We start from the raw sequence: 128,665 nt of genomic DNA, 5'->3' as shown, positions 1-128,665 counted from the left end.
CTGATGTGTGTGCGCGCGTGCTCCGTTGTGACGTCAGGAAGGATCATCTTTGCAATGCGCTCATCGGAAGAAAACAAAATGTCCGCCGTGCAAACATGTCAGGGATGTTTATGCGAGACACTGCACATTTTGACTTGACAAAGTACACTAGAGGGGCTAAAAAAACAAAACAAGCTGAAGAAACAGAGCATCACATAAAACTGTGTGGAATAACTTGACCAAACATCATTTGCATCATGCAGTTGCTTTGTGGTTAACTCTATTATTTTTTATTTTAGTGATCTATGATGCAAGTAGATTAGCCAGGAAACTTCTCATTCTGTGTTAGCAATGGGTTGTTTTCACGTGACGTTGGGCTGCCTCAAATGGCGGCCAGTTTCGATCCCTGAGATCCCGCTACTCATACATAGGCAAGGTGGACGACGTTATGTTTCTAACTGCATTTACGACCGACAGCACATCAAGCCCAGACTGACTATTAGACAACTTGGCATACACACATCATGGGACTCAGGACTGCGCAGTATCTTGATCTTTTACTCTTTGTGGCAGAAATCGGCACTTACCTGTATGCTAACACGGAAAACGAAAGGCAGGGGAATATTATTATTTTTTTAATATCGAGGCAAACTCCATTTATTCTATTTTTTTCAAAAAGTAAAACCTGTATATTCATTCACCACAAGCAAAGCAAAATGTTTATTTATTTAAAATGTGATGACAATGGCAGAAAGACAAGAATAAACAAATCCAGTATTTCACAAAATTCTCGAATCTTACAAGTGACTAAAAAAAAAAAAAAAAAAAAAACAATCTTAACAGTAATGTTGGCTTTCTGAAACGAGTATCGATTAAGCTTGTTAGCTTAGCTCGGCTAGGTTGAGACTGGCCAGCGTGATAGCATCGTCTGGCAATCGTCACACAAAGCCAAGTCTCAGCGAAGCACAGAGCCGCAGAACGTCCAAAGTCTTTCGTCGGAAGCGTTAGACGATGTCCCCGTGTACGCAGCCGGACTTGTGTACCGGATCGCGAGGCTCTGAAGAGCGCGCCGAATAGTAACGCTGGAAAAGGTTTCAGCGAGTTGTCGAAAAAAAAGTCAGAAGAAGGCTCTCTTATGGTTAGCAAGTCCTCTCTTGTGTACTTGAATCCCGAGACGCCCGTGAAACACAAAAACACAAACAGTAACCGAGAGGATTCCGTAGACATCCACACTGGGTACGTGTTCGGTAGAGAGGATAAATGGCGGCGCGCAGTGGTGTGTGGCTAATTCAGCAAAAAATGTGACATCAGTGAAAACAACCCATAGCACGCAGTTTTAACTTTGACACATTATATTAGCCGGATGACTACAGTGTATGATATTCTTCACAATTTCAGAGCAATTATTCCTAATACTTTCACTTACTGTACTGTATCCATTTTTTGCCAATTCAGATTTGAGACAGCAAAATACCACTGGTAACTCATTACCGCGTGCCCCCAAGACAATTTGCAAATTAGCAGAGGCACTCGAGCTGGCTAAAAAAGATTAAAGACTCATTTTGTCACAATGTCCCCATAAAGTGGCAGCTTCGCAGTCATTTACATGGTTCACTGGATCGTAAATATGGAGAAATGTGTCTAGGGAGCCATTATAGTACGTCAGTAGTTTGTAGTGTATTTAGTGGACCGGCCAGGACAACTCATGTTGCGTTACTACGTCCAGAAGCTACTCTGAGTTTTGATTTATGGCAGTGGATAAAATGTGTACTGTATCCTTTACAACTCTAGTATGGAACCAGAGGAACAAAAAACAAATTATTCCATATACTTTATTGTAATGTAATTTATACAGATCTGTAATTTTGCCTGCGATGACAAGGCAAAATTACATGGCCTCAATAATATGGCTGAAGAAGAACAAATTTGTTTTTAATCCCGCTATCATTTCATTTGGATAAAGGCCTCCCACGCAAAAACAGTCACGGTTTAAGTCCTATTTTCAAAAAAGTTCTTGATAATTTCAAATGTTTGGCATTCATAGTAAAGGCAATCCTTTTTTGACAGCAGAAATGGTTGTGGCCCAAAAAATACACTTTTTGCATAACACAAAAAATCGTGGAAGTTACACAATTTAGTGTTCCCCTTCAAACTTAGCCTAAATTTTGCAAAATACTACGGAAAAAAATTAGAGTAGTTCTGGGATTTAGGTTGTGAGAAACACAGTCCACATAAATGCTATTTGTTAGCTCATCAATTGCGTTTCCCATTATGTATTAGCACTGAGCTACCTGACTTACGTGCTAGTTTTAAATATGCACGCCATTTTCTACATTTTATGATTAGTTTGACGGTAAACTTCAACTGGGAGTGGCCTTAAACAGCCTGAAGTTTATTTTGTTGGAGGTTCTTTCACGATGCTGAACTGGAGCTTGTTTGAGTTAATTTCCTCCACACAGCAACCGTATCTCCATTTATTTTGCTCGTAAGTCCAACCAAAAAAAGCCGGTCCAAAAAAATTGACTTTTTGCATAACAGAAAAGACAAAAGTCCAAAGACCAAACAGTAAAAACCGCTTCATAAATATTGTGGAAGTTGCACAATTTAGTGTTCCCCTTCAAACTCTGCCTGAATTTTGCAAAATACTACAGAAAAATTAGAGTAGTCCGGGGATTTAGGTTGTGAGAAACACAAAATATGCGCAAAAAAAGTCTTTCTAACACCTCCACAGTCCACATAAACGCTATTTGTTAGCTCATCAATGGCGTTTCCCATTATGTGTTAGCACTGAGCTAGCTGACTTATGTGCTCGTTTTTAAATATGCACATCATTCTCTTTATTTTACAATTAGTTTGACGGTAAACTTCAACTGGGAGTGGCCTTAAAAGATTGAAGTTTCTTTTTTGGAGGTTCATTCGCGATGCCGAACTGCAGCTCATTTTCTCCATACAGCAGCCTAATCTCCATTTTTTTTTTTTTTTTGGTGCCAGCAAGTCCCAAAAAAAAAAAAAAAAAAAAAAAAAAAAAGAATAAATAAATAAATAAATCGATAGACGTGTTTTCTTCCATCTTAAAAATCTTGGCCACTTGTATCTAAAGGCAGCACTTTATTTCACGTAATAATTATTTTTGTTTTTAGGTCGAATTTAGTTAATTGGCTCCCACCTGGGTTAGGGTTAGGGTTAGCCTACCTAACCCTAACCCATCACATTAATTTTGAAGGAGGAAGTGCGATGTTTAAAACAAAAAAAAAATCAAGAGCAAGATTCAACATTTATTTCTGTAATTGCTTGAAATATTTTATTTCAATATTTAAGTCCCCCGCCCCACTTTTTTGTTCTTGCTATGTTGATATCAAATGGTGTGAATTATTTAGGAGTATATTATTATTATTATTTATGATTGGGAGAAGTCATTTATTGCATCCGCGGGCGGTCCGAGAGCCTTCGGGTTCTTTCTTGCAACACCCGCAAAGACCAGTTCTTGGACAACGACTACCTATCGAAGCAGATGCGCGTGTTTGTGTGTTTGTAGTGCCGTTTGGTGACGAATTTACAGGGTTTTAAATGCATGGCGGGATAAAAGAAACCTGTGTCACTTGCACACTTTACAGTCAGCGCTGGTATCATGCGGGGCTACTACCGTAGTATTTAAACCACGATATCATACGTGCATAATTAAGATGAAACCCAAATATATTTGCTACGAGGTGGGGGCTTTGGCAACTATGTACATGACAATTCCTCAGGTGCCTTACAGTGTCGATGTGCACGTTGATGGCTGTGGACGCGCTGCTACTTACTGCTGCTGCTGCTGCTACTTTAGCGTTACAAAAGGGCTGCAAACCAACCGGGCTTGAGTCAGACTCGATGGCGACAAATGAAATACACAAATTCATCTTGTGTGATAACGCCGCCAGTCAGTAGTGGGAAAGTATCAGGGTTCCACTTGGGGTGTAGTCTAAATAATGTTCGAAATAAATACAAAGTATATTAACAGTGTGCAAGGGAGAGAGGTAACTTTTAGGACATATAGTCGAAATGGCATTTTTAATTAAAGGTGTTGGAGGGAGAGACAGCCATCAAATGGCACTTTTTACTTTAAAGGGACTGAAATAAAAGCGTTTTTTTCTTTTTTGAAGTGATCGTCACGAATCAGAGTACACTATTATTTATTTCTATCTTTAAAATGTTGTCGTCATTCCCAACTTAACTTTTCAAGAGTCAAAGCATCAACTAGTGCTAAAAGGCAGCCGGTGTTGCAAAACAATACGTTAGCCGTTATAATAACATTGTACAAAAAAAAAAAAAAAAAAAAAAAGAGTTTTATGGGCACACGGAAAAGAACAAGGATACAATAAGAGTAATAATATTTTTGTTGTCTTGTTAATATTTTTTCTCGTTCACTTTTTCGCGTCTTGTTGTCTATTTAAACATTTTGTGGATCATGATTTCATGCATTAATTCGATGGCCAATGTCCTGCCTTCTTTTGTGTGTGTACCTCGGCCTCCAAGGGACCGCACGTAGACACAAACAAGACTAAGCTGCAGTAATATTAGTTGTTTTTTTGCAGACCACTCCCAGGGAAAAAACCTGCTGTTTGAAAATTGTATTTAATTTTTTTATTTTTACCGCTATTTTATTGGAGAGTCTCCACCTGGGTCTGTTTTACAAATCACTGATATTGTTAAAAATCGTTTGCTCATCTGTGTTTAAGCAAATCACATAGCTTTATAAAAAAGGTGGAACGAATTCTCTCTCTTTTCTGTTACGTTTGACAACCTAATGGGAGTGGAGTGACGAAAGCGCACGGCGCCTTGTTTCGATGTTGTGTCGTTCGCTGCCACCGTAACGCCAATCGTTGCTTGTACCGTAATTCCTCGGCCTACAGAGCGCACCTGGTGATAAGCCGCGGTACACACAAAGAGTTTTACGCTGGCGCGGTGGTGCCAATGCTAACGCGGCGGGGCTAACGCTAACTAGCGCGGCCGCTGTGGAAAAAGTCGCGGCTTGTAGGCCGGGAATTACGGTAATACAAGGCGTAACAATGGCTCCAAACTCATAAGTCGGGTTGCTTGGAAGTCGAGGTACTGCTGTATTTTTTATGTCTTTTCAGTGCTCATATAACTCGAAACCTGAATATTGGCTCCCAAATTAGAAATTCATCCGCTGTGACGCTTATAATGGACATTAACGATGTCAACAAACGGGAGCTCGTCGTCTTCCCTCACAACGCGGTCGTTTAAAATCGCAGAAACGGCACAGAGAGGTCGCCGTGAACTCTGCGGGTGGGCTCGGAGGCCGGGATTGCGTATATATGCAGTCTTAGGGAGGTCAGCTGGGTCATGCTTCAGCTTTTTCCCAATTGACCCACATTGAAGTGCCAAATGTATCAATGAATACCACTTAAAAGATATTTCAACTGGTGCTCAAGCTACGGAATGTTCACGTTTTGTTTTTTTTTCGTTTCTCTTCATTCCGACAATCGACACACGCGCACAGTAGTAGACGAGTCCCGACTGGATCTTCTGATCAACCTTTAATTAAGAAGCCCCCCCCCCCCCCCCCTTTGTTTTGTGCACTGCAAAGATGTCCTTCGATTGTAGTGCTCTCTCTCCTCATAAAAACATCGATGACGTCGTCCCACCCCCCAGTCGTCGGCTTTATCTGCTCTCCAAGCAATAAGCTTAGTTGACGTGCTTAACATCCGGATGTAATTCTATTTTTTTAGTTTTTTTTGGTCCAAGAGTGCTACTGACCTCACTCTCTGCTTTTTAGAATAATATTATGATTATGTCACTGCTTCCAGAAGCCCACTTGAATCCACTCGCTACCATTTATTTTATTTTAATTATTTTTTTTTTATGGATGATGATTTAATTATGAGGCGAGAGAGTAGTCACACTGTTGTTTGCCTTTGGTGGAGAAAAAGTGTCGTGTCGTGGACGTTGGTGGAAAATAACGACGGCATAAAAGACGGTTGTTGTCGTTCTATTTTCAATTGCTGAGAAATAATGATGAACATAAATGCCAAATATTCTGTATTTGTACACATGAAAAGAATAGTTATACATATATAAATATATAAAATATATGCCGAATTTGAATGGAACTATTTTACGCGCTTGACCATGTTTTTTTGTTGTTTTAAAGCTTTCTTTATGATTTTTTTTTTTAGGCTCTTCAGATAGCATGCAGGGTAGTGATATGAATGTATTATTTAGTGTTTCCTTGCTGGTCAGTATTACAGCATTCTACAGATTGGTTAGTGTTTATAAGATTCTTTTCAAGATTAGTACAATATTTCCTTTTTGAGGTTGCTTTACCCTGGACACATTTACCGTAAGATTATTATTTTTTTTTTTAAATGCAAGTTTTGGTTTCAGCAATTCATGATCATTTTATGATTTTCCTTTAGGCTTTGCGTTTGAAAGTATATTTTGACTCTTTAAACTACTGCCATCGACCATGTGTAAATAAAGATGCAAATTAAACTTTTTTGGAAGAAAGCAGGACGACTGTGAGATGCTTTTTGTTGTATGTCGATCAGAGTCCGACGCGAATCAAGGACTCGGCGCCGAAAACTTTCAGGTGAGTTTTAACGCGACCTAATACCGTCCATAATGAATAATATTAATAATAATAATCCATTATGAATGGTGTTGATCTCCCGAGTGATTCTGCAGAACATAGTGAAGATGACAACTGGAATATCACAACTTTAGCATCTCTTTTTAATTACACTTTGCACCCAATTTTCAATTTTTTTGTCCTGTTGAAATCAGCCGAAAAGACCCACTATGATAAGTAAATTGTTTTCAATTTCCCTGGCACAGGTCACCGAGGGCCCCCTCTGTAGCCAGGCCATGCGTTTGCACCCATGGGGCGCACTCGGGCCTAGCCGTAAAGCAAGGGTTCTCAGACTTTTTTTTTTTTTTTTTTTTTTTTTTTTTTTACCCCAAGATCTACTTTTCAAGCAGCCAGCCTCTTGCGATCGACTGGGAGAATGGGACCATTTTTTTTTAATACGACCAATGATGAAATAGAATAAAGGATCTACCCACAACAAAAATGCAAAACATATTTATTTTAAAGTATATTGAGGATTCTTTATGTGTGTGTATGTGTTTGTGTGCCTTGCATAATCCAATATTACGCAACATAATTAACTTTAAATATTTTTTTAACTATTTGAGTTCTTGTTGAAGATCACTAAACACCACACAAATAAAATTCACACCTGGGCTGTGTCACGTGAATGGATTCGTCCAACTGCAGTGAGAAACACAATCTCCGATGTCCTTCCACGCATCAGCCATGACTTCACAGCACCTTTACAGCTGCAGAGATTTTATTGAAGATAATATTTCTGCTTTATTTTTAAAAGATCGGAACGAGTTTTACCATCTTTCTGTCTTGGAAGGACTTCTTGTTTATCAATGATGATGTGACGAACCCAGAAACGACGCTTCGTTGGCGGCTTTCGCTGTTGAACGACCGTATATTGTGTGAAAAGTGACTGTTGCGCAGCTAATCGGGATTTTAGTTCGTTCACTTTTCTCATTCTCAGCTTGCTTTTCGGCAGAATGTCGTCATCATATTTTCCATAAGCGGTTCGAATGTGCCGCTACACATTTCACTCCACTGGCAGATTCGAAAATGACATCGTGAAAAATAAGTCCGCCTCCCATTCTGTACGAAAGTGACGTTTTTGTGTTCTTCTTTACGCCAGCATCCATATTCATGTTTGATAAGATTTGTTAAGCGAGGGCTTAAAATAGGGGGGAACTCGCTGGCTAGTGTGTTTTCCTGTACTAAGTGTCGTTGTTTGCACATGCGCGGTGAGCTAAAGGTCAGAAAAATACGGCTGTCATTTTTTTTTTCCCGGTAGGCCATCGCAATGGACCCAAGCTGCCTCGCGATCGTCCACTCGACGCATTGAGCACCCCTGCTGTAAAGGGTAAACCTGGGTCCATAGGGGTCGAGTGGAGTGGGAGCTGCGTGGTGGCTTAGCGGTTGCGATCCCCCAGCTAGTCTAGGGATGTGGAACATCACCTGTGCCGTCAAATGACCTATTAGGAGCTGGAGCCTATCCCAGCTGTCAACGGGCAGGAGGTGGGGAAGACCCTGTACTGGTTCCCAGCCAATCGCAGGGCACATAAGAGACAAGCAACTGCACTCACAATCACACCTAGGGGCAATTGACCCCTCCGTACAGGGCACTTAACCACGCCTCCTGAAGTGACGTCATGCCACGTGCGCTGACGTAAGACAAACAGTAAAAATGGCAAATACAATACAATACATTCTTAACTGAGAGAGACGCCATGCTTCTGATTTCATTCAATCATTCACACGTAGCAATGTTATGCTAGCGGAGAACGTCTCATTCATTTATACGAGACGTGTATTAAAAATCAAATTTAGGGCATATCTTCGTGCAAACACAGTCTGGTTAAGCTTTGGCCGCGAGCCAGCAAGAAATCGATACGTTTGTGCAGTCCGATCATCGCTAAATATCGCTCAACAAAGAATAAGTGTGGCAATCGTTCACACGTAGCGGTGTTATGCTAGCGGAGAACGTCTCTTTCATTTATACGAGACATGTATTGAAAATCAAATATAGGGCATACCTTCGTGCGAACATATCTGTTCCGGTTGATATTAAATGGATTTAGTTGATGATGCGGTCTTCCACAAAGTTTGATCCATCGAAGGCATTTTTCGTACTGGGTCTTTGGTTTTGGAAAGGGTACGAATCGAACTCCACCAACTAGCCTTTCAGGATACCTGTCGTCACTATTACAAAGTCCGTGACTACACCTCTTAACCATATTTTTTGTTAAATAACCCAAATACGCGATAAAACGCTAACTAAACCTATACTGGACCATGCAATGTTGTCTGAGAAAATGGCGGGAGCAAAAACGGGCTTTGGTTTATGCAGATCTCTGGCCTCTGATTGGTCAGTGACGCGGATTGCGCAATATCCACGGAGGGGTCAATTTAGAATGTCCAATTAATGTTGCATGTTTTTGGGATGTGGGAGGAAACCGGAGTGCAGGGAGAACATGCAAATTCCACACAGCAGGCCTGGGATCAAACCCGGAAATCAGAAATGTGATGCCAACGCTTTACCAGCTGGGCCACCGTGCTGCCTAGGGCCAAATAATTTGAGTACAAATGAGACGATAAGAAGATAAGTGAAGCACACGATCAGTGATTTCCAAATTGTTCATGAAATAAAACTCCGATTGAAATTTGTGGTCTTTTTTTTTTTTTATTACAGCAAAGAAGCCAAACATTACAGACAAGAATAACTATGAATATTGACGTTATATTAAGACTGGCTTGGCACCAAACGTCACTCACTCTTGACCAACGGCCACTTTTTACTGGAATGGTGGATTCTTTTGCTTTAGTGACGCGAGTCACTAAATCCGCGGTTTCCCTATTTCTTGACATCCTTTAAAAAAAATAATAATCTCGAGAACTAAAAAGAAAAACAATTTAGGTTCCATCAAGAGAATAAACATCTAACATTTGTTTGTACAAACAAAAGCGATGCTGGAACATTTCACCTGTCATTTAAATCTCAACATTAGAGCCTTTTAACGTACCGCCTATTTACAAGATGCAACCTTTCTCGGACCTTAAATTCTATTCACAAACTTTTGTTTTATTTCCCGTCCGAATGGAACTGCGAAAACAAGTTTGCTCTCCGTACGTGACGTCGCTTGAAACGATATAAACTCGCCAAAAAACAAAACAAAACAACAAAAAAAAAAAACGATCAGGCACAAGGCGTCGCTTTCTCGGCCGGCAGGTTAGAAAATGGCTCGTCTCAATCGGACGACGGGGCGTCCATTTTCCCCAAGACGACGGGAGCCGACGAGGCTGTTTCGCGCCGAATAATGCACAGTAATGTCACGAGACTCGTTTCAAATTAAAACAAGACAATAATACAGAGTAAATACTGGAAAAGGAAAACTACTGTACCGCTAATGCTCCAATATACAGCTTGTTCTTACACTCTCCGTTCACTGGTGGGCCCATTTGTGGTGGTGGTGGGGAGTGAAGAATGATTGTTCTTATAAGCAACGCAGGTAAACAATAAATACGAACAATGTGCTTATACACATATTTACAACAAGTCTTTGGCTTATGAATAAAACGTAGGCGACGGCATAAGGAGGGAGGAAAATGTGTCAGTAGGCCGCCAGTGCACAAAATAAACGAAGCCAAGGGACCGCGTGAACGGTCGGTTTGAACCAATCACAAAGCAGTTGGTTCCCATTTGTACCAATCACAAAGTAGTTGGTTCCCATTTGAACCAATCACAAAGCAGTTGGTTCCCATTTCTTTAAAGAGCTCATTCAGTGGTGACGAATTGAAACTGTGTTGGGCCCAGCCCTCAATTACAACACAAATAAAACCAAAAGTGTTTACTTTAACACTAAAAAACAATTACAAGAAAATCAACTTACTAAAAAAAAAAGGACACAAATACAAATAAAAAAAATCACATTTCATTTGACTACAAGTTTCTTCTTCATGACATGACAAATGTGAAAGTGTAATAATACTCGACATGTAAACGTTCTTTGTGTCAGTCTTTCTAAAATGACCTTATCATTATTTTTCAAGAGCTAATTGTGATTGGCTCCAAACGCCTTAAAAAGAACATCCTGATGGCGATCACCTGAACCTGGTGGCAGTTACGGCGCGATAGGCGTGTGGAGAGATTAAACATTGATTTGCGGCTCCTCTCATCCAGAGGCCCACTGGCACTAACAAAAAAAAAATTGTCTACAATATCATCTTAAAAAGCAGTCTCCTCTGCACATGTCCGATAGAGGGCGCCCTGTCAGGAATGGCGACGTGCTACGGGGGAGTGGCCACCGGGTGGCGAGAGGGGCTCGGAAGTGGCACGGGAAGGGTGGGCGGCGGGTCTTTTTCTGCGCTTTTCCACCGTCTTCCCGCATGCTTAGGAGGACTCGGTGAACTCCAGCGCCAGGTCATAGCAGAACCTGTACTGCTCCTGGAGACACAAAAATCACATCATCCAAAAGTTAATGCGTCATCTCCAAAATGGGGGACGCTGGGAAAAAAAAAGGGTGGGAACGACGGAGTTGATGAGATTACACTTGTGGAAAATATTCAAGAGGAATCGTTTGTTGCGCCTCGCGATGTAAGCCGATTTCGTTTGGACTCACCGGGGCATCCACCATGTTGGGTTTGCTGTTCCTCAACGTTTTGACGGCGTGGAAGATGTCGACCACGCTCTGCCTTTTGGCCATCTCGCACACAATGCTGCTGGCGCAAAACACGCCACTACGCCCGCCTCCGTTTCTTTACAAACACACAAAAAACAAAACAACGGAGTTAAGTTTCCACCTTTTTTTTTTGTCTCTTTTGCCATGTGCAACTTTGTCTTCAATCCCTTGACAATGACCTACAAAATAAGTTTAGTTTGGGGAAAAAAATTATTAAATCATGTTACCCTGAATAAACAAATTAATTCTTTTGGATGAAGATGTTCATTCTAGAGTAGTGATTCTCAAGAGTCTGGTACAGGGCATCCCTGTAGTGGTACGAGGTAAATCACTGCATTAAAAATTGGTGTGCTGGGTTAATGTTCAAATTGCATACGGCGATTACAATAATATTCAATGTACAATTTAGGGGGGGAAAGCCTGATTGAATTTGTTTTTGATGAACACAACTATGCAATGTATTTTAATGCTGGTCATGAAGGCATTTGGAGATAACATTTTTAAGGCGGTATTTGGTCTCAAAAATGTGCAAACCTCTGTTCTACAGTGTCACCGTTCACATAGACAACAATGTTTACCAGCAACCCTTGGCGGAAGTCTGCACGACTACACACACATCTGCTATCTAACAAAACAATAAAATAAAATACTGAGCCGTCACTCACAGGCAATGAACGATGGTTCTTCCCTCCCCTTCCTCTCCCTCACGCTGCCACTGGTCCACCTGCAGGATGAGCTTGAGGAAGGACCTCTTGGAGGCTGGGACCTCCCTGTGACCCGCCCAGCCCAAGTACTGGAACTGGCGAACCATCAAGTAGCCCTCTTGAGGCTAAAATAAACATGGTGACCATTTAGCAACACTATACACACACATATATATGATGAATGAATGGCATTTAAAAGGAGATATTATGGAAATTTGACTATAATGACCATAAATAACTTTTGAGTCTCTGGATTGCCGGCCCATATATAAAGTGTCACATTACATTAAAAAAAAAAAAGTAAACTTTTTATTACCTGCTTATTTCCAAAAATGTGTCTGTGAGCAAGCCATTTTTAACGTTGGACTACGACAGTCTTTGGAGTCTTTATACATTTGCAAAGGTTTGAGATGTTTGTTGGCAGCACGGTGGATTAGCTGGTAAAGCCTTGGCCTCACAGTTCTGAGGTCCCGGGTTCAATCCCGGACCTGCCTGTGAGGAGTTTGCTTTGCTACGTGGGTTTTCTCTGGGTACTCCAGTTTCCTCCCACATTCCAAAAACATGCAACATTAATTGGAGACTCTAAATTGCCCCTCGGTGTGATTGTGAGTGTGACTGTTTGTCTCTATGTGCCCTGCAATTGGCTGGCAACCAGTTCAGGGTGTACCCTGCCTCCTGCACGTTGACAGCTGGGATAGGCTCCAGCACTCTCCGCGACCCTCGTGGGGATAAGCGGCAAAGAAAATGGATGGATGGATGAGGTGTTTGTCATTTTCTAAACAATTTATAGGTCGCCATTTTGTAGTACAGTTGAAAAGTAGTACACCACTGACACTGTCACTACACAAATCAATATTTCTAAGATGCATTGTGTTGATGGAGAAAAGTTATTTGCTATTTGTGGGGTATTATATGATTTTCTGCACGAGACAAATTCACGAGTTATGCTGTGAAAACAGCAGTTATTATTTTTTTTATTCCTCAAGCCCGAGTATTTTTCGTATAAAAAAAAAACCAGATGGATGGTTTATCACGAAAGCTCACCCTTGTGAGATTGCAGACTCTGAACAGCCTGCTGATGACATCACAGTCCATTGAGCAGGACATACATTCCACTTGGACGGGCCCGTAACGCAACATGCCCTCTTCCGGCCAGTACTGGGGACAGCCCTGCGCAGATGATGCAACGTTTGATTAGATAAAACATACAGACATGGCTCTGTGATGATATGAAATCCAAAATGTACCTGTGCCAGGTCAATCTCATTCAACATCACCATACTGGTGCACCCGTAGTCGTACACCAGGCGCCAAAAGTCTTTGACGGTGTTGGGGAGGGGATGCTGGGTGACGATGAAGGCAGCGGGCTGTCTGTAGCTCTGAAGGCGAACAAAAAAAAACATATATTAGGTCAGATATCTGTTCAAAATTTGATAGGAGACACAGAACTTTCTTTACTTGTCTGTCTCACTCACACAGGGCAATGTGGATCAACCATAATGTGTTCGAGATGCTTGGTCACATTATCATGCAGCGGGTGAGGAGCATGCAGCACAGATAAAACACATCGACAAGGGGCTACGGTCTCTATAAACGAATCACATGAACCGACGGTACGCAGCCGCACGTGTAGCACAGGTGCGAATGGCGTGTGGGGTTTGTGTGGTGGAGGGGGGAGGCATGGGGGGGGGGTGGCGTTATCAGGGCGTTAATGGCAAGACTGAATGTGGTGGCTGGTGGAAAGATAGCGAAGCCATGAAACAAATCCAGTATTGGAATATTTGAAGTGAGACCCCGTTACCTGGAACTCCTCTGATAGCTTGGTTAGAGAGAGGCCAAAAAGGCAAGTTTAACTAAAACGCAATTTTGCAAACGGCACCGAAGTTCATCAGATTGAATCACAAAACTCCCACGTTTGCCAGAAATGTTTTTTTTTTTTTTAAACTCACCATGCAAATAGTACTGCACAACCATTGCAAGTCAACTAAAGTCTTCTTCATGAGAATTTAGTAGGATGGCAGAGGAAAAAGCGCAACGTCCCTGTGCCCAAGAAATGTTAATGGGCATTGAAGAATATGTGAAATTAATAAAAATAGAAATGTGCGTTATTTCTTGATTACAGTGGATCACTTTCCCTTGACATCCAATTGAATTCCTCCCGACAAACTGCAATTATAACTGAAAATGACAAAATTCCTCGTATGTTTCACATTTGTAGTCCAATTTTGGTTATTTTTTTTCCATGGAACAACGGCAACATGTCCATTCTAATGTTAGTGATGTTTTTTTTGTTTTGCTCTGCAGAGAAGGTTATTTCTTTCCCTTCTAGTCAGAACCTGGATTTGTCTCTAGGTTTCTCGTCTGCTTAAACCACAAACACAGCATCACACAAACAGGGAGGGGAGACTGTATGTGTGTGTGCGTGTGAGTGACTGAATAAAGACGTGCATCAATATTTTGTTATTCCACTGGTCAAAAGTTGTAGAAAAAAACCGCAAGTGTCAGGGTAAGCATTTTTTTGTGGTGACCTGATTTCTTGCTGGCCACAACACTATGAACCAGCTTTATTTTCCACTGTTGATGCTTCTAAAACGTTTGACCAGCAGTGTCTTCAATTTCATCATTTTTAAAAAATGTTTAAAGGACTGGGATTTTTTTCCAAAAAGTGTCAAACAATTTGTCAGGCAAAAAGCAATTTTTTGCTTTTACAATGGCCAATGGAACTCGTTGTGTGTGAACTCACATCCATGAGAGCCGCGTTGATGTAGTTGCTACTTTCCCCGTCGATCGTGATGAGGAAGGGCAGGCATCTGTCGGGGGGAAGACCGTCCATGAAGCGGTTCTTATCCTGGTTTCTAGGCAACAATGCGATGCTGCAGTCTTCGGGTTGAGGCTGAGGAGTCACTGAGTTTAAAGTCTGGAGGACAAATCAAGAGATAACCCGCCGGCGTCAGTTTTTTGTGCTCCAAAAAGCAGGTGAGCGTGACCGAAATGATAGTTTTCACCTGAAACTCATCCTTCAGGTGGGACGAGTTGGTCTGGGAGTCGATGCGGATGAGCTCGTAGAAAGCCGCCTTGAACTCGCAGACGGGAATGGCCGTTTCCCCGCAGAGGCACGCCTCTAATATGGCGTCGTGGATGAATATGTACTGCTCCTGGAGAACGTAGAGCCACGTTTTATCACCGCGTTCACGTACGCGCGCGGAACACAACGACCGTTGTCACAGCGACGACTTGTTGGAGGTGAGCAAACAAACGGTGAGTGAGAGGCGGCAGGTGGAGTCATGGAGGTGATTCAACGAAGACTTAAGTTCACGTTTTCCAAGATTTAAGGAGGCTTCCCCGATTCGATCAAAGAAAACAATTTTACTAGTCCAAATATGTTGCAATCGGGGTTCCAAATAAAATACCAATGGGTTCAAATATGAATGACATATTTACAAGGTGTTGAAAAGAGTTGTATCAAATGGTTTTTTTTTTTTTCACTGCTTTGCCGCTGTTTTAAGAGAGTAAAGAGTTAAGGGTAGTTACACCCTAGTCACAGCGACCCTGTGCCCTTTTGTTTGATCCTGTCCTTTTGAGTTAGTTAGTTTGCTTTATAGTCATCGAACCCTTGCTATATGTTTTTTGGATCCCGCCTAGCATATCCTTTTGTGTGCCTCTCTGCCTTGTCGGAACGCTACATCGTGTATGACCCAGTTTCCGGAATAAACCATATTGAGCATTGTGCCTCTGCCTCGAAGTCCTGCATTTAGGTCCGCCCCCGCACCGGAGGTTTGTGACAAGTTACCTTACCCTCTATTCATTTTGAGAGTTTTTATGCAACATATATTCTGTAAACTTTTTTTACTAACCCCAAAGATGTAATGTTTTTGTCATATCTTCATTATGTTCTAGTGCCAGTTACACTTGTAATATCACTGTAATACTCGTATACTTTTTATGGAGTGTGTTCACATGCTAGCGTTTGTGACGCCGGGGTGACAAACAGTGACTCAATATCACAAACAAACAGACGGATGAACAATGTAATGGATGTAGTCCCTTGAGCCTGTACCGTGTCTCCGGTCCAACAGTGCGTCGTTTACCGTGTCTGGCCCTAGCATGTTGATGCAGATGGATGATGGGTAATGCAGTCACCTCAGTCTGTACCATGTTGATCCTCCTGGACCGAAGTGCCTTGACGCAGTTGTAGATGTCCACCACGCCTTCCCTCTCAGCCATGTCCAACATGATGTCGATGACGATGAAGCAGCCCGTGCGTCCTGCCCCGGCACTGCATGCAGACAAAAACGAATCAGCTATTTCTATTCTTCTCTTTATGTAGACACATATCAGAGATGTTGTGTGGGGGTGCGGAGCTTCTTTCTACCTGCAGTGGACCACAATAGGCCCAGCAGAGGGTGGATTCGAGATTTTAACCCTGCGGATGAAGGAAAGTAGTCCCGTGGCGTGATACGGAACTCCGTGATCGGGCCAGCCTGTGAAGTGGAACTGCTTGACTTCTCGCACCTCATTGAAACCGCGCTGAAGAGAAAGGGGAAAAAAAAAAGACATCAAGAATGATAAATTTTTGATACAACTGCAAATGTTTGAGGTGTTTGGAATCAGAAACAATTTATAGAGCCCCAAGGTCACCATTTTGGAGTGTAAGAGCAATGTTCTCTCTAAGCTGCGCAACTGCGCATTTACGCACTTGTCGCACACTCTCAGCGCAGAGGAAAAGAGATCCAGCACAGTGAACTACAGCATGACGTCTTTTTTTTTTTTTTTTTAAACACGGCACACTACCTCTCACAAAGAGCTGCTGCTCGGCCACACACTCTACTTCCTAGTTTACCTGACAGTGCCCACCTGCATTTGAAAGGTGTACACTCATAATTACAACGGGGTATGTGAATAATAGAAGAAAAAGTGGTGAAACTGGATGAGATTTTCTCTTTTTTTAGTAAAAAAGGTCTGGTCTGAAGCCAAAGTAGAAAGTACAGGATCAGATGGTGTATAATGTTAAAATTCCACCTTGGAACAGGCTGATCGAGGATGAAAGCAGACAATACAGTGTATAAATAGCTAAATCTGTATTTTAAATATAGGAGGCAACATAATATTAACCCTAAAACTGTTTGGGAGCATCATTCAGCTTTAAACATGCACTGCTAAAGATATTCAGCAAGCAATAATTCAGTTTTACACCAAGAAAAAGAGACGGGGGTATCATTGTGGGTTAAAAAAAACCCAAATGAAACAAAGTTGGAAGTGACTTTTCAAAATTTATAGTTAATAGTTGGCTTGGTATGTATTTGTATTGTAATGTATTTTTTTTTGTTTGTTGACATTTTCAGTGTAAGTTTGCAAAAACACAAAATTGTTCTTAATGTTCTGAAGGGAATGTAATCTGAACCTTTTAATGAGCCGTGTAACATTCAATGGAGGACACTGATTGACCACAGTGCGTACGTACGTCTGATGTTGCCCACAGGGGTCAAAGGGGGCGCTCACGGCCCGAGTGTGTTTGCTCAGACACTTAACAGACATGTAAAAAAATTGATAAAATAAGAGGGAACATTGGTAGTCAGGTTATCCTCCATATAGTATAGTGCACTCTATACATGCCACAATGCATCGTGAAAATCAAGTCAACCACTGTTTTCTATTTGTGGGGTATTATATGATTTTCTGCACGAGACAAATTTGTCAGTTATGCTTTAATCTAAGTAGCGCAACACATTCCAACATGGCAGGACATGAAATCTTTTCTTTGTATTCTTTTTGTCAAACAGACTCAGCTGTTCACTATTTATGAAGCCAGAATGAGCGAACAATTCCCACACGCTATTTAGTACGTTGTAATACAAAAACGACGTCTTACCCTCTCCAATGTAAATGTGCGGACCACATATTCGGCAAGGGGCTCCACCTCGACAAAGGTCACCTTGAAGTCGCCGTACACCTCGGCATCATCTGGCCAGTACTTGTAACACTTCACCTGTAAAAATGAGAAAAAAAAAAAAAAAAGAGAAAAAAATTAGACCCAAGATCCACACATTGTTGTCCAGTTGATAATCACATTCAGTCTAAAAAACACAAATGTGCTTTAATAAATTCCTTGGTCCCTCATCTCCTAAAAAAACAAAGATTCTTAAAAGCTCAATATTCTTTTTATTCAGTCCCTACCTTCTTTTCTGCAGACAAGCAGCCATTGCAAAAATATTTTTAATAACTGCGAAGCGAAAGAAGATCTTACCCTTCCGACCTCAACCAGATTGGTCACCATGACAATACAGGCCGACTGTTCCTGCCACACCATCCTCCAGAAGTCATACACGGTCTCGTGCACAGGACCTACAAACAAAAAAGCGCGCCTTTACGACTCCATTAAAGATACAAACATGCATTTTTGAATTACAATCACTTATAGCATTACTTATTGGTATTAATATTATGTATTTGGCCACAGCTCACCCTGAGTCGCTATGTAGTGGCTTGGTCTCTGATAACCCTGAAAAAAAAAACAAAAACAAAAAAAAAAACATAGTGGTAATGCAACAAATGAAAAAGGATTTTGAATCATATTTCATTTCAACAGGATTATTACAAAAAAAAAAAACAGGTCAGCTTTCTCCCATCTACAAAGGCACAGCATTATGCAGCACCTCCAAGACTGAATATGAAGGTATTGTGTACTATTGGTTAAAAGTACACGGTGACCTGGGATGACGTCATTTCAATTATGACCATCTGAATGAGTCCACGTCTCACGCAAAGCGAATTAAAAAGGTACCACGTGGAAAACCACGAGCAGAATTCCTTATCCGTATTCAAACGGACAGATTTTATAACCATGTTCGTAAACCTTCACAAGTGTTCAATACGCCCGCTGCCTGCATTTAGTCTTCCTCTCAGTTTCTCTTCGCTCCAGTTAGAGTATTTTTATTGAATTTCCTCAAAAATGCATCCTGAGCACTATTGTTTCACCGTTTGAGCACATTTTAATACATAAAATCGAATTTCCTTGCTCAGGAATGTCAAAGTGAGTCAAAATCAGCCATGTCATTAGACTATAAAATGATATCAATTGAAATTTACATACATTGTCCTGTGATTTGGGGAGGCTCGTTATATTTCTTATACCAAACACACGGTCTTAACCCCTTTCGTGGGGAGCGTCCCATTTATGGGACATCATGATTTTCACGCATTATATCTTTCAGTATATCAAAATATTTAAGTGTTTTAATCTGAAGCCATAATTTGGAATCAGGAGAGGATAACTCATCGGGCAAAGTTAGCACGGAGTTATCCCTTTCCTTCCTGACCCAACATGGCTGCCTCAAGTGCACATGGAGTGTTTTCCAAGAGAAGAAAGGGAGAAAGGTCAGTATGCAACCAAGTTTGTCTTCAAAATGCTAATCCATCACTATTATTAATGCGGAAATTTTCCAGAATAAGAATTAATATATCTCTCGTGTGTACCACTTCACAGAACTGATAACATAGCCGTCCCAGAGGGTACATCTTTTTTGCCCTTTGTTGTATGCGTTAAATAAAAAAAGAAGTGTTATTTCCTTGATTGAGGCCTGTTAATAAACTTTTATCTTATTAAGGGAAAAAAAATTGCCACGCTGCCCATGAATGGGTTAAGACAAAATAGTTCCTGATATTTAAAAAGTCGGACCAAAGCGATGGCCTGTCCTATTCGACAGATAACGACTGTGATGAAATGTTATCACTTTTACAACCGTCAAGTGTGTGGGCTGTCATGTCAAAAGGCCACGAGACACAAAAAGAGTAGATCAAGTACAGTGAGAGCGGTGGAAAGTGCGGGGAAAAAAAAAACAAAAAACGTGAGGTGAGATGAAATCTCTCATGCGGGTGAGACCCCCCCCCGAAAAAAAAAAGTGGAGAAAAGAGCCTGGCCTTGAGCATGGCACGACTGTTTTGGCGCATGGATGGATGCAAACGGGTGTCGAGGTTTGAGAAGCATGAATGGGAGAGTTCACAGTGATACTTACATCCCTGTACAGCCAAATCTAAAGGCCAAGACACAGGCAGAAAAAACGAGTGGAAGAAAGGAGGGAGGAAAGAAAGAGAGCACAATAATGTCAGTGAGTGTCAATCGGAAACAGAAAAGTTGCATTGATGTGGCATGCATGGACACAACACAAAAAGACACAAAGAAAAAAATAATGCAACTAGAATCACATTGAAAGGACAGTCCTCAAGTGATAGCTGATGATTTATCATCTCATTAATTACCAAAAGTGTCTTTTGTGACACTTTTGAGCTCTTTTCTCGAATATTGAGATTGTTAGCCAGAAGTGTCCACTCTACTAGTTCTGGTTCTAGTGTGCCGTGACTGCCGGCTCGCAATATAGTAACTGTATATTACATACAAAAAAAAATAAAAAATACAGAAACAACAACAACAAAAATCAAGTGACAGCTGTTGTAAAGGTGACTGCAGGTGGAGAAGTGAAGGCAGTGAAAAAAAAAAATAAAGCTGTATTTTGATGGATGAATGGACGGATGGATGGATTCAATGCTATGAAAAGAAAGATTTTCCCCTTTCTGGTTTGATGGAGTGAACCATTTCATCAAAACAGTCTGCTTTCAATCCAACTGAATGAATAAAATTAGCAAGTAGTATTTCACAACAACCCCGACTACACTAGCATTTTTTGTAGAAGTCCCAAAAAAAAAAAAAAAAAACAATCTGACGTTAGCATAAGCAATTCCAAGCATCACTAGGTGTGGAAGATAACGAGATAAAATACTTCATTTTGTTCTGATTTTAGAATAAATAAAAAAACAAAAAAACCCCCCCGTAATTTCCGGCCTATAAACCACCACTTTTTTCACACGCTGTGGATTATGCGGTGATGCGACTAATTTGTGGATTTTTTTTCTAATGGCCGCAAGGGGGCACTCAAGCAGAAAAGGTAAGAGTGAGACCGGTGGAATACATGAGCCGAGGAAGTGACTTTTACCGGTCCGGCCCTGTTAGCGCTGCGCTGGCGTGTTACTGCCGTGTCTCAGTGATTTTTACCGGTATTTTTTTTTTTAAACCGACCCTGTTAGCGCGGCGGCGATAGCGTTAAACTCTCTGTGTACTGTCTTTCTTTGTAAAAATCGTATTTCAATGTGGGTTTAAATGTGGGCACTTGTGGCTTTTACAAAGCTGCGGCGTATGTATGTACCAAATGGTATTTCCTTTAAAAATGTACTGGGTGATGCTTATAACCAGTTGCGGTCTGTAGGCCGGGATTCACGGTAAAAGGTATGAAGATGAATCAGACTTGACACCAAAAGACAACACTTACAAATAATGGAGATTGTGCAAATGGAAGTGAGGGATGACTTAAAGATGCAATTAAAGGTATAGAGGCCTGACATACGAGCGAGGGGGTGTGGTTTCGTTGGTTTCGTTGGGAGCCAATAGTAGCATTCGGCGCGTTGCCACTTACATCGATGTAGTTGGCGTTGATATAATCGGAGGAGGGGTCGTCTTCGATGGGCTGGAGAATAACCCTTGAATGATCGTCTGGAGAAAAGAGACAGAAGGACAGAGGAGGGAGGAGAAAAAAATGCAAGGCAAAAAAGAATAGTGAGAATGATGAAATAAAACAACCAGCAATTTATCTATATTGTATCTCCTTCTATTCTGCCTGTCCATTTCTCCCCCCCCCCATTTTCCTTTCTCCTGGAAAAATAAAGGTTATGCAATATATCCATTTTAAAATTGTTGCTTTGTAAAAAGCAATTTTGCTTACATGCAATTATATTGCCGTAACGGTTCTTAGTGCGGTTTTGCTCCTTCTTTGCCACGTCCCAAGTTGCCGACTGGCCTTCGAAAAAACTCTGGATCACCAACAACACACGCAAAACAGAAAACAACATTAAATGTGACATATGACACGTCCGCGAGTATCGCCGCTCATGTTTGGTCGAGATTTCGTCACTTGCGGACTCCTCGCGTTCACACGAGCCAGAGTTGCTGCTGACTTACTTCGTACTCCTCCTTAAAGCCGTAGCTGTCGGACGTCTTCATCAAGTTGATGTGTTGCAGGAGGTCGGCCACTCTGATGGCGGGGTGGAGCTGTCCCGTCTGATAAGGGGATTCGGTGCCTTCGCAGTGATAGCGGGGGACGTCCAGGAGCCGGCTGTTCTCTGCCGCTGACGCGCTGTGGTTCTCGTCTGCGAGGGGAGAGGAAATGCTTTGAGGTTCACGCTGGCGAAAAAGACTCCAAACCGTCATGGCTTTGCCTTCAAATATGTTAATAACTTGCGTCGTCATTTGCATTTGAACGCCTACCTGTGATTGGAACTACATGACCAAGCAGCAGGAAAAGAAGAGAGCAAAATGTCAGACGGAGGGATGCGAAGGATTTGTCAAGGATGTGTTTAGAGGGGGCACACGTAATGAATGAAGTCATCCCAGACTGGTGTGAATGGTAAGTGGTGAATGTTGATGGATTATCCCTTAAAAACTGCACATATAAATATATATATATATTTTTTGTATACAACCATTTTGTAGGTGCCCTGCAATTAATATGATGCTGATCCAAATTAAGATTGTTCAGCCTGTGATACACTGAATGGCATTGTATATACAGTAAGGCCGCGGTTTTCGAACATCCCCGTTTTCGAACAAATTGGTTTTTGGATGAAAATTTTGAGATTTTTTTGCTTCTTATTTCGAATGAAAATCGGTACTCCAACGCCCCCGACAAAACCCGGAAATAACATATTGCGCGCGACCAGACCAGCTGACCCATGACGCACTTTGTTGAATTCTCATGCCGCTGAAGAAAACCGGAAATAACAACGCATGCGGCAAGCAGTTGACCCAACCACGACGCGTTTTCTTAACCCGGAAATGACATAATGCGCCTGGCGCAATCAGTGCTCTTTTGTTATTCTGTATAACGCAGCCTCTGTACACAGACGTGTCCCAGTATTGATTGTTCTTTTTCTTCTTATCGAGGATTACCGTATTAACCCCCAATCATGAATCCAAAGAAGGCAAGTTGCTTGTTTAAAGTTATTCTGCACTTTTGTTAATAAAAAAAGTTTACAAAGCTGGGGGCCGAGTCGCCACAGATACAGCAATGCACTCCCAGCCTAGCGTACTCCTTTAATAAAGCATCCTTTTAAAGCAAAAAAAATATACATTTTTTAAAAATTATTTTGTTATATAAAGTATTTAATGTATGTATTTCTACTATGCATTTTATTATCTGGAAGAGCTAAAAAATGCTTTAAAAAGCCCAATTTTTTTAGGCTTGGAACGCATTATTTCTTTTTCCATTCATTGTAATGGGAAACATTCATTTGGTTTTCGAACAAATCACTTCTCGAACCGTTTTCTGGGTTAGGAGTCGAGAACTGAGGCATCACTGTAGTTACAATCAAAGTATCCAAAGTCTGATTTGGGTTTTCAATTGGAAAGATGTTCCATTATAGCAAACAAAAAATAAAACTTTTTTAATCACCACACTATGGTCTTTTTGAGCCGTTTGTGTTTTGCAGATTGACGCAGCGTATAATGTCGAAGCTCAGGCTCGCTCGCACACGACCGACCGCTTCGTCTTCTCGACTGCTTATTAACTGACACTGTTTATTGCATCCACCCGATGCTTTTCTTTGCTCCGAGGACGTGTTGGCTCATTAATGGCTGCTAAACTTCGTTATTACCCTCGTCAGGCCAATTAACAGTAAACCCGACATGACAGCGTCTTTTCATTGACTACTTCCCCGCTACTCTCTCCTATTCTGTGACATGATGGGTCAGGACAGAGTGGAACAACATCCTTCATTCGAAATTAAAGCCTATGGAACACTTGATTAACATTGTTTGGTGGATCTTGAAGGTTTTGGACACCTTCGGGGTACGTTCCGACTAACTGTTGTTGCGCTGTCAAGTCCGGACTAATCCAATGCATGAAAACATCACAAGGATCAAGAGTAGCTTGTCTGTGCCAAAAATTAGTGTAGAGCAAATATGGCAGATGCATGGCACTCAAAGATAGCTGCTATTGATAACATTTTCTTCCTCTCTAAGCGTCAGCGTATTTTGCTTTGTGGGGGGATTTAGATGCCTCTCAAAACCAGTCCAAAGTGTGGAAATAATTAGGCCTCCGAGGGGGGAAGCTTTGTAATTACACTGACGATCGAAAATGCTCAGTGGGAAAACATGAAAAACATGGCGGGACTGACGAATGACTGAAGGAACTGTAAACACAGTCTGCTTGGCGGTAGGGGGTTAGTTTTCACGCTTGAGGTCTTGAAAGTGGTCTTATTTTGATAGCGCACACCACAGAGCTATATACACGTGTACATTTTTGCTGTACTTTTTAACTGCTATACTGAAACTCACTGTTGTTGCTTGTACTTAAACATTGAAGAAAATAAGTATTTGAACACCCTGCTATATTGCAAGTTTTCCCACTTAGAAATCATGGAGGGGTCTGAAATTTTCATCGTAGGTGCATGTCCACTGTGAGAGAGATCATCTAAAAAGAAAAATCCAGGGATTTAAGGATTTATTTGTGTGATACAGCTGCAAATAAGTATTTGAACACCTGAGAAAACCAATGTTAATATTTGGGACAGTAGCCTTTGTTTCCAATTACAGAGGTTAAACGTTTCCTGTAGTTAGTTGTTCACCAGGTTTGCATACACTGCAGGAGGGATTTTGGCCCAGTCCACACAGATCTCTAGATCAGACAGGTTTCTGGGTTGTCACTGAGAAACACGGAGTTTCAGCTCCCTCCAAAGATTCTCTATTGGGTTTAGGTCTGGAGACTGGCTAGACCACGCCAGAACCTTGATATGATTCTTACGGAGCCATTCCTTGGTTTTCGTGGCTGTGTGCTTCGGGTCATGGTCATGTTGGAAGACCCAGCCACGACCCATCTTCAGTGCTCTGACTGAGGGAAAGGGGTTGGTCCCCAAAATCTCACAATACATGGTCGTGGTCATCCTCTCCTTAATACAGTATAGTCGTCCTGTCCCATGTGCAGAAAAACACCCCCCAAAGCATGATTCTCCCACCCCATGCTTCACAGTAGGTATGGTGTTCTTGGGATGGAACTCATCATTCGTCTTCCTCCAAACACAGTTAGTGGAGTTATGACCAAAAAGTTGAATTTTGGTCTCATTTGGCCACAACACTTTCTCCCATGACTCCTCTGTATCAACCAAATGGTCATTGGCAAACTTAATTTTCAGACCGCTCCATGATTTTTAAGTGGGAGAACTTGCAATAAAGCAGGGTGTTCAAGTACTTATTTTCTTCACTGAGCATGAGATTTATTGTTAAGCTAGCAGCCCATGCAAAAACAGCTAGATGTCAGCGGTTCAACACACAGAAGACTCCAGGATGTGATGGAGGTTGATGAGATCAAACGTTTTCAATGAGAATTGGTTTTAAGTACAAATTAGGGCTGAATGAAGCGCGAAGACATCAAAGACAAAGACTCATTAAAGATGATAACGATGACGGGGGGATTGCTATGGGCTAGTTGTTTGGGTGTGGGAGATGTGACATTCACCCTATTGGGGGTCTCACCTAACACAGCAGTGGGGACCAGCGGATCGTTGGGCACTGTGGGAAGGAAGCACCGTGAGGAATTGTCTGCAACTGATTTTAGGATTCAAGACGATGAAAAACGGTTACATTTTGAACTACATGTTGTTCCGCAGGTTCCAGGGATGACTAAAAAGGGATAAGGTTAAACTTCTCTCAGGAACAAAAAGTCGCCCCGCTCTCAATAAAGAAAAAAATTAAAAGAAGCTGCTCATAGAGTCTTGCATCTCGAGTCCATTTGTGTTTTAAATACTATTATTCTGACATAGGCTGCCTGAGACCTCAAAAAAACTGAAAAACGACACATGCCATAAAAATGCAAGATTAACAACACCACGTTTCAATGTTTTGCGACACTGAGGCTTTCTATGGCTTGGTAGGAATGTTTGGAATAAACCAACGTACATCTGTTGTTGTGGTTGTGCGAGTCCATGAAGGTCACCGCCATGGGGTCCTCCGCGTGCAGGGTGCTCTGGTCGGCGTAGCTGCGGTCCATGGCGTTCACCATGTGTGTCATTTCCTGGCGGGTGGTTCCGATGGCGTCCTTGCGCTTCTTAGCCAGCTTCCTGTCAGGGGGGGGGGGAAACAAACAAAAAAGACAAATCGGAGTCAAATAACATGCAAACTGATTATTATTACATTGCATCAGCTGGCCTGCAGGCCACTACTTCACTTAATCATTACAATTTTTCACTTTCCATGAAATATACCACATTTCCTCATATAGCGGTAGGGGGGTTATTGTAATTTATGCAATTGCCTATTTGGGGATTGTCAGGGCATTATTTTACAGTCAAATTATGTTTTTTATTTCTCATTTAAACTAGCTTTATACTATTTTGCAAGGAAATCAAATCTTCTTTAAGCTTATCCAGGTCTCCTAATCACTCGTACAATAATAGCCAATCAGATAGCCGCATTGTCTTAACCCCTGGCTTGACGCGACCCTGCTGCCATGTTTTTCCCACAAGCAATACTGGTTGTCAGTAGCGTGCGCTTGGAAAAGTTAATGTTACGAAGAAAAAGGTCCTCAGATGCGCTTGGGGAATGTGCAATTCTGATGAAAGATATCCTTCTAGGTTACAAGGGGCCGGGTTGATTCATTTTCCAAAGCCTAAAACACAGATGATGAAGTGTCTACGATGGAATAAGGCTCGCGAAAGAGCGCACGTACAATTAAATGTGGACAATATCAACAAATACTAGGCTGTATGTTCGAAGGTAGTAAGTGAGGGAGAAGTATCTTCTCTGAGTTTAATTTCATTATTATCAGTGCCTTATACATTGTAGGAGAACAACTTTCACTTTGTTAGCATATCACTGACCTGCTGAATGAAGTGTGTCATGTTTTATGCCTAAGAGTCGGGTTAGTGAGACGTAAATGTGCGAAGTCAAACTTTTTCATCGTAAATCGAACCTAATTCACTTATAAAGACGACAATGATATTACTTGTGATTTTTCCAATTAAAAAGTACTCACTCTGCTTTACCTGCCCAGTACGATTCCACTATTTTATCCTGTTGGATTCCAATATGAAGTTTGTGAGGCGTCAAACTTTTTTGCATCGATCGCCAACATTTCGCTGGAACTGACATTGCGTCCTGCTTCGTCCAAAATCTTAATTCCGTGTACATATCCTTGCGTGAAATAGTTGAGAACTCTCTTGGACAAGTCTGATGCATTTGGTAAGAAACATATCGCAATATCTGGAAAACGCGACAGAGAATCAACTTCAAACCTTCCTGTTCTGTTCATTTCCCATTTTGGATTTGAGGAGTAAAGCTTGTGGGACATGGCAACTGTAGCTAAGGGAGCGGGGCTTAAGATCGCCAGTCGGAAAGGTCCATTGTTCAAGTAATTTTTCATGAATGAAAGTGTCGTTTAACAAGCGTAAAGCTAACTCCCGAATACAACGATTACTGCACAATAATATAGTACTAGTTTAGTATCTACTGGTGTGTCTTGGTTAACAACACAAATCAAATGGGCTGAGCGGTTAACATTAAAATGACCGTTTGCGAGGTACAAACTAACAACCCGCTGAGAGTTGATATAAAACAGGTATTCAAACTATTTGCCTAAAGCGGGTGAGCCATCTGACTATTAATTGGGGCGCAGCACCCATGAGGAGGACGGCCGCTATTTGAGGAAATATAACATACGCGGCATCTAGCCTAGCCGTGGGCTGCAGGCGGCTGATTCAAGATGCAAAGGGAAAGGAGAAGAAAAGAGGAGAGGAAGAAATAAAGAAGAAGAGGAAAAGAAACAGGCAAGGATGGCAGATGAGAAATAGCGGACGGAAGCATGTAGCAGGCTCAGCTGGAGGAGCAGAGGGAAGATGGGCTTGAAGAAATAACCCTTGACCTCAGTTTAGCCAAAGAAAAAGCCCTTCCCAGTCAGTGAGATGACATTTTAATGCCGTGTCAAAGGCTGTGAGAAAGTCAAACAATTCTTCATTTATTTGGCAGCAGCCATTTATAAAACTCCCAGTAGAAGGACACCATTTACTAAACACGCTATTGATCATAGAAAGCTTGTTTAGGGTTAGGAGAGATGCATCATAGTCGGACACCTTCCCATTTTTCTCTACAGGCTGTTGTCGTATAACACAGCGAAATAGAGGGGAAAAAAGGATTAAATGGAGGAGAAAGCGCACAAAGAAAGGGTGCAGGAATCTAAAGTGTTGCCCAGAGAATACAAAATAACAGTTTGATATCTAAACAGCGAGATAACATTCCCAGGGGGTCCAATCCATCAAATCCCAAGGAAAAAAATAAGACTTGCGAGGACTTTGAGCATGACAAAGCATGCGGGAAAGTTCTGCACCCAGAGCCGGAGATAAGTATCAGTTCAGGCAACTTCAACCCCACTCACTTGATTAAGTTCCTATTTGTTATTGATCCACTAACAATAGAAATTAGAACCATTTTTATAGGGAATTCAACAACAATCCCTTTGACAGGTTCAGTAAATTGCCGGACTGATACGCTTATGCGGCTCTGACTTCTTCCCCGTAGACAGGCGGGAAGCATGCTGTGGTTTTTCTTTTTTACCTCTTTTGCCCTCAAAATTCACCAACGCCACCGCCAAGACCACACACACACACACACACACACACACACACACATACACACATATATTCGACACACTCATAGACCCACAGCAACTGCACTGACCAAGTAAGACAAAATGCCAAGTAGAAAAGAGTACAACTACAAAGAGACAAGATATATTTTAAACATCATATTCATATCAGGTAAAGACCGACCCAAAAGGCGACTGTGACCACAATGATAATTTTTTTAAAACACTATTTATTGGGATTACGGTATTCTTAAATGACTTTCTCTGAGTAGTGGAACTTCCAAACACTTTTAATCCAAAAACATTTTTGACTTCTACTTGAGTTGTGTCGTCGTTTTTGTTCGAAACACTAATTTCACTTTCGTTACATTCCGCTCACGAGTTATATTTCTATTGTATTCAGTTATTTCTCTCTATTATTCATGCCATGACATATTTATTCCCGTTCGTCAGAGAGACTTGTGCCTCGAGCGCTTTCACGTGAACCCTTTAGGCAATCGAACATAACCACTGGCAATGTTTCACCAATCAAACGTGGACAGACAGTCCCGAACTCTATGGCCCCACACAGACGCAAAAATTGCAAAGTGATGCGAATACGTGAAATATGAGAGGCGGCAACTCAACTCGCAGTCAAAAGAAGCTTAAAAAATTCAATCTTTGCACTTGGGAAAACTTGCTGTGGTTTTCTTTGTAATTTCTGCTTTTTGTGACATATATAACTCCAATCCTAAAGCCCTTGCACTGACTTCCAGTCAGCTTTAGAATAGATTTGAAAGTTCTGCTACTGGTCTATAAATCACCAAATGACTTAGGTCCCGAATACATGAAAGAGATGCTTACGGAATACAAACCCAGCAGAGCTCTGAGATCGACTGATTCGGGTCAAATAGTGGTGTGCAGAGTCCAAAGCAAACATGGCGAAGCGGCATTTCGGTGTGAATGTTTTTAAAGCTAGGTTGAAAACTCTTCTTTTTTCTCATGATTTTTAGAATATATCCACTTTTTGATCACATTACTTGCACTGTATGTGGTCTTTTTTTTTTTAAATATGTTTTGTCATTTTTATTGTTTCTATCCCGTTTTAAATGTTTTATCTCTTTGTTTTCAAATGCCTTTATTCAAGTAAAGCACATTGAGTTACCTCGTGTATGAGTTGCGCTATACAAATTAATTTGCTTTGCTTATTTGTTCAGATTTGCCATTGGCTTAATAAACATTCAGAAATACTGCTTCATTGATCCTCAGAGGAGATTTTGCATGCAAATTATTATTATTTCTAGCAGCTGCTATAAAATGCAACACTACTAACACCTTTTTTTTTGCCACAAAGAGAAGGCGATTTTACTGTAGTTTAATTTTACTTTACTCTAACATCCAATCAGTAATATTATATTACAATAACCAGACTTTTTGGAGGTTCCACTGCATTTTATTTTCCCTGGAATATTAAAGATACCCTTCCAGACCAAAATAATGTTCATGTTGTTCTTAAGACTTTTTAGTCACAGCCAGTGAGAGCAAAACCATAGGAGAGGGGGAGAGAGAGAGAGAGAGAGAGAGAGAGAGAGAGAGAGAGAGAGAAAGAGAGAAACAAAGTAGTGTCAATAAGACAAACCACCACAGGAGTAAAACAAAAGCCCCCCACAACGAAAACAGGCCACAGCGGCTCAGATCCACCCGAGTGTCCATGATACCTGTGACTTGATGGGCGGATGGATGGTCACATGACTACATGCACACAAAGAGCTACAAGTCACAAGTGCAGCATTCTTTTTTCAAATAACACGCTCAGGCCCGTGTGGTCCCCACTTCAGCCTGCTTTGGGGGACAGCTTGGGCCCTTTAGCGAGACGTCTGCCTCAGAGCGACTTTGGAGCATGTGGAGGACACCGGAGGGGGGCCGGGGGCAATTCACATTCAGTTCAGTCCCTTTCGATCACATCTCTGACGGTTTTGTACGCCCGTTGCTATTTTCCCCATTCACTGATGGCTGCCAAATATGTCCGAATGCACAAAGAGCTGACACGACTGAGGCGGCAGTGAATTGTCCCCGACCCTGGCGGGGGCGTCAATGAGGATGGCTTTGGCTGGTTGGTCAGAGCTGAAAAAAACGTGTGTTTTGTCTTGAAAAAAGTATACTGCATCTTTAAAAACAAAAACAAAAAAATAACAACATCTAGCCACTAATTAGCCCAGTAAGAGATCAGCAGCTGGACGCAGCTGATTGTTGGCTCGCTTGTTGTTTACTTACAGGTAATACGAGTATGAATAGTAGGTCCTCCTGGGGTTGTGAGCCAATCAGAAAGCAAAGAGACATAAGGGTCATGAATATGCAAATGAGGACAACGCCGTCCTGTCCCAACCAGCAACAACAGAAACAGAAGAAAGCATCTTTGGGTCATGCAAAAAAAAAAAAAAGGATTCCTTTCAACACTAAGGGGCATATCTTTTCCCCCCAAAAATACAAAAAGAAAAGATAAATAATTTTACTTATAACAATGAACTCATTCTATGATGGTTAAACTTCCTCGCTCTGATTTTTCACTTTCACCATCGCTGCTATCTTGCTAGCTGCCGTCTCTCCATCATCCAGATTAGAGGCTGATTTGACCTTTAACAAGTATGATGTCATCGCTTTGCCATCTGGTCCCACCATTTTAAAGATGCAGTATTGCTCAAAAGTTGTAAAGCGGTTCAAGTGACAATGGATATTGATCTCCCCAAAGACTCTACTAGAAAACAATTGCCATGATTTGATCAATGTTATTATATTGTGATAAACCTTTGCTACAGTTAAGCTGCACCACAGCAGACAATGAGCCAGGTCAAGTATCTCCATAACTGAGTGATGAGAGAATAAAGAACCCATCTCTCAAAGCAATGAAGGTTTTGGACCTTTTTAACACCCGGTTGCTCCAAATCGCTTAATCCTCAATCCTCCGTTTAAAATTTCGTGAGGGTTATCAGGCCACAGTAGCCAACGTGGATGTCTGGTGTCAAACAGATGAGTGCACCATCAAAATGGTGCCACTTGCTAAAAAAATTCTAAGTTTTGTATATACAAAAGTATACTTTGACTATACTTTGGTTGAGACAAGCTGGAACACTTCTATCAAATTATTTTCAATCATACGGGTTCACATTATGGTCGCAGGTGAGCCCGAGCCCGAGGTACAAACCCGGACAGGTCGTTGGCCAATCGCAGAACAAGGTCTCAAATATTCATTGGAAAGTGGATTTCGAATGGGAAGTTAATTATTTTTGCATGCGTACATTTTACAGCAATTACTCAAAGTTTCTGTTCAAAAAGAACATTTTTTGTTGTGTCAAGCATGTGTGTTGCGTGAGCGTGCAGGACTGTAGTAGACGAACGAATGAACAAGTTCGTAAATAATGCAGATTGCACGTATTGCTGGAGGCCAATTCATGTTTATTTACTTTTGTGGGATTTTCACTCCTTCCGGTGATGCATGACTCCTGTCTGTTTCACTTAGAAAGAAGGACCGCTGTGCACTGGTTTCCCGAGTTATAACCAGGTTCAGTCGCCACGTGGGGGCGCTGTGCACCAAACTACTGCATTATCCTGATGCACACGTTTACACTATGAGCAAATAACATCTACAATATCGTTAGGAGGTAAAAAAAATAAATAAAATACTTTTAATACTTAAACAGCATGATCATTTCGTGATAGATTCCTTGTCCGTTTTCCATAATAAGTGAATTGAGTTATTAGCTTTTGCATTTGTAGCCTATTTTAATGACATTTCTTAGTTCTGGGCAATTGGGGGCTCCCACCTTTTAACACTAACACTGAACGGCAGAGTATGTAAATGAACATGCATCATAGATTTCTTCAGGAGAGCATTTGTGATGTCTTCCGTCTACTACGCTGTCTCACAATATCAAAACTTTTATTTGTTATTACCGCCATAATCAATATGGAATGCTCTGACTCTACCATAGTCGTAGTTTCTTGAACCAAGGCGAGAATTATAAAAACATGGAAAAAAAATAGTTCTACAGGGAGATCAACTTTCATGGTGGATGAATGGAAGATGGAGTTACTACAGCAAATAATGAGACCAACACAACAACAATGAATTCAAGTGCAGTGGTCTGTGCACGTTTTTTCACCTGCATGCGTGCGCGGTGAGGTATCAGGAACATTTCGAAGTGGGGGTCTCACTCACCTTTTCTTGACCAATAAGATGGCAACAAGCACCAGCAGTATGAAGACGAGGACACCGGCGCTGATACCGGCAATCTTCACCACACGGTCCGTCTGCTTGGCGGGGTCCGGGATGACTTCGGGCTCTTCGGTCGCACCTTCAGCATAATGTCATCTCATCAGTGTTCTGCTTCTCATTTCTTATCCAAACTTCTTACCACTGAGTTCAAAGATCGTCCATTATATTATGATTATGGAAAATAATTCATTTGTATCATTTTTGTCTGTATTTATGAGGAACAAAAGTAAAAAATGTAATTTTTAAAAAATCATATTCACTCAAATTCAGCCCTCTGTAAAGCAAATGTTAAAGGAAGTAATGAAACGCATGAAAATATTTTGCACTTTATATCAAGTGAATATCAAGATTAATATTCCTGCCAGCATAAATATCATGGTAACTGTCATTCATGATGCAAACAGCTAAAGCTTCTGTCTGGGGAGCTTATGAAGCTCAGCCATATTTAGATTAGTGATAATAGCAACAGTAAGCTCATTAAAATCAAACCAAAGTGTCTTTTCTTTTGTTGTAATAATAAAGACGTCTTCAGTGCCATGAAAATTTCATTTGCCCGCTTTTGAAATTCTCATGTTTTTGCATAGTTCCCTCACTTTAAGATCATCAAAAAAATAAATAACAAAGGTGACTTGAATAAATACAAAATGCAGTTTTTGAATGCTATTCAACGCGGCGGAACAGTGGCTCAGCTGGAAAGCGCCTCACAGTTCTGAGGCCCCGGGTTCAATGCCGGCGCCACCTGTGTGGAGTTTGCATGTTCTCCCCGTGCCTGTGTGCGTTTTCTCCGGGTACTCCATTTTCCTCCCACATCCCAAAAACACGCAACATTAATTGGACACTCTAAATTGCCCGTAGGTGTGATTGTGAGTGCGGCTGTTTGTTTTGATGTGCCCTGCGATCGGCTAGCACAACAGTTGTTCCGCGACCCTTGTGAGGATAAGCGGCTGAGAAAATGGATGGATGGATGCTATTCAATGCTACCTGGCCCTGTGTGGGAAAAGTAATTGCCCACCTTGTTAAATGATGAATTACCAACTATGGCTAATAGCATTTTTGACTATTTTTTACTATTACCAGGTTTGATTACCCCTGGACCTGTTCAATAAAAAAAAAAAAAAGTCACTTCAATTAAACCTGTTGGACAAAATGAAGTGATGCAAAAGATCTAAAAAGGGGAACAACAAAATGCCGCAAGGCTGAGAAATTCAAGAACAGATGAAATGTAACAGAATTGAGATCCATCTGTCTGGGAAGGGTTACAAAGCCATTTCTAAAGCTTGAGGACTCCAGAGAACCACAGCGGGATCCATTGTCCACAAATGGAGAAATTATCGATCAGTGAAGAACCTTCCTAGAAGTGCCACGCTGACAAAAATCACCCCAACAAACAGCAACGACTCATCAAGGAGGTCAGAAAGGAACCAAGGACAAGCTCCTGTGCTCCTGTATTTTGCCCTAATACTGTTACCAGTTATTTTGATACATTTGGAATACAGCAAATACAGTAAAGCACGAGAACAGCACACGATGTAGTTGTTATCCTGTTGATTATAAAAGCACAAGGCTGCTGTGACGCTCCTAATCTCTACTTAGTGATCTCATAACACCAAAATAGTTTGTATTGCGCCGTAAGAACATTAGTGTATTATATTAATCCAAATAATCCAAAATAAAGACAAATGCAAAACTCGATTTCATGCCGCGTATTCATCGAACCCTAATCCACTTTGGATGCTCAATATCAACAAGATAAACGTAATCTGTTGTTCTTTTTATCTGCGTCCATGTTTGTCGGCATGTTATTCGGTTGTAAAATGTTTCTGATGTTGAGATCTTTTGAAAATGCCCCAATGCCCCCCTGCAACATTACATAACGTTATTATATGACTACAACAAACGCGGTACAGCTGAACCACAGGATCACTTACCAAAAAGTGTATCACACAAATTGAGTTTTTTTTTTTGGTTACTCAATCAAATGGGAACTATTAAAAAAAATGTTGATTTATCGAAGAATAATTGGGATTTACAGAGGATATAATAATATATGCTACATAGAAGAAAATGAACATTTATGCATGTAGCCTTGTGTAATGTTAGTCTACAGGCCACAACGTCCAGTTAAATACAATATAACTACATGAAACAACAGAGGGTATACATCGATAAGCTCATGATCATTTCATTTAAGCTCCATGACCTTGATGGGGAAAAAAAGTGATCAATAAAGTCTGAATGTGTAGATTATATATAGAAAAAAAAGAGGGCACTAGAACAGGGGTGTCAAACTAATTTCTCTCATGGGCCAACGTTGTAGTTCGGGTTGCCCTCGGAGGGCCGTTTTGACTGTGAAACAATACAATTTAAATAATTAAAAATGTATTTTAATCGTCTCATCATGTTTACATCGTCAATTTATGAACCAGAATCCGAATCAGAAATCAAGGGTAACGTGTTTTTCGACTATTCATGTTTGGTGACACAAGATTGCTTGTAAGATCTCAATTTGATCATTTATGATATATGACAATTAGGTAATTTTGGTACAGATCTTTACAAGAATCACGGAAAAGGAAACTCTAGATTTGGCTTCGCGGGCCGCATGAAATCACGTGGTGGGCCGGATCTGGCCCCCGGGGCCTTGAGTTTTACACCTGTGCACAAGATCAAGAGTACAGATGATGCATAACTACATCAAATTCACATCGGTTGTGTGTGTATTATTAGTATTACTATACTGTATTGTTTCAGCAAATTTTGAGACAAGTAACAGATGAGATTAAAGACCGAATAGGGGAAAAAAATTAATAAGATTCCGAGTGACCTCATCATAGCCGCACTAGCTTTTAATTCCTTTAAAAAAAAAATTATCCAGGTCAGTACACTAACAGTCACATGTACATACACAGGGAGCAAAAAGTCCCCGAGGCAGCGATGACAATACACAATAGCCGAGATGACCCAATAGGACCACTAACACTTAATCCTCCCTCCCGGATGCACGCCTCAGTGCGCCCACACTTGCAGACGGGCAAAGGCAGAAAGGAAGGCACGGTCGTCTGACCTCTGCGACCATTAGTGAGCCTTCCTCCCTTATCAACCGTGACAATTTCTATTCTGTCACTTTGATCATATTTCCAAATCATCAGGCCACGCGGCAAAAAGGGACGGTGACCTCCAGTATTCAACAGACGCGACTACCAGGACGTGACAAAGGTAACATGAGCTCCTCTGATTGTCCTCCCATCAGAGAAGGAAAATGAGACTCCCTGTTAGACTTTTACAACTCCCTGGGTAAACTTTCATGTCTGTGTGCCCTCAAACTCAACCTACGGGGCCTGCAGGAGCATTTGATCCAGACCAGCCACGTAATTTTAAAAATAGAAACTTGGTGCGACTGTTTTACGAGCTCTCAAAACGGTGAACTCACAAATGCTCATAATACTGTAGCTTGTACCATAACACACATTTGTGAGGTCTAATGCAGGGGTGCCCAGACTTTTTTTTACCCCAAAATCTACTTTTCAACCAGCCAGCCTCTTGCGAGCTACCGACGACAGGGGGATGGCGATGATGATTTTAAGGTTAATGTTATGTTGCCTCCTATATTTAAAACACAGAATTAGCTTTTTCTGCACTGTATTGTCTATGTTTTCATACTGGATCAGGATGTGCCAAGGTGGAATTTTAAAATGACACAGCCGCTCATCCTGCACTTTCTACTTTGGCTTCAGACCTGATGTTTCCCACTCGGAAAAGAGAAAATCTCGTCCGGTTTAACCACTATTTCTTCAATTATTCACATACTCGGACAGTTATTGCATCTTAAAACAACATCATTTCTTTTTTTAACTTTCTCATAAAATAAGCAGCATGTCTCGCTGGTCTTTGCCCTACGTTGCCCAGACTGTGTTGCTAACTAAAGCAGCGGTGGTGGATGCTCTCATTATAAAACACATTGATGGGCTGCCTAAGTACTGTAACATTTGTAATTATGAGTGTACGTCTTTAAGAGCAAGGGGTGGGGGGTGTGGCGGAGCAGCGGTCATTGTTAGAGAAAGTTCTGTGTGCTGCCTAAAAGAAACCAGTGTCTTCTTCTTTTCCTTTTTTATAGTACGTATGTGAATTGTGCCATTGGCTGCAACAACCAGTCATCCCTCACTCATTGATTCACATTGCAAAATGCCACAAACTGAATAGCTGGATGTTATACTTTCAATTTGCATTGGGTTCTTATTTTTTTTGCGTGCAATGCAGAATATCTGCAAAGAGACAGCATCGGCGGAGTAAAATTTTTTTTGGGATGCCATCTTGCGATTGACCAAGACTGCCTTGCAATCTACTCGACGCATTGAGCACGCCTGGTCTAATGCCTCCCGCTTTTAACCTACTTTGTGGACACTTTTACAATTCATATCTGATATATTTAAAATCAGGTGGACAAATAATATATAATTGATGGCACTGGACAACACCTGACCAGGAACCCTTGACTGCTGTCCATCCGGCTATATGCTCCACAACTCCGCCGTTATGGAACAAACAACCAAGTCCTCTTTGATGATTCACTCTGTGGCAATTAAGGCTGACTGTACTCGAAACAATGTTCCATTTTACAGTCTAGTTTAATAATCCTTCAAGGTCTAGCAGGGCAAAGCAAGATCTGTTCGTTCATTCAAGGCTGACAATCCTTTTTTTTTATATTATCACAATGATGAGACAATTGGCCGTGTGCGCCGACTGACCTTTTCACTTAGCCATTTAAATGGAATGACGTCTACATCCATGTCATTAAAATATGGAGTATCTACAGCCATGATCCCAACCACAGAACTTTTCACTCAACACCAGAATCCGCTTGCCATAACACGATCTTTTGTTAACATGGATCCGGATGCAGGTTCCCCCTCCCCGATCCCCCACCTCCCTATTTATAACCTGATCCATGGCGGTCGCCATTTATAAAATCTTTCCTCAAAACAACTAAATGCGTATTTTCCAGGTAAAACAAGCTCCTTTTAAAACCAGTGTATTAAGCTGTCAAACATATGGCAACAGATGAAAAGCATCACATTTAGACACCATGCACACACTGATCCTCTGCGCACACACGCACACATTACTCTCTCTCGCGTAATATCTGTCTCTAATACTCATGATGCGGATGTCCACTCTTATGGAACACTCGGGTGGCTAAGAGGATGATAAGTTGTTAACACAGTTCACAACAATCCGTTATTAAAAAGAAAAACCCATAAGAGACAGGAAAAAAAAAACCCATCTAAATACACTGATTTAATTTTTAACCAAACAAACTACAAAAACAGAAACACTAATAAAAATGTATCTAAATTGGAATGAGGGAATTCAATGTTCTTACCTTTAGTAGCAAGCCTCAAACACTGGGTTTTAGTTTCCTGGAAAGGGGGGGGGGGGATTAGTAACCAAGCAAACTCCCGCGACCCTTGTGAGGATAAGCGGCTAAGAAAATGGATGGATGACTATAAATAACGGCTCCATAAAGCATTAACCGTAAGTTCGAAAGAAGCATTAGCAGTGATGACTGTAGAAATGATGCTAGGGCTTTTTATAAGCTCACGGATAAAACAGTCATGGGGTAAAATAGTTTTCATTGGAGTATTCACCCGCTCGGTGCTGCTAACAGCTTGCAGGTATATGTTGTAGTTCTTCCTGGGAGCCAACGGAGGGTTCCAGAAACCCTAGGGACGAAAAGGCAATCGTTAAGACAAAAACTTCACCTCAGCGTTCCCAAACGTGGGGACCCCGGCATAATATGCGGTTAAGCTGAAAGCGACGTGCCTGGTACGTCTTGTTGTCGCCGACCGTGAACGGGAGCGGCTCAGGGAGGTTGCTGGGGGACAGCTGAGCGGCGTAATAGTACGGGGATCCGCCGGTAGATGCGCTGAGGTAGGAAACTGGAACCTGGGAAACGGAGCGGAGTGAAAAAAAAACATCATTTAGAAATATGTAAATCGTGTTGGGCGTCTACTACAGCCAAAGGATGTTTATAACTACCTCAAAACAGTCGGAGGAGGCTTGCCGACGTGTACGCCGGGGATTCACTTGCTCCACGACAATCTGGTAAGCACTGTAAGAAAAAATATCAAATTTAGTATTTATTTTATATACACAGAATTTAATAAAGTTGAGGGGAAAAAAATACCCTGTAGCTTCACGAGATTTTTGCATTTGCTATGATTGACAACTTGGGAGAAATCCCTTTTGTGGTTATCAGGCAAAATTAAAGGTAAATGTTTGGTGTGGCGGCATTTGGTAAAGCGTTGGCCTCACAGTTCTGAGGACCCGGGTTCGATCCCGGCCCCGCCTGTGTGGAGTTTGCATGTTCTCCCCATGCTTGCGTGGCTTTTCTCCAGGTGGGCACTCCGGTTTCCTCCCACATCACAAAAACATGCAAAAACATTAATTGGACACTCTAAAATTGCCCCTAGGTGTGATTGAGAGTGCGGCAGTTAGTCTCTATGAGTCGCGCGATTAGCTGGCGACCAGTTCAGGGTGTACCCCGCCTCCTGCCCGTTGACAGCTGGGATAGGCTCCAGCACTCCCCGCGACCCTCGTGAGGATAAGCGGCCAAGAAGATGGATGGATGTTTGCTGTATATGTAATATTACATAATTCCCATTACCTTATTGGTGCACCTTTAGCCTGGGCAGGTTTCAGCAGAACAGTTATGGTTGTCGCAGTTTCGTTCAGAAAGGCCTCTGATCCGTCATATTCATCGATTGTTGGGGCTAAAAACAGACAACACGTTTCCAAGTGACTGCCCATTTTATCAATCTATTCATAGGTGATAAATGATCAATCAAGATATGTCATACCTGAAATATTAGTAGTCACATTCAGAGTGGTGGCAAGACCAAATCCTTTGGAGGTTGACGCTCGTATGGAGAACTGGTAAGTGACCCCCGGGTGCAGCTGAGAGAAGAGGTGATGGGTGGCGTTGGACGGTAGGGACACGGTGAGTCCCGGCCGCTGCAGAGGCACCGACGGATCGAAAGAACGCAGGCCGCTGTAGCTGATCTGGGGTGGGGCAGAGACAGGACCACGCAGTTCCGCTGAACTCCAGCTACGCGTCTTTTCTTAACGGGAAAGTTTTTTCTATTGATAGTTACCTCGTATTGTATGATGATTCCGTTGGGCTCCGACGGTTCTTTCCAGTAAAGTAGAATTCTGTCCTCAAAGGGTGTGGCTCTTGCAGACTGAGTAGGAACCGGACCTGGAACTGTTAAAGACAAGACACAAAGTTGTTCAAATTTAAAAAATCATTAAAAAGGTATACATAGGCTATGTTTGTCAGCTACATATTGTAGTATATTAGAGGTTAATTTATGTTCTTTCAGACACACCAAAACCCATGCGATTATTAGATTTCAACGGAATTGTATTTTGCCCCTTTCAGGGCCCAGAAGGCATGTTCAAAAAAGGTATACTGTAATTTCCGGCCTACAGAGCGCACCTGATTATAAGCCTCACCTAGTACAGTTGTAAAGGAAATACCATTTGGTACATACATAAGCCGCAACTGTGTAAAAGCCGCAATTGCCCACATTGAAACACAAGATATTTACAAAGATAGATACACAGACTTTTCAAAGTTTCAATACCTTAGCTTAGCTTAACATAGCAACAACACAATAGCACAAACAGGGCTGGGGAAAAAAAAAAAAAAAAAAAACACACCAGGGAAAAAAAATAATAATAAAACAGCCGCGGCAGCTACACAGTAGCAACACAGTACTAACAGAGCCAGTTAAAAAAAAACATACCTAAATCACTGAGACGCGGCAGTAACACAGCAGCAACACGATAGCGCGGCACTAACACTAGCACGGCGGTAACAGGGTCAGTTAAAAAAAAAAACATACCGGTAAAAATCACTGAGACACGGCAGTAACACAGCAGCAACCCGCTAGCACATCGCTAAAGCTAGCGCAGCGCTAACAGGGTCAGTTAAAAAAAAAAAACATACCGGTAAAAGTCACTTCCTCGGCATATATATTCCCCTAGTCTCACGCTTACCTTTTCGCTCGAGTGCCCCCTTGTAGCTGTTAAAAAAAATGCAGAAATAAGACGCATCACCGCATAAACCGCAGGGTTGAAAACGTGTGAAAAAAGTCGCGGTTTATAGGCCGGAAATTACGGTAATTACATGTTTGTGCATATGGTACTCCAATACCACTTCACGAAAATCGCATAAACAGGTGCCCAGTACCATTGCAGCTGTACAGATACTTTAATAAAATGTCCAAAACCAAAATGCAGCTCACCATCTTCATCAGTTTGGATGATAGTTTCATCGCTCTCTTTGCGACCCTCTGGATTGGTCAAAATCATCTTTAGACTGACGTTGGTGTAAGGTGGCAGATTTCCTACGATGTGGCGCGGTGCTGCAAAGATTACAGTAATTCATCAAGGTCCGAATGATGTTGCGGGTCCATCAGTCTAATATACAGATAATAAATCACCAATGGTGTCGTCATACAGTACATTCGCTTAACTTTAGTGCAGGCAGTGCGGGTTCAGTTCCCAGTCAGTGACAAGTGTAAATAGGATCATTTCAGATGTAATAACACATGGCATGATACTGTATGTACCTTTCGGGTCCATGTCCAGGCAGTCCGCCTTGCTGCTGTTGTTAGCCGTCGTGTAGTGGTAACAGATTGTGACGTTAAAGGTGTGACAGCGGGTGATGTTGTAACCCAACGACTCCCAGTCCACAGCTATCACGCGTGACCTGGTCTCAGCGATCTTCAATCTCTTCGGAGTACGCATGGGTTCTAAAGAGTGGGAGTGCAGAAAGAAGGTGAAGACAAAGAAAAAATCTTTCAGCGGCTAATGGAAAAATGCTATAGGACCGAGTCTCGCTGCACAGTAAAATATGAGTAATTCCGTTATAGTCATGAGTTGGAACTGTTTCCTCTTCCTTTTCTTGCCCGTCAAGCAGCCACAAATAATTGGCAAATTGCCAAAAAATAGTTTTATTTCATTTTGTTGAACAAAACATTGGTTAACTTCTCTTTCTACTCGTCCGACTTAGCCCATTCTTGCGCAGCGTCCCATTTTTGGGACATCATGATTTTCACTCATTATATCCTTCAATATATCAAGATATTTAAGTGTTTTAATCGAAAGCCATAATTCGGTATCAGGAGAGGATAACTCATCGGTCAAAGTTAGCAGGGAGTTATTTCCCTTTCCTTCCTGACCCAACATGGCTGCCTCAATTACACATGGAGCTTTTTCCAAGACAAGAAAGGGAGAAAGGTCAGTATGCAACCAAGTTTGTCTTCAAAACGCTAATCCATCAGTATTATTAATGCGTAAGTGTCGTTCTAGAATAAGAATTATTTCATAAACATATCTCAAGTATGTACCACTTCACAGAACTGATAAGATACCCGTTCCAGTTTTGGGACGCTGCCTGCGAGCGGGTAAATCTTTTTTGCCCTGTGTTTCATACATTAAACGAAAAAGAAGTGTTATTTCCTTGATTGTGGCCTGTTAGGAGACTTTTATCTCAATAAGGCAAAAAAATTGTCACCCTGCCCATGAATGGGTAAATGTTACTTAAAACGTCGCCTGTGCAGTCAGTTCAATTAATAACGTTTCACAAGCAAACAAATGTAAATCAACATGGAAGTCAACCGGGCTCACTTTGCAAGTTTTGCTCGAGACATTTTCTACTTGCCAAGTTCTAAATATTTCAGATGGTAGCCTTGAGTCTAATATGTGTACAGTATATGCAACACGCGCTTCCTCATTAGGGGCAGAGCTGCAAAGGCTAGGCAGGAACCTCTAAGGGGCTGCCATCTTGTTACGGGCTAATCAGACAGCCCCTTTATTTAAGAGGCACGGCTACGACTCACTCAGCAGTTATACTCCTCAGTAAGGGTTAAAAGACAATTTATAGTTGTGTGGCTTAGCAGTTCCTGGCATTAATGTAATTACGCTGTTATAAACGCATACTGGAAACATTCATCTTTAGAAGGTAAAGGGACTATAAAGTGCATTGAAGTGGAAGAAAATCATGACTTGTCGTTTCTTTTTTTCCCCGTCTTGTCACATTGTAACCAATCTGCAGCTCAAATGTGATTCAAAAAACAAACCCGAGATAGCGGGGAAAAGGAGCAACAAGTTTTATGCGTCCCTGCGACGCACGTCCACGCCTCGCAGAGGAGACAGCGCAAGGACAAAAACGTGTCGCTTCTGTTGACAAGCCATTATCTGTCCATCGGTCACCGCACATGCAAGACACATCGCTGACACACTATTATTACCCATAAATATGTGTGCGTGTGTCACGGTGCCTGGAGCCATAACTCGGGTTAAGCTTGTGCAAAGGCTGTCCATCAGGTTGACCTAAGATTAGGGTCATTATTGTTTATATCTGTGTATCGGAAGGGTCCTCATCGTATTATTATAAATCAATATAATTTCCTCTAAACTCTGTGGACTGTGTAAAAACCTTTGTACCACCGATAAGAATGTATTGTCAAGGGCAACACTCGCGCTCTCTTTCACGCACACACGTGCACACACGGCTCGTATGGTTTGACATTTCGATTTAAATGACTCACTAATCGAAACGCATAAAGACATGAGGGGAAAACAACAGTGAAATAAACAAGACGAGAAGACGCAAGATGGAGGGAAGAAGACACCTTTGCAGCTAAAATGTGAAGACATCATCATTGCCTGCGCATGGATAGATGACATTTAAACACTCAAATCTCATATTTCTGCCTGTCTTTCTTTCTCCTCTTGCATCTTGTCCTTGCTTCACTTCCTTTGTCCCAATCAATAATTAGAGCAACTGATTGCTGAGTGTGCCGAAGCCAACGTTATTTTTTAAAATTAAAACTTTCTTTTTCCTCTTGTTTAGCCTGACGTTACCCAACAATGTTCAAACCAGGTGTTGTAATGTCTTCTGCTATTGCTTTTTTTCCTCATTTATCTCCAGGTTCCCCACCTAGAACCAAGCAGGTGTTAACTAGTTGCTGTTTGGTACTTTAGTTTAATCTTCTGTTGCGTCACCAATCAATCAGTGAAAGGAGAAATCCAGTGCTTTGCAGGAACAGCCGTGAGGCGGCCCAAGTCGAGGTTCCAGGCGCGGACGCCGTTGGCCCCGGACGCCGAAGCTAGGCTCAAGGCCTCCGCCGCCACAGAAGGTGGGCCACGGGCTCTGGCGGCGGGCCGCTAGCTGAGCTTCGACGTCTGGGGAGGTCTTTAGCCGAGCTTCGGTGGTGGCAGAGGCCTTTAGCGAAGCTTTGGCGTCCGGGGCTAAAGCGCTACGCTGCCTGGAAGCTCGGCTCGTGGCCCGCCGCCACCCGCTTCGTTAGCCCCGGACGTCAGAGCTAGACTAAAGACCTCTGCCGCCACCGAAGCTCGGCTAAAGGCCTCCCCAGACGTCGAAGCTCAGCTAGCGGCCCGCCGCCAGAGCCCGTGGCCCACCTTCTGTGGCGGCGGAGGCCTTGAGCCTAGCTTCGGCGTCCGGGGCCAACGGCGTCCGCGCCTGGAACCTCGACTTGGGCCGCCGCCGGAGCTCACTCGTCAGACTCCGCGTCATTCCCGTCTGAAGCTGACAGCCCGGAGCTCCCGGGGGCCTTTGTTTATGCACTTAGGTCGCGCGTAGGCCTTCAAGTAGTCAGACTCCCCGTTATTTCACCCGAAGAAGCATTTCAGGTAGAGGTTGACGATAGTATTGTCAACACGAGCCATATAGTCATTGAGCGTGCGGCTTTGTCCGGAGCGGGGTTGAAATAGTTTGGATCTTGTGGCCCGCGGAAGATTGATTTCGGTTTTGTCCACCTCAGGGGTAGGGTAGCCCCCAAGGATGACTACCAGTTTGTAGCCAGCCACTGCATCTTCAACCACCGTTCGATGGAGCATACGTAGCCCGTCTCGGTTTGCTTGTTCGTCGAACACCGTGTCGGTGGGGGTGTTTTCGTCGATGTCTTGACGGTATTTACGAACATCATGGCAAAGTAAGAACGGTTGAGACACCTGATGGTACGGGTGCATGGGCAGCTGGCTGTGTAGCAGATACTGCCGAGCGAGTAGTTCGTTGTGTTGCTTCACCGGTACGATTTTGGTGGTCCTCGTTAGCCATGCCCAGGCAGCCGGTGGTGACTTTGAGGGCGGCGTTCTGCCAAGTCTGGCGCTTCTTCCAGTACGATGGCTTGAGCGAGGGAGACTGCACTGGAGCGCCGTAGTTGAGGACGGACCTTCCGATGGCTTTGTACATCACGGTGAGCATCTTGGCACTTGGGCCCCAGTTTGCGGTATTGAAGGTCAACGTTTACAAAGAAAAATGCAGCCTGTTGGATTGTGTGTGGTTATTTTATATTGTGAGCTTTAACACCTGAGATGTCATGAAAGGCTTTTAAAATGTATTTGACAAATCTCTCTCTCACACACGCAGAAAAACATCAGTTCCAGATACATCATTGCTGTATGTTTTTTTGCTGTCATTTTAGCACTGGTTTATGTGCTCGGTTCATGTAGGGTTCAGACTTGAGCTGAAGTGAACCCAACTATACCAAAGTTCACTTGCAAGCCACCTCCCCAAGTGGTCTTGGCTCGCCTCTTTGATGTGTACCAAGAGTTCAGAAGATATGGTTCACGCTTGTGTTCATTCTAACCTAACCCAATGAGGGACGCGAGCTAAAATGCAAACCTCTTATTTCCCCAACCCATATTGCTTCTCATCCATGTCTATTTACTCAAACGAAAGGAAAAAAAAAACCCAAAGTCATTTAAGAGAGGAAATTAAACAGGGAGCAAAAGAAAAGATAAAGGCAGTGTAGGAAGGAGGAGGGGAGGGGGTAAGAGGAATGAAAGACAACAGGAGGAGGAACGCAGAGAGACGATAACTCGTCTGGAAAGTGGCCAAAAGTCATACGGGACCTGGTCCAGTAGAAAACCACAGAGGCCGCCTTGTCTCCCCCTCCCCCTCCTCCGGTAAACAGACAAACGGTCGGATTCATGTTGGAACTAAAAGGCTTTGTTCTCTTCAGTCGGGAGCTTTGAAAAACAACAACAATACCAATAAACACCCAACAATAACACTAAGGACGGCGGGCGTCATATCAGCCGAACCCAGAGGTTGGTATAAAAAAAAAAAAAACAGAAAACAAAGGTGGTGGAATGAAACTAAACGAAATGGAAATACACGAAGGATGAAGAAGGAATGTATGCAGCCAGAGGCCCATAGAATTAAAGTGCTTTTGAAGAAAAACGGGAGAGAGGATGAGCGTGGGAGGAAGCAGAATGGGCTGACGGGAGATGCAGCCAAATCCAAGTTAATCTGTCCAATTAGTTCTTGGTAATCCTTCCACTGTCACGAGGAAGAAACAAAAGTCACTCATTCCGTTTTAGGTCCACTTCTCCTAAACATCTTGGCTCTCTGCGGGCGCAAAAGATGCAGATTTTGCACTCGCAAGCTTTCATCCATATTAGCCTCGCCTGGGATTGATTACATTGTGAGGAATTAGGACGGCCTTCAAGAGGTCAACACGGTAGAACAACTCATCGGAGATAAGTAAAAATGAAATGATCATTTGTCAACTAAAAAGCCACTCAGTCGGTCTTTGATGTGTTTTCTGATCAAATAGCACAATTCTAGGATTTAATTCCGCTGGCAGAAAATGAATTAAAGTACAATGGTACCTCGGTTTTCGAACATCTTGTTTTTCGTACAAATCGGTTTTCGAACGAAAATTTCAAGATTTTTTTTGCTTTGGTTTTCGAAATCGGTATTCGAACACCCCGACCAGCCGGCCCACGACGATTTGTTATTGTGTTTTCAAACGCACCCCTGAAAAAAATGGAAACAAAGAAGGCAAGTGACTTCAAGAAGGATTTGATAGCCAAGCATGAATCTGGTCTGCGCGTTTGAGCTATCGAAGAAGTATGGCATAGCGAAAACAACGATCAGCACCATTCTGAAACACAAGGATGCGCTCAAAGCAAGTGATGTTGCCAAAGGGGCAACCATGTTGACCAAGCAGAGGCCGCAGATCTTGGAGGAAGTCGAAAAGTTGCTTCTTATTCTGATGAGGCTGAAGGCAGGAAGGATGTCTCAAGTGCCGATATAAAAAGCTATCTGCGCTAAATGGAACGACATCCATAATGTTGTAGAACTTCATCACCTGAATAAAGCTGAACGTTGCAGAGCACGGCAAAATTTTAATGATGTTACGAGCCACTTCAGAAAAGTGCTTAAAAAACAGAAGAAACAAACATTCATTCTTTGTGAAAAATGGGTGAGTCACCCCCACCGAAGACATCTGAAACTGAAACTTCTTTTGTTCCATTAACCCTACCTCTAGCTCCAAGTTAATTTTTTTTTTACATTATGTACTTTCTGTGCAAATAAAAAAACAATTTGTTTCTTACCCCCCTCATTATTGCTTGTTTAAAGTTATTCTGCACTTTTGTTAATAAAAAAAGATTTACAAGGCTGGGAGTCAAGTCGCTACAGGTATGGCAATGCACTCCCAGCCTAGCATACTCTACTAGGCTAAAGCACACATTTTAAGCCAAAAAAATATGTATATATTTCTTAAATGATTTAATTACATAAAGTATTTACACTATACATGTATCTTTACTATTCAGTTTATTATCAGGAAAAGCTAAAAAAAAAATCGCTTAAAACATTTTTTTTTTAGGCTTTGAACGCATTATTTAATTTTCCATTCATTGTAATGGGAAAACGTACTTTGGTTTTCGAACGTTTTGGCTTTCAACCAGCCTTCTGGAACGGATTGTGTTCGAGAACCAAGGCAGCACTGTACATGGATTTCAATGAGTTGATGAGACTTTTCACTGAAAAGAACCTGACTCCGAACTTAAGTATAAAAAAGCACAAGTGATATATTGTGTGTGCGTGAGTGTGTGTGGTGCCAGTATATGTGCGTGTGTGACGAGATACGCGACTTTGTGCGGTTCCAATATCCCATTAATCCGTGCGATGCTGAGCTAGTGCCGCAATCGCAGAAATACTACCAAGTCCCTCGTACTTTGTGTGTCGGCGTGCGAGCAACCGTGTGCGAATCCTTCCGAGCGTGAATTTATGTCCGCGACTGCGTGTGTGTTTTTTGACAAAAGCAGCACACACCGAGACACTTTGGAAGTTCAGGCTCGCGGATTCGAAGCCACTACATCAACTACAAACTCTTCCCGCCAACTATTATTTTTCACTCTTCAGACAAGAGTAATAAATCATTGCCGAGGAGGGGGGGAAAAAAGAGAGAAAACTGATGCGTGGGGCACAAAAAGGAGCAAAGATATAAAATGAGGAAGAATTGCAGTGAAGATGGAATAATTACTGTCATCTCATCATTAGCGAGGACGGTATATTATTATCTTAACTGCTATTCGATTCCACTATTATTACATTATATAGTTGCACGTGAAGAGTTTCATCTGTCTTAAGGTTTTGTATTAAATATTCAAGAAACTACAGGTGGCGGGATCAAACAAATGTAACCAAACGGAGGAGGCAAAGGCGTCATTACCATTTAAATAACATTTCTACTGCACTGTGTGCACCAGGGCGCATGCATGCACAATTCCATATCTAGGTGTGTTTGTGTGCGTTTGTCCATATGCATCTTAAAAAAAAAAAGAAAAGAAAAGAAAACAGCGTGACATTTCAGTATTAAAGGCAGAAAGCATGCTGTTTAACATCTGGAATACGCCACTCCTGTTTCATGTACTCCTTTCAATGCGACATTTGATGAAGATATCACGGGTGATTATTATTTTTTTTTCCAGTTACTTCAATGTAAATAAAATACCCTAATTTCTCGAATATAATGCGTCAAGAAAAAAAAAAATCAAGAAAACCCTTCTACCAATTTGCTGCTATCCATGTGCTCAAATTATTGGGAATTATCTGTATTTATATTTTGCTAGATTTGTACCTGTATTGTTTTTCAAAAAACTGTCTCTACAACAATCATTAATAATCATTGTGCACGTGCTGATGTAGCGGGAATACAATCTCGGGGAATTGTCAAAACAGAATCCCTCAACCGACTGAAATATATGTTCAATGATGGCATTACATTTTATTAATACTGTTGATAACACATATTACAGACTTAAATAAATATTTAACACTGTTTGACTTAAATGAATTTTTTTGCATAAAATTTTTGTGCATAAAATGATTGTGCATAGTGAAAAATGTATTTATAATAGAAAAATTTGCGCATTATTTTCGAGAAATTACGGTAATCACGAGCTCGTTCACATTTGTCGTCCTTGCTGAGGACAATTTGACCAAGCAAAAAGTTTTGAGAGCAACATACTTAATGCAACACCCTCGCAAGTGGAAAAGCAGAACCACAGACTTTTCAGCTGTTTATTGACGGGCGAGAGAAAAGCATAAATTATTTTTGCGGAAATAAAAGCAGTGTAGGAATAATTGTAGCCACATATCTCACCGTGACAGTCACACTAAGATCGGCGGGTGTCTCACGTCACCCCACCAGGCTCTGTGAGGTGCATACATGTGAAACATTACAACCTGTAAAGTATTTTTTGTATATATGGAAAGTAGGTGGGTGGGGTAAAAGCTCCCCAAAAGAGGCGTATAGAGCTCGTGGCATGTGATGTCACCATTTTCACCCCGCCATATTGGCGGTCAAAAAGAGCTGCTTGACAGTGTGGGGGACATTGAACCAAAGCAGAATATACACAATGCCCGAGACTTGTTGTGCTGTTGGTTGTCACAACAGACGAGACAGATATTCAAAGAGGTCATTCTATAGAATACCAGCTGAAAAGACCAGAAAAGATCGATCGATTTCGGCAATTAAACTTAAAACACATTAGACTTTGGTAAACCTCTCCCTGACATCCTTTTTTTTTTTTTTTAAATGTGCATTGTTCTCAAATGAGTACAATGTGTATTTAAAAAAAGAAAATAAACCCGTCGGCCACACAGAGGTTTAACCCAAGTTCAACATGTGGCCGCAACGTGCTTCCGTGTACGGGGGCTGAAGCCTATCCCAGTGGTTTTTCTTTTTTTTTAAATACGCATTGGACTCATTTGACAACAATGCATATTTTAAAAAAAAGTCTGTCGGGAGAGGTTTATCAAAGTCCAACATGTGGCCGCAACACGCTTCCATGTTCACGAGGCGTGAAACTGTCGTCTTTTTTTTCACCCGATCTAGTTAATGAATGCAAGTTTGTGTAAAACATTTATTTAAATATTGGTATTTGTATTGAAAAAATCTTCGTGGCTGCATCACTATATGGGATTTATTCTTCATTGAGAACAGATCCAGCAATTACATATTTGTATGCGTACAGACGTTTCTACGCTTTCAAACTTTTCCGTGTAAATCTCGACGACTTACTCACCAGATCCATGTGTAGATCCAGTTGTCCAAGACAAGCGGAAGCGGGGTAACAGTCCAATTTCTTATCGGCGAAAACATCGATTTTGGCATTAAATATGGGTCCTCTATGCCATGTGTCTCATTTTTCCACGTACCTTTGTTTATTATCACTTTCTAAATGTTTAACGGTATCAGACAAAACTCTGGGCGTCGTGCTATAAGACGTATTTTCATGCCGTTTCCAACCGACTTCACGTGACTTCGGTGGCATAGGTACACAAGCTCTATATTTTCACCAACACACGGTGTCTGAAACGCATCCCCCATGACTGTTTTTTATTTTTTTTTTTTTTGGAGACAAATTCATTTCTCTGCAAGTGGGAATTCATATTTCACCCGAGGACGTCTTCATGCGGTAAATAGTGCACATCTCAGCGAGGGTTCTGGCCACAAGCTCCACAAATGTCCTGCACTTAGCGCACAAAGGGTTTCATTTCAAGTGAATTCATTTGGACCGATCTCCACACATTGTATAGATTACAATGATTGCCGTCGTTGGCGCAAACCCGCGAGTCACGAGAAGATGAATTTCCATCCCGTCCGAAAGGAAATTACTCAATACACAAGTCGCGTGGAAGAAGTCCCTCGCTTTCAATAAACACAGGCAATAACACGCACGCCCCCCTCCCTCCCCCAAACACACACACACACACACATAAACATCGGTTGGCGGACATCAGTCAGGCCCTGCAGTTATGAATTTTCATCTCTTTTTCATTTTCCTTCACAAGTTTCATCATTCGCACACCCGACTCGCCGCATGCGTGCTCTCACTCCTGTGTATTTTCATCATCTCCCATCGCCGGCGCATCATTCTAATTGCTTTTCTTCTGAGTCTCCCCTTCGCTCTGTCCCTCTCCCCCAGGCCAGCTGTGTTTTTATTTCACACGTTTATTTCGACAAATGTCAGACGGAGTTTGCGCCCTCTGTCTATTGATCCACGAGAGAATAATATGGAATGAAGAAGGAGAAGAAAGGGGTGACACGAGAGACACGAAGAGTAGCTTCGACGCTAGATGCACAAATGAATATCAATCCTTATACATTGTGAAATTGGATGTGATTACAGTTTCAATTTTTTATAATTTTAGGGTACTGGGGGGTTTGTGTTGTGTACCATGCGCAGTCCCTTTTAGGGGCGGGTGGAATCCCAGTGACGCTTTTTCAAAAAGTGACAAGGGCTGACTTTCCTGACTTTTATGGTGCTTTCAAAGACGCAAGATTCCTTGCCAGATGCAGTCAGAGCGGAAAATGTTAACCTTTCTCGACCGAACGCTGCCGCCTCATCATAGGCGGAGCTCGGCGTCCCATAAGCGGTGTCTGTGTCCACTCGTTCACACACGGGAGATGAAATGAGGAATTCGCCCTAAGGTGGAGGTGGCCATGACGTCAGCCCTCAACTAGCAGATATAAAACCCAGTCTGGAGCCTCCAGCGTCAATGACTAACAACGGGATAAATGCAATTGAGTTGAGAAAAAGTAATTTAGGCTAAAATATAGCCGACTTCAAATCAGAATGGACGGCTTTGTGAATATGCACATCTTAAAATCATATTGCTATGATTGCTCTTTCTGAAAAATAGCACTTGCTAGTGCTCATTAAATTTATGTACTACCACTATTATATATAATTTTTGCCCTGCATAATTAAGGGGTGTTCAATTCACTTTGCTGTTGTTGTTTGTTGTTCCTGATGACATTTTTTTTATTTAACATTTTGCAAATACAGAAAAGCCTTGTCCCCGTTTTCAAACAAATCGGTTTTCGAATGAAAATTTTGAGATTTTTTTGCTTCTGTTTTCGAACGAAAATCGGTATTCAAACGCCCCCCGACAAAACCCGTATTATATATTTATTATGACATATTGCGCCCGGCCAGACCAGGTGACCCACAACACGCTTTGTTGTGTATTCCCACACAGCTGAAAAAACCCGGAAATAACAATGCACGCAGCGCTAGAAGCTGACCCACCCACGACACGCTGTTATTGTCTATAAATATAATATATAATAAATCTATTTATTAAATTATTTTATTATATAAAGTATTTAAACTATACATGTATTTTTACTATGCAGTTTATTATCAAGAAAAGCTAAAAAAAAGGCTTTAAAAAGTCAAATTTTTCAGGTTTGGAACGCATTATTTCTTTTTCCATTCATTGTAATGGGAAACATTGATTCGGTTTTCAAACAAATCACTACTCCAACCGTTTTCTGTAACGGATTGTGACCGAGAACCGAGGCATCGCTGTATTTCGGTGTGTGTGTGTATATCTGCAATTTTGTTTCACATTTCTTTTACCAATGTCATGATAACATTGATCATCTTGGTCATGATAACCGTAATATGAAATAACACTTTCCTCCCTAACGGAGTCTTGAAGTGCACAACTAGGCATAAAGAAATCGTTATATAGAGTATATTTAGACTATAAATGAATGTGTAAGAACACAATGTTGAATATGTGTACGTTTCATTGTTTCCTACCCGCACACTTGGTCCGTGTAATCAACGGCGGTCCGGCTTTGCCTGTCCCGCCCTCTCCCGGTCGGGTGAGCAAGACTCTGATCTCGTACTCGGTGTCTGGGTCCAGATGCCATAATTTATAGTTGGGGGAGTTGACTGCATGAGTCTCAATCCAACTGCCTGATGTCATACGGTACTCCACCTTTGGAAAATTCACATTCAGTAATTCAGCGTGATCGCAATGAAACACATTTTTGTGTTGACTTCTGTTTTCAAATGATATGAATTCTGACACACACGCACACAAAAAATACAGATTAGCGTGTAAAGCCAGTACAAACCTCTTTAAGTATAATAGGGCCATCTCCAAAAATGGAGTTGGCATTGAGCTGAATCAGCAGGTAGGTCGGCCCAACGCCGAGCAGCTGCGGTGGGGCGATGGGATGCGGAGGCTCTGGGGGGGAGAAAACAATGAATAGGATCAACATAAAGAACGCTTCAGAGTCACATGGGAATGACACAACACACTAAAACAAGGCAACAAAAAAAAAAACAGGAGAGTCTGGGGATGTACTGCAGTCACAGTGATAAAAAGTGTAACATAATTCAAACAAGAACACATAGAGAGACCACACAGGTGTCAAACTCATAGCACGGGGGCCAGATCTGGCCCGACGCATGACCACACAGATGTCAAACTCATAGCATGGGGGCCAGATCGGGCCCGACGCATGATTTTATGTGACCTGCGAAGGCAAATCAGGTGTAACAACTTCCATAATGTCAAATTCCCAAACCACAAATTTACCATTTTACATGCCCAAACACCAACAATAGTTGAAAAACCCATTATTATTGATTTCTGATTCCAAAGGTAGGTCATAAATTTAACCCATTCATTGGCAGGGTGGCAATTTTTTGCCTTATTGAGATAAAAGTCTCCTAACAGGCCACAATCAAGGAAATAACACTTCTTTTTCATTTATGGTTAAGTTATATGATAACTTTAGTAATTTATAATCTCGTCCCAAAAATGTAACTGCTAACTTTGACCGATGAGTTATCCTCTCTTGATACCAAATTATGGCTTCAGATTAAAAAACCTAAATATTTTGACATACTGAAGGATATAATGCGTGAAAATCATGATGTCCCAAAAATGGGACTCTGCCCATGAATGGGTGAATGTGTAAATATGATGAGGTAAAAGATTTTTATAGTTTCCCAGTCATAACAACCCTCTGAGGAAAAGCGTAACTACAATGTGGCCTGCGACAAAACCGAATTTTGACACCGCTGCTTTAAGAGAATGAGCGCTTTGTCACCTGAGCCAGGTCACACCCTTGGAAAAATGGCTACCAGGTCGTATAGCTGATACATGAAAACCAGCAGAGAATCAATGATTGGTGCTTTCATGGTGCACATCCAAACGGACACCGGATGACCTGCAGTGTTGTGCGGGCTAAGTAAGCATCCATACTTTTAGAGATTCTTTTCAGGGACTTCCTTCTAAGATAATTCTATCATGCTACATTGTCTTTAGAAAGTGCTGCATCGCGTCACGCAGCATCCTTCAGATTTAATTTCAAACGGCAGCAAGGAGATGTGACGTTTTATGCTTCGCTTCAGTTTCGGCACCTTCGCGTATAGCCGCGTTGAATTATAATCACAATATGAAAGCGAGCCCAACTTTTTGGAGATGCAGCTCATCAGAAGACGATCAACCTTCAGAAGATGAATTCAAGAAGGCTTTGAACGACAAAAATGTGATCAAAATGGGACTTATTCCAATCAAATATAAACCTATAATTTCCAGCCTATGAACCGTGACTTTTTTCCCCACACGCTTTCAACCCTGCGGTTTATGCGGTGATGCGACTAATTTGTGCATTTTTTCTAACGGCCGCAAAGTGGCACTCGAGTGGAAAAAGTAAGAGTGAGACCGGTGGAATATATGTGCCGAGGAAGTGACTTTTACCGGTCCGGCCCCGTTAGCGCTGCGCTAGCGTGTTACTGCTGTGTCTCAGTGCTTTTTACCAGTATGTTTTTTTTTTTTTTAACCGGCCCTGTAAGTGCAGTGGCGTTAGCGTGGTGGATCTAGCGTTAAACTCTGTGTACCATCTTTCTTTGTAAACAGGTTGTGTTTCAATGTCGATTTCAATGTGGGCACTTGCGGCTTTTACACGGCTGCAGCGTATTATGTACCAAATGGTATTTCCTTAACATATGTACTGGGTGAGGCTTATAACCAGGTGCGCTCTGTAGGCCGGGAATTACGGTATTTCTTTTGTGAACACGGTGACTTATCATTTTGAGAAAAGACATGTTTCTGAAGTACACGATGATGCACTGATGTCAAACATGCCGCAGTGTAGCGCCAACTACTGCTGAGGAGGACTTACACAACGTCAGACTTTATTTTTCCCCCTCAATTTTAGGATTGTGGCTGTAATACCCGTTCCATGGAAATGATACAGACACCTGGTATCAGCACTCTCCCACCCTTAATAATTAATTTTGATAAACCATCGAGTTGACAGCCTGTACCTCCAAAACTACATTTGAAAAAATACCCCCCTGCGCGCCCACATAAGCACAACTAACTCACCTTCAGTAAATCAAACAGATTCCATCCGTCTCTCTCACTGTCTTTATCGAAAAATGCGATTGTTCCTCAGCCTAATCAAAAGAAAATAAATCTAAATTGTGTGTGTGCGTGGGTTCACTGTTGTAGCACTACTTTTAATAACGCCGCGCGTTTCCAGCACATCTCGGCTCGCCGTGCGCGTACGCATGTTTGTTTATGTTTGTGTTACAGCGCGCTCGAACGTGTGCTGAACGCGGCTGTCAGGCTGAAAAGACGTCTCTTTAGCAACACATGAAACGGCGCGCTTTGACAGTGCGCAGCCTTGAATTCATATAATGAACGTTGAAAATACTTCTGAAAAGTGATGACGTCAGCAATCGTGTCAGCCCGCGACAGCGTCAAACAAAAACAAGACGGCAATAAAATGGATGATAAAATCAAAAGGATGAATGCGTTCAAACGGTTCAATTTGTGTCAGTTGTCCTGATTGCGACTTTGTGTGTTACTTAAAAATCTCGTGACGAATCTAAAACATAAATAGAAGGAAAAATAAAACACTTAAGATGTTTATGTGGGTCATCATGTGACTCCAGAGAAAACAGTGCTGAAGTTGGTTTCTTGGTTTCGATTTCCAGTCTTTTTTTTTTTTTTTTCATGAATTGACACTTGTACAGTTGACCTAAAAACATAAATCTTTGTTGATGTGATGAGATGGGTTTGTTGTCACACTTTTGTATTATTAATTATGTGCGGATCAGTTTTGGGGTCACATGTAAATGATACTAAGTAAACAAATACTGGCAAAATATCATTGCATGTTTCATTCAAGACAAAAGACTTCCTCCCTTTTATCTTTTTCCCCCTTTCTTGTAGCTTAACTCTCCCCCCCTCCTTTTGTCATTAATTCCATATTTCTTAATGTATTCTTTTTTTCCTTATTTGATTATTCTGCAGATTTTTTCTTTATTCTGCAGATTTTTTCTTTGAACATTTCTCTAAATTCTTTCCAATGTGATTAGATTTTCTTCCGGATCAAAAGACTGAAACAGAAGTAATAAAGGTAAAGAAAAAATGATGAATGACGTGATTTCTTTGTCAAGTGCAGAAAAGGGGAAACGAAATAAAAGTGGTTCAGAAACAAATATTTTATAGGTAGATAAAGAACAAATAATGAATAAAAATGAATAAATGTGAGAAAGAGAAAAGGGAACGGAATAAAAATGAGGGAACTGAAGGAAAGTGGAAATGAAATCAGAAAAAGGAAGGAAAAAAAAACAAAATAAGGAAAAATAAATAAGGGCAGGACTTAAGGGTAAAAGAATGAACTTATTTTTTTTTTTTTTTAAAGCAAAACTAGAAAAAACAGCAGTGTTGCTGACTTGAGCCCACCAGGCATCAGCATCCAAAGTCAGCAACCTTGTCAATAAAAGTTCCATTTTCAAAAAGCGCTGCTGACACGCACTGGAGGACACGCGACCCCCCCTGCAACGTCGCAGGATGCGCGCACGGCCGTGACGGATCAACAACCGGAGAGCGCGGCGCTCTCTCGGAGCACCTGCAGCTGCGGCTGTCGCCGTCACTTGGGTGAGCGGGCGCGTTTGAGATTAGAAGAGTACAAGCAACGTTTAAGAGTATTGCAATACAGGTAAAGGACAGCTGTATGGATTCACAAGTGTGCGTGCGTGCGTGCATGTGACAGTAATATTGCAGGATCTTTTTGGGCCATGCCTTGTGTGTAATGCAAGCTGGCATTGCACTCAGTGTGTGTGTGTGTGTGTGTGTGTGTCATGATGATGTGCTCTGTCACTGCAAGAACCAGAGGGCAAGACATTATTAGGGCTCTACTGATAAAACTACTACTGACAAACAAACATACACTGTACACTAATATACTATTATAGAACAGTTTATTATTTGATAACACGTAAAGACACGCGCTCATGCGCACACACACAGATTTGGCGGGGAGCTGATCATGTCTCATCGCTGTCATCTAATTAAATATCTGTGGGCTGGGCCGGTGTGTAGACAGTTCAAAATTGCTCTCGGAGTATGATTTTAAAACAATTTTTGAGAATAAAGATGATTGCTGGTGACATCACAATCTACAAATAAAAAAATAAAAGACTCGAACTAGGTCATTTTAAGAGTCTTTTTCTTCAAGACAGTTTTGTCCTCACAACATTGTCGTTTCTGTTCATCATCATCATCACATTGGAACCATATTCTTAACTCTCATTATTATATTGCAAAGTTTGTTTTTTTACCTTTTAGCTACAAGCTACGACCCATAGGTAGACATTTCTCTACACTTACGCATTACAATGAGAAACTTACTCATTAGAATGAGAAACCAGTTAGTTTTTTTTTTCAATGTCCCTTCAGGGGCTCCGTATACTATCACATAACTTGCTAAATATATTAACGATAATTCTAACACTACTTTAATTCAGATTTTGATTTAACACTTTAATTTACTCATTTTAATGACTAACTTTCTCAATGTAATGAGCATCTTTGTCATTGTAATGAGTAAGTTACTCATTGTTACAATTTACAATGAGTAACTTACTCATTGTAACTCATGAGTAAGTTACTCATTACAATGAGAGTGTCAAAAAACGGCAACCTATGGGCCGTAGCTTATTCACCTGCTAGTGGTAGCTCCCTGCATTCAGGTAGTCGTAGCTTATTTACCTGCTAGCAGTAGTTTCCTGAATAAGGAATAAGGGTCTTTTATACATGCACACATGCAATGGATTAGTTACTCATTACAATGAGAAGGTTTCTCATTACAATGAGAAACTTACTCATTACAATGTGAAAGTTTTTCATTACAATGAGAAACCAGTTTTTTCTTTTTTCAATGTCCCTTTAGGGCTTCGTAGTAGTACGCTTTTAGGGGCACCGTAGTTTCCTACTTCTCTCCAACTTTTATTTTCAGTAACCTTTCAACGTGTAATAGCCTTACCATCATGTTCTCAATGCTTTTGGCTGGTGAGCTCAGCCGTTTCCCCCCACAACTTTAAGAAAGCAATTTATAGCGAGACATTCATTGAGCTCAATTCAACACGCGATTGATGAACAAACGAAAAAAAAAAAAAAGCTGTCGACAAATGATTTGCTCAACAAGATGTTTGTCATTCTCCCTGCTTGCAAAAGACAAAAACCTCCACACCGGAGTGATATGGGAATCCCACGTCAGATCTCCCATCATGCTTTGGTGCCAGGAAAAATGTCTTCCTGGCTCTAATCTTGACAGCGGTGTCGCACGCAATCACGCACACACACGGGGGTTGGGGGGGGGGGGCGGCAGATAATGGCTCATCTCTGTCATCTACATAAATATCTGTGGACCGGGCCTGCGCGTACCTGCTTGCAAGCAATCTCACAGTCACCCAGCGGACCACTTGCAGCCTCTGGAAATGAAGGCGAGATCAATGTCCCACCGGTGAACATTTTTTTCATGTATACAAGTCATATCTGTCAACGCACCTGCATTCCTTTCTTCTGTTTTCCCAGATAAGCATAGATTCTTTTCTCCCATCTTAAATTCCACAAACTCCCCCCCGTGCCGATTTCACAATGGGATATGTATTTTAATCGGAGATGAATGTTAAGATAAGAAAAAAGTCATTAATGGAGCTTACTTCTGTCCATATATCTATATCCTGCATACATATCCAAACTGCACGTATTTTTTTTTTGAAGATTTATTTGATTTCCCTCTGCTTCTCGTCTTGATATTCTCAATAAACATGAAGTGGCTCCCCTTCTACATTCACACAAGCCTCCCTCCATCATTTCTTTATTGTGATACCTTTCACACATCCAGATGGGATTAATCCCATTTTTTTCATTTTTTTTTTTGCCTATATCCCTGAGAGCACGCATCTTTGCACAGCTTGATTTCGGGCCTTGCAGTTGGATATATTTTCATCATTATCATTATTCGGAAGAGTGGCAGTTATGATTAGACAAGACTCCTGCTGTGTGGCATGTTTTGTTTTTTTTCAGTAGTTTTTTTTACCTTATTGAAGACAGAAATATGAAAAAGGAAAACAGTATATAAACTAAAACACCATCAATTTGTGTCGTCTGTTCTGTTGGTTTCACTGGCTGTGCTGTGGCTATTAATTTTTTGGGGTGCATAATTATTATTCATTTTAGTGGGTAAAAGACTGGCAAACAACTGCAAGCAGCTGTGTTATCATTAAAATTTAAAAATGATACAAGATTTTCCAGTGGAAATTGATGAACGACTAATTTTAGTTGTGCGATATCCTGCTTTTAACGACATTTATAGTGTAGATGTTGCCAGGATCTTTCAGAAAGGCGCAAATATTTTTCATTCAGCACTTCTTCTTGTGTTATTTTTCTTCATTCAACAAATAATTTCAGTGCATATTTGGCTAACGATCTGACGAATCTGGGTCTTAAATGTATGTCAGTCTTTCTTGGGATTCAACTTCAATTTGCTTGTTGCCACGAAGTTAAAGCGCCGGGATGGACATTGCAAAAACTGTTATCTGTGTTAGTTAATATTCATATTCATCTGAGTTAGTTAATATTCATATTCACCGGGTTTCTTCTGCCGCTCCCGTATCGTATGCAGAATAATAAATATGAGACTGTTCCTCTGTTTACATATTCAGGCACCGTCCCCATTCCGATATGGGTATATTCTGTGGATAATGAGCTGAATATTTACATTTAACATTCTTTTTTTCACCTTCTCTACCTCTATTCTACTCGCCGCCCCCATTTCTGTCACTCTAGAATGTCTCTCAGCTTTTAGGCTGTGTGTGTTTCTATGCCCTCCCTGGGAAATAATCTGAATACGTGAGCTATTCAATGTGAATGAATAAAGAATCTTGTGGCAAACGCGTTGCTGACACCTTATTAACCACATGTCAACTGCACATGACAGATAAAGTAGATGCATACACACACACACACACACACACACACACACGCACACACACACACACACTTTCCTTGGCCCCGTTAGTCAATATTGCGCCGCATATACTCTATCAGGCAAAGATCGCTAAATGCCAGTCTTGAGTTCCACGTCAAAAAAAATTTCAATATTGATGAGATTTGGTCTGGTGATTTAAGAGTGATCGATGTGGTTATGTTCAAAATCTTTACATTTTTCAGCGACTTTCACTCACGAGGTCGTTCATGCAGGATTTAGTAGCATGTGATAGTGTAGATTAGCCACGCTAGCGTTAAGACTCTTTCTGTGTACCGAGGCTTATAACCGGGTGCGCTAACGCTAGCGCCGCATCACCGCATAAACCGCAGGGTTGAAAGCGTGTGAAAAAAGTCGCGCATGGTAGATACATGTGCAACCTTTCACTGATCAATAATGAGATTACTGGTTATTTATTAGATGTTATGTGTTATAATGTGAATGTTATGAATCTGTTTCTGTGTGGTATTGATCAGACTAATGCTGCCCAGCGTTGACACATCTCAACATTCCATAACAGATGCTATGTTGCTGTTCTTTAGCCTCAAAGGAAACGTTTGTCTTTTAATTGCTTGTGAACCAAATGTTGGGTCTCTCTGGAGTGCCTGGTGCTGGATCAGGATTCCCCTACCCGGACTGTAGTTTTCTACTTATTTCACAACATTATTACCGTAATTTCCGGCCAACTAGCCACGACATTTTTTGCGGTGATGCTGTTAATGTGTGTATTTTTTCTAACGGCCACAAGGGGGCACTCGAATGGAAAAGGTAAGAATGAGACTGTTGGAATACATGTGCCGAGGAAGTGACTTTTACTGGCCCTGTTAGCGCTGCGCTATCTTCAGCGTGCTGGCGTGTTACTGCTGTGTTACCGGCGTGTCTAAGTGATATTTACCTGTAAGTTTTGTTTTAACCAGCCCTGTTAGCGTTAGTGCTAGCACGGCACTAGCTTTAGCACTATCTTTAGCACAGTGCTAGCGTTAGTGCTAGCATTAGCGTTAAACTCTTTCTGTGTCCCGTCTTTCTTTGCAAATATCTCGTGTTTCAATGTGGGTTTTAATTTGGTCACTCGCGGCTTTTACACAGCTCCGGCATATGTATGTACCAAATGGTATTTCCTTTACAAATGTACTCGGTGAGGCTTGTAACCAGGTGCACTCTGTAGGCCGGGAATTACGGTATATGCAGCACCCTTGCGATGGAAACAAGGTTTCGATAAACACTCACCTCTGACGATAAGACCTGCGAAGTTGGACACCCCCGAGCCACGCTCCGACTGGGTGACGCAGCGATAAAGATCTTGATCCTGACTGGTGACTTCATTGAGATGGAAGGAGGCGGAGAACCTTCGGTGGTTGATGCTCTTCCTCTGAGAAACGGGGATGTCTTCTCCGTTTCGCCGCTAGAGAGCAGAGATGGAAACAGGCAAAGGGTGAACCGTCTCGATCGAGGTGTCGGGGCAGAAACGCCCTGACACACATGCACAGCATCCTCACTGACAGCACGTTTGAAGGTCATGACTACAATCGAGCTGTAATGAAATCAACGGCTATTAAAGTCTTAATCGCGTTAGTTGCCGTTATGTATGGCCTGCGGTGGATTTGTGGTTTTACAGTGTTCTCTTCAAATGTGTGTTACCGTGTATCGTGTGTGTGCACGTGTATTCAATAGATTCTCGTTATACTTGTCATTTAAGAAACATACAATGCCTATTAACCATTAATGGAGCATCCGTGTGTCTGGTTTAGGAAGGTATAGAGTACATAACGGTAGCACGGTAAAGCGTTGGTCTCACAGTTCTGAGGTCCCGGGTTCAATTCCGGACCCGGCTGTATGGAGTTTGTATGTTCTCCCCGTGCCTGCGTGAGTTTCCTCCGGGCACTCCAGTTTCCTCCCACATCCCAAAAACATGCAACATTAATTGGACACTCTAAATTGCCCCTAGTTGTGATTCTGAGTGCGGCTGTTTGTCTGATGTGCCCTGGGTTTGGCTGGCAACCAGTTCAGGGTGTACCCCTGCCTCCTGTCCGTTGACAGCTCGGATAGGCTCCAGCACTCCCTGCGATCCTTGTGAGGATAAGCGGCTAAGAAAATGGATGGATGGATGGACAATGCCCATTAACCACCAATGAAGCATCTATGTGGCTCAACAATTTACAATGCAATTCCATTACTAACACAGAAATAAACTTCTAATTATATTAAATACTTGTGTGAAATACATCAAATCAAATGATAAGTAACGACGACAATTTCCCCGATTCTAACGTGCATCTTTACCTGAAGCCAAAGCTTATTGTTGGAAGTATCCCGTCCAGTGGCAATGCACTGGAAGGTGGCGTTCTGACCGGCGTTCACCTCCACATCTCCAAGACGCAGGAAATGAGGGGATTTATCTGACGAAAACAAAAATAAATAAGCAACGCATCCAGGCTGCATTATAGTTCAACTCTTTGCAAATATCAGTTATTCTGTTCTTATACTTTTGCTTTCGGTGGCGAGCTTCCCGTTTCCTTACAAGGGCAGCACAGGTACAAACGACGTATACATTTTAAGACATTTTCCAGCCCATGGCGATATGTTCACTATTACTACGATTAGATTTTAGAGGAGTCAGAAGGAGCTTGAGCCCCAAAATTGCCACCGGCTGGTAAGATCACTGTCACACTGTCCCGGCTTCTAATACTTAAGCACCGCACTAAGGTATGGAATAAGCCTTTTGAACCCCCAAAGAGGCTGTGAGGCTATTTTTATTCTAGGGAGGTGATTGCAATCATAGATAACAGCTGAACACACACAAAAAGACGTACACACACACAAACCTGTCAGTGCATGTGTGTGTGTGTGTATCCAGAATTGCAGCTGTGAGAATGAATGCATCCACTGTGGAAGTTGTTTCTCTCTATTGAGAGTTGCTCCTCTCTTAATATTCACACCACTTCCAGGTCACTTTACCGAATAATTTTTGACAATCTCAAACAGAGCCGGGGGATTAACTCCGATGCGGTGTGCATTTTCATTTTAAGACTCAAAGTCAATAATATCTACCGGAGGTCGGGCCAAGCCAAAATGCCGTTCAATGCCGCAACTAGACAGATGCCGAAAAAAAAAAATGGCCGTAATTGTTTTCATTTCTCCGTCGGCGCCCTGCAGACGCCCGTCCACGGCTTTAGAAGATCTCACGCACCCGGACAAGTGGTTTGGGAGGAGGCCTCTGGCAGTGCGGAAACAGCGAGGAGGGGAAGAGCTTTGGAACGTAACGTGAATTTAAAAAGGAGCGCGACCCTCATCACTTTCCTGTCAGCGCGGGACAAGACAGCTACTGTTCAGGGTGTGTGTGTGTGTGTGTGTATTAAGAGAAAGACAGCTGAGTGGTCAGAATCTCCTCTCTCCATGATTGACCTAATATCGTTTCATTTCCCGCTTCACTCTCTTTGGTCCCCCATCCCATTTCTCTCTCCCTCCATCTTGCAGTCGTTACTGCTGTGTTTTATTTCTCGTTTACTACAACTTGTCTTCCCCCCCGTTCGGCCAAGTCACCTTCCACTCATTCCCACTTATCTGTCCGCTCGACTGCGACAGAAACCATCCCCGGTTCGGTCTAATTAGTGGCCAAAGCTATAAGCGTCGACTCAGCGAACTACGACTAATTGCTGGCATGCTAATGACTCACCGCATGGGTAGCTGAGCACCTGAATGTCATCTATAACGATGAAGCCGGTTTTCCTGTCCGAAACCTCCGCTTCAAATATGACCTATGGACAGAGGGTTGGTGGAAATGTGTTAAAGTTTATACCACATAGCAGAGGAGAAATGACACGGTACAAAAATTTTAATTAACCCCAGTAAAGCTTCTAACATGCCACAAGCCAAGTATTGTAAACCTCTTCGTGTTCCCTCTCCAGTATGCCTGTCATGTTTCTTCAAAAGGGTGAGTACTTTTCATTCATTTTTAATTTTTCAACAGTTCGGTTTACACTTGAGTTTTGTTCGACTTTGGAGGTTCCAATATGCAGGATTTACAATGACAGTAATCCTTGTAAAAAAAAAAACAAAAAAGTTGAAATGTTAAAAAGACAAATTGATATTGCACTTCTGATTTAAAGATGTTGGCAAAACTTTCGTTATTAGATTGCGGGCCTGTTGCTATTTCCATTTCAAAGAGATAGATCTAGGTAAAGTTGCAACGAGGTAAAGTTTGTCAGACCCCCTTAGGAGGTATAGATAAGCATATGACGACTGCTTAGATTCATATATTCAGTCTAACAACGCTCTAAGATGAATGTTTCTGCTTGTTGGACCACAGTAATCTCCTTTGGTACACATAAAATACCTGGCTGATAAAAGAAAAAAAAATGATGCCAATGCAATGGGGGTGAATGAAACCTATATTTATGTGCTTCTTATTCAACTCCCATCCCTCCGTCATTATCCTTTCCCATTTCATTTCATTCTTACATTTTTCCCCCCAAACTACGTACATTTGGCCACGCTGTAGAGCCAATGCAACTTCCAATTTGACACATTCTACTGCTATTGAGACACAATACACTTTTTAAAACACGATGCATGTACATGTCAAATACATCAGAAGGAAAATAAAATGATCTTTGTGGAAACATTGGAACAGAAGATTTTGATGATTTTATTTTGTCATGCTCCAAAACTTTTTTTTTTTTTTTTAAATATATTTTGGTTTTACTGCGGCACGGTGGCACAGCTGTAAAGCGTTGGCCTCACAGTTCTGAGGACCCGGGTTTGTTCGTGGCCCCACCTGTGTGGAGTTTGCATGTTCTCCCCGTGCCTGCGTGGGTTTCCTCCCACATCCCAAAAACATGCAACATTAAATGGACACTCTAGGTGTGATTTTGAGTGCGACTGTTTGTCTGTCTCTATGTGCCCTGCGATTGGCTGGCAAACCAGTTCACGCGATAAGAGAATCGACTTCAAACATGTTCTGTTCAATTGCCATTTTGGCTAAGGGGGCGGAGCTTAAAATCACCATCAGAAAGGTCCATTAACCAGACCCGTATGTGTTTGGAATATGGGAGGAAACGGGGGTATGCGTGGAAAAGCAATGCAAGCTCCTCTTCTTTGCCCCTCTCGACGGCCAGTCAAACGGGGTAAAGACGAGGTCAATGATAATTTTGTGGTGAGAATTTAATTAAGACCATTGCCAGCAGGCTGGATCACCTCTTTCACTCAATGTAATTTGGGTGTAAATTTTAGTCATTTCTCCTCCTCTTAGAGTCGCACTTACATGTGTTTGCTCACCGTTTTTAGGAGCACAGTGTTGAATATAAGAGAGAGGGTTGCTTCCAAATGATTGAGCGAATGAACCAGTTGGTGTCATCCATCACCCGTGAGAGCATCCATGAACTGCCCCCCCCCCCCCCTGACATTTTCCACGCTCCCCTGCCAATTATCCTATCATTCTTCCCACATTGCACGCAGCAATCACTCCAATTGAAATACTTTATGATAACTGATACCTTTTCTGTAAATTGCACTGTGGTACTTCAGCATAATAAGTGGACTAAACTTTTAATAAGCTTTGAAAGAAAAACTCTAGGTGGTCTGTCATGAAGCATGGTTTCCAAGCTGTCTGGTATACTAGTGATTCCTCAAGGTCACACAAGCAAAACTACTTTAAAATGGTGATTTATCCAATATTCTGTATACATTAACAGTGCCAAAATTACTTTATATGTTAAAAAAGTTACTAAAATATACAAATCAGTGAAATCTCTCACATTTGTGTTGTGCGGGTTGCACCGCCACTCCCCAGCCTCATTACCACGCGAGCTTTAATGCCAACAGAGGCGTGTTTGAACATGAGATGGCGGTGTCATAACCTCGGACCCAAGAACCGGTTTCATACCCTGAAAAACATCCTTAAGCCCTCCGCAAACAAGAATTGATTACTTTCAATTAGAACGTGTTGACACGTGCGTTTCATGCCGGCTTTCTTCTCTCGCGGTCACCCAGGGGGGGTAAGGTGGGGCACCAGATGGGTCATTTGGCAGATTCTTCCACCCTTCACTTTACAGTAGTATGATTGAGTCCCACGGGTGTGTATATTAATCAGGAAGTGTGTGTGCATGCCCTGACACTGACAATCATCTGCCACATGCATGTCAACAACACCCTACAACTATTTGAACAAGCACAGGCCGTGCCAACTAACTGTGACCCAAAAAATTGTAAAAATATACAGATAACTGTGTTAAACTACTCCATTGTGAATATCGTAATAGTTGTAGTTAGACTGTCTTATCCCCCCCAAAACATAAAAGATGAAGCAGCGGTGTCCCACTTGCTGACACAAATGCAAGTGGACGTACATGCACGACCCCCCCCCCCCCCCCAATCGCTTCTCACTACGTCTTTCTTGCCTCATCGTCACCTCCTGAGCCTCAGTCAACACAAATAAATCAGCAGCCTGCCTCAAAGCATGAGCGGTTTGTTTTTTAAGTCGTGCTGAGTGACTGTGTGTCCATGTGAACTATAAAGTAAAAGTCTGTGGGCACGCGTATTGATCAGTTTTATCCATGCATTGGCATTTTGACAAGGCCACTTTAAGAGCCACAAGGACGATTTTAGTCATATCAAGGCATTATCCGTTGTCAAGATTGGTTTGACGGTAAAACACAATTCAAGTAAATGTTTGGAAAGGGCTTGAAATGTGATTCAAATTGATGATCTAGTTATGCATCTCTTTGATTTGGACGTTCTGCTCATTCAAATGGTGGAATATTGTTGCCCAACCCAAACCAGGAAAGTGTTTTTTGTATGTCCTTGCCAATACATTAATTTATTTTTTGCTTAAAATGTATGCTTTAGTAGTAGAGTACGCTAGGCTGGGAGTGCATTCCCGTATCTGAAGCAACTCAGCCCCCAGCTTTGTAAACTTTTATTAACAAAAGTGCAGAATAACTTTAAACAAGCAACTTGCCTTCTTTGGAGCCATGATTGGGGGTTAATACGGTAGTTCTCGATAAGAAGAAAAACCGTCACTACCATGTCTGTGTACAGAGGGTGCGTTATATAAAATAACATAAGTGTTCTGGTTGCGCTGTGCGTGTTGTCATTTCCATTTTTTTTTTTCGGGGGGCGTTCGAATTGACAATAAAACGTGTCGTGGGTGGGTCAGCTGCTTGCACCGCGTGCATTATGTTATTTCTTGTTTTTTTCAGCGGCATGGGAATTCACAACAGAGCATGTCGTGGCTCAGCTGGTCTGGCCGCGCGCAATGTGTTATTTCCCTGTTTTGTCGGGGTTGTTCGAGTACCGATTTTCGTTCGAAAACAGAAGCAAAAAAATCTTGAAATTTCCGTTCGAAAAACGATTTGTTCGAAAACAGGGACATTCGAGAACCGAGGCTTTACTGTACTTTGCAATTTCTTTCATTCTAATTTGGCAGGCTTGTCAACAATACTCTTCTGTGTTGTGTCAAATTTACATGACATTTTTTGGGGGTCATTTTACTGGGCCTTTAAAAAAAAAAAAAATCACACATGCAAAAATCTTTTAAAAGGCCTTTTCAAAAGAGTGAAAGGCACGAAGAAGAAGACCATTTTGCTTTGCTTCCTGTAGGTATCGTGGCCAATACTTTTGCTCGCACAGAATAAGGGAGGGCGTTCACCTGATATTCGTTGGGCCAAAAGGTGGAGACCGCCAGCTCGGCCTTCAGCCAGTCTTTACCTGGAATGACACAAAAGTCCGGGGTGAAGTGTCACAATGGTGTCAGAAAAGTTTATCACATGATAATTTGATTTATGGTCAGAGGTGTTACCGGTGTATGTTGTAACATTCCATATAGGATTGGCCAGGGGACCTTTGTTAACCTGCATTCAAATGGAAGGAAAACAGTTTCAAAACTACTATTTAAATGGATAAGACAATGGTTGACAGTGTAGAATAATTACTAAAAAATATTTCAGACAATTTCCACATATTCAGTACCTTCACTAGGACATTGAGTGTACCGGGACTGGAGCCATCAGCGCTGGTGAGTAGATAGTTGAAGTCAATGCAGTGCGTGTCATTCTCCTTCATCACTGGGAGCTGAAACCGGGCCTTCTCACCAACTTCATACTGAGACACGTCCACATACATGTAGGAACCTGAACAAAAGTACATCAAGCGTTAAGGCTTGAGCTATTGATTCGCAGTTTTTGCGTGCCACCCTTTTGACTGTAGTACAATGCACCCATCAAGCAAATCTACTCTGTGTACTCCTGTCATCGTCTTTTTGTGCGTTTTGTTTTCCCCCAAGAAACAGCCGTGGCCGTGAAAGAAACCCATACTGACAATTATCTTTGAAGATTTACTATGGGAGGCCCCTGGGAAGTGTTTACCTTCTTGACCATCCATTTCAGACTTTCAAAAGCAGTTTTGAGTCAGTAGTTTTCTTTTCAATTGTTGTCAACACCCATCTGTTTTCCTCTCCTCTCATTTCATTTGGTCTTGGCGCACAATAATAAGCACCGCTTTCAACTACTTTGGGCCTTTCTCAGCATGTCAGTAACAGATAACACAAACAAGAAAAAAAAAGTGTCACAACCCGTATTTGCGGCTGTGAGGGACAGAGGAAGTGACAATTGTGTTTTGAATAATATTTGCGCGTTAATTATGTATTGATAACTTAATCTAGTTTCAGACAGCTAAAACATGTTTATACGTGTTTAAGTAGTTGAGCTTTCTTAAATCAACCTCAAATATTTTGGTTGAATTGGCGATGGGCACAATACTTGGATAATTCATTAATTGCCCATGAAGAATTCAGTCGACTATCATCTTGAAGCAATTTAGGCGAGTGCAGAACTTCGCTGCATCTGGCAACAATCGTGTTGAGTCATTCGTTGGCTTTCAAAAGAATGGCATGATGTCAGCAATCAGAAATTGAGCTAGAGCCACGAAGCTATGGCACTTCTCGTTAGCGGTTTGTTCGACATGACATTGGCGTTGAAATAGTTTACAACATTCAGATACGGCTGTGCTGGTATTAATTCGGGTTTGGTTCCTTCGTTGGTGACCAAGGAAATTTAGTCAAACGTGTATCCTATTATACACGGTATTTATGGTCAGTAACTTTGGGAAAAAAACATATGGAGTGACGACAGAGCGTATCCAGATGGTGCGATAATCAGCTTAGAGTTTAACACATATTTCTGCAGTGAAATACCATGAAATGTGAGACTTGAATCTCCACTATAATCTGCTGTTTAAACATACCACGTTCTTCAAAATGGGTCCACATTTTTTAGCTATTCAATTCAGACGTCTCATAGGTTTCATAGTGACTGTATACGTCGATGCGTTCAGCAGGCACAATATGCCATTTAAACCATTCCATCTGTGCTCCACTTGTGTAACCACAATACTTCATTTTAGCCAGTTAATTCTATTTGCCAGTTAGAAAACTCCCAATACAAATGCTACAATTGCCTATAGGAGAGAAATGATTATCTGTCAGTGTTCCGATAATACAGTGACAAGACATTGTTCTCCACGAGAATAAAAGGGCAAACAGTCGCACATTTTCAACCGATGCGCACAAAACACGTCTGCATTGCATCAAATGTGCCAATCGCTGACCCTTCTCGATTCGTCTCTTCCCTGTACACACACCCCTGACAGTAGTGTCTCTCATTAGCACTTATTTTAACGAATAATCCTACTTGCTTGTGAAAGTCACCAGCCGTGCGGAGTCTAACTTCATCCAAACTAGAAGGCTTCCACAAGGCCCGGAAAAGGACCTCTCAGAAACTCTAATATTAGTCTCTCTAACACAAACATGCAATAGGTGTCACTGCTGTTCCTTCTGGGATCAAACAGATACTCAGACATTGACACGAGGTGCAGTGAAGATGCCAAGACTGTGTGCGAGCTAAAAATATATGTATCAGTCAGAGTCCCAGATATGTCATATCGCATTTCATGGGAAGCTATAACATTTCACTTAATCATATCACTGCCTGGCAAAACCAAAATTATGGCCACTTTTTAACAGGAAAAAGAATATATTTTGGTTAGGCCTTGGCAGGTCACAACTGCAAGGGGATGAAGCCCAAAATGCAATAAAACTCAAGTTTACTGTATAAAGATTTGAAAAATAGTCTACAACCAACATTATCATCGGCAGCAATGATGGCAGCATGTTGGGATTTTGCTTAGACATGCCAGAGTCAAAGTTTTGAGATTTGTGTCTTGGTTGTGGTTTTCCGCGTGTGGAATTTTCAGGTTCTCCCCATGTACAATATATGTTGGGTTTATTGAAGACTGAAGTTTCCATTGGTGCAAATGGTCGTTTGTCTCTATGCACCCTGTAATTAGCTGGTGAAATTCATCTGGGATAGCTACAGACATATCTCACCTACAAACCTGATGACGACAAGTTTTAAAGAAAATTGATGGGTGAACATTTGTCATTATCATCATTGCTGTGGTGTGTAACCAATGGCCCAAGCGCCATATACGGTCCCTGAAATCCATTTGCTCTGGCCCACGACACAACTCTCAAGATAAATAGCTGCGATGGGGGAAAAAAGGTTCCCCGCCCCTGCTATGTAACAAAATCAAGACCTTATCTTTGGCAAAACCATGACAAAAAGTCTCACAAAACGAAACTAAAAGAACAGACATTGTGACACCGGATATCTGCCAGTTTCTTAGATGGCTGTTGTCTTTGAACTGCCAATGTCAAAAATGGACACTAATGGAATGACGACACAAAGTAACAAGGCTAAAAATACCCCCGAGACAGACTTAAGACCCAGATATGTCACATCACAGCAACAACAGCGGAGTTAAGCTGGAAGACGCCTTTCTTCAATGTAACAATAACGCACTCCGGTTGGTTTTTGTGTGCACCTGTTCAAATTGGATCCAGAGCGGCAAAGAATGTTTAGCCTGAAAATACCCCAAGCGAAGTTGTTCATTAAAAGGTACAGAAATGCAAGTCCTCTTCATCCTATATTCTTATCTCAAACGAGCAATGCCTGTGTGGAAAATTACGGCATTGCAAGAAATTGATGAAACAATGTTCAGGAGACAAATAATCAGCTCTATTGCAGTAATAAGCCTGTTCCCTCCACCTCCACAGATGACAAAAAAAGACGTGACGAGAAGCCAAATACGCTTCAAGTGGAGCTCGTTGACAACATCATGAGTCAATAGTCTCTACTTTAGTCCAGTGACTCACAGAGTCCCTGTCCGTAAATGTTCAACTGGCACCGTGCACACGGCGCCAGCCGACGTAGCGCCCAACCCCACTGGGGTGGCGTGTGCCAACGCCAACCCCCGTGGCGATTGCATGGATGAGTTCTATCACCACTGGAAATGCTGCCAAAACCCTTTCGGCGCTGCTCAATGTGGCCGGAAAGCAAAAATGGTACTTAATAACTAGGACAAATATATGTGGGATTTAAATACTATTGTCGCATAAGAACTGAATTCCGAATATAAAAAATGGGGATGAACACAGCCATTTGTGAAAATTTGTTAAATATGTGATCGATCTGCATTAACTGGAAGTTTAAGGATATTGAAGATGACTTTTACAAGGAAAAGAGGAACACAGACAACAAAACTTCCTTTTCTTTAAGTGTAAAGTTTGATGAGACTGAAGTTCCTGGGCTGTTAATGTCAATAAGCAATTTCTATTAAATAGAATTTTCAAACTCCCACTCCCTCACAGAATTAAAAATTCAAAATCCACGTTTTAGGGAAACATTGTACAAAAATATGGATGTGGGTTTGGCTTTCAATGCCTTTTATTTATCTTTATGAACAGCACTCGTTTCAAAATTTCTTCAATGCTAGAACTCACGAGATGCCACATAATAATAATAATAATAATAATAATAAGCAGCGGTGTCAAACTTGTTTTTGTCGCCGGCCGCATCGTAGTTACACTTTCCCTCAGTGGGTTGTTATGAATGGGAAATCATAAAAATCTTTTGACTCATCATATTTACATATGAAATTTATGAACTAGTATTGGAAACTGAAATCAATAATAATACGCAGCACCGTGGTTCAGCTGGAACGTGTTGGCCTCACAGTTCTGAGGCCCCAGGTTCAATCCCAGACCCACCTGTGTGTCATTTGTATGTTCTTCCCCGTGCATGCGTGGGTTTTCTCCGGGCACTCCGGTTTCCTCCCACATCCCAAAAAATTGCAAGATAAATTGGGCACTCTAAATTGCCCCTAGGTGTGATTGTGAATGTGGCTGTTTGTCTCTATGTGCCCTGCGATTGGCTGGCGACCAGTTCAGGGTGGACCCCGCCTCCTGCCTGTTGACAGCTGGGATAGGCTCCAGCACTCCCTGCGACCCTTGTGAGGATAAGTGGCTAAGAAAAAGGATGGATGGATAATATTAATTATTATTATGCCATGAAACATGTTAGCTAGTGTGAAAGTATTACCTCATTTATTAATTTATTTGAAAAGATACGGCAATCTGAACATGGGAAAATGCATGAGCTTTCAAAAAATGTTGTCATAGAAATGAAGGACAAAAAACACTGGCAGTCACACCTCAGGGCAATTTCGAGCCTCCAATTAATGCATATTTTTGTGATGTAGGAGGAAACCTGAGTGCCTGGAGAAAACCCACACAGGCACGGGAAGAACACGCAAACTCCACACAGGCGAGGCTGGGATTTGAACCCGAGTCCTCAGAACTGTGAGACCAACGCTCTAACTAGTTGCACCACCACGCCGCCTATATCTGGACTGCTTTCACATGCTTACACAAGTCTGAGCGCTAAAGCTACTTTGTTATGTCATTGTTGGCTTCTACGTTTGAATAAATTCTGAGCCTTAGGCTCTTTTCTCTTCTTCCATTCTACTTTGTTTTCCTTTTGCCCAAACACAGCATTTGAAGTCTCACGGGCATAAGAATTGTTGCAATTAAAAATCTTTTGGAAATCATAAGAAAAATCACAAAATATTGGATCTTTAGTCACTCTGGCCAAACTTGTTTTCGCTTCACGGCACTCTTGTTTGCCACTCATGATAATATTGTCACATCAAATTTAGGTGAGGATCTCCACCCTAGTCCGTCATCCCCGTGCTTCTGATCCATCGGCTAAATTTCTTAAATTCATGGAATTACTTGTGCGCTTATGGGCTCTCTAATTAACCTCTTCAAGGCTCCCAATCTTTCTTTTCACCACTGGGAAAGCATCTTCATCATTTGCACAAGCATGCCCCGGAATACACAGGAGGCGGAAATGTGTTTAGTGCCCCCCCCCCCTCACCCCCCCCCCCCCAAAAAAAAAAAAAATCATTGTCAAGAGCCTGAGCCTTTATCTAAATGTCAGGGAGATTGAGGCTTTCATAATGATAAGCAACAGCGATAAACAACAGCATCACACTGTCTTGATAAAGTAACAATCTTTGCCAGCACAACAGGACAAATAAGTGAGATGTGAGATGAGAATAGGAAAAGACTTGAAAATGGATAAATGAAAATTTACTGGTTTTTTTATTTGCATGCAAAGCTAGTACTCAACATTGCACGCGTGTTTTTTTGTTAAAACATTTCACGTTTAACATTGTAAAGTAGGCAACCTTCCCTGTTCCCCCCTTTTGATTAATGACCTCCTGTTCTTAATTAGACCCCCAGCCCCGAGGCAGAAAAAATTAATTCCCCCCTCATCATCACCATCATGGAAAAAAAAAAACAGATTACATAGGAGCAACAGGGAATGTGAGTAGAAGCATGTCTGACGATGCTTTTACTAGTGAGACAAGCAAAAAATATTACAAAAATAAAAAATATGACATAATTACCAGAAATGTCTACCTGACTTCAATCATGCATTTGATGGCCAGCGAAAACATTCCCATATTTGCAAATGGAGAAAAGATGATGACTTTTCGCCTTAGGTGGTCTCAGTATTGAATCTCATTTAAAATGTTTGCATAAATACCAAGAAAAACATTTTATTTTATGCATACGTCTTATTCCATATTACACACTAAGGTAGAATTTCGTATGTCACTTTCATAGTTCTGAGATTCAGGGTGAAAAACTGGACTCAACCCTTGCTGACTGACCCTATCGAGGTCCACAATTTACTTGATTGACTATGGGGAAAAGTAGCAATCAATTCACAATTTTTGAAATATTTCTAGATTATTTTAGTGGGAGAAAATACTAGAGAAAGATATTTTCCCACCTACCGTGTACAGTATCTTTAATGATAGTTTGCAAGGAGGTAGCAAAACTTGATAGCTTATGTCATCTTGTTCTTGGGACAGGGTAAATTTGTTAAAAATAACCAATGGTTCTCTTATTTGTGAATAAATTATTTCAAGACGTGATTAATAAATCACTTCCTCACAATGGACCGAATTTTTGAAGATCAATTAATCGATCAGTTTGCCAATTTCGATGACAGATATTGGATCAAATCTTTGAGTAACAAAAATATTTGTAACGACAGAGCTACATTAGAATTTTTTATTAATTATAGCAATTATGAATGCCATCTTGAAAACAGTTCCACAATTAAGAGTATTACCTTTGGGCAGGTATGGGGACACGTAGGCCACTTCCTGGGTGTTGATGTGCATCCAGTCAAAGTCGTCATAGGGATCCTGTTGGTAGTCACACTGGGAGAAGCCCTCATCAAATGTGCAGCTTCCTGCAACAGAAACAAGTTGAGTTCAACGCAGGGATGGAAAAAAAGTCATAAAGTTTAGCATTTGATATGCCAGAGGTGAACAGAGAAATTGTAAGAATGACACAGACTCATTAAAATGTTTTTTTTTTTTTTTTTTTTTTGCTTGAGTAAGCCATTTGTAGTTTACAAAAACGTTAGAAGAGTTATGCTATTTAATATTTCAATGCTCAGGAGACTGAGGTGATTAATAAAGCACCAGGAGTGAGTGCGGAGCTCCAACAGTCATCCATCAAGGTTAGGCAGAATTACCCCTGACTCAACCATCATCAGCCTTCAGCGGATCATCTAAGCCCATCACCACCACCTTTAGGCACGCGTGTGTGAGCTGGCTGCTACAGGCCCCTCCCCTCCCCCCCATAAAAACAAGAAGTTGCTCTAATACAGAGAGACGCTGCCTGTCCCTAGTGGCCAGCAGACCCAATCAACTCGCGATGATACACGGCTTGTACCAGCAATGTGCTGATAGGAATGCCACACTGATTTCAAACCAGCTATCTGATTCATTGACCTTCCAGCCATGCATGGTTTGTGTTAATAACACGGCTCTGGGGCATATTACAAAGAAAAGCCGAGTACCATCTGATAAAAGTCTCTAATTGTTAGTGGGTTCCAAGATTAGACGACTCCTCTTGACCTTTTGGTCAGAGGAGCTGGAACACGTCGACACCAGATACAAGATAACAGTAGCTATCATGATAATCAGTTCAAAAGTTACTATAAAATTAAAGGACACAAATTAATAAAGAGACTTAAAGGCTGCCATCCAAAATCTGGTTTCAAGGGACCAAACGACAGGTGATTGATGATTTCATGACTAATAATTTTAGGTCTTCAGATCACAATGATCCATTGGTCAGCAGAAGATTAAAAAAACATTTTTTCTTAAAACTGCACGCAAACAATCTTAATTTCACGTTAAGGCTGTCCAAATGGCTCAGTGTTCTCTGCAACTATTGCGTCTGTAGAAGGTAGTCTGCATTTGGTGTGCATTTTCTTCCGTTTTAGTTGTCAAATCTCCCCAAGTATCCAACCCAAACCTTCTCACTACTGTTACTACTATTTTAAATTAAAACTCTGCATTATGACAGGAGAATTCAAGGCCATGTTTCTTCTTCAGAGGTCTGTCATCACACTGCAGTGGAGGGTTTGCCATTCATTTCTTTTGTTCTTTGGCAAATGACATTCAGTCTTATCGTGAAATTGGAGATAAATGAAGAAACGGGTCCAAGCGCGGTGGAACAGTTGGCGGAAGAGATCTGGTGTTCTTTGTGACAGAAGAGTCTCCACTAGGATGAAGGGCAAAGTCAAAACAGTGGTGAGGCCGGTCATCATGTATGGATTAGAGACCGTGGCACTGAAGAAACAACAGGAAGCAGAACTTGAGGTAGCAGAAATGAAGATGTTGAGGTTCTCGCTCAGAGTGAGAAGGTTGGATAGGATTAGAAATTAGCTCATTAGAGAGACAGCCAAAGTCGGATATTTTGGAAAGACAAGCTTAGAGAGAGCAGACTTCGATGGTTTGGACATGTCCAGAGGCGAGAGAGTGAGTATATTCGTAGAAGGGTGCTGAGGATGGCGCTGCCAGGCAAAAGAGTGGGAGGAAGACCAAAGAAAAGGTTGATGGATGTTGTGAGGGAAGACATTAGGACAGTGGGTGTTAGAGAGGAAGGTGCACTAGATTGTCTAAGATGGAAAAAGATGACACGCTGCGGCGACCCCTAACGGGACAAGCCAAAAGGAAAAGAAGACTGCCGAGTCTTGATTGGATTCTTTCCTCACGAGAAGCAAAATGTTTTTTCTAAAACCTGTGATTTGTTTGGTAAGCCCTATATGCAGGGACCAATCCAGGATATACCCCAAGTCAGCTGGGTTTGAGTTCATTCTAAACTACACATGCTCCTCTGATATCCCAAACTGCAGGTAAACTCTGATATATGCACCCAAGAACATGTCATGATGACACACAACCAGCACTTCCAGCAATGAACATCTAAGTATTAGGTTAGCACTACAGCTACCTTTGTCCTAGAGCGAACTGCTGCATGCCATGACACAGAGCAAAACGACAGGCCTTGAGATTCCCCACTGATTTTGAGTGGGAGCTACAGTAGAAGACCAAGCGGAGACAGCCGCTGCCGCGGGAGAAACACGTTAAAGTCAAACTAAGTGACTCCTTTCGGCTGCTGGCTGTATGGCTGGCTGTGACTCATGGCCTCGGAGACCCATTGGATCACATTCCTCTTGGCATTCTTCGTAAAAACCAGCCCGGCTCTGTGCATTTTAGTCCAGTTCCGTTCAGTTTTGTTAAGTCTTTGTCACAGCGAGTTACCTCGTGGAGAATGTCACTTTGTGCAGAGGGCATGTAATGCACCACTGACAAAACTCATTTTTTTTGGTGCCTTAAACTCATACTTAATTTGGACCCAAATTCTGCTGATGCTTGAAATGCAAGCGTATGTATGTGGGTGTGTGCGCAACTCCGAGACTTTTTCAACCCCCCCCCTCCATCGTCTGTGTGTGTGTGTGTGTGTGTCAGTTTACATCTTGCTGTCTGAAAATTCTCTGCATGCGTGGAAACAGCCAAGTGTGCACATCATGCTTTGAGTCCATAGTAACAGCAAGTGGCTGTGGACATCACTAACCTTGTATAGGTTTGAGTCTGAGGACTTACAAGACATGAACATGTGCCTGCATTGGTTACTTTATAAGGTATAGCCACAGAATCTATTGGAACCAAACATAGCACTGTCAGAGAGGTATTTACAGTGCATCTGGAGAGTATTCACAGCAACCTTTATCCACATTATATATTACGGACATATTGTAAAACAAGAACCAAAATTATACACCACCAAATAACCCAATGTGTATGTAAAAATCAAAAACTAAGAAATGTAAATGGTTGTTTATACAGAAAATGCCCTGCGATTGGCTGGCGACTCGTCCTGTGTGTATCCTCCCTCTCCCCCAAAGATAGCTGAGATACACTCAACCATGCCCGCAACCCTTTTGAGGATAAGCGGTATGGCACAAAAAAATTTCTCGGAAGTTTAACAGCCTTTGCGGAGTACTTTGTTGATGCACCTTTGACAGCAATTACAGACTCAAGTCATTTTGTATATGATGCCACAAGCTTAGCACAGCTATCTTTGGGCAGTTTTGCTCGTCGTCTTGGTAGCAGCTTTCAAGCTCCATTAGGCCGGATAGAGAGCCTCAGTGCACAAACATTTTCAGATCTTTCCAGAGATGTTCAACAGGATCCAAGTTTGGACTCTGGCTGGGCCACTCAAGGACATTCACAGAGTTGTCCTGAAGCTGCCACTACATTCATATTCTAGCTGTTTTCATAGGGTCACTGTCGCCCCAGTCTAAGGTCAAGAGCGCTCTGGATCAGATTCGTATCCAGCATGTCTTTTGTACATTGCTGAATTTATCTTTCCCTAAATCGTGCCTCATTTCCTAGTCCTGCTCCTGAAAAACATTCACACAACATGATGCTGTCACTGTCGCCATGCTTCACTGTGGGGATGGTAAAGCCAAGTAATGAGTTTCCTCAAAACCTGATGTCTGGCATGCCAAAGAGTTCAATCTTTGTCTCAGCAGATTAGATCATTTTCTCTCCCGTGGTCCCTTTAGGGGGCCTTGGCAAACTCCAGATCAGCTATGATGTTGCTTTTACTAAGACGTGGCTCCCGTCTTGCCACTCTTACATTCAGGCCTGATTGATGAGTTGCTGCATAGTGGTTGTCCATGTCTAAGGTTCTCCTCTTTCCACAGAGCAGTGTTGTGTGTTGTTAACAGAGTGACCACTGGGTTCTTTGTCACTTTATCGAATGTTCTTCGACCCCAACTGGTCAGTTTAGTCAGATAGTTGCAAACATCTTTCATTTATTAATGATGCATGACACTGAAGTCACTGGAGCTTCAAAGCAACAGCATTTTTTTTTTCATTACGGGGTAATGTGTATGGAATGTTGAGGGGGAAAATTAATTCAATCACTTTTGGAATAAGACTAACATACTAATGTAGATAAAGTGAATCAATATGAATAGTGTCCAGATGCACTGTATACGCAGGGATGAGAATGACCAATCTGGAAAAACATTGATAATGTCTGCTTTCAGGGGGCGGTGGGGGAATGGGGGCTTTGGGCACACATTTTTTTTAATAAAACACACTGTTAAATGGTGACCTCTGGTTACTTCTAACAGTGTAAATACAGGACAATCATAATATTTTGAAAACTTAAAATATGAGTCCAAACAACCAAAATAATTTTGCCAAACTTCAGACATAAAAATATATGTAGACTATGTGAAATTTATATCAAATAGGCTACTGAGCTTACAAGCTATACTTCAGAAATAAGTACACAAGTAATTTGTTTATATAAATATAAGAGCTCAAGAGGGAGATCATGAAATATAAAAGTGAGCGATACAATGCGTGATCTACAGGGCCAGTCCTACAGATAGGCCTAATCGTATTAACAGTTGTCAATTATATAATATTTGAAAAATTCATGTCCAACATACCTTTGTGTTTCCTGGTTTGGATATGCTCCTGGATATTTTTTTGCACAGCAGTTTGCCGGGAACGTCCACATTTTGTATGTGTTCGGTTAGACATGTTGATACCATTTTTGTTCCTATCTGCACGGTTACACTTTTTTTCAAGGCATGCCCATTTGAAACAGTTTTTTACCCCATGGTTTTTATCAATTTACCTGGCACGATCTTCATCTTTTCGCTCGAAGACTTTCGCCATACTGGAAAATGTACAGACCGCTCAATGACATATGCGTACGTATGTCCATAAGTTATAACTATGCTGTAGTAAACAGAATGCTTCTCTATGAAATGTTTATATCAGAGTGAAAATACCGACAAAAGACCACCAAAACAATGCCGGAAATCGGAATGTTGTCGTTATTATAAACACCAAATTTAATGCAAAAAGATAGCAATCCCGTTTTACGCTATCATAGCTGTGACTAATTTCACGACGAGCGTTGCCGATAGATGCTGGCGGCCGGTCTTGATCACAGCCTCGCGCTGCGTCAAGCCGTACCCCACAACCCCTACTCCTCCAAATTTTCTCAACGAATCTACACGTTTCACAAAAATGACATTTTCAGCTGAAAAACTCAGAATTCTGCGAATCCGCGGCAAATTCTCATCCTTGTATACGGGTCATTTTCACATCATAAAGAAGGCAAGCTCATGTTATACTACATGAGAAGTCAAAAGGTGTGCTTTAAGCACCTCAAATTGGAACACAAAGGGCAAAGAGAAATACCGGATGGTGCGGCATTGACGAGATAATTCCCCACCAACTTATACTATACAAGTGCGGGGCTGTGATAGTATTTACCGTGTACATGTTTGCCTTGTCTGCCATTTGATGTCGATAGTGAACAATCAGACACACTCAGTGAAACTAGTAAGTTTCTTTCGGCTTGTCCCTTTCGGGGTCGCCACAGCGTGTCATCTCAGATGAACGCACATATGTTTGGCACAATTTTTACGCCGGATGCCCTTCCTGACGCAACCCTTCTCAGGGAGTGGAGGCCCCAGTGGGATACGAACCCACAACCCCTGGTTTATCAAACCAGTGCTCTAACCACTGAGCTACAGGGCCTCCTAGACACACTCAGTGAAACTAAACACTGAAATTGAATGACACACCACTAAAATTTCCTGGAAGGGAAAAGAAAGTGTATGACATCCATTTCATTTAAATACAAGGTACATTTAAACAACATGTATGCATGGTTTAATGGAGAACAGGTTTGAGCAAATTTTAAAAGTACAAGCACGGACTTGTATCCAGATGGGTCATTATGTCCCTTGCCTATTACTCCATTCACAAGGACACCGAGGGAGAGAAAACGATTGCATGCTAATCACTTCCTAATCAGCTTCTGTGATTGGCTGCCGAGCTAATGAAATAATGGTGACTCATTTGCATAATGAAATAATTAGAGAAATTTGATAAAGGTTCAAGGGCAGAGGGGGCAACATACACACATGCACACACACATGCACAGCGACAAAGGATATTGCAGTGTTGAATGGCGGCAGACACATTTGTCCCTGTCACTCAAAATGATTTTGTCCTTATTTGTAAATGACCCCCACCTCCGAAAGGCCAAAGACTTTGGTGTTCCACAAACATGGATCTATCTATTTATCTAGCTAGGTTACTCCAGGGGAGCTTCCCAACAAAGCGTGTTAACCATGTTAATAGCCGATAACCGGCTTGGATCGTGCTTATGAGGTCGGCAAACTGGAAGGTTAGAAGAGAGAATTGGCTTCAGTTAAACCAAAAAAAAAAAAAAAAAAAAAAAAAGAAAATACATGAAGCGCGTGTAGGCAGCAGATTGATTTAGCGGTTAGCAAATCTACGTCACAATTAAAAGATCCGGGTTTGAATTTTGGTGAGTTAATGGTCTCCCCCATGTTTGCGTAGATTTCCCCCCCCCCCCGAGTAGTCTGCCTACGTCTAAGGTTACAGTGAAGTGTATTATCGATGTGTATCTGTTTTATTATTGATGCCTATCTTTTTATTGATGCGTATTTTTTGCTCACATTGCTCACACATGCCAAATCATCAGTTAACTTTACTGGAGAGACCAGGGCATAGGAATGTGCCAGTTATTACCAGCTTAGTCATTATGATGAAGATAGTTTGTGATGCTCTTATTTTATGATGCGGTTCTCTTGTGATGCTCTTTATTTTCCTTTCATACGTTTGTGATGGGGACCCTGTTGATAGTAGGGGAATGCTGTGAGTCCTCTGTATCTTTGCACTTCTGATCTGCTACAGCCATTGTCTGTCACTCATTTGTGCCCAGAATATTCTGTAAGTAAAAGCTTCGAAGAGACTGTTCATCATCTCCAGCCTGTATTTGGATAACCAACATTCTGACTACCCGAAATTAAACGAACACGCGGGGAGGAAAAAAGTGTCCTCCAACAACAGCCTAGTGGAAATTTGTGTTCGGGTAAAATTCCCCCAAATTGCACATATGGATTTGGAAGAGGGAAAAAAAAGGATCTGGATAAAGATTCATTGAGCAACATGACAAAATTTGGAAGGCATGTCTACTATGAGCAGAAACAAAATCTGAAGAAGTTTCCAGATGGTCTTCAAAGCCAAACTTGTCTCTGAGGTTTTTGTCTGACTTCTATCAGACTTGAACCACTAGCCAGAGGGGTGACACCAAATTGTGAAAATGTTTATTTGTTGTTCATTTATTGCCTGCGGGTTGAACCTAATAACAAAGTTGAATGACTCGCCTGAAGACACAAAATTTTGTCTTAGCTTAACAAGATCAGAGCTGGATGGGAAAAAAAAAAAAACAGATTCAGAGACACCCACTCACTAGTTGAGATATGCTGTATATGTGGAACAAATCAATACTTAGTGCTATTTCCTTTAAAATCTGTAGTCTCATCAAATCCTCTGTCTTGCACACCTCCCAACTTTTGCATGCCCCAACAGGCGTAGGGGGTGTGTAGGCCCATTCACTGCTTCGAGCAGCTTTAATTTGCTTTGTTACTGCCATGGCATCCGTTGGTTAAAATGGAAAGATTCCTGAAATACGACTTATCTTTGCTATTTTATCTACGCTTCTGTAAATGTAATCCAACATGAGCAGTCATGACTAAGGAATGTGGCATGTAATTTAACGTGTTGTCCGTCTGATTTCTTAAACCTTGCCACTGTGGCCAATAAACGGGGTATTAATACCTGCGAATGCCAGGAATTACAACAATTGACTTTTGGGCATAGGCATTTAGCAAACAGTCCTTCTTAATCTGTCTGTATGATACACTTCAGAGACGCTCGCAAATGGTGAGACATTGGAGCATTACGTAAGACGTTCTTAAGCATTCAATGTCATCTCACTTGAAACTGCATTACAGTGTTCTCCTAAAGTTCCGTGATTTACACTTAATCCCATTGGAATTCGGAGAAACTTCAAGAGTGCATCTAAAGAGCAACCAGTTAAATTGAGACTCATTTATAAGGGTTCATTAACTTGTGATTTTGGTTATCATTTCCTCTCCACCGAAGGTACACTCAGGGAAAACAAAACAAAACAGACAAAAAAAAAAACCCCATCATCTGCATCACTTATTTAAAATGTAAACTATTTAGTGAAGAAATATGTAATACAGCAGTTTGAATACATCGCTTCTATTTCTGCTTGAGTCTATCTTACTCAGGCTTTAGATGCTCAGGATTTTTGGGGCCAATCACCGAGCAGTGAGTTTAAAAAATGATAACCAATTAACGATCTGATCTCAAGATGGAGAAAAACTTGTTCATTTACTGTATATACCTGTGTACTTAATTGCTCCAAAATATATATTTACAATAAATAATGTATCTTGGCGCCACGGTGGCTCAGCTGGAAAAACGCTGGCCTCACAGTTCTCCCTGCCAACGTGGGTTTTCTGCGGGCACTAAGGTTTCCTCCCACATCCCAAAAACATGCAACATTAATCGGACACTCTAAATTGCCCCTAGTTGTGATTCTGAGTGCGGCTGTTTGTCTGATGTGCCCTGCGATTGGCTGCCGACCAGTTGAGGGTGTACCCCGCCTCCTGCCCATTGATGGCTGGGATACGCTCCAGCACTCCCCACGACCCTTGTGAGGATAAACGGCTAAGAAAATGGATGGATATATATTAACAATAAATAATGTAGCTTTGTTTATCTATTCATGCCAGCGAAGCAGAGTAAAAGGGAAATAAATTAATGCTTTTGTGTGCTGTGGACAAAAGTGGGTAAGTAAGCCTGTGATTGAAGGGGCCCATTTTTAGTTTGACTTCCTCAACTAGTATTGACAGAGGCACAGTTGATGATCTGACATGTAATTCCACAATGAGTGCTTTTGATTTTCTTTGTTTTGCATTACCAAGAAGCCCTGAATAGATGTTGACTCCAAAGCACGCTAATAAAGTTATGTTTCATCATTTGCTCTGTGTCATATTTGCTTTTTTGTTCGCTATCCCTGTCTGAGAATAGGTGAAATTAACCTGAAATGATACAAGGTGACATCAGAGAGGCAGACATTCTCTCGCTCTCTCTTTACGCTTCAGTGGCCCTTGCAGCACAGTGCCATCAAAGCCAGCACCCCCCCACTAACACGCACACCTCGCCAGTTAATCATACACGTTGGCCACACAGTTGCATTGCCAAATACTGAGCCGTACATTAATTGGAAATGCTGAAGGCTGAAGAATTTCTCCTTCATCTCACAATGCTGTAATTGAATCTGAGATGTGCGTGCTCACAAGTGAACATGTGTGTATTCCGCTGATTCGGGAGTTTCCATTGAAAGTAACAGAGCAAATGTGTGTTTTCAATTTCTGCCATCACCTCCCCGACTAGCGGCCCTCCCCTTGCCTGGCTTCTCTATTGGGGTTAATGCCATTTTTCAACTTAAATTCAAGCAATTTGCAGTGCCCATTATCATTATTTTTCACTAAACTGATGAAAAGCTCGCACAGACTGGTGCTTTATTTGGGACAACCGTGACCTCATTCGTCGCATGTTGCCATTTCAAATGTCTGACAAAAATATATTGAATAGTGTTGAATGAGGCTGTAAACAAGCGAATGTAGGACATGTCGCCAATGCTTGATCTGTGAACAAAACAACTTCCTAATGACCTGTCATCAAAATAATTACCACAAAGCTTTGAGGAACTATTCCTTGATGTCACAAAGGCCCTTTTGTGAGCAACCACAATATGGAGTTCCCGAAACTCAATTAAGATCTGGGTTGAAAAAAATGCAGAAAAATCAATCAAAATTGTTGTATTATTGCCTGCAGAACACAATTTGATTTTTTTTTAATGAACAGTACTTCACTACATGTGAAAGCCCACCCTGTCAATGAATACCTCTTTTGGTTTAAACAATATTTTACCTTCTTTTCATGTAAAAAGCCCAATTAACCTTGCATTTAGTGCTTAATAAGGCTACACGACTTGACTTACAAAACTAAAATAGTGAAAATTAAACATTTTGCTAAACACTGTGTGAAACTGTTGCCAGAAAACTATGAACGATTTTTAAGCCAAAGATCATGGAATAACTTTGTAGCACATACAAAATATTTAAAACAAACACACAAGACATTTTTTCATTCATTACATGTCAGGGAGACCTAGACCGAGGGAGACTTATATACACTGTATACTTGTATCCATCCATCCATTTTCTGAGCCGCTTATCCTCATAGGGAGTGCCGGAGCCAATCCCAGCTGTCATTGGGCAGGAGGCGGGGTACAACCTGAACTGGTTGCCAGCCAATCGCAGGGCACATGAAGATAGACAATAGTCGCACTCACAATCACATCTCGGGGCAATTTGGATGGTTTCTTCCAGCTTGTCCCTTTCGGGGTCGCCACAGCGTGTCATCTCAGATGAACGCACATATATGTTTGGTACAATTTTTACACCGGATGCCCTTCCTGACGCAACTGTTCTTAGGGAGTGGAGGCCGCAGTAGGATACGAACCCACAACCCCTGGTTTACCAAACCCGTGCTCTAACCACTGAGCTACGGGGCCTCCATCTAGGGGCAATTTAGAGTCTCCAATTATTGTTGCATGTTTTTGGGATTCGACACAGGCTGGGCCGGGGTTGAACCCTGGTCCTCAGAAGTGTGAGACCAGTTCCGCCACCATTCCGCCACCTGGTTATGTTATTCTTCATAAAAACTTGATGACAAAAAAAATCCAACTTAAAAATCAATCAGCACCAGAAATGGATGCACGTTGACAAAAACAATGTATCCCAAAGGACATTCTTTGAACTTTCTTGCATCTTTCAATTAAGTAATTGAATGAAAAGGCAACATCCTATTGGGAATTGTTTTCAGCCCTTCAACTCCAGAACAAGTCATAAACTTATAAAAATGTATGACGATACTGTATCACTAAAGATAAGTAATGTAAAGGTATTCAAAAAAATTAATGCTTCCCAGGATTCCGATCATACTACCTAACCATTTTTGCAAAATTTCGTCAGGAGTTTTGGCAAAGCCTATTTCTGGTGCAGAGCCAGAAGAAGGTAAAGTTTCAAATTGCCAACGCTGCTCTTCATCTCTTGTGAATAATGCAAAATTGCAAAATTCCAGGATCTTTTATGGTGCTGATCCAAATGATTACTAGGGCCTTGGTGGAGGGCTGCACACTGAACACCGTTGTAGTTCAATCGATTCAATCTCTGTCAAGCCCCTTGTTGGGATTCATTTTAGTCTACAATTTATCTGTGGTAAATCTAACTGAATGAAACACAGTCCAATAGATGTGAACAATGTAAAATAATCCCCACTGTTCTTAGAACTGTTTTTACCTTTTTATGCTAACATTTACGTGAATTCAAGCTTCTGACTGAACAACTGATGATTAGATAAGGCGGGGGAACTCAGTAAGGAGGTGAAGATGGAAAAGTGCTTCTCGATCACAAAAGCCACGATTACTTGGCTCTCTCAAGCTGGAAATGTAACCCCTCTGTCGGTTGTTGGTGCGAAAGAGGCAAGTAAAGATTGGAAAATGCTCTAAGCTTCATCTTTGCCACCCCTCCCCCTTGGTGCTTTGCTATCCGTGAGTGAGCTCACCCAAAAGTCCAGAGGGAGTCAGATTTCAGTAGCTTCTCAGGAAAGTTGAGCCATCTTCCTAACCAGACACTTAGCCCGGTTGCCCACATGCTGTGTCTAATCAGTGTGGTATACGTGTTGCAACTAGAAGTGCCTACTCAACAGCTCGCTCTAAAATACGGGAGGGTATTGTGAAATCCGACACGATGGAGTGTTCTGTCAACCATGACAAGGTAAACATTTGCCACCGCAGCAAAGTGAGAGTAGATGACGACATCACATAAAAAACGGCCCTATAAAACTCCAGGATCAGAAGCTATGTCAATGTGTGTGATTCCAAACGGGGCAAGGAGGCAGGGGGGTGGCGATTAAGCCCTTTGGCAGCACTCAGCTCCACTCTCAGAACTGAGAGCACAGCTGGTAATTTAGTACCGAAATCCCCAAACGACATGTCTCAAACGGCTACTCCTCTCCTCCCCTATACCGCACCCTTGACCTCAAAATGCTGACTGATTGAGTCAGCCAGGACCGACGTTAGCTTTTACCGTTTCAAGCAGAACGAGAACAACCCAGGAAGCAATCATCTTCATAACTTATCTCTGACATGTATCTATGCGCTGTAATAGTGACTGTAATTCATCGGGAAATGATCATTGCGCAATTAGTCAGACACTGGGGAGAGATCCTGGACCACAAGGGCATCACTAGATGGATACAATAGCATTGTTCAATGCATGCTAACTGGGGATATTAGCACCCTTTACGCTGCCAGTAAATGCAAGCTTTTTCCCAACATTTTCCATTGTTGCTCTTCTTCTTTTAATTGCACTAACATTAAATGTGGAAGGGCGCGTGCCTAGGAATTTTTGTTTGCCTTTTAGTACGTAGATGACTACGGCCATGCTACCCTGAGATCTGGGAAGCTAAGCGGGTTTGGCCCTGGTTAGTACTTGGATGGGAGAACGCCTGGGAATACCAGGCGCCGTAAGCTTCTCTCCCCGGCTAAATGCAGAGCGGTTACGTCAGGGAGGGCATCCGGCGTAAAACTGTGCCAAACAAATATGCGTTCATCTAAGATGACACGCTGTGGCGACCCCTAATGGGACAAGTCGAAAGGAAAAGAAGATGCTAGTACGGTATTCTTTACTTCTCACCAGACACCAGAACCGATCCTGATGTCGTAATGCAGCTAATTATCTGAATTCCGGATTCTGTATCACTGTTTTAAAGAACACACTTGGAGGTATAGAGTTCCAATACCTCTATGAAGAAGAGGCTATAAAATCTACCATCTTCTGTACACCAAACCTTTCTGCATGCTCATCCGTGAATTATCAGGGGTATACAACAATATAATGCTTTATCCATTGCGGAAGATTTGAATGGGCCAATCACTCAGTGGACAGGGTGCAGTCTGTCTCTTAAGCCAATTGGGCCAGAGCTGAGGTTTTGGACCGAAAAGCGGGCCTGCAGTGGATGAGATAAGCCCAGAACAAACGCACATTAAATGCCAACCCACACAGACGGGAACACACTCAAATTGAAATACAGTATAAGTTGGGATAACTGGAAGTGAGAAGAGGAAAATGATGGGATGCGGGGGATACGCAGAGGTAAGTTATGAGAAACGTGAGTTGAGGACGACACCCACTATCAGGAGAAAAATACCCATTCAATCTGGATCAGCTATTCTAGCCAGTCACACAGACGGGCGGTACACTGAATCGACTGGCTGACCCCTCCAATTGACCTGTAAGTTGGTCCAAAAGCTGACAAATTTACAGGGTGAACAGCGGGTGGGATTTAGTCTATCCTGTGGTTGTGCAGCAGAAGCACTTCTGTTGTTCAGTATTCTGAGCCAAAAGCGTTTCACTGCACCAACATACAAAGAATAACCTGAAACAGCACGAACATTGGAGAGCAGGACAGTGCCGCAGATGGGGTGGGGTGAAGTGGAGGGGGTGGGGGTAGAGGGGCTGTACACAAATGAAATACAATACAATCTTCGACTTAAAAGAGGAAACTGCACCAAAAATAACAAATGTTTGTTGGACCTGTGAGACCGATAAAAATTTAATTATATATAATCCTAAACATGAAAGCCATAGTGTCAGACGAGCTCTTTTATCTGTGTTTGTGACACAGTTCTGTCTCACAACAAAAGATAGCTAACGATAGCATTTAGAGTCCTGCTGGAAATGTACTTTAGACTACGAGCACAAAGAGCATCTAGCACAGTGGTGGAAACCTCAGATGCTCAAAAACAAAGAAAACAAATACAAGAGGGAATAAAAAAAAAAGAAAAATGATAAGCCAGCCAGACAAGAACCATCTCACCAGGGGTCTTCTGAGTTAAACACAATAATTTTTGTTAGGATGTCAGGCTTGGCAAGGGTTGTGTTGCACACACATAAAAATCCAATTGCGATCCAAAACCGTCAGACCTTGTTTCTGAAAATTGTATGTGGAATAAACCAATTTTAAAGCCAAGGTTAGGTGTCTGCATATATGTACGGTTTACTACTGTGTATTATATTACACTGAAAGGTCAGATTTAATACTGAAAAGTCATGTTTAACAGAACACTAGTCCCACAGGAGGCATTGGCCAATAGCAATGTACCCCAATAACGCAATCAGTTTCTGGATGCTACGCGACTATTTTTATCAAATTTGATGAAAATCTATTAAAAGCAATCTTTTAAGCGACTTCACAGAAGTACACGTAAAAATAAGTATACCGCCATCAAATAAATTTAATGATGGTTTTATCCAAATTTGATTCGACTCATGTTTTGATTTTTCAAACATTTTTGTTGCAAAAGTGTGAAATTAATGTAACCACAGTAAAACAAAGGCAGTAAAATACTGCTTTAGTGCATATAGATTGCACATTTATTCTAAACAGAACTTTGTTGAGGCCATTCAATTTTTGGGAATTTGTAACAAAAAGTGAAACGCTAATTCAAAAAAGTTAATTTGTTGATGCTTGCTGAACTGTGACCTGTGGTATTGTGCGGTATTTCATGAAATTTGACACAAGAGATTCAACAGTATATGGAAGTATCAAACATGGAGGCAGAATTTGTGAAACCTGTGTGAGAAAAGTATGGTTTTATCTTTTACTTGTAGCAAGTTGTTGCAAACAGACCATGCTTGGAAATACTGTACGGGAATGTGAAAACTAACACTATTCCGATTCTTTTACCAGGTTCCATCACTAACACATTGTCAGACATATTGGGATGATGTTTTGAGGAAAACACATATTTTGTAAAACCCCCATGATGACTACAAAAATTGGATCTTGGTTTCCCTTGCCCGGACGCGGGTCACCCGGGCCCCCCCTCTGGAGCCAGGCCTAGAGGTGGGGCTCGAAGGCGAGCGCCTGGTGGCTGGGCCTGCACCCATGAGGCTCGCCCGGGCACAGCCCGAAAGGGCAACATGGGTCCCCCTTCCCATGGGCTCACCACCTGCAAGAGGGGCAATGTGAGCTGGCGGACTTTGTATCGGTCCGTTGTGGTCAAGAGGGAGCTAAGTCGAAAGCCGAAGCTCTCAATTTACCAGTAAATCTACGTTCCTACCCTCACCTATGGGCATGAGCTGTGGGTCGTAACCGAAAGAACAAGATCCCGAATACAAGCGGCCGAAATGAGTTTCCTCCGCAGGGTGCCCGGGCTCTCCCTTAAGAGATAGGATGAGAACCTCGGGGCTCAGTGTCGAACCGGTTCTCCTCCGAATTGAGAGGAGCCAGATGAGGTGGGTGGGGCATCTGATTCAGATGCCTCCTGGACTGTTCTGGGCATGTCCCACCGGAAAGAGACCCCAAGGACGACCCAGGACACGCTGGAGAGACTATGTCTCTCGGATGGCTTGGGAAAGCCCCAGGATCCTTCCGGAAGAGCTGGAAGAAGTGGCTGGGGAAAGGGAAGTCTGGGTATCCCTGCTGAAGCTACCTCCCCCGCGACCCAACCCGGAAAAGCGGTTGATAATGGATGGATGGATGGATGGATGGACATATTTTGTATGATTGCAAGGATATGGGTATGCTCTATGTCACCTTTACCTGGAAAATGTAGTCAAGTAGCACTTTGGGCATTAAACTGGTGATACATGAGCATGCGAGATCTTGAGGGGAAAAGAATGAAGCGATATATACAAAGCTCCAGACTCCTCGTCCCCTCTAGCTCAAAGTGTGTGTATGTATGTGGTAAATGAGTATTGGGAGTTGTCATCTCTTTACGACAGCTCTAAGTGGCCCGTGGACGGCCGTGATTCTGTTTTACAATGTGAAAATACTGTGCATGACTGATTGTGTGTGCATGTGCATGTATGTTTAGTATGCAGAGCAAATAATTGCAGAAAGATCAGAGCTATTCATTTGGTAATTGTGTCCTGGTGGGAGTGTAATGAGGGGTAACATTAAAGATGTTTTTGCGGCGCTCGCTCACGAGAGAAGTTCAAATTGACAAATGATATTAATTCACCTTGACACAATTGTGTGTTGGGCTACGAACGTATGACGACTTGGCGCCGAGTGGTGATGGCAGGTAGCCCATGTGGTGACTACAAGGGAGTGGCATTGGGTGTGTGCCCATTGTGAAACACAAAAGCTCTTAGAATGAGTTCAACCGGTTTCTAACTCTGGTTACAGCGCTCCGCCTGAGGCTCACACACAGTCGCACACCCAGACAGTATTGTTCAACGTGTCCTTTTACTTTGTTTCTTTGTCTCTGTCTGTCGTCATTAAGACCAATAAACAGATTTAGGGGCTGGTTTGAGGCTTAATGGTCAGATACATGAGTGAGCAGTTGCAGGTTTCAATCCCTGCATGCACATAAACCACTGGCCTTGACTTTTTATTGTGTATGAGGGAAGAGGAAGTCTGAAAGTCTTTCTTTCGGACTGCTAGCATGTCATATCTTTGTTTCAACTTCCATTAATTACACATTTCTTCATGGAGCTGCTACTGTTCGTTTTTTTTAATCGAATACCACTTTTGACTTGTTATCAGGCATTAAGCGCGATAAGGGCAACAAGTTGTAATGGTGTTCTAAAGGTAAGCATTATAAAGAGGAAAGTGCCATGGAAACCAAATGTGAAAAACACAAATGTGCAATTAAGATGCCAGTCCCTCAGTTAAGCACATGTATTCATATCTTTTTTTCCAGTGCTGTGCAGATATGGCACTCGCTTGTTTTTCAGCTGACAGCCACAACTGTCTCCTGTAAGCAGAAAATGTTTTCTGACCTTGGCAGAGAAGCCATACTCTTGATTTGAGGACAGTAACGCCTGAATTGCTCGGTGGTGCCTCTGTATAAATGGCAGCGTAAAGAGTCCAAAACTATATAATGACTTACGCAACAAAACATTGTCATACAAGGAAGGATCTTTGCCTGGCCTTGGAAGAAGTATTTGCGATGTGTGTGAAAGCTATTCAAAACTAAATGGGTCATCACTTGCGAATAAAGTTATGAGGACAAGATCTATGCTGTAGGTGTAGTTCAACACAAACCCAAAAGACTGAAAATATTCCTCAATGGGGGTAGCGGCTATGGGGCTGGATGGGTCCATTTCATGGGGAGTGATGATATTGTGCCTCTTGCCCCAGGACATCAGACCCTGTGTCCTGGTTCCTTCTCAGGCGTGGACTCTGCCAGGGGGCTTTTTACGTCTTACCATTAGGGAAGGACAACTAGAGGAGGCCACCTCTCGTGCATATACACATCTTCTCCAGGTCCACGAGACCTTGACACAGACACTGAATATGATCAGTAAAGCACTACGACACTGTTGTGGTTTGGCGTTCCCTGGGGGTCTGTTTTGTTTTGTTCCACATAAAACCATCAGAGGATCACCTCTTTTTTTATGACTTGAAAAATGGACTTGAGCAAGAAATGCTAGGTTATACCTGACCACAATGTTGCCCACTGGATCAACCCAAACTTTTCATGATACTTTGTATGAATTGAGGAATGGGCATAATTGATTTATTAGGGCAAGTGTGTGGAAATGATGATTGCTGATTGTGTCTTGAAGCAATTGGGTCAAAATGGGGAACATGACTTGACTGCAACCATGAGAGGGTCTGTTATTTTTTTCTGAGTTGGTTGCTGTCTAAAGAGAAAAACATTGTCAGCGATGGTAAATTGAGGTACACTCCAAATCCTCCAGGCTGAGTTATTCTGCTCAGTATGACAATAACATAGAAACAGTACTTCCTCCAACCAATTTATTTTCTTTATCATTTCCTTATTAGGATTTTAACCCGAGAAGACATGAACAAGCAGATGAAATATTTGGCAGAGTATTGAACCTTGATTTTTTTTTTTTTTTTACTTTCCCACAGCAATGTTCTCCCAAGCAAAGTTCTCTGGCACATATAGAAGCTCCCATCTTTCTTTGTTCCCTAGACATTCTGACACATTCACAACCTCCCTGCCCATTGTGGGACATCCATGGTGAGTTACGGTACGTGCCAAGTAATTAACACTGTTTGTGTTTGTTCCATGAACTATTGGTGGACCTTGATAATGGAAAACAAGTACAGACTGGCTTTATTGTCATAATCCAATCTATTAATAAATGTTCATCACTCTACTCCTGATCACTCACATTGTCAGAACCAACCGTGGATCTTTTGCACCTTTGCCACCGTCTGTAATCACAGTCATTGTTTAATCTAGCAAGTAAAAGAGGCGGGTTCCACCATGGATTGTGACACGAGTTCCAGAACAACAACAACCCAACAATCAGGTCTCTGTGAGGTTGTTGACGTGTGCCAGGCCAGAACAGAACAAGAAAAAAAAAAAAGGTCATTCTCCCTCCAAAGTGCATACTCAGGCAAATGGAGAGCACGGTCTTTTTCTTGCTCATGTTAATGTAAGTAATCCAAGTGGACAGGACGCTTTGTTGTATGCTGGGAGAGCAAGTTCGAGCGGCACAGAAGCGGAGAGAGAGAGAGAGAGAGAGAGGAGAGAGAGAGAGAGAGAGAGAGAGAGAGAGAGACAGGGGCGAGAAATCACCTGCTTTAAATGTCCAAACCTCTCTCCCTCTTGGGAAATGATGACACTAGGAAAAATGGATAATCATTTCTCTAAGCCCCAGAGATGAGAGCGTAATTTGCTCAAATCAATGCACAGTATGAATGAAAACATTTCCGCTCTGCGTAATAAAGTTCTGGCCTGGAACTTCAAGTAGATGCAGCATGCCAACACATACAAACAAACGAAAAAAAAAATTGTAAGAGGCATTGGGATTTGGAGTCTTTATCCCGTATTGTGATTACGCAGGTTGGGAAAATATACAACAAATATGTACTGTATAAGGGGGCCCGTGTGTATTTCATGTCTTACATTGCCATGTCCACAGGAGTTAAGTTTATACAGCCAAAATTTAAAATGTACATATGTCAGCACATATCTCTGAATACATGTGAGTGTGAGATGGTATGCCAAGGAGGTAGAAAGAGGGGGAAAACACACAAACAAACCACTTGAAGAGCAAAAAGCAGCTTCCTTTGACCAAATGCATAGCCGTGGGCAATGTGAATGCGAATCTGAATGCGCGCGTGTGTGTGTGTTGGCCTGAGGCAGTATGACCGTGTGTGAGGAGTGGACTCGAGAGAGAGAGTCGATGTCCACACACAAACACGCTTGTAGTTGTACCCCTGAAGAAAATAGCATCTAGGGATTGCCTACCAATAGTAGTAACCTGCTGCCCTTACCTTTGACTTCTACCATTCCTCAAGTCAAATTATCAACTTAATTCTACTGCAATCGCTTTCATCCATTCACACTGACCCAAGTTAAATGAGCAAAGGATTACTTTGGGTTTTTTTTTTTTCAGAAAAGCAAACGCAAACATCATCAGTTACAGGACCTATCAATGAAAATAACATGTCTGATAAATTGGATATACCATAAAGAAGTGTTGTTAACAAGCCTGCCAAGTTTGAATGAATTAAAATGAATTGAAATATTAAAAAAAGCTTGCAAAATTGTAAACAAAAAAAAAATAGCTCTTAACCCTTCCCCACTATGCCATCGCATGTAAAGTCTAAAACCAAAAAATCCAGATGACTGAAATGGTTTAAGAAAAAAAAAAAAAGAGTAACAATGGCTAAACAATTCAGTACTAAATTATTCTCAGTCTTTACATATTTCCAGCACTTTATCTTCAAACAGGTTTAATGCAATTAGAGACAAATCACGGAAATCACTTTATAGAGTCTCTATGGTAGTTTTTAGTTAAATTATTATTATTTTTTTTTAACAGTGATTACCTTTTAAATTTGCGTGACAAATAACGATGTTGAAAATCAAATTTGGGACACACGACTGGGACATGAATTACCGTTGGGTTACAGCTTCGTCATCCGTCGACAAAGCTGAGACAACGTATTTGCGAAAGTGCAGTCGGTGGTGTATCCCACCTCTCGTGCGAGGCTCGCTGTCCGCGTTTGCCAAAATGGCTGACCTGTCTGCGCCAAGCTGTAAAGTCTATAGTGAAAGGCTTGGATAAACTGGTGTAAAATTTACAGAGCCCTAAAATTTACACTTTGGGGCAATTTGGAAACTTCAGGATGTACTCACTTTTGTTGACAGTCTTTTTGACATATTTATATAATTTCTTCAGCGCTGTCCCGTGTAAATGCAAAGACAAAATAATAAGAGTTCAGTGACATAAAAAGCTTGATGTTTATACAGTAAAACTGTACTGAGGAAATGTAACCAAGTAAACAGACCTATATCTCTACTATAGTTTACGACAGACCAAATAGGTGGTTTATTTATTGTGGCTCATAATGATCAAGAGAAGCCCGTACCTGCAATAGGTTAAGTTTGCATTTTGAGTCGAGAAAGCGTCTGCACACACACACACACACACACACACACACACACACACACACACACCACACACACACACACACACACACACACACACACACACACCGCATATCAAACGCACACTGATGTTTAGAATATTAAAAGGGTAAATCTGTCTGTAACAGCAGAAAGGCTGAATGGCGCACATTCCGCCGTGCAGACTAAAGCTGATTTCATTATAGATAAATCTCATTTATCTATTCAATCTCTCTCTCCTATCTGTCTGTCACATTCTATTTCTCCCCCTTTATTCCTGCCAATGTGTATCATTTCCCACTTTCAAGCTGCAGCTCGCCCCCCCCGCCTCTTTTTTGTATACTTCTCTTAGCTCTTTATCCTCTGTCCCCCTCCATCTGTGTAGCCCCATCTATCGCTCTGTGTCATCTGTTGAATGTAATTGGTAAGCATATATACCAAGAGGAGCAATGACACTGGAGGGGAATAGCACTCAAGATATGCTTGGGGTGAGGATAATAGGACAGGGAGGGGGAAAGAAAGAAATTGGTGCTGTGTTTGAAAACTGAGTCCACCAGAGCAATCACAATGAAGTGGTCGCTCCCTTTCTGGATTCGCTCGTCGCGCTCTTGCCTTCCCTCTGATACAAGCTGGCCTCTGGAATACAATAAAGAGCTTGTGTGTGTGTGTGTGTGTGTGTGTGTGTGTGTGTGCGTGCGCACCAACTACTACTCCCAACACTCAGTCTCATCATTGCAGCTCGTCCACTGAGGTGCGTTTCAATAAATCACGCTGTCGCACGCACGCACACACGGTCTTTGCTTAATAAGCTGTATTCCGAGCTCCTGGGTTTATAGAAGCTGAAACTGCACAAAACTAGAGTATTTTTTTTCCCCTCTGATGGTCTTTTTTTTTTACCCCCAATCCCACTGTTTTTGCAACATTGTTATCGTAGTTCTATATTACGTCTTACCTGTGACGCCAGCAAATGTCGTGAGACTTTAGCTCAGTGAGATTCTTAGAGAATTAACTCAATGTGATGTGAATAAAATTTTGTGCTCCTCAGTCAGTACACTATATAAGATAGTTTTAAAAAAACGACAGAGATACCCCAAGTAAATGTAAAATGCATTTTTAAAAATGGTGATTTTATTTACTATGGGGGAAAAAAAGCATTGAAAGCTACCTGGCAAACCTGTGAAAAAGGAATGGAACACTTGTTTAATCATGAATAAACTGACTAAACATATTTTTTGGGTTCATTTTCACTGAGCACACCCAAACCTGATGACATTCAGATGTGGTCATCCATCCATTTTCTTAGCCGCTTATCCTCACCAAGAGTCACGGGAGTGCTGGAGCCTATCCCAGCTGTCAATGGGCAAGAGGCGGGGTACACCCTCAACTGGTTGCCAGCCAATCGCAGGGCACATCGAGAGAAACAGCCGCACTCACAATCCCACCTAGGGGCAATTTAGAGTGTCCAATTAATGATGCATGTTTTTGGGATGTGGGAGGAAACCGGAGTGCCCGGAGAAAACCCACGCAGGCACGGGGAGAACATGCTAACTCCACACAGGCAGGGCCGGGATTGAACCCTGGACCTCAGAACTGTGAGAACAACGCTTTCCAGCTGAGCCACCGTGCTGGCCCCAGATGTGTTCAATGAGGAAATAATTTAAAGACCCACTTTTTTTCCACCTAAATACATTAAAATATATATGAAGATAAATTCCGAAAATGTGCTAATGAGAACTGTTTAGTCCTAAATTGTTGAGCTGGAGGATTCAACTCTTTCTCCGTTGCTAAAACATTGTTACTCCACTATGCAATTAAATATTAAATGCATCCTTTTAAATGTTTGTGTGCCGTACTAGGTTTGAATAAACTTGGCTGACACGTCCTCGCAGCCAAGATGAAAATAAGTTCAGTAAGAGTTAATTACAAGTTAATTATTAACATGCTAAAGCAATACAAAACAATTGAATGTGATTAATATCTGCTGGCGACTAGCTACTACTTACCATCAAGAAACACATTTCACAATTCAAAAAAGAAACCCACAGTTTTTTTAAATTAATACATAGTCTTAATGGGTTTTTCAGGAAATGATGCATCCCAGTGGAATAGCGCACAGTCACACAACAAACCGTTTGGACAAAAATCCACTTAGAAATTGCGAAATTGGACAAAGCCACCACCGTTGACTGCAGGCCTATCTAGGAAATGGAGATGCTTGGTCACGTCAAGGTGCCCGTAAACCATGTGACTCTGATTGACCAGTGACAGAACAGTGCAGTGAGTTCAGAGTGAAAAAAAATTATGAGTTTGGTAAGGGATTATCACTCCACCCTCCAGTCGATAAAATTAGCAACAATACCTACTTTTGTTCAAAAATAGTACCTTATGTGTTCTCTATCCCCACGGGCCGGATTGGACTCCTTGGTGGGCCGGTTCTAGCGTGTGGCCCATAGGTTTGACACTACTACACACTTCTTTTCCCGATTAAAAAAAGTTGAGGTAGAACAACTTGGAATCTGCATCAGATTGTGTTAAACTTGGAGGTGGGTTTGTGCTCTCGCCATCAGTTTCCAGTATTTTTATCCTCTTAACCCTTCTTTCAGGGCGAAGAAATATATCACAACTCCGTCTCGCATATTTGCTCCAAACTATGTCACGTCTGCATGTTCTTCCCTGTGGTTCATTCATTTCCACCGCGAGCAACTATCACACCGCATGTGAGGAATCTGTCGTGGGTCCAAAAGCATGTCAAACATGAAGAGGACAGACGGAGAGAAGGCGGACAAGTGTGGAAAAAGAGCAAAAAGGATGTGTGTGTGGGGGGGAATGGACACCTGGACGAGTCCTGAGGCTCTGCAGGGAGGTGGAAGGAAGGACGATGGGTGGACGGTGAGGGGATTCTCCCAGCTGTAACCTGTGTATTTGTGTGTGTGTTCCATATATGCACGAGTGCCGCAGGAGTTTAACGGGGGGTTGTAACAGATGGGCGTGCACATACAAACGCACACAAACAAATGACAGATTCAAGTCATTAGCATCATATAACCACAATTTAGTAGCTCTGAACTAATGTTCTGCCACCTCAACGCTGCAACATATCAGCAGAGAAGTTTTATGGCACAAAGGTTGAATCAGGTCCTGCATAACATCACATGAGACTAGAAAATTGGCATTTGACCTTAAGTTGATTAAGGTTGCAACAAAACGTTGAGTTGGCACCGACAAGAGTACTCCATCCTCCCAAATTCAATTAGACTTCTGGAAAGGACTCCATTCGACAACCTTTATTTTCCCCTCCACCAATACAAAGCTCTAACACAACTATCGCTAAGGTGAAAAAAAAAAAAAATCACAGAATTTATATTCATTTAAAAGGATGAAAGCTATTCACACGGAGAGGGCGGTTGATGCTAGGAGCATCACCAGCAATGCATTCACTCCATCGAGCCACTTTTGTGTCGGAGTGGATCCTTCAAAGAGCAATTGTGTCAATCTGCCCCCATCAACCTGCCACTCGACACACACACACACACACACACACACACCACACACACACACACACACACACACACACACACACACACACTTCACTTTAGAGCATTCTACTGACCACATCGTTCTGGTTAACAGGCTCTCTGTGTATGTGTGTGTATATAAGGCAGGGTGAAAGGGTTAATGATGGCCATTAAGATTCATTCCAGAGTTAACTACTGCAAAATCAAGTACACACACACGCATACACACACAGGTATTCCGTCAGAATGGCGGATCTAACTCTGGCCTGCCATTTAGGGCAACTGAAATCCCTGCATGCATAATGACCAAAGAACCGAGAGCACGTAGACAATCATCTCGTGCTGTTTTCTTTTGGCTTTAAATTCATTTTTCCTCTTTGTGTCCACCTGCCGCCTCTACAAGAGAACAATGAACAGGATTTCTGATAAAGAGGACAAAGAGTGACAAAAAACCTGAGTACTTTGATTGCTTTATTGCTAACTAAGTGGTGCGTGTAGTGAGTTGATACGTTCCTGGCCCACATCATAATGACAGGTGAATATAAAGCTGTATTAGGTCCTTTGATTTTAACATTCAAAACATCATTTGTAACCGTGGCAACCAATTAAGACAGGTCTTAATGAGTTTGATCTGAGTGGAAAAACGTGATTGGTAATTATTTACCGAGCAAATTGTTATAAAAACATACCCATCATAGTTGTGAGGACTCCACAAAAAAGAATGTTCTCTAGAATTTTTACCAAGTAAACGCATGGACTAAAGCCTTAACAAAATTTCTAAACAAAGAAGGAGCCAATGAGTCAAAACATCAAATAAACTCAAATTTCTGACCGAGCCAAGATCATCCTAGCCAAAGCCACGCTATCTGCCACTTCCGATCTTCATATAAACGTTATTATAATGATGTTTTGGAACACAATTAAATACAGTTGACAGGAATAGCAAGTAGAGTGGAAATATATTTTCCTACAGCGCTTTTAAAAAAATAGACTGCTATTGTACATCTCCACGATGCTCTGTGAAGTCTACAAAGGAACACATGCATGCTGTTCAGCTGACTAAGCATTACACATTATAATAATGTATTTGCCTGCCCGCCTCTACAACGAGTAAGCATCAGCATCCTTCCAAGCCACATTGGTCAGCGGTGTTCATGTTTCCCCAAACTGTGTGTGTACTTGATAATCAAGCGAGACAAAGCTGAGCGGTCGGTGTACCGAGCGACAGAAGAAAGGGAAAGAGGAGTGAAACAAAAAGATTCGCACAGTCTGTAACATTGGTGCATTATAAACAAAGACATTGCATTTGTGTCCCTTTTCTTGCTACGCCTAACCTGACAAAGGGGAGGCTATTGACGCAGCTGTGTTACGGCCCGGATATTACTTCAGAAGGCAAACAGGTTCTAAACCTATTTTGTTCCCCTATTCTGTGTCAGTGCCTGGTACACAGAACGGGGAAACTTAAAAAATGTTTTAACATCAACCTTTTTATACCTAGCTTTCTCCGGAACCCAAAGAACAGAAAAGGGCATCGCCCAAAATCAACTTCAAATTGTCAAAAAAGAAAATTTGGACTGAACAAATGCTGACTAATTTCCTCCCAGTCCAGGAGATACTGACTAACAGAACCATTACACATGAAGTTAGTAATGGGGTTAACGGAGCTTAAGTAGTCATTTTACCCTCCACTTCATCTCATTGGGCCTGCCAAAAGCTAAAGAATGTGAAAGAGAAACAGCCCCCTGAAACACAAACACAGTGACCTCACAGTAGAAACCTGTGAACTCTTGGTGGTGGTTTCCAGCTAGGAACCAGAGTAAGCAAACACACCTACGAGTATTAGGGTCAAAGTCCAGTTCTCTGGACTCCACATGAAAATAGGCTAATGATTTGAGACCGGAGTCTTTGCGCATACCCCAACTAGAGCCTGTTCTGTTTCACACGTGTGAATAAGTATTTAGTCAAGAAGTAGGACGGGGAGGGAGAGAGGGAGGGGGGCGGAGGGTGGGAGGGGGTTTAGCTGCCTGAGCCCTATCAATCTTGCAAACTTTCCCTCCCTCCAACTCAGTGCTACAAAGTTATCAGCAGATATGAAGCAGCTCAGGATTGAAAGAATGCAGCTGCAAGTTTGCGTCGCTTTGCTCTGTTCTCGCATAGTTCCTTATCACACTTGAAGCAGCGATTGCTTCCTCTCCCACACATGCTTCTCTGCCCACCGCTCTTCTGAATTACATCCTCCCATTTCACCCCATATTTCATAAAAGGCTGAAAGTGCAAATATGTGTCACCAGTTTCACATCCAGCAGAGTACACTTGATCATCTATAGCTATTTTAATTGTGCCAGAGTATTCAGGACTAACTCTGTAACAGTTTGCCGTTCATAACATGTTTGTGAAATTCTTTTACGGTACACTCATGATCTCGTCATGCCAATTTTTGAAAAATATGCTGACAAGGTTTGTGGGAGCCATGTTGCCTCTTCTACACGTCCCATAAACTAAGACCACATATTTACGTTCGTGGTGCTGTCAGTGCCAGGTTTGCTGCTAGTGATCAACTATATGCTTGGCATTCCAAAAAAATACCAAAAAAAAAAAAAAAAAAAAAAACACAAACAACAGCATGTCTGATTCATACCCTCCGAAATGCTTAGTCATGATTGTGCTAAAAAATGTCAGATACTGTGAAACAACTAACTATTGGAGCTGAAGATAATGCACAGTGGACTTAGAAATTCGTGACTGTAATATGGTAGCGGCAACTGAGGACAGTGGGTGTTAAGAGAGGAAGATGCACGAGATAGGCTTAGATGGAAAAAGATGACACGCTGTGGCGACCCCTAATGGGACAAACCGAAAGGAAAATAATAATGAGAAGTTGTCGTTGCTATAACTCCTGGAAGCGCTTGGGCAATCTACCTGCATTAAGAATGAACAGAAGGACAAAACCTTGTGAACGCACTCCAGCTTTTATGTTTTTCTACATTGACCCTCAGATTATTTGTGAATTTACACCACACGATGATAACAGCTCATATTATGACTCCAGTTAAAAGACACTAAATCCTCATTCCTCAGCAGATTTTTTAATACTCCACATAATAAGTAGTACCCATGATATCATGGTGTTAAATTCATGTGCAGTAATTGCCAACTGCGGAATCCTTAATGCTGCTGTTGGACTGTTTACAATCTTAGATTGCGACAGGCGTACAAAAGCCCATGGCCTTGGTAGTCCACACAAATTTCTGTGCATGGACAAGCACACACACAGAGAAGCGTACCGTGAAGGCAAGTTGTACTTGACCATCGTAAAGGACAAGTGGTTAGGTTTGGGGCCAGTACAAGGGAACGTGTGGCTAACCCAAACCACATGCGGCTCCCGCCGTTTCAGAATCCATGTGCGCCTCTGAAATTAAGTGTGTGTCTGCGTGTGTATGTGTGTGCGCGCATGTGCATGCGTAAATGTGTGTGTAAAAGAAATAGGGCGCTAAAAAGAGGGAGCTCATGCCGAGTTCTAATGAAAGAAAGAAACATGTCCACGTTGGTGGTCCAAGTAATAAATCTTACCTTATTTAAAGTTTGTTGTTGATGATTATGTTCCACTGGTTGTGTTTTATGGTCACTTTTTATTCTAGTGTGATCCACAAAGAATTCTGAACAAGAATGTGAACAATGTTGCTCGATTCACCATCGTATCTTAACTAGAAATGAATTTCCTCAAGCTTCTGGTTATAGGCAATTACAGTATAATGTTTTAGTAGCACTTATTTTGACATGTACTGGATAGTTTTTTTGTGGATTGAGGACAAAATTTGTACGGCATATGAGGACCGAGACAATTCACACAATCACAACACTGTAAAAGACGCGAGGGTTTACTTTCAAATCAGAGCCAGGACCCATCTGCATAACATTTTTTACATACAAGGGAATAGTTCAACTGGAGAAGAATTTTAAAAAGCCCAGTAGATAAGATCACAAATTCACAGTAAACCCTCACGAGTTTATACCTCTTTGAGCTTTAGCGAATAAATAGTGGCTCTATTACCAAGATGCCTGATGGACTGGACAAAAGCACTTTTTCCAGGTTGTGAGTGTGTTTTGTCTTGAGTGAGTTCCTTCACACCGCTTGACAATTTGTTTGATTAAAAAAAATACTGACTGCTAATAGGGGCGTTCCAAAGCCAGAGTTGACTCAAAGTTTAACAGCGGCACTAATCCTTCTACAAGAAGTCTATGAGACATGTAATTCGGAGTTAAGGTAGTCAAGAGTCTGAACTGCGTGAGGACATGTGAGCGCGAGAGTCCATGTTTGTAAACCTAAATGTAAGAGACATCAAATGTCATGGGGAGGCATCGCTGTATCTGCTGTTACTCCAACAAGACAGCTCCCATCGCATCCACACACACGCACACACACACACACACACTCTTCTACATAGACACTTTATTTACCTTTGGCCCAATAAAGACATCGTGACTGCTAACCGAGTCACTTAATACAATAAGATGGGGACTAAAGACAGACAAAGCGTGTGTGTGTGTGCGTGCGCGTACGTGTTGCAAGGAGAAAGACAAGTGAAGCATTCCAGAAGAAGGTTGAGAGACGGCAACAAAGTGATAAAGAAAGGCAATACAGAGAGACCTTGGCAAGATCTGAGCGAGGTGAAAATGAAAAGGTGGGAAGAAACTATTCTACAGGTTTTCAGTTCAGTTTGAAAATCACACGTAAAACAAACCAGTTCTTTCCTGCTTGACATGGTGGCAAACTAATACGTGGGTTTTCCGAAACAAAGCATATGGATATATCCAGTTACTCGTGTTTCCAAAAGTTCTGATATGCCTGCCTTATTTATTTCCAGGAGGATTTGTGGGATTTCTGAATCTCCGTGTCGCTCCCCTGTTAATATGACCTACTTTACCATTTACCATTCCCACCTTTAAAATAATCTTCAGACTTTATCCCCACAATACAACACCATTCCATCTGGATTTAGCCCCACAAAATCCCAGCCTGGCGCTTGTTGGGAGGGGAAAAACAGAAACTGGAGGAGGAGAAAGAGGAGAGGCAATGGAGGTGAGGGTGAAGAGGAGGGGGTAATTGTGTAAAGTAATTCAGTAAAGAATACACAAGAAGTGGGGGAGGGTCGGTTGTGTTGTTTATGTTCGTGAGCAATAAATTCCAAGAGGAGGGGAATGACTGATTGTAACTTCTGGGAGTTGAATGTGGATATGAGAGGTGAAGAAAGTCCAGCAGACACGGCGGAGTCAGCTTAGTTCAAATATCACAGTGGTGTGAATTCTTCTATTCGGGTGTAACTCTTGTGCATATCAACAGAAAAGAAGACTTCCGTGAAAAGTCTCGAGGCTCCGTCCAATATAAAACTCCAATGTTGTGTTTGCGCCATTGCCGAATGTTAAGAACTTAACCCCGCCGCACAGTATCTTATCTCGGTTTGTGGCAAGAACTCACTGCAGTATTAAAATTCCAATTCAAATATTGTTTCTGGACAAACAAGAGCCAGGCTTTCCCAAGAACATCTGTAGAATGTGACGCCACGTGGGACGACTGCATCTGCCGCACAGTTCTGAGGACCGGGGTTCAAATCCCAGCCTCTCCTGTGTGGAGTTTGCATGATGTCCCCGTGCATGCCCGACTTTTCTCAGGGCTACGAAGGAATTTTGAGTTTGCCGTATAGCAATGAGTCTCTAACATTGTAACAAAAATGTTCTTGAGTTTTTGGGTATCCGTGCAAAAATGTAAAAAGAAACATCATGAGTGGAGTATGTTCTTTGTGTAGTCATTAATCGTGAGTGCAATTTGCGTATACTTTAGTGTTCTTGTGTTTCCTGTAGTTAGGGTTCTTTGGATTGCATGGAAGTAGCTACGGTGACAGTCACTCGTTTGTGGACCTTTGCCAAGTTGAGGCAAATGCCGTCAATCGAAACCACTGACTGGCAGATGTTGGATGGTGCCACCCTGTTACGAGTGATGGACTGCAGGTTCGTGCACGGGATCGCCGTCACTCAGACCACGCGTCTGCCGTCAACCCGCCATTCACTGACAATCTGGACACACTCCGGCTGGCAGGGGCAGTGTTAGAAAAGGCAGGAAGACAGATGGCAGCCGAACAGATGAACGTGCGCAATCATTTGTAGAAACTATACAGGCAGACGACATTAAAGGTGGAACCATAAATACATTTGGAAATAAAGCAAAGGTGTCCCTTGAGGGCAGAAAAGCCGGTTTAATGACAATGGATGATATTCGAGTCAGACTGTAATGTTGGTCTGATAGATAGTTCAGTTCAGAAACACGGAACATTTTGGATTGCTGAGGACTCAACTCAAAACATTTTGAACTTGTCATACATGCGAACTAAGCTTGTATGTGCTGGCCATGCTACTTTTGAGTTGATTTCAAGTCTTATCTTGGGCTCTTGGCTCTGCAGCGTACAGAGGGTTGCACAGAATAATTGGGATCTCGCAACCGAGCATTCATGAATGCGTCAACAAGCTACACAGACGGAAACAGCACCACTCAAATTGCCGTGCGAATTATTCGATGGTCATTCTGGGTAATTTCTCCATTCAGTGAGATTTGAAATTTAAAACACTTCTAAAATCTAACAGTGTGCACAGACAGATGTTTTTTCACTGTGGAATATCTGCTTAACAATTGAAACCTTTGCCTCTCGTGACTGAGAGGCCCAACATCGCCTCAAAATGACGATATAGAGTTGGAGATAATCTTAATGGAGCAGTCATCTGTCTGTAAGCCCTTGATTCACAGAGAGAGGAGGGTTTAAAAATCTCGAAAGCTTTCTAGCTATCTTTAAAGCAAATCAGCTTAAAGAGGAGACTTAGTGGTCATGAATGTAAGGACAGTACAAATAGGGGTGGCTGAGAGGGTCTGAAGAAAAACATCCCCTGGGATTTTCTCATGACTGGGATCAGGAATGAGACTGGGCTATGGTGCACTGCATAGCTGCTTAGAGCTACTTTGATCTGGATGTGTGCGCGCGATGCTGCTTTCATGACAGATGTCCTCCTAACTGGACTAATGGAAACTACTTCAGCCAGTGTCCATAGCCGTAGTCAGGGATGCACAAAAGAGGCGTTTGGCAGCCACCTGAAGGCACTTATAAAGAGCCTCAGTCCCACGGTCACATTTTTAACATAGATGGCTGTCAATTTTACTCTGCGTCCACAAAGCAGTCTCCGAAAGTAAAAGAAATTGACTTTTTATGGATGATTTATCTCCCCTCTTGAACAAATACTAATGGTACTTGCCACTTTAAAGTCAGTTTCTTATCTTAGCTTGTCTAATTCATCTCTTTTGAGCTTGGTAAAAATAAACATTAAAAAAAGCGCATGCCCTTAAACAACACAAACTGCGGAGAAATTCCTATTGACATGCTATTTATAGATACTCTTCAAGCAATGTACCTTTTTATAATAGTCGGTGTCCCAGTCACTCCACACTCAAAATCTCGAGCTGGTTCCACTTAAACCAAGCGTCTCAACTGAATTTCCAAACCCTTTTGGCTTATGTGCTTTGGTGTGGCCTCAGTATCATCAAACATTTGCCAAACATTCAGGAAAATTGATTACAAATGACAACAATAATTTCACAGCAGTTCCCTCAGGATTATTTGAACACATTTTAAGGTATTATATTGTATTAGCTACAATTATGAGTGAAAGAATAACAATCTCCCTAAGATTATTAAATCTCAAACCCTTGGGAGAGGAACAAAAAGAAAACTTGCCACTGAACCTAAACCACAAAAGCCAACTATACTGACACAACCACTGATAAATCAAGAGAAATCAAATAAAATCGACTTTCAGAAAAATATTTGAAAAACTATGGACGATACAGTACAGTCTGCTGACCTTCATGACGTAAAAGACCTAAGAGCTAAGCGAGGAGTTAAAGTGGTCATAAATCCATTGTCTCACGGGCTGAGTTGAGTTGATATCTACTGAGATTAGTCGGAACACATGTAAAATCTGCCAAAGAGGCTGTCCTGCTGAATGTGAACTGACAGTATTTCTGCACTGCTGCACTTCCACTTGGTATGAAATAATGTTTTACAGATGACAACTGCACGATCATCTCACAACTTTTTTCAGTTTTGCTTGTTTTACCACAAAGTGACTGAAAACAAATGAAACTGTTAACGTTCTTTTACAGTGGAAGTGGAAAGCCTTGTGGGAAAGTGCAGCGAGACCTAAACCGCCCTGTCTGTCTCAGCCATGCAAGGCGTCTGGGGTTTATGTTACCAGGCTGTCACTTTCACCAGGAAAACTTAACTCCCAATCAGCAGCTGGTCGGAGTGTTTGGAGTGTGAAAGAGGAAGACGGCGTGGGAGGAAAGATAGATGTGTGTGAGACAGCGTGGAAGGAGGTGGGCTATCCTGAGATCCTTTGGGCTTACAATGTGGCGCCGCTGTTGCGTCTCACAGCGGCCAAAAGACGGCAAGTCCAATTAGCTCACGGGAAGTAATAGCGCTGTATTGATGTTGGTCAATGGATATACCCAGGAGAAGGAGGACTGAACTCATTTAATAAGGACCAGCCTTAGCTAAACAAACAGCACCTGGGCACTTTAAATATGCCACCAGCTGCCTAACTACTCACAAGAGTGACAGGTGAAGGAATGCAAGCATACACAAATGGCAAATAGATTTATCAACAGCCAGCCAAGCACCTGCAAAAGATTTTGGTCCAAAATAGTTTTAGGAAGCACAGGTTGACTTTAAATGGTTACTCAGCAGAGTGGAAACCCTTCGCCAAGGCCCAACGAATTCAAATGCCTTAAAAAGACACAAATGCGAAACATGACATTTGTGCAACTTGCACATAAAATGTTAAGAAATACAGAACTTGTTCAAATGGACCAAAAGATAAATGAAAATTTCTCTCCTGTGTCCTGTTGCAACAATTTAGTGCAAAAATGGAGATAATAAAATACCCAAAGTACTGTGTGAACCATTTCTCCAGCCAAACTACATGCTAAATGTTGCAAAAGATGATGACGTGAGGTGAGCTTGTTTGCATCAATGAAATTCAACGATACACCTATTGAAAATGATTGCGATGGTTAGTATTGACATCACAGCTTGAAGATGGGGTGACAAAGCAAAACTAAATGTGTTAAAAGAATCCGAGCATAAAGAGTGGAGATGAGAGGCTAACTAATGATGGTGATGTGGAGCTCAGCACTTGGCTGGCTGATTGAAACTCACCCTTTTCAGAGCGCCCCATGTGAGCTGGGTCAAAGAAAGCAACAGAAAACACAACAACACAGAATTAGATGCATAGTTTGCAGAAATATTCATTCAGTGCATTAAGAACAGAAGTGTTAACCTTAACACAGTGCATTGACAGAAGTAAAAAGTTCAAAAAAAAAAATTAAAATACATGTGATCTGACACCAGGGCACACACACATACTTGGCGTTAAATGTACATCGGAAGTGATGAAAGGCTTGCACATGTTCCCGTAAACCAAATTAAACCAACACATGGCTGCACCCCCCACCCTGCACCTTTCACCTCTGCTACCCTTACACTTGTGTTAACCCTGATAATATTTACTTCCAAGTCTGTCACCACCTACTGCACACCAGTCACGTCGCCATCACAATTTTGTTTCAACTATGTTTCGACAGTAAGTGCACTTCGCTTTCTGTACAATATCCAACTACACGCTTGTGAGAATAAGGCCAACTCGCTGTGTGTGTGTGCCTGTGTGTGTAAAAAACTGCAATGTAATTAATCAGCTGAGTGTTGATTACTTAATCTGTCATTATGCAGCCATGTGTGGAAGAGTGTGTGTGAGTGTGTTCTGAAATGTGTGCATGCAGCGCAGCAGTTGCATACATTTGTGTTACAGACAGCTGTGACCTGAACCCAACAGGGCACCACAGAGATGGATGACATTAGACCAACCCCATCATTCATCACGGATATGATCTTTCTTGGATTTGGGATCAGTTCCGAACACACCCTCTCCCGTCATTTCCTTCAGCACCCTCAAGGTTGACTTCACGACGAATACCTGGCAACCTTCATGCAACACTTAATGCCCGGGACTGCCGACCGTGGGAAGTAAGTAAGGTATCGTCATTAAGTGTCGCCATAATTGCATTCAAGCTCCGTGCAAAAGTTGGACTTCACACAAATTTATCAGTATGAGCATTCTGTAGTCTAGCAGTAAGTATTTGTATGAGAGTCACATGTAGGCCCTAAATACTAAACAAACAAAAACAGGAGGTATCAGTTACTGAGCGTGCTTGCTTTCTTGTGCCGTGTGACGACCTGTTCTTACAGTATTCCGTCGTGCTCTTCACCATATCCTTCACCACTCTAAACCTCGAAATCCAGTATGCCGGAACTGTCACAGACTAAGAATCCGCTGCATTTGGCAACAAATGCAAACAGCACTGGCGCGTAACCAAATGGCACACCTCAAGGTAACTGGGAGTTACATTCGCTGTGATTTGACGGGCACGTACGCGCCCGTGCGCCATGGCACTCGCAAATCTGCACAGTCAAGCTCGATAAATCACGCGCGTAAAATTTGTTACGAGTAGAAATACATAGATATTGAAAGACGTTGCTTATTTTATGTGGTCTTGAGCAATGATCCCTCTAAGCTGCGCCACTGTGCAATTGCGCACTTGTCGCACTCAGCCCACATGAAAACCGATCCAGCGCAGTGAACCATAGCATGAAGCACACAGTCTCTAACAATGAGCTACTGCTCAGCCTACTTCTACTTCCTAGTTTACCTGACACCGCCCCCCTCCGCTCTTAAAGGAGCACACTCATAATTAGAAACAGAACACATACCCGCAACTCTACATCTGCGGGCATGACTGACCACACCCATACATTTTTCGAATGTGAGTGACTGCAGTTATTTGCCTTGCTCAGGGACCCTACTACAGAACTATTCAGTCCATGAGTAAACAGCCAGACTGAATAATAATGAATATTTGAAATTCCTTCCATGGTTTGTTTTTGAAAGTCCTTTTTCAAACAACTGATTTCAAATCCAAAAACACGACGGGCATCGGTTGACATCCCAGTTAGAGTTTACTGTAAGACTAAATGCACAATAAAAGTAATTACGCACAATGCATATTTAAATAGAAGATGTTATTTTAGAGACATCTTAATCGGAAAACCCTACTGACAGGCCAGCTAAAATTAGCTTTACATCACACGCGGAATTTACCTTCACATAAATATTCACACACAAACACCATGCTAATGCATACAGAAAGGTAAAGTAATGATTGTCACAGACGTATATTGATCCCAATTTGTGAAAAATGAGTTAAAAGTTCTATTCTAACATTTTTTCCACTTTTTTTAAATGTTAATGTACGTTTAGCTGCACCACACTGCCCCTAAGAGGCCAATATACGCATTGCAGAAACAGAAACTCACGTGAAACACTGGAGTTCTGGTAGATGAATCAACACCAATGAATAAATATGAGTTCAATATCAATCAAAATAATTGCGATTATTATTTTTTCCATGATCAGACAGCTCTATATGAAACTACTGTGAAGCTGTCGTATATCACACCTCAACTCTGGCAAACATGAAACAAATCCCGTGTATAAGACTGGAAGGTCAAACTATTTGCGGCTAGTATACGTCTTCAATGCAAAACCCTCCGATTCATTCAAGCACACAACTCTAATGAGGGATTAGCTAATGAATTCTCTGAGCAGATTAATTACATTTTCCACACGCGCGTGTGGGTGCCTGCAGACCTCATCCCCCAAACCACTGAAGAAATGAGCCAGTACTTTCAAGTTTTTTTTTCTTTTTTTTTAATCTGCAACCAAATTGAAATCCATAGAAAGAGATGCGCTTTGAGCAGAGAGGCGTTTGATTTGAGGAGGAGACGACATTAAGGAAGACCCGCGCGGCAGCGCAGACTGAGGCATTACTTTTAACAAGAAAATAAATAAAAACCTTCTTTGATTTGGCCACAGTAGAATGAGGGAGGATTTTCACGGGAATCGAAACGAGAAGCCAACATTTCACATGCTTCTCTTTGTATCACTTGAGCTACAGAAGGCTTATAAAACCAGCACACTGCCTGTCTTTAAGTGACAGCGTGCACGCATGCACGCCAACACACAACACACACGAAACGGACATGACAGAAAAACACACAGATGCACCCCTCCTGCCGTTTTCACAGTCTCTTGAGTGGACGAGATGCCTACGGCCAAAAACCAATGGTTGCATGTTGTTGTTTTTTATTCTCTCCTCCTCCTCCTCCTCACTTTCCGTCTTCCTCATGTCTTTTTTTGCTGGGGAAAAACACGTTCCTATTTCATCGTCCAAACCGTTAAAGTCCTTATAATTAAACCAACTTTGTACTTACTTGTACTCAAAATGCAAAAACATCATTTACAATTATAATTAAACCCGCTCTGATGCGATTCGCCCAGGGAAGCTAATGGAACACAATTATTGCACTTCATTAAGATTGAAGACGCCGTCAACGCGGGTCAGCGCGTTTAGAGAAGTTGTCACATTGACGCGCAGTCACTTATTGACATTGTAAAGGCAGCGCGGCAGACACGCCGGGCCACATTTATTACTCGGGAGCGTGGAGGTGATAAGCCGAAACGAGGTTGCCGCAGAGCAGCGGTGATAAGCGCAGGCGCCGGAGAAAGTCTCCCCCCCCCCCCCGTTCACATTAAACGCCATCATTTAATACGTCGTCATTTCATTGGGACACTATAAAACAGGGAACGGAGATGATAGTGCAGCTAAATGGGTTATTTAGAGAAAGGACATCAACAATCCCAAAGTTTTAATTCCTTTTTGACTGATCTGCAATTGTGTGTGTTTGAAGGAGACGCGTGACACGCACATCTTCTACCGTTTCAACCAATCACGGCCTCATGTTTCACTGACATGATCGCTTGTTCTCAGTGTTACGAAACGGAGGAACTGACTGTTAGCTGTCATCTTTTGGGACGTAACCGTTAAGATGTTCTGCCAAAATGACAGTGGCGTTCACTTCGAGGCCGAGTTTTATCGTTTCAATGGAACCTCCAAAGTCAAACGCCCCCAAAGCGGTAGAGTTTGGTTCTGAAGAAAATATGCCATCTTATCGCATCGTGGATGACGTCTAAAAAGTGGCACACGGGTTCCCTTTTATGGTACGCCGCAGGTGTCAAACTCAAGGCTTGGGGGCCATATCTGGCCCTCTGCATGATTTTATGTGGCCCACAAAGGCAAATCATGTGTATCAAATTCCACGAGATATTGCAAGCAGTTTTTGTTACCAAACATAAAAAATATTCAGAAAAAAAAGCAATACTCTTGAGTTCATAAATTTCAAGTGTAAATGTGATCTGGCGAAAGATTTTTATGGATTTACAGCCATAACGGGCCACTGAGGGAAAAGTAAACTACAAAAATTTGTTTAACAGTATTATGCGAATGATTCAATGATTTATTTGTTCAAACTGTGCATTATTTCACATTGCCTTATAATTACCCTCCTCCCCCAATCAAGCACGGTGCATTTATTCAATACACCTCCATTATGTTAAACGTTGAGGTACAATATTTTTCAATGTTTTAATTTTTATAATGCAATGTAATTTAATGGTTATTTCAGTACAATTTTATTATACTTATGCACAGTATAAATGTTTAAACTAAACGCTGCATGGTGTTTCAACTGCTTACAATATTATTCAATATCATTTTTAGGAATAAAACCTCCTGCATTTTTGATGAACACTTGGGGTTACTACGCTACTGTACTGTATTTTATTGTTCATCAGTAGATGGTAGTTGCAGAGCCAAGTATTTTTGAGGTGGTTTGAGAACCACTGGTCATAACAATTAAGTTTTTTTTCTTTTCTTTGGCTGATTTTTTTACTTTTGACCCTAGAGGCAATTGACCTTACATCAATTAAAGTTTTTTTTTTTTAAATAAAACTTAAAAATCAACTATCATCATAGAACCGATTGTGTTCAGCTTTGGATGTTCCACTGTATTTCCCAGTTTCTCGTGTTTCACGCAGACTCTTTTCGACATTAACGGCGACCCACCACGAGGCTAAGTAAAAAAAAGCATCTCGTATTTACTTGCAAATTAACTGCGCTTGCATTCCGGGGGAGGCCTCAAAGAAATTCCATGCATTTGTTACCCCGCAGACCAAATGGCCCCGAGGGAGGGGAACCAGGGGAGTAGTTAGGAGACGGAAGGATGGGCTACAGCAGGGAGGGGCCGGGCAATAAAGCTCACCGAAGACGTGGTAATTAATGTGTAATTTTTATGCAAATGATCGACGAGCCTGGGCATGCTGGAGCAGACTTTTCCTTCCCCTCATACAGTTCCTCGTAATGCCCAACAAATAAATGAAGCGTGGTGTGCACAAGTCACCTTTAATAAAGCTTTAGTGCGGTGAGATTGGAGGTCAGATCTTACAAATAAATGCAAACACTTTGCAATGCCTACCTCCGCGTCGCAGTGCTGCCTTATTTTGCAAACAACGCCAAACAGTATCACAATATTTTTGCGATTGTGTGGTAATCATGTTGAAATAATAGGTACCTATATTGTACAATACATCAAAACGTTACTGGAGTCTTGCACACAAAAGCAAAGCATACATCCATCTATCTTCCGTGCCGCTTATCCTCACAAGGGTCACGGGAGTGCTGGAGCCTATCCCAGCTGTCAACGGGCACGGGCGGGGGTACATCCTGAACTGGCTGCCAACCAATCGCAGGGCACATGGAAACAGACAGCAGCCGCACTCACAATCACACCTCGGGGCAATTTAAAGTGTCCAATGAATGCATGTTTTGGGGATGTGGGAGGAAACCGGAGCGCCCGGCGAAAACCCACGCAGGCACAGGGAGAGCATCCAAACTCCACAAAGGCGGGGCCCGGGATTTGAACCTCGGTCCTCGGAATTGTGAGGCCAACGCTTTACAGCTGCGACACCGTGTCGCCCAGAGCATACAAATTATGCTTAATTTTTGTAACAAGTCAGTAGGTGATGAGGGCAGTGCACGTTTGAGAAAAAAAAAAAAAAGGAAAATCAAATTGGTGACACCTGAAAGAATTTCAAAATATAACAGAAAAAGTCATACTAATTTGTTTGAGCATAAGGACGATAGTTTTTTTGGGTTGTTTTTTTTTTTTTTTGGGGGGGGGGGTCTTCACTGTAAGTTATAATGGTTCATTATGTGGACTTGCAGCACGCAGTAAATATTAACCCACCCCTCCAAATATATATATATATATTATATATATATATATATATATATATATATATATATATATATATTCGTCATCACGACGTTGAAAGACGAAACCGGGCGAATATCGATTCGTTTGACCAACAACCACAGCTTATCTTTCATCCCAACAAAATTCAACGGTGCACGAAAGAGGAGTTTGGTAGATTTTTAAACCCGCAACGAGAAAGTCGGGACGTTTGATCTGCAATTAATTTCAAAGCATGTATGACGTCTTCGCGCTTTCATTTGGGGACCAACGGAAGTTTTTGACAGTTGCCATCCAGCGTTGCAAATCACAATTGACACGTTTACACTGCCCGTGCAGTTTCCCCATCCATCAGCTCCATGACGGTCGCAACACTTGACAGAAAACATCGACAACTCGAGAAGCAAAAGTAATAAACAACAACGGGAATGAACACAAACAGAACTTTTCTCTGTCACCCCCCCCCCCCAACAATTAACAAAAATATAACATTTTAAAGTTGACACGTTATGGCACGCGAGAACATTTGAGAACATTTCGGAGACGATATAACAAGCGCGGAGGTTGTTGCCCAACTTTTTCCTGCTTTGCCTCAAATTAAAAAAAAAAAAAAAACTCACCTGGCAGGAACACGCTTACGGGAACTCGCTTAAAATGTTCAAACACGAGTTTAAATTTCTGAACATAACGAACAGTTATGAATTTTTTTCCCCCCCTTCTTCTTGTCTTACCTGGTGGCATCTGGCCGAAGGTGTCCCCAGCAGCCGACAAGAGGAGCAGGAGTCCCGGCAAAAGCGAGAAAAGTGCATCCATGTCTTCGAAACGGGCGTCCGGCTCAGACTCTCAAAACAGTTTCCCCGCACTAAGTTTGGCTTCTTCCGCGACTTTCTCCGTCTTCCAACTGTCTCTCGAATTCTTCCTCGGCAGTATTTCTGCTTACTCCAACGTCCGTAGCCGAGTCGTGCGCTCCATTCTCTGCTCTTTTATTCTTTTTCTTTTTTCTCTTTGATTTCCTCGCTTTCGGGTTCCCAACAACGCTGGCTGCAGTTCGAGTGAGGATGCGCGTGCGCGACGGAGCGCAGATCAGAGAGGGAGAGCGAGAGAGAGTGAGGGGGCGGACGGGTACGCGCGCGGCGGTGTGACGTCATAAAGGCAACAAAGGTGATTGCAAAAAATGTTTCTGTACTGTTTTAATGCTCAGTTTAGAAACACAACTCAAAGGCAAAAAAACACGCTTGGAAAAAAACAGAAAATAAAAAAACATCAGTTCAAAAGATGGCACGGTGAAGATCCGGGGAGGGTTGGCCTCACAGTTCTGAGGACCAGGGTTCAAATCCCGGCCTCTCTCCTGTGTGGAGTTTGCATGCTTTCCTCGTGCCCTCCGGTTTCCTCCCACATCCCTCTTACTCGATGATAGCTGGGACCCTTGTGAGGATAAGCAGCTCAGAAGATGGGTGGATTATGGACTTGGGGAAATTGAAATATACTTATCTTGAACATATCTCCAGTTTAGCTGTTTAATGTTCAGAAGGCTTGCCACTGCTATATTTTTGGAATACACATTGATCACGGTGATTTATCTAAATAAAACTTATTACCTTGTGTACGCTCGTTCTGAAAAAATTAACTTCGATTTGGTGTACATAAACATGTAGATGGTAAAATCCACAATTACTTTAGTTGCAGTGAAAGATTGTCATTTGTGTGCTTTTGTAATATCACATTTCCATGCATCCATTTCCCAAGGGAAAAATAAACAAGTAATTGATTACTTTTAACTGGCTGGCAGAATATTTCTCTGGCAATGTTCTGAATTCCTGTTTCGTCAAAAGCTGACACCAAGAGGCGGCGGGTGCGGGGGGGCGAAGGGGGGGGGGTCACGCGTGTGACCCTGTGCCCCTATGTGCGTGATGTGCCCCTTTGCTGAGCCACAATGCACTTTTTCAAGACAAGAAAATGTCAATCAGCTCTCCGTTAAAGTTGTTCCTCTGCCCCTGGCTGATGTCATCTTTGTCTTTATACTGAAAAAAAGGAAGAAAAAAAACATGTTGCAACTGACTCAACAGTGAGACTGCTGGTTGGTGCACTCCATTTTGGCTTAACTGCAGAGTTTAACCTAGAACCTGTTGAGACAAAAGCAATTAATATTCTTTTCCTTTCGGCTTGTCCTGTTAGGGCTCGCCACAGCATGTCATCTTTTTCCATCTAGGCCTATCTCATGCATCTTCCTCTCTAACACCCACTGTCTTCCCTCACAACATCCATCCACCTTTTCTTTGGTCTTCCTCTCGCTCTTTTGCCTGGAATCTCCATCCTCAGCACCATTTTACCAATATACTCACTCTCTCGCCTCTGGATATGTCCAAACCATCGACGTCTGCTCTCTCAAACCTTGTCTTCAAAACATCGGACTTTGGCTGTCCCTCTAATGAGCTCATTTATAATCCTATCCAACCTGCTTACTCCGAGCGAGAACCTCAGCATCTTCATTTCAGCTACCTCCAGTCCTGCTTTTTGTTATTTCTTCAGTGCGGCGCTAGCGTTAGTACGGCGCGAGCATTAGCGCACCTAGTTATAAGATTCTGTACAAAGCAAGCTTAATGCTAGTGCCACGCACTGTGGCTTATAACCAAGTGCGCTAATGCTAGCGCCGCGCTAGCGTTACACTGTGTACCGAGTCTCAAGCGTAAATCATCGCCGCCCTCACCGGTATTTTATAAGCTTTGCCCTTCATCTAGCGGAGACTTCTGTCACACAGAACACCAGACAACTGTTCCATCCTGCTTGGACCAGTTTCTTCACTTCCTTACCACACTCTCCATTGCTCTTTATTGTTGACCCCAAGTATTTAAAGTCGTCCACCCTCGCCATCTCTTCTCCCTGGAGCTTCACTCTTCCCCCCTCGGCCCCTCTCATTCATGCACATATATTCTGTTTTACTTCAGCTAATCTTCATTCCTCTACTTGCGTGCCTCCATCTTTCTAATTGTTCCTCCGCCTGCTCCCTGCTTTTATTACAGATCATGTCATCTGTCAGCCTATCCATTACTACAGCAAACAGGAAGGGGCTCAGAGCAGATCCCTGATGCAGTCCCACTTTTACCTTAAATTCTCCTGTCACACCTTTGGCACTTCTCACCACTGTTCTGCTGCCCTCATACAAGTCTTCTGGATAAAGAACTAAAATTTATGCTTAATAAATATTTGTCGCTTTTGGGGTGGTGTTCTTAGACATTTTGCTTTTGCGTCCTTACCACTTGACTTAAAAGTTACAAAATAGCCGTCCTGTCCGGTGTTTACCACACTAGTCTACATTAATGTTTAATGTACTCTGCAGGCCAAGTACTAGTCCTACTTCAACTCTTAAGTCTGATGAAGTACCACCTCACACTAAAATTATTGCTTTCAAGTGATCGCTCCACTGTGGTACTCCAACTGAAGCATGACCTTCATATTAATTTGTTCAAATGTCAGAAAGATGCTGTGGTTGTTGTTAAGTCTTCTTAAGTACTTCTCCGTGCATTCATAGTAATACTTGAACGCCACATTTCCCGCTATGCAAATAGCACACCAGGCTGCCACCTATAGCGGTGACAGCATGTCAAAGCCAGGTTGAATAAATATCACGTCAAATAGAAATGTCGTAAATTCTTGCACACTTCAGCTACAAATATAGTTTATGGAAATATGGGGAGGTAGCAGTAAATATAGCCTGCGTGTTTTCACCATTGGGCACCGGCCCGTCCTAGATATGGAAGATGCGAGGACCCTCATTTTGTTCTTGCACACATGAATATTAGCATAGTCAATCTCTGTCTGGATCTAGAGCAGCGATAGCTCTAATACGGTTATTACCGCAGCTAAATTGCCGGTGTACAATGGCGATTTGGCGTTCTCCCAACATCTGAGCGGTGGGTGTGGACTTCTGGCCTGGAATTGTACAGCAAATTAGCCAGGTTGGCCTCTCCATGGCACCCTCTCGCATGCTGTGGGGCTCTTTTCAAAGCATGAACTTTATATATATATATATATATATATATATATAGTAACGCGCAAAGATAAGTTTTAGATGGCATTACAACCCATCAGGGTCCTTTGAAATTCCACCGAACTTGCTGAAAGAAACTGAAAAATTCGTAGCTCCTCTTTTTTGTCGTCATTGCTCAACTCACCCCAAAACACTCAATGTGAGCTCTTTTTTTTGGAGGTCTGAACAAAAATCCACCGTTCTGAAATTTTAAATCACTACCACCCAGTTTGTGGCTTTCAGAACTCGCTATCGACCACACGCGAGGGTTTGAGACAGGATACTTTGATCAGGAGTAGTATTTAATACTTACGCCAATATTGTGTGCTTTTTGCAAGGGAGGGAAAATCATTGTAAATTCACCTCACAGGATAATCGCTCAGGTTAATCTTTCAACAACATCCAAGAATTGGACTTTGAAGCAAGGGGAAATTGCTCGAATTTAGATCAATTGTTGGCAATTGTGTACCTCGGTTTTAGAAGCATGGATTAAAAAAAAAATACGAGCTACTGGGTGATTGTGCACTGGAGCATAACGTTAAATTAAGTTAAGATTGTCCCTACCTACTTGGTCACATGACTCACCAGACCATACCAGAAGCTTTGGGCAATAAAAAAAAAAAAGTCTAAATATGACACTCAATTTCTGCTGTACAGTGTAGTCACAATGTTTTGTCACTTTTGGCAATTGTTCTTGCTCGGACTTACCGAAGCTCTGGTTGTCAAAGCGCCGCAGTCTTTGTTTGGTTTTGTAATTTTGAATGATATTTTTCTCCTTTTTATTCACCCTGATTGGATCAAATGTTTAATTCCGTCAAAGAGCGCCGCGGTATGCGCACATTAAAAATCTCTTCCAAACACGATGAAACATGTCATGGGCAAGTGTATTTTTTTTTTTTTGAAAAGCTATTCAATTCAAGAAATTTTTTTTTTCTTTTACCTCATTCACTGCCAGGACGTCGTGTTAATGAAGATATTTTAATTCAAAATCCATCTTTGCCGGTGAATTAATGGATAAACCAAATCTCAAGTGTCATGTTGATATTATAGATATAACCCTTGTGTAACTTTCAGTTTAAGAAATTCTCGAAGTAAAACTGGAAGGACGTTAGAAATCTACAGGGAAATGGAATATTTTCAGTATTACGCATAACTGAAAACCAACATATTAAAATGTAAAGGGTGCTGCTAATAACTCGTTTATACAGTATGTGAGGAAAAAAAAAAACGTATTTCCAAGCCATAAAGTAGCAGAGGAGCAGGAGTCAGACATCAAACAATCTTTTAATGTTATCTGTGTGTGTAGGTATTCATATTCATAGGACAAGCAGTAGCATTAATATGTTAATGTCTGGTCCACTGGCAAAATACAAAGCCTGGTACGGTTTTACCTCAGGCAGTGGAGAGTTGTACAGCCTCAACTCAGAGTCCTTAGTCTTCTTTTTTGCTCTTATTTAGTTAGGATCTGTCAAAGATGGCAGAGTGATGCATTAGTAGATACACTTCTGTACGTATAATATTTAATCAAACCACTTGTGGTCTCTGTGTAAGATGCATAGTTTCTAGTTCCTGTCCTGGAGACTTAGAAGTCGAACAGAACAGCTATGCAGAAGTGTGTTTATATTAGAAAGAAATATGAGCGGACTTGGGTTTGCGTATGCCAAGTATGCTTGACGCACGTTCAACTTTCAGGTATGCAACCTGGTTGTGGGAGTGAGTAAACACACATGCGGACAAATATGCACTTGTGGCGTTACATACGCTCAGCAGAAAGCCAGTTTTGCAGCTCATCACCGAACGAGCGTTTGCTATTTGCTGGCGCAGACAAATCTCGCAAACTCGTCCAACAGCTATCAACTACGATGAGTAACCCCCCCCCCACACACACACACACACCTCCACCCGCAGCGTGTCCATGTGTAGGAGGACTGATTATTAAAAAGCATATAGAATCATCCACCCTTTACAAAGCTATGAGAAATCTGAACAAATCTCAAATCAAAACCAACACCAAAGTTGTGTTCAGTTTTACCATCCATCCATTTTCTTTGCCGCTTAGCCTCACGAGGGTCACAGTGAGTGCTGGAGCCTTTCCCAGCTGTCAACAGGCAAGAGGCAGGGTACACCCTGAACTGGTTGCCAGCCAATCGCAGGGTATATAGAGACCAACAGCCGCACTCACAATCACACCTAGGGCCAATTTAGAGTGTCCAATTAATGTTGCATGTTTTTGGGATGTGGGAGGAAACCGGAGTGCCCAGAGAAAACCCACGCAGGCACGGGGAGAACATGTAAACTCCACACAGGTGGGTCCGGGATTGAACCCGGGACTTCAGAACTGTGAGGACAACACTTTACCAGCTGATTCACCGTACCGCCTCAGCTATACCAGGGGTGTCAAATTCATTTTTGTCGCAGGGCCAAACTGTAGTTACTGTTTCACTCAGACGGCCGTTATGACTGTGAAACCATAAAAAAATCTTTAATTGTCTTATCATAGTTACACAAAATTTATGAACTAGTTTTAGAATAAAAAATCCAGGGTAATGCTTTTTATCGACTATTGTTGATGTTTGGTAATACAAAAATGCTTGCAGTAACTCAACATTATTTGTGATATCCATCTATCCATTTTCTGAGCTGCTTATTCTCACAAGGGTTGCAGGTGTGCTGGAGGCAATCTCAGCTATCATTCGCAAGGAGGCAGGATGCACCCTGAACTGGTTGCTAGCCAATTCCAGGACACAGAGACAGACAACAATTGCATTCACAATCACACCAATGGGTAATTTAGAGTCACCAATTAATGCATGTTTTTGGGATGTGGGAGGAAACTAGAGTACCCAGAGAAAATCCAAGCAGGCACAGGGAGAACACGCAAACGCCACACAGGTGGGTCGGATTTCAACCCCAGTCTTCAGAAATGAGGCCAATGCGCTGCAGCTGCGCCACTGTGCCACCTCATTTATGATATGACAATTTGACATAATACAGATTTTTTTTTCAAAAGTCATATAGGTTTATACACAATTTACTTTGTCGGGCCACATAAAAGCATGTAGCAGGCCAGATCTGGCCCTCAGGCCTTGCGTTTGGCACCTATGAGCTATACAAACAATGTTTGAAGTGTAGCAATCTTCAGGATACAGTACTTCATAGGGGCTGATGAATATATACATGTATATATGGTTGACCTGGTCAAACCTTTTTTAAAACCATAGTTTAATTGTCACGGTTTGTGAAGGCGAGGTAAAGCATGGAGGACCCAAGTGCTGGGAAGCAAGGCAGGAGTCTGAAAAGTTATATGTAATTCCTAAAAAAGGGAAACCACACACAGTCCCACAAGTAATAGTCACAAAGAGACACTTAACTAAACCTAAGACTGGAAACAAAACATGACTGGAGACTAAAACTTGGAAAAAGACGCAGACAGAGACGTTTGCACCGACCGCTGACAGGAACAGAGAGGCTGACAGGAACAGTGACGTGAACAATGGATGGGCAAGAACTGCAAGAAACCAGGGAGCTAAATAAACACAGATTGAGGGGACAATGAGGAACACCTGGACAAGACACGAGTGGATGGAGGGAGCTGATAGGTCAACATGAGAGAGGAGGGTAACCAGAACAGGTGGACACGGCTAACAAAATGAGCTCACGAGACAAGGAAAACAAGGAACACGGGAAAACATGAAACAACAACAACAACAACAACAAAAAAACCAGACCCTGAAAATCATATTTTTAACCACCTTTCAGCAACCGACATCTAAAGATGCAGTAATAATAATAATAAAGTGACTTTTCTTGATTCAGCTTTCAAACAATCCATTTTCTTTGCCGCTTATCCTCACGAGGGTCGGGGGCCAGTGCTGGAGCCTATCCCAGCTATCAACGGGCAAGAGGCAGGGTACACCCTCAACTGGTTGCCAGCCAATCACAGAGCCATAGAGGCAAACCGCCACACTCACAATCACACCTAGGGGCAATTTAGAGCAGTGATTTCCAACGTTTATAGAGCCAAGGGACATATTTTATAATTGAAAAATCCCACGGGACACCAACAAAAGTAAATGTCACTAAAAATGGATAGATTAATTACTGTATGTACTTCCTGCCATCTAATTTTTTTTGTTCTGTCTGTCATTGTGCCTCACTGGCATAAATAGATGAATAAAGATACATTTTTTTTTTTTTTTTAAGGAATTACACAAAATTGGATAATTTCCCACGGCATACCTGAAGAGTGCGCACGGTACACTAATGTACCCCGGCACACTGTTTGGGAATCACTGAGTGTCCAATTTAAGTTGCATATTTTGGGCATATTGGAGGAAACCGGAGTGCCCGGAGAAAACCCACGCAGGGACGGGGAGAACAGGCAAACTCCACACAGGCGGGGCCGGGATCGAACCTGGGTCCTCAGAACTGTGAGGCCAGCTGCGCCACCGTGCTGCCCCATTCTGTACAGTTAATTGCAAATCCACATACACTGTCATGTGCAATGTATAGCGCTTCATCGAGTCAGCATATTCTCCACAAGCTACACAAATGAGCATTGCATTGTCTTCCAGCTTTGCATACCCAGATTATATGCATTGTTCTGTTTTTCTATTACATATTTTATTGTCAAGGCCCGTTCATGCATGCTATTCCCAAACGGTCAAGTCAGCCCCTGGGACAAGGAATTAGTCCAGACTACTATAGCCAACTTTCCCACACTGGTTCCGGTGCTAAACCGGGCCATGGTTGGTTGTGTTTCACTCAAACGAAACACTCCACAGGAGGCTGCAAACCGTGATATCAAGAGAAACTGTCCCGGGCTTGTGTTTTTGTTTCAAACTGAACATCTGATGCAAAAAAAAGTAAAAGTAAAAAGTCCATCTATCCATTTACTTAGCCGCTTATCCTCACAAGAGTCGCAGGGAGTAATAGGGCGGGGTACACCCTGAACTGGTTGCGAATCAATCGCAGGGCACGTCAAGACAAATAGCCACACTCACAATCACACCTAGGGGCAATTTAGGGTGTCCGGAGAAAACCCACGCAGGCACGGGGAGAACATGCAAACTCCACACAGGCGGGTCGGGGATCGAACCCGGGACCTCAGAACTGTGAGGCCAACGCTTTCCAGCTGCTCCACCATGCCGACAGCATTGGAAATAGGACAACAATTAAATTTAAACATTGATAGAAGTATGCAGCCTGACGAAAAAAGATAACTTTATTGTTGTAAAATTTAAAATAACATTATTCACATAAACGTTGTCCTTTTCTTTTTGAAAAATGCCTTTCTTGTAATAGTATGATAATTATCATATTATCTGACTATTTCTTGGAAGCATGCTACTGTACATCCATTTTGTATGTGCTTGAGTTATCAGGTCCAACCCATCCCTCAAGCTTGGGGCAATGCCCACTCTGCTGTTGTCATGACAATGCCCCCCAATGCCAGGGCAACACCATATGGTTGCTATGGTAATATTATTATTTTTTTCTTTCTTTTGGCCAATTCCGGTGAGCCAGGTGTGTGTGCCAGCTGGTAATGACAGGTGGATAGTGGGAGTGGGTGAGTGTGTGTGTGTGTGTTGTGTCTGTTTTGGAGCTGATAATCAGAAACAGCGAGACTCCAGGAGACAGAATGAAACACCGCTTATGGCTATACCACAAACAGAAGAGAACTACTGCTGTGTTATTTTTTTCATTTATTCTGTTTTTTTAGTCACTCCCAAATGGTGACATTTAGAAGTGTCCATGCATTATGTGTGCCTTCACAGCTCTCTTTGCTACTGAAGGACTGATATACAGTATGCGGCCAACAACTGGACATTTGGTGCTTTTGGCCTGTGACTCTCTCGGGTGTCTGTGATGGGGGGCCAACCAACTGTCTGTGAAGCTTACATTATCATTTAACTGCCCAGCCCAAATAATTTCCTTTTAAATTCTGTAAATAATTACCTTTTCTTTGTGTTCCTGTTATGAAGATTTGTTTTTTGCAGAAGTCCATCCATCCATCCATCCATCGATCCATAAGCTTTGCTGCTTATCCTCAAAAGTGCTGAAGCCTATCCCAGCTGTCAACGGGCAGGAGGTGGAGTACACCCTGAACTGGTCGCCAGCCAATCGCAGGGCACAAAGAGACAAACAGCCGCGCTCACAATCACATTTAGGGGCAATTTAGAGTGTTCAATTAATGTTGCCTGCTCTTGGGATGTGGGAGGAAACCCGGGTCATCAGAATTGTGAGGCCAACACTTTACCAACTGCTCCACCGTGCCGCCCTTTTTGCTGAAGTGATGGATAATTATGTTTTAATCACGACATAATAAAGAAGCAATATTGCACATTTTTCCCCGTTCCATTCTCCAAGCTGCTTATCCTCACAAGGTTCGCACACTAGGCGAAAGGTGGAATACATTCCAAACTGGTCGCCAGTCAGTCGCAGGGCAAATATCGTCACCATCACTCATCGGGAACTGATCCCAAGCGGCCCGCCCCAAAGCGACCTCAGTGACCTCTATAACACGCTTTATTTCGCAATTTAGATGAGTTCCTCCATGTTTTATTAATGTCTGTATTTAGTCAAAATACTTCAAAGATCCATTTTAATTTTCTTAAACCTTAATTCTTGTCATGCTGCAATTAGCCCGATTTTTGAGCAGTTGTATTTCCTGCCCATATTCTGCATTTTCTTCCGTTACCTTGACAACAGGGGTGTAGCGTGAGCCTCGTGAGTTGCTTCTGCTTAAGGGCCTTAGAATGTGGGGAAAATAAGCAACTGCCCATCAAAACGAAATATTATTAATATAATAATTATTCACAGAAGCACCACCTCATACACAACACTGTGTATGTAGTATATCGACAAACACAAATACAACAACACAACAAATACAACTTTGATAAGAAATCACTTCCTGGTTATCAGAAGCTAAAGCTTATAGCGGATGTTGTCTAAAAAACAAGCGCACTAAAGAGTTAATACATTACTCTCACCATTTTAAATTTTGCAATGTTTGAAAATAATAGTAAACATGGGGAGAAAAAAAATTGTAGAGCATTGGAAATACTTTTTTAAATCGACCACAATGGGACGTTTAAGATTTCTGCCCAACAGCGACGATACGGTAATAAGTATAACTAACCTCTGTTCCTGTGAACTGCTTCACGTATGTTTTTGTTATTGCCATTTTAGAAACAACAGTATTGCATAAAAAAAAAAAAAGTCCACATTTTCTAATAATGTAAACTTTGTTTTGTCAACAGCCTCTGAATCTTGCTGTTACAAAATGAACTCTCAACAGCTTTATCATCAGCATTGTTGTGCGTGGACATCGCTCGCCCACATAGTCGCCCTTGTACAACAACATCAAATGGCCAAAGGGGTAAACTTAGTCCAAGGATTAGATAATCATGTTTTTTTTTTTTCATCATCAGTTGTCATAAACAAGGACAAACATGTCTACTGAGTACATACAGTTGCTCTTGTGTTGCAGAAACTGAAGGGCCGGTCTGTCCGGCTGATGTTAATTTGTAATAATAACTCTTGCCTTGACCACTTCAGTTGACGTGTAGCAGATACTACAACGCATACTTCCCTCCTTTTCTAGGGCAAGGTTACATTCAGAGGCCTTTATCTACATTATCGTGGTCTGTGGCAATTTTATAATCATATCATTAATGTGCTTTTTAGTCAGTGCAAGTGTTTACTAAAGTGAGTTGAGTGTCTTTCTTTGCACTGTTGTAACCTGTGTTATCCTCACTTTTAATTATATCATTAACGGAATTCACCGCCTACAGAGTGCACCTGGTTACAAGCCTCACCGAGTACATTTGTAAAGGAAATACATATGCCGCAGCTGTGTAAAAGCTGCAAGTGCCCACATTGAAACCCGCATTGAAACACAAGATATTTACAAAGAAATATGGTACGCAGAAAGAGTTTAACGCTAGCGCAGTGCTAACGCTAACAGGGCTGATTAATATAAAACGTACTGGTAAATACCACTGAGACATGCCAGTAACACAGCAGCAACACGCTAGCACAGCGCTAAACCTAGTGCAGCTCTAACAGGGCTGGTAAAAGTCACTTCTTCGGGACATGTATTCCACCAGTCTCAGTCTTACCTTTTCCGCTCGAGTTCCCCCTAGCGGCCGTAAAAAAAATATGCACAAATTAGCCACATCACCGCATAAACCGCAGAGTTGAAAGCGTGTGAAAAAAGTCGCGGCTTGTAAACCGGAAATTTAAAATATATTTTATTATATATTATTTTAATTTAAAAAAATTATAATACATATTAATTCATATGTTTTATTTAGTCAGCTATCAAATAAACACCATTTTGAACAGTTTTGCTCATGGTGGGGCATGCAAATGTCAACTAGTGGACAGTTTTGCCTGACTAGTAACATGTGGTTGTCCTACTAGTATGCCAAAAGTGTGCTTCCAGAGTAGAGAAGATTGTAAAAAAAATACAAGTTCCATTAAGTTGCTTATGGGTTTTTAGTTGTTCTGGTGCTCCAATAAAATGTTGTACTAGTTAAGACAAAAGTAACTCAACTCAACTTTATTTAAAATCATTTATTTACTCATTTTTTCCTATTCCTTTTGTTTGTATTTCTCATTTAATTAAACATGGTTAATGTTTTATGTTTTTTTAAATGTTTTATGTTTTACATTTGATGTTTGAGAAGTGTTCTATACATATAGAGCACTTATACTGATGATAATGATAACAATAATAACTGTATAAGTAAATAAATAAATCACATTGAATATTCCTTTCTAATTAAAAGGCTGCCCTTTGTCACCGATAAAGTTGTTCATAACTTTTATGGACAGAATTTCTAGCCGCAGCCGAGTGCATCCGGTTTGGTGGCCTCAACATTGCATCTCTGCTCTTTGCAGATGATGTGGTTGTGTTGGCTTCATCAAGCCATGATCTCCAACTCTCACTGGAGCGGTTCAGAGCCGAGTGTGAAGCGGCTGGAATGAGAATCAGCATCTCCAAATCTGAGACCGTGGTCTTCAGACGGATCGGTGTAGCGTCACCAGTGATGCGGACTTTGTATCTGTCCGTTGTGGTAAAGAGGGAGCTAAGTTGAAAGGCGAAGCTCTCAATTTACCAGTCGATCTACGTTCCTACTCTGTGGGTCGTGACTGAAATAACAAGATCCCAGATACAAGCGGCCCGAAATGAGTTTCCTCAGCAGCGCTTCTGGGCTCTCCCTTAGAGATAGGGTGAGAAGCTTGGTCATCCGGGAGGGGTTCAGTGTCGAGCCGTTGAGAGGAGCCAGATGAGGTGGCTGGGGCATCTGATCAGACATCTTCCTGGTGAGGTGTTCCAGGCACATCCCACCAGTAAAAGACCCCAGTGACGACCCAGGAGATTACATCTCTTGGTTGGCCAAGGAACACCTCAGGATCCTCCCCGAAGAGCTGGAGGAAGTGGCTGGGCCATCTGATGCGAATACCTCCCGGACCCCTGCCTGGTGAGGTGTTCCGGTCACGTCCCACCGGAGAGAGACCCCGGGGATGACCCGGGACACGCTGGAGAGACTATGTCTCTCGGCTGGCCTGGGAACGCCTCGGGATCCCTCCGGAAGACCTGGAAGAAGTGGCTGGGGAAAGGGAAGTGTGGGTATCTAACCAGAAGCTGTGCTGCACTGTATTTTTTATGGTGTAAACTAGTGACTAGAGTACAAGTGAGTAACCTTTCCTGTGGTTTACCAAATATATTCCACGTTGGAACGTGGTACGCCTTTGAAGTGTACAGAAAAAAAATCTGAATACATGTAATTTTTTGACTAGCCATCTGATAGTAAGTTTCTTTCAGCTTGTCGCTTTCGGGGTCGCCACAGCGTGTCATCTCAGATGAAGGCGCATAAATGTTTGGCACAATTTTTATACCGGATGCCCTTCTTGACGCAACCCTTCTCAGAGAGTGGAGGCCCCAGTGGGATATGAACCCACAACCCCTGGTTTACTAAACCAGTGCTCTAACCACTGAGCTACGGGGGCTCTGATACGCACCCAAATTGGGTCCGCGACCCACTTTTAGGTTCGACCCAGCAGCCAAGAATCGCTGAATATCAATGCAAGTTATCAAATATCATATCAAATCTTGTCTCCTGACTCTCTTTGATTAAGCAATCGTCTTCTGCTAAAGATGTTGCGGCGATGATTGCTTTGATGCTCGACATGATTCTTTCTAATCCATCTCGTCTTCGGCTGAATCCGAGCATGCGGGTGCAT

At 42.0% G+C, this 128,665-nt stretch overlaps 1 protein-coding gene and 1 non-coding gene across 10 annotated transcripts; both read right to left on the bottom strand.

Moving 5' to 3' along the window:
• Nucleotides 1–10,928: 10,928 nt before the first annotated feature.
• Nucleotides 10,929–115,473, bottom strand: ptprk (protein tyrosine phosphatase receptor type K). Of its 9 annotated transcripts, none has more exons than XM_061811377.1 (39): nt 115,113–115,473; nt 108,337–108,360; nt 74,917–75,039; nt 68,345–68,505; nt 68,175–68,226; nt 68,025–68,083; nt 64,053–64,134; nt 62,660–62,775; nt 61,607–61,781; nt 53,156–53,268; nt 52,836–53,016; nt 41,522–41,704; nt 41,195–41,314; nt 40,040–40,149; nt 39,746–39,947; nt 39,553–39,658; nt 38,925–38,997; nt 38,709–38,831; nt 38,534–38,608; nt 38,269–38,305; nt 32,832–32,967; nt 30,890–30,919; nt 25,957–26,117; nt 21,967–22,154; nt 21,731–21,830; nt 21,425–21,501; nt 19,973–19,990; nt 18,423–18,459; nt 18,205–18,302; nt 17,830–17,946; nt 16,333–16,487; nt 16,101–16,236; nt 14,966–15,115; nt 14,704–14,877; nt 13,208–13,339; nt 13,005–13,130; nt 11,922–12,085; nt 11,197–11,332; nt 10,929–11,021 (listed from the first exon to the last, which is right to left on the bottom strand). In XM_061811377.1, the coding sequence occupies exons 1-39, from the start codon at nt 115,192–115,194 to the stop codon at nt 10,968–10,970; spliced, it is 4,386 nt and encodes a 1,461-aa protein (XP_061667361.1). In that variant the 5' UTR covers nt 115,195–115,473; the 3' UTR covers nt 10,929–10,967. The 9 variants fall into 9 exon arrangements, with proteins under 9 accessions (XP_061667361.1, XP_061667362.1, XP_061667363.1 ...); XM_061811378.1 differs by having other exon boundaries at nt 21,731–21,827; XM_061811379.1 differs by having other exon boundaries at nt 21,731–21,818; nt 115,113–115,472.
• Nucleotides 115,474–128,358: 12,885 nt separating this feature from the next.
• On the bottom strand, nt 128,359–128,431 carry trnat-agu (transfer RNA threonine (anticodon AGU)). The gene has a single exon. It is a non-coding gene; the product is annotated as a tRNA-Thr (tRNA).
• Nucleotides 128,432–128,665: the final 234 nt, after the last annotated feature.

The sequence above is a fragment of the Syngnathoides biaculeatus genome, chromosome 23 (assembly GCF_019802595.1).
Source record: "Syngnathoides biaculeatus isolate LvHL_M chromosome 23, ASM1980259v1, whole genome shotgun sequence".
In the NCBI taxonomy this organism is placed as follows: domain Eukaryota; kingdom Metazoa; phylum Chordata; class Actinopteri; order Syngnathiformes; family Syngnathidae; genus Syngnathoides; species Syngnathoides biaculeatus.
This window is presented reverse-complemented; position numbering and strand designations above follow the sequence as displayed.

What these genes read in the sequence shown, in the direction of transcription:
- ptprk (XM_061811377.1), bottom strand. Translation starts at nt 115,194, where the DNA reads ATGGATGCACTTTTCTCGCTTTTGCCGGGACTCCTGCTCCTCTTGTCG. An exon ending in CTGTTAGCAGCACCGAGCGG is followed by an intron (nt 38,306 to 38,533) that starts GTGAATACTCCA and finishes CCCCCTTTCCAG; the next exon opens with GAAACTAAAACCCAGTGTTT. An exon ending in ATCTGGTTGAGGTCGGAAGG is followed by an intron (nt 17,947 to 18,204) that starts GTAAGATCTTCT and finishes TCATTTTTACAG; the next exon opens with GTGAAGTGTTACAAGTACTG.